The sequence below is a fragment of the Onychostoma macrolepis genome, chromosome 20 (genome assembly GCF_012432095.1).
Source record: "Onychostoma macrolepis isolate SWU-2019 chromosome 20, ASM1243209v1, whole genome shotgun sequence".
NCBI lineage: Eukaryota > Metazoa > Chordata > Actinopteri > Cypriniformes > Cyprinidae > Onychostoma > Onychostoma macrolepis.
In genome coordinates this window covers 6757916-6902094 of record NC_081174.1, presented here as the reverse complement: position 1 = coordinate 6902094, position 144179 = coordinate 6757916, and the positions used below count along the sequence as shown (strand labels likewise).

General features: G+C 35.5%; 5 protein-coding genes across 7 annotated transcripts; 3 read left to right on the top strand and 2 right to left on the bottom strand.

The window, feature by feature from the left end:
• Positions 1-16227: 16227 nt before the first annotated feature.
• Positions 16228-38036, top strand: tagapb (T cell activation RhoGTPase activating protein b). Its single transcript, XM_058756931.1, has 14 exons — positions 16228-16290; positions 20375-20460; positions 20794-20964; positions 26170-26334; positions 32207-32248; positions 32508-32592; positions 32799-32849; positions 33073-33142; positions 33436-33584; positions 34174-34335; positions 34464-34573; positions 34894-35074; positions 35425-35533; positions 36282-38036. The coding sequence occupies exons 1-14, from the start codon at positions 16243-16245 to the stop codon at positions 37469-37471; spliced, it is 2619 nt and encodes an 872-aa protein (XP_058612914.1). The 5' UTR covers positions 16228-16242; the 3' UTR covers positions 37472-38036.
• Positions 38037-44165: 6129 nt separating this feature from the next.
• Positions 44166-50124, top strand: rsph3 (radial spoke head 3). The gene is made up of 9 exons (XM_058756472.1): positions 44166-44703; positions 45230-45317; positions 45502-45643; positions 46567-46712; positions 47709-47912; positions 48990-49152; positions 49275-49361; positions 49490-49572; positions 49737-50124. The coding sequence occupies exons 1-8, from the start codon at positions 44591-44593 to the stop codon at positions 49543-49545; spliced, it is 999 nt and encodes a 332-aa protein (XP_058612455.1). The 5' UTR covers positions 44166-44590; the 3' UTR covers positions 49546-49572; positions 49737-50124.
• A 305-nt stretch (positions 50125-50429) lies between these two features.
• On the top strand, positions 50430-79047 carry ezrb (ezrin b). Of its 2 annotated transcripts, XM_058756033.1 has the most exons (16): positions 50430-50536; positions 50715-50805; positions 51843-52086; positions 53725-53798; positions 58752-58835; positions 61658-61753; positions 63626-63900; positions 64059-64142; positions 65175-65321; positions 67965-68061; positions 69398-69561; positions 70973-71103; positions 73256-73416; positions 73505-73597; positions 73786-74025; positions 76902-79047. In XM_058756033.1, the coding sequence occupies exons 4-16, from the start codon at positions 53787-53789 to the stop codon at positions 77064-77066; spliced, it is 1749 nt and encodes a 582-aa protein (XP_058612016.1). In that variant the 5' UTR covers positions 50430-50536; positions 50715-50805; positions 51843-52086; positions 53725-53786; the 3' UTR covers positions 77067-79047. The 2 variants fall into 2 exon arrangements, with proteins under 2 accessions (XP_058612016.1, XP_058612017.1); XM_058756034.1 differs by lacking the exons at positions 50430-50536; positions 50715-50805; positions 51843-52086; ... (1 more) ...; positions 61658-61753; positions 63626-63900 and having other exon boundaries at positions 58777-58835.
• A 60-nt stretch (positions 79048-79107) lies between these two features.
• sytl3 (synaptotagmin-like 3) lies at positions 79108-89395 on the bottom strand. Of its 2 annotated transcripts, none has more exons than XM_058756031.1 (16): positions 89300-89395; positions 86842-87026; positions 86512-86727; positions 86324-86391; positions 85673-85727; positions 85470-85551; positions 85307-85379; positions 85069-85187; positions 83391-83522; positions 82978-83144; positions 82744-82843; positions 81476-81646; positions 81205-81289; positions 80925-81015; positions 79664-79860; positions 79108-79412 (listed from the first exon to the last, which is right to left on the bottom strand). In XM_058756031.1, the coding sequence occupies exons 2-16, from the start codon at positions 86976-86978 to the stop codon at positions 79318-79320; spliced, it is 1788 nt and encodes a 595-aa protein (XP_058612014.1). In that variant the 5' UTR covers positions 86979-87026; positions 89300-89395; the 3' UTR covers positions 79108-79317. The 2 variants fall into 2 exon arrangements, with proteins under 2 accessions (XP_058612014.1, XP_058612015.1); XM_058756032.1 differs by having other exon boundaries at positions 79109-79412; positions 81205-81286.
• A 2064-nt stretch (positions 89396-91459) lies between these two features.
• Positions 91460-143310, bottom strand: enpp1 (ectonucleotide pyrophosphatase/phosphodiesterase 1). The gene is made up of 24 exons (XM_058755829.1): positions 143010-143310; positions 139653-139725; positions 139299-139427; positions 134963-135088; positions 126601-126661; positions 124913-125010; positions 122453-122532; positions 121971-122090; positions 118566-118675; positions 118244-118309; positions 117936-118008; positions 117597-117705; positions 115220-115351; positions 114797-114828; positions 114565-114692; positions 112986-113055; positions 111499-111586; positions 106523-106707; positions 103312-103351; positions 103054-103208; positions 98946-99072; positions 97239-97313; positions 93589-94116; positions 91460-92470 (listed from the first exon to the last, which is right to left on the bottom strand). Exons 1-23 carry the CDS (start codon positions 143136-143138, stop codon positions 93980-93982), a joined length of 2343 nt encoding a protein of 780 aa, XP_058611812.1. The 5' UTR covers positions 143139-143310; the 3' UTR covers positions 91460-92470; positions 93589-93979.
• Positions 143311-144179: the final 869 nt, after the last annotated feature.

Here is a 144179-nt window from a genome sequence, read left to right as displayed (position 1 = left end):
CAGTTGGTATGGCAAGGTGAGTTTTAATATTTTGTTTTTTGTTTGGTTGCAGGAATTTTTGTTTGTTTTAATATGTGTGTTCTCACAATATTAGTGATAAGAAGAGCCAATCATTTTATTGACTCCTCTCGTCCCATTCATCAAAATAAACTAATGTAGTTTTTTTGTTGTTGTTGTTGTTTTGTTTTGTTTTTTTTCCCAAAAGTGGCTTCATTTGAGTAGTATTAAGTGATATTTTTTTAATAGCCAAATTCCACAAACGCGTCCACCTATGTAATCCTGTTAATATTCTGAACCTAGAAGTCTTTATAATGCAGCTAAAAATGACTTGAGAAATGTTAATTACTTGGCCTCCCAAGTCTCTTGTTTGTTTGTCATCATTGCTCCGTATTCAGCTCCATGGCTTAACATGGCTCTTTACATTACTACAAGATCATTTCAGATTAAGAAACCCCTAGTATCACACCTCACTCCAGGAGTAAAGTAATGAGCTTATAACTTTTTTTTTCCATTAAATTTGAGTTAATATTCACATTGTCTATCTACGGACAATCCACTGAATGGCCACAGTAACTTGGTTGGTGCATCCATTTCTGTCCCCCTGCAAAACGCCTAGAGCCAGGATGCTGAGTCTGCTTCTGCTAACGTCAACTTGAGCCAGGATGCTGAGTCTGCTAACGTCACCTTGAGTCAGGATGCTGAGTCTGCTTCTGCTAACATCACCTTGAGTCAGGATGCTGAGTATGCTTCTGCTAACGTCACCTTGAGTCAGGATGCTGAGTCTGCTTCTGCTAACGTCACCTTGAGCCAAGATGCCGAGTCTACTTCTGCTAACGTCACCTTGAGCCAGGATGCCGAGTCTGCTTCTGCTAACGTCACCTTGAGCCAGGATGCTGAGTCTGCTTGTGCTAACGTCACCTTGAGCCAGGATGCTGAGTCTGCTAACGTCAGCTTGAGCCAGAATGCTGAGTCTGCTTCTGCTAACGTCACCTTGAGCCAGGATGCCGAGTCTGCTCGTGCTAACGTCACCTTGAGCCAGGATGCGGAGTCTGCTAACATCACCTTGAGCCAGTATGCTGAGTCTGCTAACGTCACCTTGAGCCAGGATGCTGAGTCTGCTTGTGCTAACGTCACCTTGAGCCAGGATGCTGAGTCTGCTAACGTCAGCTTGAGCCAGGATGCTGAGTCTGCTTCTGCTAACGTCACCTTGAGCCAGGATGCCGAGTCTGCTTGTGCTAACGTCACCTTGAGCCAGGATGCTGAGTCTGCTAACGTCACCTTGAGTCAGGATGCTGAGTCTGCTAACGTCACCTTGAGCCAGGATGCTGAGTCTGCTAACGTCACCTTGAGTCAGGATGCTGAGTCTGCTAACGTCACCTTGAGTCAGGATGCTGAGTCTGCTTCTGCTAACGTCACCTTGAGTCAGGATGCTGAGTCTGCTTCTGCTAACGTCACCTTGAGTCAGGATGCTGAGTCTGCTAACGTCACCTTTAGCCAGGATGCGGAGTCTGCTTCTGCTAACGTCACCTTGAGCCAGGATGCAGAGTCTGCAAACGTCACCTTGAGTCCTTCTGATGAATATGTTTCAGCCGCTATCTATTTACATGTTCTCAAACGTGTTCTTGTGTAAACAAATAAAAAATCTGTTTTTTAATGGTTTCTTGTGTTCACTGTGTTGTACTTTTTTCCAGAGTTTGAGTACTAAGTTTTGTAGAACTGCTTTAATGCTTTCTCTTAATGTTTTATTTTTCTCTTTGGAAGAGCAGCTCTGTTTCTCTGGAGGTGTAGTTATTAGCTTTTTACTTGTTTTTTTTTTGTTTTGTTTTTATGACTTCTGGTATGTTGCGGTTAGTAATTCTGCCTAAATGTAATTGTAGAAACCTACTTGCAACACTTTCTTTAAGTGATTTAATGCTAGTTCTTGCAGTCACTAATGTATGAATCCAAAAAGTGGTAACATTTGTTTCTTTGAGAAATGCAGATTTAGATACCCACTGCTAGACTGCAACAACGATCCATTCTGACATGTCAAGCTTGTGGGAGATATGTGCATTCTGGATGGTGTTGTAACAATTTTTCAATTTAGTTAAAGTAGCTCTAGAAGACAACCCTGCAAACATGCACCTGCGGGGCCCATGCTGGCTTTTTGCAGGCACAGTGGACTAGGGCCAGCCCACACCAAGCCTAAACAGGCCCAGTGCCTCTCATGAGTCATATTTGAGGTGCAACAGACATGAGCCTGTTAATAATAATTTTGTAGGCAGTTTTCTTCCTTACCACTAGGAGTGCTGGGGTGTTTTGGGTTTCCTTAAGTGGGTAGAGGGAGTAGCAATAACAACAAGCAGCAGTAGCCAGTATAGCTCACCTGCTGAGCACATTGTGCTGTGTCCTGATTGGGATATGTGTAATTTCAAGCCAAGTCAAAAGTAAGGAGTTGATGTTTTTTGCAGAGATGTTACATGTGTGTATGGCCTATGTTTGGATTGATGCTAAGAGTTTAAGACAGTGTATTTGTATGCATTTTAGAAGGACTCTTTATTGGTGAGGTCACCACATCATGGTCCAGTTTGAATATGGATTTAAAGTTCTTTTCGACGTGGGACCATAGTCTGGACTATTTTTGACTGTTCCTGGTTAGGAAGGGTCTGGTGTTTGAGAGCTGTGGCGTGTTTTCATTACAAAAGGCTGGATTATTTATTTGCTATCAGTAACTTCAGCTACGGACAGTGTTTGGACATTTATACACTACAGATAAGGATTTCGCACACATCAACTTTCACATGACGAAATCCTACATTGCTTTGTTTGCTTTCTTTTGTTTTTTTGTTCTTTTGTGTATTTACATTTTTGGCTATATGTAGTTGTATTAATCTGAATAGAATGTTTTCTATTTTGTATTTAATAAATTGATCTGAAATCCCTTTTGATTACTGTACATTTTTGACAATACAGACATTAGTTATGTGGTGACTGCATCCATTTCAGATGTATAATAACTGGTTTTCCCAAAGACTTAAGTTATAGTAGCTGGAAATTATTGATAGTGAAACAGATGTATTGTTGTTGATTAATAGTGCGGGCACTGTGTGGGCCTAGTGAGGGTTTCCTGGGGGCTAAGTGAGGGCTGACCGTGCAGGGCCAGCACTAAGGGGCCAACGTTTTGCCAATGAGCAAATTCTCAGGGGCCCTGCGCTGGCAGCCTGCTGGGGGCCCTTAGGCTAGCCCTGAGTGGGCCTGTAAAGGCTTGTTTTCAGGGAATAGTAAACAATCATTATTCAGTTGTAACCAGTTCATTGTTGATCCAGTGTCCATCAGTTATGGAATGAGTTTAATTAAAGCAGCTCTTGAGAAAACAGTGTCATTAGCTCAGTTCAGTTCTGTTAAATTCTGATAAATACAGCGGTTTAATAACCTAGAACACTTGATGGCTGCTCTCAATTCTTCGTCATCAGTTAGGAACCTAGGTGTGCTATTTGATAGCAATCTTTCCTTTGAAAGCCACATTTGTAAAACTGCATTTTTCCATCTCAAAAATATATCTAAATTACGACCTATGCACTCAATGTCAAATGCAGAAACGTTAATTCATGCGTTCATGACCGCAAGCTTAGATTACTGTAATGCTTTATTGGGTGGTTCTTCTGCACTCTTAATAAACAAACTCCAGCTTGTCTAAAATGCAGCAGCTAGAGCCAGGAAGTATGACCATATTAATCCAGTTCTGTCAACATGGCACTGGCTCCCTATTAAACATTGTATACATTTTAAAATCTTGCTAATTACCTATAAAGCCCTCAAGAACCTAAGTATTTGAGCGAGCTCTTATCGCCTTATAGCCTTTCACATCCGTTATGATCTCAAAACTCTGGCCATTTGATAATACCTAGAATATCAAAATCAACTGCGGACAGCAGATCCTTTTCCTGTTTAGTGCTCAAACTCTGGAACAATCTGTCTAACATTGTTCGGGAGGCAGACACACTCTGTCAGTTTAAATCTTGATTAAAAACCAATCTCTTTAACCTGGTTTACACATAACACACAAACTAATTTCTATAAAGAAAGAATTGTAAAGAATTGCTAGGCTGCATTTTTTTTGTCCAAAACGTCCTCTATTGTGTGGTGTCATTACGATTATTTAACTGCTCCCGATCGAGACGGAGTGTCCCCGAACTCAAATAATAAATATCAAACATGTTTGATGTATACGACTCCTGATCCAGCTGCCTCTGACGTGATACCCGTGATAGCCAATGACAGCAAACAAGCATCACTTACCGGATGTTGTATGCTTCTACAGTTGAAACTTGGCAGCCACAAACATACCACGAAAGCAGAATACATCACCCATATCCTTTTTATACTTTGTTTTTCCCTGTGAAACAAAACAGGAGAGCCAGCTGACGACATTGATTGTCTGTTTCTTCTCTAATCACGTTTGATCTTGTGAGTCTCTGTGAGAACTCGTGTCACTGTGAAATCATCCCTACAATCTACAAGTGTGTGGTATCATGGTCTGGTTGATTATAGGATTATAAGGCTAAAAATCGGTTGAAACTGTCTTCATGTCTGTTGTCTCCCATGGTTTTAAAATTGGTTAACATTTAAAAATCGTCTAGTGGAGACTTGACTGATTGTACAGACACTATTGGAAGAGAGCTGAACTGGATGATGACATCACTGAACTTACCATCAATGAACTTACTTTAACTGGAAAAATGACTGTGTTATCATCCTCTTGCATTATTGACACATTGTTTTCCTGTTTGACATTGTGAAGCTGGTGTGACACAATCTGTATTGTATAAAGCACTATATAAGTAACGGTGACTTGACTCATCCAATGTGACCATGCAGTCAAGTCAATAATATTGCCAACTAAGCAAGCCAGGTGGTGACAGTGGCAAGGAACACAAACTCCATTGGTGACAGAAATGGAGAAAAGAAACAAAAAGGGTGAAACCAGACTCATACTGCGTCCTATTGTGCCTACTTATACTACGTCCTTAAAGTATGTACTCCTTCGGTAAAGAAAAAAAAACGCACTTTAGAGTGTATAGTAGCAGAGTAGGCACGCTTTGGGACATACTATCACACCATATACTGTAATTGACCATTTGCAAAGAGCTTGATTGACAGGCGATTTGACCAATTATAACGCCGAATCCGCCATCTTGCCCAACAAACAAATCAGACAGGAGAGTAGATTAACATCAGTGGACTTAAACTTGAAAAATTGTGTGTATTGACATCTTTCTGCAGTTGAAATAAAATACGCTCTGATCTTCCGTCATGTTTATTTCATGTTTTAATGTGAAAAGACGATCTGGGGCCCATTTCAATAAGGAGGTTCAACCAACTCTGAGTTGAAACTTGAACTCTAATGGCAAGCTCACACTACATCATTGAAAGACTAGCCGAATCACTGTGTTGCTCATACTACACAACAAGATTTCTTCTCATCTGTCGTCGTCTTGTCATAGCTGCGCACATACTACACAACACAACGCTGACGAGGTGCACACACTACAAAACATTCAGTGAAGAGGCGTTCCCAACCATCAGCGAAAATACAATTTCTCACATAAATTCTCACAAGAAATTACAGCGATTATAGGCCATTTCTTCAAGTATGGACGATCAACTGGCCCTTCTGTGAAGTTATTTTATCCGAAAGAAAGAAGAAACCACGACAAAAGAGAACATGGCAGAAACAATGGCTTGAAAGACATGGACAACAAGGACTGTCAGTACTGCAGAAACAGTTGGAGGTAATTAAACAGTACAATGAAACATGGTATTATATACACAATCTATGGATTTGTTCATTTTATTTCTAGTTAGTTGATTTGATTAATTTGTGGCTTTTCGTTTCTGTTCATAAAGATGCATGATAAGACTAATTTTACCATCTGCACTGTGATTGGCTGGATTAGTTCCACCTTGCCATTGTGTCGCTCACATTACGAGATCATGTGGCGATAATATTAAACAGTGATAGCTCGAGACAGGTTCGGATCACGTTGTTTACCTGCTCATATTTAATATCCAGTGCAGAGTTAATGTTATACGGCTTGTTCAGTGAATCGCCGGCCAACTCAGTGATCAGCCGTGAAACAGTGGTTCTGTTCAAATTCCCTATTAAATCATGAATGATTCCCTTTGAGCTAAATTGACCTGTTTCCCTTACATATATTGGTGGAGAACGCGGGGCAGTTTAATCTAAATTGTGAGCATAAACCAAGTTATTTCATCTTTTCTTTTGTTGGATGAAATATGAGAAGCTTCTGAGCCGAGACTGTGTGTGTGACATGACGTAAGCAGCACGCGCCCACTTGAATAAATGAATGCAGAGAGGGAGGAGGTCCAAGATGGCGCTCTGATCGGTCACGTTCTGTTGAGCTCCGCGAACTCAGTGGTTTATTTTATCAGAGAATGTAGTTTTGGAAGTTTGACTTCATAATTTATACCAGTCGCTTTGACTGCCAGAATGGGAAAATCTGAAAAAAGGAAGAATCGGAATGGACCTAAAACAGCTAATGAATCGGCTAGTCAAGTCTACCAAGATCCCTTGGCTGAAAATATGCACGATTACTTGAGCCAAGACACTAAATCCGTTGAATTCAAGAAAACCCCTGTCTCCTTCCTTCTCTTCCAGAAACCCCTTGTAAATCTCCTGCCGCTAAACAACGCAAAACAGAGGGGGTGACACATCTGCTATCCTTTCGCAACTCGGGGGGCTTTCGAGGCTTATTAATAACCGCTCCGATGCTTTAGAGAAGATGGTAGGAGAAAATTCACGTGGAATCGCAAGTATGAAAGAATCGATCAATGAAAACACCAAGCAAATCTCTGGGATAAAAGATGTTATTGATTTTATGAGTGCCGAGGCTAAAGATCTAAAAGTTAAACTCGGTGTGACTGAGTCATTAGCCAAAAGAGCTAAACTCAATTTGCATCAACCGGAGGAGCGACTTCTTCACCTCGAGGCTTACTCCCGTCGATGGAATCTAAGAGTTCACGGGGTTCCTGTAAATGAAAGAGAGGACGTCCAAGGAAAGATCGTCGATGTATGCCAGCAGCTTCTGCCAGATGCCAAGGATAAACTCCCACATGCCATGGACACTGTTCATCGGCTGGGTCGCAAGCGGCTGAACGACAACAAACCCAGAGGTATCATCGTCCAGTTTACCTCCCGTTTTCAACGCGACACAGTCTGGCGTGCTGCCAAGGACTCTGTCTTTTTGAGAAAAAAAAATCTGAAAATTTCTGAGGATCTGTTGCCTGCAGACATGGAGTGAAGAAACAAGCTCTTCATCAAAAGCACTGGATAACTCTTGCCTATATATAAAAATGTTCATGCAAAGATTCTCTTTAATAGATAGTTGGAGGGAGTCGCATCCTTTTGAAAAGAAGTTCACATAGTGCAACAACTCTTTCTCTTCTCAGTCTCGAATTGATTTTTGGCTGATTTCTAAGGAATTATGCAACACATCTACCAATATTTTGCCATCACCATTATCTGACCACAAGAGTATTTTTATTCGCACTCACTTTCTAGCTTCCCATAATATGAGTGGGTTTTCATCTTACTGTAAAGTTAACAATTCAGTTTTCCTTTATGATGAGGTGAAAGACAACATTATTAAAATAATTAAAAATAATTGAAATAAAGCGAGAGAGGAGAATAGATACAGTAGCTATTGGGAATTTACTAAGTACGAAATTGGTAAATATATTCGAAAATTTTGTAGTGATTTGGCAAAAAAGAAAAAAATAGATGAAACTATTGTTATATGTAGAATCACAAATCTATTATCTAAAAATGTAGATAGTTTACTTGAGTGTGAAAAAGCAGAATTGGCAGATTTACAACACAAATTGGATAACTTATATAAATATAAAGCTGAAGGGGCATTTATTAGATCGCGTAGGAAATGGATTGAGGAGGGTAAACAAAATTCTGCGTATTTTTTCAGACTGGAAAGAGAACAAGCTAAAAATAACTAAATTAAAACACTTATGGTTGATGTCAATATTACTGATGATCCAAGAAATATTGCAAAGTTCTGTGGCAAATTTTACAGCGATTTATATACTTCAAAATTATCCCCAAAACATATGAATGATTTTTTTCAGACATTAGCTAACATAAAACAATTGAGTATTTCAGATCAGCATTTTTGTGATGCATCTATCACACTAAAAGAGACTGAGGAAGCTATTAACTCTTTAAAAGCCATCAAATCTCCCGGAACAGATGGACTTAGTTTTTATTAAAAGTTTATGAAGTAAGTATAGAGAAGACAGTACTTCCAGCAACATTATGCCAAGGCCTAATTACTCTTATTCCAAAATCGAAAAAAGATCCCCTCTTCATAGATAATTGGCGTCCAATCACACTGCTGAACAATGATTATAAAATATTAGCTTTAGTTTTGGCAAAAAGATTAAAACAAGTTTTAAATTCTGTCATTGATGAAAATGCAGAAAAGACATATTTCATGCAGAAAAGACATATTTCTAATAACATACGGCTAGTATTAGATATGATGGATTACTCAGATTATATTAATAGTGATGGTTTTATTCTCTTTTTAGATTATTACAAAGCTTTTGATACATTGGAAAACGCATTTTCATTTCAGGCTCTTGAAAAAATTGGCTTTGGCGACTCGTTGTGTAGAATGATTAAAATGTTATACATAAACAGAAACAGCTCAATTAAACTGAGTAATGGTACGTCACCAAGATTTTCTTTAAATCGAGGAGTCAGACAAGGATGTCTGGTTTCCCCATATTTATTTTTAATTGCAACACAGTTCCTTAGCATGCATATTAATAGTAGCCATTTAAAGGGTATCACAATTGGAAACAATAAAATTATAATAAACCAATTAGCAGATGACACGGCTTTATATTTATATGATTCTTCACAAATCCCTATAGCATTGAGTATTCTCCGACCTCTTTCTGAGGCGTCAGGATTACATTTAAATATTAATAAATGTGAACTGCTGTCAATTAAAAATTGCTCTGTTGCCTCAATTGAGGGTATTGGTGTCAAAAATAGTTTAACATACCTTGGAATACAAATAACTAAAGATGAGCATAGGTGCTCAGCCGATTTTAAACCTATTATCACAAAAACACAAAGAAGATGCAATTGCTGGTTACAAAGAGATTTGTCTTTAAAAGGCAGAACACTGCTTACCAAGGCAGAAGGTCTGTCTCGTTTGGTGTACGCAGCTCAATCTCTCTTTGTGGATAAGCCCACATGTAAAATAATTAATGTCTTAATAAAATTTTTATGGAAAAAAAAAAACTCATTATATAAGAAACCAGTCATATTAAACTCCTATAATAATGGTGGTTTGAATTTCAGTGATTTCGATTCCCTTAGCAATACATTTCAAATGAATTGGCTGAAGCAATACCTATCTAAGCCAACTTCTATTTGGAATGCTTTTCCTCAACTTATTTTTTAACAGTTTGGCGGTCTTCCTTTTCTTTTAATGTGTAATTATGATATATCGAATCTCCCAATCAAGCTTTCCAACTTTCATCGACAGGTTCTTCTAGCATGGGTTTTAATTTATAAACATAATTTTTCGCCTCAGAGGTGTTTTATTTGGAACAATAAGAACATTTCATTTAAGAACAACTAATGGTTTGGTTTTGGTGCAGCAGTTGTTTAACAATCAAGGTCTTTTGCTCAGGTATTCAGAATTTCTTTCGAAATACCAAATACCTGTAACTCCAAAAGAATTCGCTGTAGTTATGGGAGCTATTCCTTCTGGTTTGTGTATGCTTCTTAAAAAGTGTAGGTACTCTTCAACAGTTACTGCATCTTTTCTTAATCCATGTGACACTCCTGTTGGTCAAATTTGCTTTTCTGCATCAAGAAACAAGAACTATAAAATAAGATCATTATTTCTTGAGAACTTAATTTCTGCTCCACGTGTAACTTTTTTTTTGGAATAATTTATTTGATAATCTCAATTGGAAAAAAGTATGGTCACTACAGCAAAAATTCTTTCTCACAAATAAGGTGAAAGAAGTGTATTTTAAACTGATCCACAGGTTTTATCCTGTCAAGAAATTTATACAAATGTTTAGAGCTGATGTAGAGCTATCATGCTCTTTTTGTTTGAATGCTGATGAAACAGTGGAACACTTATTTTGGTCATGTCAATACACTCAGGAGTTTTGGTATGATATTGGTGCTTTTGGTTAAGTTGAAGCTTTGCCAGAATTTTCTATGTAAATGAGAAATATTATATTTGGGTATTTTGACTCAGACCCCACAAAATAAAATATTTGTTTTATTATAAATGTAATTCTTTTCTTAAGCAAATTATTCATGAATGCAAATTCTCAAATTGTAAACCTGTCTTTGTGGTCTTTTTAAGAGACATGGAGAATTATATTAATTTGATTTCAGTATCTAATAATAATCAGAATTTGCTCTACACATGTTTTCGTGTAGGGAATCTTATGTCAAACAAAGGCCCTTCATTGCATTTGTTATTATTATCATTACTTTATTATTATTATTATTATTATTTTTCCTTTCATTGTTTATTTATTATTTTAGTGTATTTTTTTACCATTTTATTTTGTTGTTGCCTGTTCAAGTGTTAGGTGGATTTTCTTTTTTGTATTTTGTACTGTTTTGTATGTTCTTGATTTCAGCAATAAAAAAAAATAAAAAAAACGCAGCGAGTCCACCTCTCCATTGTTAAACTCTACCTGGTCTCATGGCATTTACGTACCTAGGTTTAGCATGACATGAAATACGTACCAATAAGTACATATCACTGCAGTTTCCAAAATAAATGAACACTTTTACACAAATTTACAGAGTTGCAATTAAATTCACTTAGTGAACAGTGTACACAAACAGGCAAGCATTATTCTCTAATGTTTAACTCAGGGAGTCAAAGACTATTCTTTATCCACCGATTTATTTCCCTTTTCAATCACTGCAGTTTAGCTCCATTCGGCTAACGGTGACTGATACGCTCGCAGGGAGTATAGCTATTGAATGACACTGGAACATGCAAATGACATCAATTCAGCTATAAACAAGGCATTAGAGAAAAGAGGAACACGCTTAATTTCGACCTTATTGTATGATCTCAGATAACTTTAAGTACATTAACTGCAGTTTAACCAACCTGGTCTCATAAAAATTCGTACCTCTGTGCACTTTTTGTGCGACACCGTTTTACATACCTTGCTGCACGTTTCGCCGCAGTTTCAAATAGAAATGTCCACTGAGTGACGCTAAAACACAGGTTCAATATGTGAACCCTGGCACGTTTTTATTACGTAGATATTGGTACGTATTGCTGTTTTTTTATTACGTTGCTTCAGATACCTATTGCGGCGGTTCAGAATTCAAATATCCGGGGACTGTCGCTAAAGGTTAACGCTCTGTCGTGCTGGAAATATGCCCTACACCAAATCCAGCCCTAAACCTACCCAATACCCTACCCAAACCTACCCTAACAAATGCAAAACTGATATAAAAACGTATAAGCTGATACAACTGAGCTATTTGAACTTCCTTTTATGCAGATTTTAACTGCTTTGTCAAACCGTAGTTACACGGGATTCGAACCGGTGCTTCTCGCCTCCTAAGTCCGTCTCCGTACTCCGTGAGTCATATTTATGGGTTTTCATACATGACAAGTTTGTTCGGTAGCTCACGGAGGTGTTTCTTAACAGAAAATTGAGTGTTAATCTTATCATTATACATTACTGACACTCTATCCTCCAATTCGATACTGTTAAGTGCTTTGACACAATCTGTTTTGTTAAAAGCGCTATATAAATAAAGGTGACTTGACTTGACTTGACTAGAGATGTGAAGACTTCGTCACTCTAATGAGTTTAAATAAATTAGAGAGACAAATCTCTTTCACCCAAAATTTATTTTTGTTTGATCAGTTGTGCAGCAACTAAAAACAACGCTGTACTCGTAGTTGGGCATAACAGCTTGCTAGTGGACCCGATCCACTCAGTTTACTGTCTCCTTCCCTTCTCTCCTGTTCTCTGTGCCATGGCTTTCTTTCCTCTTCACTTTTCTCATTTGTAGGGACCTGTAAGAACCATCAATCGATTCTAAGTGAACAAAATACACAATCTTGTCAAAGAAGACAAATCATCCTTATGAATTTGATTGTAACTCCCTCCTCCGTTCTTTCTAACCTCCCTACATTTAAAATGCAATCCAAATTTTAGCATCTCATTCAACGCTGAGATCAATTTAATAGAGATTAGTTTTGAACAACTATCGACTTCGCAACCTCCCTGGTGAGTGGACCAACTGTAAATTGTACGGTGTCCTGTCAGACGAAGAAAAGAGTAGCAGCATTATTATTATATTAGTTTGTCTAAAACAGAGATTTAATAATATTGGTTTCCTCCTCGATAACAACATTTAATTGAAAAAAGAGAGAATTGTTTATTTTAATTGAATTTGTTTTTCACCTTTTTCTCTCTTTTCCCTGTTCCTCATTAGAGTGACAAAATCTTCACATCTCTAGTCAAGTCAAGTCACCTTTATTTATATAGCGCTTTTAACAATACAGATTGTGTCAAAGCGCTTAACAGTATCAAATTGGAGGATAGAGTGTCAGTAATGTATAATGATAAGATTAAACACTCAATTTTCTGTTAAGAAACACCTATTTTGGTGTGGCATGTGCACTTCTCAGTAGTCTAACCCTGCATCCCAATGTGCATACTATCCACCCTATCTGCCCTAAATAGTATTGAAATTTAGGATGGATAGTATGCACATTGGGACTCGGCTAACTGACACTTCCTTATTAAAAAGAAAACAGGTGAATCCTATACAGAACTCACATTTGTTGAATCACCTGGCATTCATGGCACAATTTTAAACAATCGTGCATCTACTTTATTATTTCTATATGTTTTATAGGCTTGTTTTTGTGTTTGATTTGTATTGTTAATGACTTTAATTAGGTACATTAATTAAAAAAAAAAGTTATTAAAAAGCGCAACTTTTTTTCCCTGTGACACAATGCATGATTTTCATCGGTGTTAGACGAAAGATTGCCATCGTGAAACAATCGTGGCAATTTCTAGTACATTTTGTGTCAATTTCTAAAAATGTTTTATTCTTCGATAGTAACTTGTGCCGTAGCCTACGAGTCAGGTGTCATCATCGTACAGTCTGCATACATGTCATACCCAAGTTTATTAAATCCATGATACACAGTGTGATTTGTAATGATCTTATAAGATTGCTGAAATTGCAAAGTCTGTAGAAGGCATTAGACATTATGGTGACTATAAGTAAAGTGCACTGACATGTCAACTCTCATGACTGTTAGTAGACTGTCTGCTTAATATCTGCTCACACTTAATTGTGCAAGCATTCTACTGACTAGGTGCAATGTGAAAATGTCTAAAGGGGACCATCAAAATAAAGTCTAACCCTAATATTTATTAGGAATTTACTGATTAAAGTTCCAACAACATTTCTTGAAGTGCAAGTGACATGAACATGAGCACGAATGCCATTTTATACATAGCTCATGTCTTACAGAGTACCTAGAATGCTCAGCTGCTAGAAATGTGTCTTTTTTTATTTTAAAAGGTTTTCTCCAATCTTTGAAATGGTCAGGAATTTGTTGATGTTCCATTGAAGTGTAGTTGAAATATTACTGTTGTTTCAACATTAGCTTGGTTAGCATCAGATGTCAACATTATTTTATGTTGATATTTCAGTAGTATTTTCAGGGTTTCAACAAGAATCAACATCACATTGTAATATTGATCCAACAATATTACCAATGTATTTTTTTTTAAGTTTTTTGTTTTGTTTTGTTTTGCTTTGCTTTGAAAATTCAACATAATTTCAATATTGATTCAGCAACAGTAATGTGGAATCATCATCATAGTTGATCTGTGTACATTTGTGTCCATTCATTTTTCGTTTTTTAACCCAGAAATGAAATACAGAAAATGCAGTTTCTTCTTTAATGGTTCAAACACTGATGAATAGAATAAGCAGACACAAACAAATTTTTATTATTCAAAATTTGTATTTCATTAATAACTGTAAAAAAAAAAAATAAATAAATATATATATATATATATATATATATATATATATATATATATATTTTTTTTTTTTTTTTTTTTTTTTTAATATAGAAATGCTAAATTTAATTTCTGGCTTTTTAGCGTCTCTATACAGACACTAAGTGCCCTCTCCTGCTATGATGTGGCTACCATAGTAACCTACTGTTTTATGAAAACCTTTGGGTTCGATATTTTTATGATCTTAATCATTTTTCATGCCTAAAAACATGTATGAAATACTCATTAGATATTTTTTTGCAATTAACTGTATCCAGGACAGGCTTTACGGGAGTGCTGAAATGATACGAAAGCAAGAGAATGTCAGTTGAAGCTGTAGAAGTAGGATACTGGCGAAACATATTTTCCAAATGTTCCAGTGTGTATTTGTGTCTGAACTCTGGAGGTTTCTATTTTTAATGTGTTTTTGATCAACACTGATCAATAGCCAATCACCAACATTTTCTGCTGCAGTGGCCAAGCATTTAAGTTAGAGTCAACTCCACAGTTTTGTTCAGTGCTGCACGATCAACAGTCTCTCATTAAAAAAGTGTAACGATTTAAATAAGAGATTCATTGTGCAGAGCTTTATTGATTATAACTGAACTTTGTGAGATCACCATACACTGAAATGAATGACAGCTTTTTAATTATTATAAAGGGAGCGCTCTTTGCATGCTTTCTTGGCTAATCCATTCCCTGTCCATTGATAGATGTTCCAAAGATGGTTCTAGTTCCCAATTGTCCAATGTCCACTTAATTGTTACTTTGTAATGAATATTTTTTGTATTGGTGTACCTTGTAAAGTGTCCTTGAGCCTGGGAAAGGTGCTATATAAATGAAACACTATTATTATTATTATTATTATTATTTGGCCAAAGAAAACTTGTTAAAAGCAACATTTTTCTATAATAATTTGTGCATTTTTCAAATGTTTATTAAAAGTGCAAAAATTCATAAACAAAAATCTGAAAAGAAGTCAATATTTTACTTTTTCAGGCAGCATTTTGTGTGTACGGTTCTAATTTCAATTTTGGTTTTCAGCATAGCATTTAAAAATACAACAATAATTCTTAAAAAAAAAGAAAAAAAATCGTCATGAAATGAATGGACACAAAAGTGCACGGACCACAGTTTAACTTTTCTTTTTTTTTTAAATTCAATATTGTTTTAACATTAACTGAGGGTCAATAAGCGCAACATCATCACTTTGCAATGTTTAAATGTCATTACTATTGGTTTTTTTTTTTTTTTTTTTTTTTTGTTGAAGTATCCCCATTGTTCAGTGTGGTTAGAGTTGACGCATCAACATTGACTTAACTTTGTTTCAGTGGTTGCTTGCTGACGGGATCACATTTATCCAGTTTTGTCCTCTATCACATCATTTCACCCTCTCGGGCAATTTTGTGTCAACATTTGCAGGTTATAAAAGAGTCAGTCATCTCAGCTTTAATTATTACATAGATAGAATTAGGTTGGCTACAGAGGGTAAACGGTACTTTTAAATAATTCAAAAGCCACTATAACTTGAAATTTCAATGTCTCAACAAACAATTTGGTACACATCCTTTAAAGTGTTTAATTTATGTGCTACCTTTTTAGCGTCACCAAACAGAATTGAAAAAATAATGATTGTTTTGCATATGCACACTCTATCTCTCGGGCTATACCCTGTCAATTCAGGTGGGGTTTCCTTTTTGGGTGGATTTAGGTCACTCTTATTCTCTTGTTGTGATTTTAAACCACAAGTGTTGTTCTTGTGAGAGTTGATCATCATTAGCTTGTAAACAGAGAAGCAGCAGCTTCAATTGTGTCAGAACAAACATGGCTGAAAAAGCCCAAAGAATAAGTGGCTGCCACAGCGGGCAGGTTTGGCCCAGGTCAAGCGGAACCGTTCTCTCCTCCCATTTGTCCTCCCTGGTCCTCCATTGTTCTCAGGCTCATTAGTTCCTGCTGAAGATGCCAGTCAAGAGAACCCAGTGTTCATTTTAAACTGGATCGCAAGCAGGGTGCTGAAACCCCTCTCAAAGGGTCCTCTCAAACCCCTCTCTTTGGGAACAGGACCTTCGGGATAAGTGCGAGACTCTGGACGCGGGCTGCGCTGTTGAAAGAGTGCTCAGAATGAGGAGGAGAGGAAGTTATGATGGCACCACTGCCCCCATACAGCCAGTGAGTAGCTCTGAGGGTGGGGATACCAAATTCTTGCATTGCTTTTAAAGTTACAAATAAAAATTTGTATGATTTCTAATGTTGTAATATGGATGTATAAGCACGCTTATTCAGAGACTAGCTTCTAATTCTCAAACTTCACATTTACAATAATATGGAATATTATAATGTTTATAAATAATACTAAATATTTTGGTGTCAATAATATTAACTTTCAAATAAAATAATACAGTATTAGCAGATAGTTGTGCCATGTTTGTAAATAATGTGGACTCACGTTGGATTGAGTGGCTTATTTAAATATATGGCCAGTGTTTGAAATAACTATGACAAATATGCACTTATTGGCATGCCAATATTTTTATTATTTATTTATTAATTTATTTTACTTGTTTTTTGTTTTTGTTTTTGTTTTGTTTTTTACATTTACCTTCACTACAGTATGACTATATCAGAAAGACACTATTCAAAGACTACAGCTTCTCTGTCTCAAGTTTCACATTCAGAATTATATGAATAGAATATTACACAAAAATACAAATTACAGAATTTTTGGTAACACTTTATTTTAAGTTGTCCTTGTTACATGCTACATGTACTTACTATTATAATAACAATAAATTATGCATTATTACATGCAAGTAACCCTAAGCCAAACCCTAACCTTATAGTAAGTACATGTAGTTAATTAATATTACTCAGTACTTAAATGTACACTGTAACAAGGACACGTTAAAATAAAGTGTAACCATTTTTTTTCTGTTAGTTATATTAACTTTAATATAAACTATTATAGCATAATTAGATGTTTGTGCCACGTTTTATACATGAAGTTTATGCAAGTTGTAGACAACTTTAGAGGCAATATTTTATTTTATAAATAAATAAATAAAAAGGTGACTTCTCTGTTACCTACAGTAATAAGCACTGGTTAAAGTGGGATATTGTGAGTGGAGTCTGGCTTGCCATCACTTCAATGTTATACACTGAAGAATTTCATACAGAAGAATACAATTTCTAATAGAGAAATCTGATGGCACAGAATTGACTTTGCAATGAATAAAGTGCCTATTTCTCCCTTTTGCAGCCAGAGTTCATTGCCAATCTCAGACAGACTGATAAATTGGCTCCATGCTATACAAATGACACAGTCTTGTTTTTCACTGGCTGCGTGAACAAGTGATCATTGTTTGGGGCCCCATAATTGCCCCAGAATGCAATAGTGCGGAAAAAGGTTCCAGGAAGGCTCTGTAATTATGCCATGTTGCATTAATATATACTAAATAACTGATGCATGCTGTGCTTGAATAGTTTTTGCCTCTATAGTTGGACTCATGTCGAGTTTCTAAAACCCTGATGATATGTGAATATTAAACTCATAGTAAAGGGAATGCTTAATTGTTCACATATATGAAAGCATAATTAATTATGTATGCATAATGACAGTCTGCACAATCACTTTAGAAATGCATCTTCATTATCCAACATGCCTGCTTTAGAAACCTCTTGACAGTGCTCTTTGTATTTTGTAATGAATCGAATAGGAAAATTGTCAAACAAATTCGTTGGCTTCACAAGTAAGTAAGTAAATAAATAAATAAATATTTTATAAAAGTCAAACGTTAAAGTAGCTTATCCACTGTAATACAGGGGCCCCAAAAGTGGCCCCTTTATGTCAAAATAAGTGGCATGTATTTTTAAGAAATATAGCGCATTTGAAGCAAATATTTACCAAAAAATATGTCATATCAAAAGTATTTGGACATTTTTGGTTGTCAAACATTAGTATAATATGTGGTAAACACCTATAGTTATTCTGCTTTTACACAAGTTACTTTGCTTGAGACTAGTTTATTAAAAAGTACAACACTGACGCACTCAAAAGTGAAATTTACTAGCAATTTCTGTGTGAAAATTTTTCTACACCATTTTTTTTTTTTCTGTGTGCAAAATGGCTCCAAAACAACGTTCTAAGAACACCTCCAGACTCATTTGTTTGCATTTGTTTGATATTTTGCATCTCGTCCAATGCCATTCAGGCATTTTTAAATGTGACCTAAGGGACCAAATGCTTTTCGGGGTCATTGTGTGATAGAATTTAGCCTGACTGTCACTGAAGAAGCCAAATCGGTGAAGATCAGTGACGAGTTTTGTGATGAAAAAGAAAAGAAGGTGAAAGAGGAGGTTTAATTTTGCATAAAGTGTAAATGACCCTTGCTCAGATTAATGAACTTTTACAAACAAAGAGTGTAAAACCGTGTTCAATCTGAGCCAAGGCCAGTCCTAATAAGGGAACAGAATGTTCTGTCTCATTTTAGATGTTCAGTGGTTTACAAAAACTGATTTATTTGAAAAGAAAATGAGACCCACACTTGAAAGATCAGAGTTTAGGCCTGCTTTCTACACTAGAGATCATTCTTTCCTTAACCAACAGGAGGTGCACAAACAAAGCATTTGTGTAAAGACTGAAAAAATGATTGCAGAATCATCAGTAACTGTTAAAGTAAAACAGTTTTTTAGCCCTAAACTTTCTTATGCTCTGAATCCTTTCTGCGTTAAAGACACTAAGCCACAGAAGTGCTGAATTGTCCTTGTATTACTGCTGTGCAGTATTCAAATTCAAACTCTATCTTTTATATTCTGCTCTGATGCAGTAGTCTGCCTTTAAAGAAATTAACCTGCACGTCTCTTAAAGGTCAGTATGTTTACCTTCTCTACTGGCCTTAGTTACTATGGAAATGGGAACTCAGCTGGCCATTTCCTGTCTTAAGTTACCTAATCTTGCTCGAATGAGTTGTCATAGAAAAACTGACAGGATTCTGGCAGCTTTGACAGGTCATAATCTTATTTACGTATTCATGCTTTACAGAAGCCGTAGAATTTTAGTGAATACAATCTGATGTCGTATAGCATATTTTAGTTTGTGAAAATTCTAAGTACCTCATTATTTTGTTTTCCTGTACCACCATGGGCATTGTTTGTCATTAAAATTTCTTCATAATACTATACTGCATATATACTTTATGCTATATTGAGCCAGTGATCAAAACACTGCACAACGTGCCTTAAGCAGTCATCCAAAAAATGGCAAATAGGAAATATAACATTCAAATTATGTACAGTCACATGATATTAGGAGTTAATGACTTAAGGCTTAAAACTTAATGTTGAGACCAAATAGCCAGCTGTGTCATGCAACTGACCAAGTTATTACTACTACCCAAAACGACATGTTAAAAGATTTAATATGCTTTATATAGAGCCAGTTGATACTAGCACCACACAAAGCATTAAAAAAAAAAAATGCATAAAAGCATAAATAAAAAATAAAAAAAGGGCCTTAAAAACGTGTAAATAGTGAAATAAAATGACAAAAATCTGCTTTTTTTCAGTAAAGCTGTTGTTTTATCTTCATTTGGAGTTTGTTCTCTTCTTTCATCCTTATAGTAGGACTTTTTTTTGCCATTTTGCCAAAGCATAAACATAAAATGTCCAAACAAGCAGTGGCAGCTGTACTGCTGAAATAAACCACAGTGACACACAGCTCCCATGGCACAAATCAGGGATGAATGCCAGGACATCAAGCGCAGAGCGTAAAAACACAATGGCCACATCATGAACTGTTTCCACCAAAACACAGCCATGGCAGAGAGAGAAAGAAAAGCCTAGACAATAAAAAAATTAACAAAACAAACAGCCGTACATGGCAGCAGTTAATAAACCAACTTCATTCTTTACACCAGAAGGTTTCAGTGTAAAATTCAGTACCACTAGGAAGAAGATTCAGGGAAACGAAAAGCTTGTGTTAATGAGTAAAATGTTGCCAAACAACAACAACAATTATTTATTTGTTTATTTATTTTTCAGATATTCACTAAGAAAGATTATTTCATTATTTAACATACAGTTGTGATGACATAACTTTAAATATGCAGTATTTGACTGCTTAAAGTACACTTGGAAGCTGAAGATGTGACTCTTTTATCTGCTCGATACAAATGATTTTTATTGTTCAATAATATTTATTTAACAAAATTAAGTGAAATGAAAGAACATTGATTAAAACATTGACTGCTCTATACAGCACCTGCGGGGTCTGGCTCAGAGGAGACGTTCTGCACCAAACCTGGTGCTGGGCAAAGCTTTAGGAATGACTTGGAGTCCAATAAGGTATGTTTTATAAAAAATAAAAAATAAAAATAAAAATCTAGTGTTTTTCTTTAGTGAAATCTAATGATCTTTCAGTACAGATAGACCATGGAATGAACTCAGAAACTTAGGAACTTTTAACTCAGGAAATTGTGTGATACATGCAAACAATAATTCATGCTTCTCTTTCAGATATTCCGAGTGCTATTGCTCATTGATATTTTACAAAGCACGTTTAACCTAAAGCAACCATGCATTACTGGATTTTCCCAGTTGTACTCTTTTGCATTCATCTGTGGTCATACTGTAGTTGTTGGGTTGGTGTTTTATAGTGAGAACTTTTCTCGTCTTCAGGGAAGAAGCTCAGTGTCTGGTGGCGGTGGATCAGTGTCCCTTCGTGCTTGGATTGACCAGTGAGAACTCAGAGCTGATTCTGGATGAATGTGCTCAGCTGACCGAAGGACTGAAGATCAGAGATAGACACCTCTTCCTCCTCAGTGACGCCCTAGTCATCGCCAAGCTCAAGTAAAAATCGTGAATTCTGCTGATATGCATGCATAAACATACTTTTACAAACTAAAAGTGTCCATAAACCATTCTGCTATATTTAGAGCTGCTTTCGTTTTTTGATATGATATGGGAATCACCTAGCAAACACAGATTTGTGATGGGATTCCCCCTGTCTAGTTGAGGCTAAATTTATTATTTTGGTCTCACTATATATTACATGTCTTTGAATGCTATATTCAAGACTTAAATTAATCATTTAATGCAATGCAAACAAAACAACATTTGCAAATCATGTATCTTCTATTATAATTTTTTTTTTTTTTTAAATAGGCTGAAAGCGTATCTTTATTCCAAGGCTTTACGTCTCATTGTTTTTATTATTTCATATTTATTTCATCTTTATGCTATTGGATTTGAGTTTTCTCTGGTTAGCACTTTGGTCAGCTTTGCTGTGTTTAAATGTGCTATATGAATAAAATGTCTTTCTTACTTACTTAATATTAATTTCTGTAATTATTTACAGATAATTACCCCTAACCCACCCTTAAACGTAACCATACCAGGCAAGTTCTTATTATACAGTATGACTAATTTAATGAACAAATAAATCTGGATTCTTTATTGTTATATTATTATCTTTACCACACCTTTAATACCGCATCAAATTTGACCTGCATTTATTCACATTAATAAAAAGTCTATAAATTTATACATTCATGACTGTATACTATTTAGTACAGGTCTTAAAAAAATAAATACACCAAATAAATAAATAAATAAATAAGGTATAAGGACTTAATATGTGAAATAATATGTGACCCTGGACCACAAAACCAGTCATAAGTAGCACAGGTATATTTGTAGCAATAGCCAATAATACATTGTATGGGTCAAATTTATCGATTTTTCTTTTATGCCAAAAATCATTAGGATATTAAGTAAAGATCATGTTCCATGAAGATATTTTGTAAATTTCCTACCATAAAAATATCAAAACTTGATATTTTCTCAATATTTAGACTTTTTGCACCCTCAGATTTCAGATTTTCAAATAGTTGTATCTAAGCCAATTATTGTCCTATCCTAACAAACCATACATCAGTGGAAAGCTTATTTATTCATTTTTTTTTTTTTTTTATTATTATTCATGTATAAATCTTAATTTCCAAAATTGACCCTCATGACTGGTTTTGTGGTCCAGGGTCATATATGTTTTTATTCTAGTTTTAGAGAAGAATATGTTTAAGGGATAATATCTTAAATACTGCATATTTTGGGTCAAATTTGATTCCTACATTTTATTTTTTTAAAAAGGAACAGAAAGCTGCAATGTGAAAAATCTCAGGCACTGGCACGCTCTTGTTTCATTGTCATATGTAAACACAGTGACCTTTATCTGTGATTTATTCCTACACAGCAGGTATGATTATATCTGTCATGCACACATAGTTCTTCTGCTGCAACAGAATGTTAATTTTTAAGTGAACTATCCCTGTAAAAATATATTTCTATATCAAGACTATTTTCATTTGGTAAATAAATTTACCACGTCACCAGGGGCCCAAGTATATAGGGTAAAAGGCAAAAGTGTTGGATAAAAGTGTAGGGTTAAGACATTTAAAGATAATTATCTTCTTTATTGACTGTTTCCTTCCATATTGACTAGCTGTTTGACCTTAATGTGATAACGAACAGATGGATGGTTCGGCCAGTCAGTCACCACCTGTGTAAACTCTCATTTAGAATCTGAGAAAGGCAATAATCTCAGTTGCAGTTAGTTACGAGACAATTCAAATACTTCAGGGAGTTTTAATGGTCAAAACAAGTGACCCGAGGTTTAATGTTAAAATACTAGAAGGTCCTTTAATCTGCAAAGAACTGTTGCTATTACATAACGCAGGAACCATGGTGAGGCTTATGCAATACATGTTGCTTAACAATCTACCAGAGGTGCTGAAGGCACAAAAACAACAAATAAAAAGTCTTAAATCATAACACAAAGAATGCACAAATGGCTGAGCAGCTTTGGTTTCTTGTGAATTTGTGTGATAATATTAATTTAGTTTTAGTTTTCAGTTTTTGGAACAATGTCTCTTTGCCAAACTAATGAAATGTGTCACTGAAATAGGGAAATTAAGCTACTTCCTTCTTTTTCTAAATGTGGCATCTAAAGTAAATGCTGGTATTGCATTAATTTCATTCACTATTCACTTTAAAGCAGCTGTTATATATGAATACATTGAAATAAGTATAAAACAAGTACTGTATGTAGTTTGATACCATCAAAGTCTAATCTTATGGGAATGGTGATGATGTTGTTGATGATGATGATGATGTTTAAGGTACATCAGGGCTAAAGGTCGCCAATGGGGTTAAAGGCCATTTTGATTGCAGCTTCTCCCATAACAGTAAATAAATAACAACAAAAAAACAACTACATAACTCTACTTGGACTTTGCACTTGCAATGGCAGAGTTTACACATTTGTGAGTTGATATTCTGATTTAATCATTTGTAAAATGATGCCAAGCACACTTTTTTTCATCTCTTTCTCAAAACATGCGATGGTTTCAAAGGTTTCAGTTTTGTTTTGAATGTGATTAAATCAGCAGTTCTTTAGGTTACTACGTTGTTTGGGTCAAGGTCAAAAAGGCAAATTTCAAATTTTTAGAGAGTAGATTTGTTTTGAGATGTGCAAAGTACTGACTGATTCAATTTAAAATTTGTTCAACCAAAGCTCAAACAAGCTTGCTTGATACACGAGAACCAATGAGGTTTGTTCTCGCACCATAAGCAAGTACAGTTGATTCTCCCTTTCCCATATTTGATTGATAAATATTTATATTTGAAATAAGCCTAAATTAAATCTTTAAACTATAGTGATTGTGCCTCTTCAGAATACTTGGAATAAATTGGTCAATTCATATGGATGTATTTTACAACGTCTTTATGATGTCTTTGACAAAAGCATCAAAATACATTTTTTTTTTTTTTTTTTGTCATTTGTGTTCTAAAGATGAATGAAAGGGGTTTGGAACAAAATGAGGGTGAATAACTGATGACAGAATGTTCATTTTTAAGTGAACTATCCCTGTAAAAATATATTTCTATATCAAGAGTGTTTTCATTTGGTAAATAAATTTACCACATCACGAGGGGCCCAAGTATATAGGGTAAAAGGCAAACATGTTAGATAAAAGTGTAGGGTTAAGACATTTAAAAATGATCATATTTTGCAACAATGAAACAAATATCACTTTTGTGTTTTTTTTGTTGTTGTTGTTGTTGTTTTTGTGAGATTTTAGTCCTATTGTACCCATTATTTCATTATTATAATTAGGGTTAGTTTTTATATAAATGATATATTATAGCATAATATGCAATGGGTTTCTGTTTTAAAATAGTAATATAATTACCATGCAATTCCATCATACATGTATTTGTTATTATGTACAGTACAGGTGCTGGTCGTATAATTAGAATATCATCAAAAAATTGATTTATTTCACTAATTCCATTCAAAAAGTGAAACTTGTATATTATATTCATTCATTACACACAGACTGATATATTTCAAATGTTTATTTATTTTAATTTTGATGATTAGAGCTTACAGCTCATGAAAGTCAAAAATCAGTATCTCAAAATATTAGAATATTTACATTTGAGTTTGAATAAATGACCATCCCTACAGTATACATTCTGGGTATCTCTTGTTCTTTGAAACCACAATAATGGAGAAGACTGCTGACTTAGCAATGATCCAGAAGACGAACATTGACACCCTCCACAAAGAGAGTAAGTCACAGAAGGTCATTACTGAAAGGTGTGGCTGTTTACAGAGTGCTGTATCAAAGCATATTAAATGCAAAGTTGACTGGAAGGAAGAATTTGGGTAGGAAAAGGTGCACAAGCAACAGGGATGACCGCAAGCTTGAGAATACAGTCAAGCAAAGCCGATTCAAACACTTGGGAGAGCTTCACAAGGAGAGAACTGAAGCTGGAGTCAGTGCATCAAGAGTCACCACGCTCAGACGTCTTCAGGAAAAGTGCTACCAAGCCACTTCTGAAACAGAAACAACGTCAGAAGCATCTTAACTGGGCTGTGGAGAAAAAGAACTGGACTGTTGCTCAGTGGTCCAACGTCCTCTTTTCAGATGAAAGTAAATTTTACATTTCATTTGGAAATCAAGGTCCTAGAGTCTGAAGGAAGAGTGGAGAGGCACAGAATCCATGTTGCTTGAAGTCCAGTGTGAAGTTTCCACAGCCAGTGATGATTTGGGCTGCCATGTCATCTGCTGGTGTTGGTCCATTGTGTTTTCTGATGTCCACAGTCAACACAGCCATCTACCAGGAGATTTTAGAGCACTTCATGCTTCCTGCTGCTGACCAACTTTATGGAGATGCTGATTTCATTTTCCAGCAGGACTTGGCACCTGCCCACACTGCCAAAGGTACCAAAAGCTGGTTCAATGACCATAGTGTTACTGTGCTTGACTGGCCAGCAAACTCGCCTGACCTGAACCCCATAGAGAATCTATGGGGTATTGTCAAGAGGAAGATGAGAGACACCAGACCCAACAATGCAGATGAGCTGAAGGCCACTATCAGAGCAACCTGGGCTCTCATAACACCTGAGCAGTGCCACAGACTGATCGACTCCATGCCACGCAGCATTGCTGCAGTAATTCAGGCAAAAGGAGCCCCAACTAAGTATTGAGTGCTGTACATGCTCATACTTTTCATTTTCATACTTTTCAGTTGGCCAAGATTTCTAAAAATCCTTTCTTTGTATTGGTCTTAAGTAATATTCTAATATTTTGAGATACTGATTTTTGACTTTCATGAGCTGTAAGCTCTAAGCATCAAAATTAAAAGAAATAAACATTTGAAATATATCAGTCTGTGTGTAATGAATGAATATAATATACAAGTTTCACTTTTTGAATGGAATTAGTGAAATAAATCAACTTTTTGATGATATTCTGATTATATGACCAGCACCTGTATATTCACAGTAAACCGCATGGGAAGCTGTCAGAGTTTATTTTGTAATGCATTGACTGTCCATTATGCTTTACATAATCCCTCACTGATTAAGAATACTAAAAGATTGCTTACAATAGTGTATGTCTGTCCACATTTAATATGCATGTGCCTGGAGATCATCACCATATTGCAAAACATAAGACAATAAAACCGAGATTTCTGTGCTTACAGGTCAAATGCAAGTTACAGACTGAAACACAGGATTGATCTGAAGGACCTGTGGGTGTGCAGCTTTGAAAATGATGACGACGAGGCAGAGGACGAAGTTACAGATGTTGATCTAAGAACATCTATCGTATTGGCTTGGTCTGTTTCTCTTTGCTTGGCCTCTTTCTGGTGAGGTTTAATTTTTTTTACTTTAATTTTTATGAAGAAATAGTGCAGGTTTGGAACTAAGCTTTGCAAGTCAGTAGATCTCCAGGAGTGTGACTGAACACTCAAGAGAGCATGTTCACACGACCATGTAACAAACAGCAGAGCATGTGGGTAGTCTGTGGGCATGTTGAAACTAGAAACTAGGTTGTGTACCAAAGACATACGTAGCCAGGATGCTACTGATAGCATATGATGGCAAAGCACAGGGCAATTAGAGCAGGAGTATAAGGTCTTTGTGTAGTCATTGCGAGATAGTGAGTAGGTGTTTTTTTGAAAGTGGTGTATGTAGGTGTTCTCACAGGTGTTGGTAGGTGGTTGCAACATTGAAGAGCAAGTTGTAACACAAAGTTTGGCTGACTTGAACAAGTAGAACCCATTAATGTAATAAAATATGAAACCAGAAATAGCAGATCATTCACACTGGTTTGCACAACATGAATTTGTGGTTTTAGGCAGAAGCCATTAAAGGGAAGTCAGTGATGATCTTCCTTCAACATTAAATGGCAGATAGTATAACAGGAATAGTGAAGTTAAGCTGTGGATTCAGTCACATGATTTAAAAGCTAACATAGGCTTTCCAATAATGCCACAATACTTAATCAGAATCAAGGCAATGAGAGAGAAGAGAAAGAATAACTTTTACATTTATTTAAAGGTGCTGGGTACTAAATATATTGAATGCACACTTGTAGTGTACTTCATATGTGTCACAGTTCAGTTCTGTTTTAGTTTTGTTTTTATCTTGTGACCTAGTTCTCGAGTTCCTGTCTTTAATTAGTTAATTTGCATACCTGTTTTGACTTTTAGTTGATTCCCCTTTGTATATAACCCTCTGTTTTCCTCATCCTTGGTTCAGTCTCATCGCCACTTTGGTGTTTGTGTACAGTAATTCATTCTCGTGGTTATTAGTATTTGAATTCTTTTTCTTCGTGTCGTCTGTGTGGCTACACTTCACCACGTGACAGAAGACCGAACCATACCTAATATGAAAAATAGACGCTCCATCGCTGCCATCAACGCTCCACCACCCAGTTTGGGACCTCAGGGAGATGCAGCGGTGGTGTTCATTTTTCAGAACGGCTGATGTTTGGAGGACTACATTGAGGAGTTTCTGGACACCTGCCACCTTGCCCACTGTAATGAGGTCTGTTTGATGGAGGGATTTTGTTAGAGGCTGGGCGAAGACATTTGCTTCAGGAGATCCGTGCTCGCTCTCCATTCATGGTCGACGAAGCAGATGTTGAGGATTTCATCAGCATCCAGCCTCACCACGCAGACTTCTCACAGCGTGGCCCACAGCCCAGCGAGCCATCATCCCCGTGCAACACAGATCGGAAGCCTGAGCCCACCGCAGACACAAAGCCAGAGCTGGTCGTGTTTAAAGAGCCAGATAAGGAGACTGCGCTACACAACACCATAGAGCCCGAGCCCAACGTGAGGTCTGACCAGGAACCTGTTCCATAAAACAAGTTTACCAAATAAGCCAGGCTTATTTCAGTTAGTCTGACTTATTTTGAATCAAATCAACTAACAATAAGACAGACTAACTGAAATAAACCTGGCTTATTTGGTAAACTTGTTTTATGAAACATGCCCCAGGTGTGCGAGCCTGCTACATCAATTGTGCCTGTGGGAATATTAGTGGAGTATGAGGGCATGGAGGAAAGCCCCATCCACATTCCTACCACTGAGGGAGAGCTGTCACTGGCCTCTGGAGATCTGATGGAACGGTTAAATCCTCTCTTCCTTCTAGTTCTGTCTGTCCATCTTCGCCTGTTCCATCCAGCCCTTGTCTTCAGTCTTCGTTTTTTTTTCTTCTCTCTTCCAACCTCAAATCTCCTGTCTCCCTGCTGGTTCCGTCCAGCCCCAAATCTTCTGTGTCTCCGCTGGTTCCATATGGCTTTAAATCTTCTGTTTTCTATGTGTCCCTCAAGCCCTGACCCTCCTCTATCCCTCAAACTCCCACCCATCCTCCCTATCCCACCTCCGCTGTCTAGTCCTTCTGGTCTAGGACTTCTATTGCCTGTCACTTCCCCTGCTCACTCTCTGCCAGCTGCAGCTGATGCTGCTCCTCATCAGCCTCAAGTCCCAACATCTCCACCATGGCCTGTTATCCTACCTGCTCTTCCTCGTCCCTTGGGCACCACTTTGGGCAAGCATCCATCTACCTCCACCTTCCATACCAGCCAAGCACTCAGTCCTGTCTCCGCTGCCACTTGTCATCCCCTCAGCTCACCCTCAGCCTGCCATCACCTATGTGGGTTTGCATCGGGTCTTTCAGTCACCAGCTCCGCGAAGGCATGAGGACCCCTGTCTCTTCCTCCAGCCAATGGATCCCTGACTCCACCTCATCGGCTATGCCTTGGCTCCTAGCTCCCTGGTCTCTACCATGGCCTGTCATCCCTCCAGCTCCACCTTGGTCAATTGTCGACCATCCACCACCTTAGGATTCCACTCCTCTGGCTTTATCTCATCTCTCCATCTCTCTGGCTCTGTCAGGCTCCTCCTTTCCGTCTGGCTCCACCTTCGTCCTCAGTCGCTCTGTCTCCACCGAATCTCGTCTTCTCCTTTGTCACCAGAGCCTGCTGCTCCGCCTTGGCCCTTCAAATCCTCTGCATCGACCCAGGTCGACTCTGTGTCTGCTCTGCTTCGTCTGGGTCTTCATGGTCGCCGTCATTGCTGGAGCTAGAATTTTAGTTGATTACCCTGTGTACATATAGCCCTCTGTTTTCCTCATGCTTGTTTTGGTCTCGTCGCTACTTTGGTGTTTGTGTACAGTAATTCATTCTTGTGGTTCTTAAAATATTTGAATTCTTCTTCTTCTTTGTGTCATCTGTGTGGCTACACTTACCACGTGACAATATCTTAAAAGTGTATTTTAAAAATATATAAATTATACTTGCAGATAAAATAATCTTAATGAAATAAAAGACTCACTTACTTAAGTGTACTAAAATGGTGTACATTTTCATGACTATTTCTTAACACATTGCACTTTTTTAAGGTGAAATTAAGTTTTACTATAAAGTACATTTTAAATCATTATGTTTTAATAAACATTTGTTGTGATTTTAAGAAGTACCCTTAATATGATGTGTTCATGATCATAATTTGAACTATTATTACATTTAGATTTAATATATTTCAAATGTAGTAAATTGTAACTTCTTCATTACAAATGTGTAATTACAAATATATTTAAATTGCATGATTCAAATAATAATAGAAATTATATTAAAATATATTTTAGTTTTCCATAAATGCTTGTCAGTACATTCAGCAGCACACTTTAACCATATTTCATAGACAGTAGAAGTAATTATGAAATTACCTATAAAGATATTATTGAGTCCAACTTAAGTAGGTCAAGAAAGCAAAAAGGTAAAGTTCAGCTAATTGCATTTAATGTACTATAATAAATTTAGATTTAACTACAATTAAATGTCCAAAAACATTACGTTCAGTTTGCACACCTGTCAGATATCACTAAAATAGTTGTTCTGGTGTCTAACGAAACTGCTAGGCTGTGTAACATTAATAAACTAACTACCTAAATAAATGAATAAACAGAGGTGGGTAGAGTACCCAAAAACTGTACTCAAGTAAAAGTAAAAGTACTTGAAGAAATATTTACTCAAGTAAAAGTAAAAGTAATAGTCTGAATAGTTACTTGAGTAAGAGTAAAAAAGTACCGGATAAAAAAACTACTCAAGTAGTTAGTTACTAGTTACTTTGGATCATATACTGCATATAGTATACTTTTATTTAGATATATAGATATTTAGATAAAATGTTATATACATACATGCATACATACATATACACACACATATACATATATATATATATATATATATATATATATATATATATACAGTATATATATACACACACACACACACTGCCGTTCAAAATACTTTTAATGTTTTTTTTTTATGTAATTTATTTCAGTGATGCAAATCAGAATATTTATCGGCCTGATTTATTATCAATGCTGTTCTTTTTTAGCTTTCTATTCATAAAAGAACCCTGAACAAAATGTCACAGGTTCCAAAAATATTAAGCAGCAAAACTGTTCCCTGTTGAAAAAACCAGCATATGCTGGTTAGGTATGTTTTGAAGCATGGGATGCTGGTTTGAACTGGTTTAAGCTGGTCATGTGCTGGTCCTAAGATGGTCCGACCAGCTCAAGACCAGCACATGATCAGCATAAACCAGCATCCCAGCTTCAAAACATACCTAACCAGCATATGCTGTTTTTTTTTTTTTCAACAACACTGGTAATAAATCAATATATTTGAATGATTTCTGAAGGATCATATGACTCTGAAAACTGGAGTAACAGCTGATAAAAATTCAGATTTGCATCACTGAATTAAATTAAATTATTTTAAAGTATATTAATTATGTATAATAAATGTATATATGTATATAACCTCTGACACGGAGAAGAGTGAAAACTCCTCACATGACTGCTACAGAACATCTGAACATAACGAAACAAATGCACATTGACGGATCTTCTTCCGTCTGTTCTGCAAAATGTAAACAAATGTAGCCTTTATTTCTGAAAGCGTAAATATTGTGAAAATATCAATATTAATTGTCTTCAGGCAAGGCATTCCTCCTGGAACTAACGCGGGTTATCAGGTGTTTATTTCATACTCTGTGACAGCTTATTTAATGAATAAATTATACATTGTATTTAATGTGTAAGGTACATGTACAACAAACTGGCAATGTCATAGTGGTATCGTGTACTGTAATCTAATCTATACCTGTGGAACCGACAGCACACACGGTGTTCATCTAATAAAGGTCTTCATAGCAAACCATAGCCTTTGCTTTCAACTGACTGTTGATCCAAAGCCACGTCTTCAACGCTCTTCTACAACTCTGAGTGAGAAGAACCGCTTCAGACAACTCAGCGCGTGCGGCAGGGAACTGAACGAATCATTCAAACTGATTCGCGAACCGATTCACTGGTCTGCCAACTGGTTTGATCAAGCCTTCGAACAGGATTGACTCAAAAGAATGAATCATTCGCGAACGGGAATCGCTCATTGCCCAGAAAAAAAAGTAGACGGCGCGCTTGGAATAAATTGAAGGATTTTTAACTTGTACTGCATTAAGATAAAGTAACGAGAGGAGCGTTGCCCACAGTAACGAAGTAAAAGTACCGTTTTTTCACTAAAAATGTACTTGAGTAAGAGTAAAAGTACCCATTTTTAAATATACTCTAAAAGTATTAGTTACCCAAAAAATTTACTCAAGTAAATGTAACGAAGTAAATGTAACTCGTTACTACCCACCTCTGTGAATAAATGACAGATTGATAAATGATAGATTAATATTTGATATTTCACAACCCAAATATTCAGTGGATAACTCATATAGATTACTCATTTGTGTATTTCACATTTATACACCTAACCTCACACCTAAAGTGTGAAACAAGATGTGAGAAAGGCAGAACTTTAAAAAAAAATTCTGCAGAAATGATCCATGTTTCATACTCATCCAAAAATATAAATGTTTACACACATTTCACAGTCACCCATCCTACGTGTCTTATTAGGCCTAACCTACCTTGCATCTATGAACTGCAAGTCGCACAGATAAACTTTCCGCTTGTCGCCAAGCCACTCTGAAATGAGGAAGTGGTAGCTGTAGCTGTGATGCTGCTTCCTGCCCTCATGACTCACCGAGACTTTCCTGCCCTTTTTGTTGTAAAGAGGTCGAGAGTGTGGCCTCTTCATATGCACAACATATTCATGCGCACTGCACTGTCTGTGGATTACTAACTCACACCATGCTGTTCTCTCACTTGCAGTTTGCCTGAGCTAAAGGACCACTGGCTAGACACTCTACACAGGTGAGGTGTCATTTAGTACCTGTCATACATGCATAAGTGGAGCATAATAAATAAGAATTTCTGAAATTCGCATTCAACTTAAATCAATATGCTAAAAATACAACTATTACAATTGGACTTCTGAACCCAACTGAAAATGCAAATCTCTTGAGTTAATGACGTATGTTTACCAGCTCTGTATACAAAAGAGTTTTTGTGAACTGTTCACTATATGTGTGGCGCATAACAGAAAATGTTGCAATTTCAAATATCATGATAGGAAAACTGCAGAGGCAAGATCGAGAGCAGGCAGCACTTCTCCACCGCCCAGCGTCCTCATGAAGGTGCTGAGTGGCAATACCACGGTACGCGATTCTGATTCGTTAACTTTAGTGATCAGCTTTCCAAAGGTCAGAACGCATAAATGCTTGGAATGGGATATTTTTCTTCTGTGGCTTATATCTCAGATGACGTAAGTCCTTGGCCCTGGTCTGTGTATGGAAATATCTTTTAGGTCTTACAGTACAGATACTGAACTGACATTATTTTTCTGTCTTTCTCTGTCTTGCAGAATAAAACTCTAAGTGGAGTTGGGATGGACTCTGCAGAGTTGCCTTTTGATGTGAGCACTCAATATTTCTCATTTTCATCAATTCATATTAGATTTACACTCTTGACAAACACAAAATTACTTCCAATGACACTTGAAAATGACTGCAGCAACAAAACTAAGGATGCTTAAATGAATGAAAAAGTCTACCATAGTTTTGACAGTTGCATGTGTGTAATTTGAAGTCACACCCTACTACTTCATGTCCTCATGACAAACATGTGCCTGTTCCCAGGGCAACGGCAAAATCTCCACCCTCTCGAAGCAGTTTCATAACCAAGAGGCACATGCACAGCATTCTATTGGTGAGTTTAAACTTGTCAAAATGGCTGTTTGAAACCACATGTTGGGTTGCGTGCCCGCCCGAAGAAAAAAAACAAAACAAAAAACAGTGAAACTGAGTGGGAGTGAAAAAAAAATATAGTGCAAAATAAGAAAACAGAGGTGTGAAAAACTAATGTCTGAAGACTAAGTTGACCATCACTGCTTTATGCTAGTAATAAATCTTTTAAATAAATTGCAAATCATTTTTATTGGTCAATTCAACAAAATTAAAATCATTTGAAGAATTACTAATAATGTACTTTTTTGGCCTCAGGAGAGAATGGAGGCAAAAGGAACTTTTTCTTCAAACTGAAGAGAAGCTCCACCAACCCAAGTGTACCTGCTCATCCTGAGTCCAATGCAAAGAACTTGCTGTTTGGACGACATCTCCAAGATGACACCACACTTCCAAAACCAATTAGTGTATGTCAGTGTACTGATGTATTATTGTTTACTTCACGATTTGATGAAGACGATACACATGATTTTTTATTTTATTTTTTTGTCAAAGAACAACTAATCTGTCTACAAAAACATCTGCCCTCACAGATGCAATCAGTACAGTAGCACATGTAATGTTTCTATTTATAGGCGTCATGCAGTTTCTTGCTAACCTTATCCAGACCTCAATCAGAAGTATTCAAGATAGTTTTGATTAAAGACAAAAATATGGCCAAAGCTACAGCAGGTTTAGTAGTTTTTGTAGAATCACTCAAAATCCTTGCCAAACAGGCCTTGGAAACTGATGGCATGCAAAAAAAAGTGAAGCTGCCTTGATGTCATTTGAAAGGAAAAATTGTTTCAGACATGTAGTGAGTCATTTTGATGAAAGATTATGAAGACATACATTTGACTTTTTCTTTGGAATAATATGCAATGACGAATCATGCGCAGGACCAGAAATGTATATTTAAGAAAGTAAACAGGGTGCTTTTTGGATTCTAACTTCCATTTTTTAGTCGGTTGAAGATTTCTATTCCTCAAACTTCTCATGTTTTTGGTCCTCCAACAGGAAATACTCCTGTTGTTGTTCAGGAAGGGTCCATTTACTGAGGGTGTCTTCAGAGTCTCATGTAACAGCAAAAATCTGAATGCTCTCAAAGATCAGCTGAACTCTGGAGCCCAGGTGGACATGGAAGCCCTGCCTGTGACGCTCCTGGTTGGAGTGTTGAAGGTGAATGATACTCCATCTTTACAGTAGGCTCAGCCTTTGCCTGTGTATGTCTTTTGTCAATGCCTTTTGTCCCATTCTGACGTGTCTGTGAAAGAATGAATCATTTCTTTATTTTTATGCACTGACAGATTTTCCTGAAGGAACTCCCTGGAGGCCTGCTGATATTTGAGTACTTTGAAAGCTGGATCAGTGCTCTGGAGAAAGAGAGGACAGAGGATGCTCAGAGGGAGCTGAGAAGGTAAGTAGTACTATCTCGTGACCTAGCAATAAACTCAATGTAGTGTCAGGGTGAATGGTAGAGAGAAACTGGCAGCAGATGTGGGGGCTGTTAAAAAAAAAAGTCCCTGGCACAGGCAGGGTGATAGAAACGGGGCTTTTCTGTGGACTTTCTATGTACTCTTCAGAGATTTGAAAATAGGGAAATTAGAAGCTGAAGTCTGATCACAAAATGTCAGAAGGACAGTTCTGTTTTTGTTCTTCCTCCCTCATCAAAAAAATGGAAGGAGCGGTTATTAGAAAAAGGACCTAACTGTTTTTTCTTTTTTTCTCCACTCTCAGAATGGCCGAGAAGTTGCCCAAAGCAAACAGTCTCCTCCTGCAGCACCTGCTGTGCCTGTTTCACCACATCAGTCAGCATTCAGAAACCAACAAAATGGATGCCAAGAACCTGGCAGTGTGTATTGCTCCAACCTTGCTGCATCGTGACAGCCAGCCCCTAGACAGGGACGATGTAGCAAAGGTCAGAAACTTCTAAATAATAATCTGTTATGTCATGAAATTATTTATTTGAAGTCTACCTTGGTTCTGGCAACATGAGCTTATAGCACTAAACTTAGTCTGGATCAGTGTGTGAGCAAGAATGTATGTCAGAAGTCTCAGTAATGTGTTTTTTTTTTTTTTTTTTTGATACACCTCTGCAGTCTCGCTTTGACTAATGTGTCGAAGACACACTGTCATATGCATGATGTGGTTTTAAATGCATAGAAGCCACAACATCAAAAGCACCGTGACACTGGGTCGCATACAAAACTCAATACATTACAGAATGTGAAATAGACATTAATATATTTCTTTTGTGTTTTTATTAAGGCCACAAATCTTATCCAGTTCCTAATTGAAAATTGCTGTGAGGTATTTGGAAATGCTATCCTGAAGCTTTTTGGGGATTTAGAGGATCAGGAGTCCATTGACAAATCAGGTAAATAAAACTTAACTATTTAAAAAAAGAACCAAAATATCATTCTTAAATTTACATTAACATCTATGCACCATTTATGAGCCCTTTCTGAGGCCATTTTACTTCCTAATATCTTAACTTAACATCTTCCCAATCAAGAGCTCCATTTATGATTTTGAGGTTCACCGCAACCTCAAGTCTTAACAGGACGCTCACTAAACTATTATTGTAAAGATCATGTCTGACGATAATACTTTTGCATTTTCAAAAATGGCCTTAAAGCAGATATTTCTGCACCCCTAGTGTGGCCACATCGAATTGCATTACATCAATCCCTGTTAGAAAATCCAGTTTAGGCTGTTAGCTGTGTTTTGGAACATGACAGTTGGTCTAAGTGCTCTGGCCATTAGCTATTGCAAGTTTAGCAGAAGCTAGTTTATCAGCTACTTTGTTCCAAAAATCAGCTTGACCACCTAGAGCTTGTATGACAAACTATTAGCTGGTTTGTTGCTGGTTCATGAAGTTTACCAATTTGAACAAGCTAATGATCAGCTTGGACCAGCTAAAGGCCATTTAATTAACATGTTAGACCATCTACCGGGTTTTGAAACACAGGGCAAAGTCTCAAATTTACCAATAGCAACACCAATAGTCTAGCACCAACTTCATGCCAATGGTTGAGCAAATGTTGCTGTTTTGGGCTGGCCGGGATGCTCCAATGAACAGAACACAGCCACCTAGACCTTTAACTTTGATTTATTTTCTACAGATTCAGCCTCCCTGATGTCCCCTGATATCTCTTTTGATGTCCACCAGCATGACTCAGCATACGACAGCACAGATCCTGATGTCGATTGTGATTGTGTGGAAGCTGAGAGCCGGTCTCAGGATGACAACATAATGCCACATGGGAGCCCAGGTCTATGCAAACTAGAACGCTCTGACATTCATTCATGTTCCTCTGAAGCTATATTTGATACTTTCACAAATCCCTTCAATCGGCGGTGCTCTGAGCCCTCCATTTTTCCTTCTGCCCCCATGACGGGTTTAAGAGAGCTTGCCCGCAGCCATGACAACTTTTCGACAGAGAAGGAAGACTTTGACGACCAACCACTCAAGAAGCAGAACTCAGATGACTCTTTCTTGCATCCCCACCGCTGTGAGAACAGAAGATCCCAGATGGCCAAGTCTTTGGACTTGCCAATTAGTGTGTCTTCTCCAACATCTAAGGCTGGTTCCTGCCCATCATTCTGTTCCTCAGATAGCACCTCCTCAAATCTCTCAGAGCAATCAATAACCACATCACCCTTGCCATCCCCTGCAAGCCCCCGCAAGTCTACTAGGCATTCATCCTTCATGAGTAAACCTAGACAAAGCAATGCACAAGGAGATCTGGAGGTGACCCGACGATCCCTCTCAATGAGGGCCAAAAGCCTTGGAAGCTTTACGTTTAACAGAGGCAGTCTGAAGAAAGGAGAGTCCCAGAAGGAAGTGGTCTTCCCATGTGAAACTCTCCAAGAGGACTCACAAAACGAGACGGAGAACATTGATGAGCTTGTTCGGCGTCGACGGCCTCTCTCAGCCATCGAGGTCTTCCAACATGTGGATAGTCGTATGCCATGCAGCCCCCCATCCTATGAGCAGGCGCTGCAGACTGGAGCACAACCAGCCCCTCCGCAGTATAGGGCCATGACGGTCCAACTCGCCAGAGAGCTTGGCAGGAAATCTCGCCCCATATCCATGAACGACTACCTGCTGGACAATTACAAAGTTAACGAACCCACAGAATACACAGAAACATTCACAGAAAGCGTTCAATTAGAAGAACCACAGCCGGTGTCATTCCGGCAGAGGGCCATGTCTGAGTCAGTGTCCCAGTCAAGGCATGAACGAGTGTCCCACAGGTGTAGTCAGCCTGTGTTTGAGGAGTTTTCCTATGCAAAGGAATCTTATGTGTGAGTGCTTCTTTCTCAATTGCAATACTGAACTCTTGCTAAGATATAAAGATGAAGTGTGTAATTTGTTTGTGATTAGCATCACCAAGTGGAATTGCAAAAACAATGATTGATTTCAAACAGGTTTCCTAAACACTTTGTTGGGCTGGACAGGATGATTAACCAAGCAGAGTAATGTTTTGATAGTGCCATAATGTTTACACTTTTCAGATAATCAACCCATAAAATGGCTTGCTTATAGTTACATTAAGCAATGATAGGAGAATGCATTTTAACATTGCACACTTCAGCTTTAAAATAACCTGCAACTATTAAGCTGTTTAAATTAGTGACACATCGAATTCAATGTGTTACAGCAATTTCATATGCTAATATTGAATCCTCTTTAAACTCTTGCCAGTATGAAGCTATGTAAATAGACAGTTAAAATAATTAAATTGTATAATATAGTAAACTAGTTAGTGGTAACTGAAGAATTTTGACGTAGTAAGAATGTACAGCTGTAAATTACATGATTTCTGTATTATTTCTACTCTTTATTTCACTACAATAAAAAATCTTAGAGATCACATTGTTTGAACTCATCTCTGACAGTCTCAAAAAGTTGTTAAGTCTTATGAAGTTTATTTCACTATATGAACACTGGGATATTTGGTAACATTGTTTTATTTGATTACCCTCATGTTGTTCCAAGTGAATAATGTACTGGTTGCTCTTTTCCTCACAATCATAATGAATGGTAACTATATTTCAATCTTTAAAAAGTGGTATAAATATAATATCATCAAAAAAGTAGTCCATATGACCTTTGCATAATATATTCAAGTCTTCTTTGTGTGATGAACAGACTGATATTTTCATGAAATTGGAATATAGATTAAACTTATGATACTGCTTGTTACTTTTTGTGATCTTTCATTTATCTGTCATCTAAAAAATTTTTTTACAAATAAATAATAAGTGGCCTGAATAAAATTGCACTCTTTGTGGTTAGAAGGACATGAGATTGAGTTAAAAGATGACAGAATTGACTTTTTTATTTGAAATATTCCTTGTTCCTTTGGGATACCAATGGAAAATAGTTAAAAGAGGTTATGAGGAACCTACAGAAACCTGTACTTTCATACATGTGGCATTTTGAACAGTACTGTTCCCCATGCCTGGCAAGGGGTTGCATAACATGCAGAACAAAATGTCATTGAGAACAGCATGTTCTGCGTTAGAGAGGAAGTCAGCGATCATGTGGACTGATTTGGTTTTTCGCTGAATTTGGTCTGTCGTCTCACTTGTCTATAGATGTGCCCTATTTCCTCCTCTTTCAGCCTTACTAAGAAACAGACTGCAGTGTGTCAAATGTCAGTTAGCATGGTTTCTATAGTGCAGTGCACACACTAACATTAGTCTGTAAATGGGTAATGTGGGTAAATTTTCTAAAGATCCTTATCAAGGCATCGAACATACTAATGCTCTGATCAGCCACTTAGATGTCTGAAACACATACATATGCACATATACACATATGCAGCCATTAAAGGAGAACTTCACCTTAAAATAAAACTTTATTTACTCACCCTCATGCAAGAATCAGAATCAGCAAGTGAAGTAAAATTCAGAATCAGCAAGTGAAGCAAACATTTTGTGACATTTCTAAAAGTGAAAATGCCAAGCAGGTTAAGGACTTCTCCAACATTGACCATAAACATGGCAATGCAAGCCAGTAAACATTAATTAACAGAGACAAAGCAATGGATAAATGTTACATAATGAAACTGTGAATGCTAGCATGTGTTCATGGACAGAGTCTCTTAGTTACATAACACAGTGGTTCTCCCTCTGTTGCCATTGCTGTGTCCATTATACAGTGATTAATGGACACTTTATGTAATGCATGTTTTAACGCTTATAGTTAAATTAACAACCAATTAGTGACTATTCAGCGACACAAATATTGGATTACCAACAAATCTAAATAGGGAACAATGATATTGAATTTCTCAAACAAAGCACACAAAACCAATGACATAGTCTGAACAGGCAAACATTAAAAGTAATTACAATTACTGAAAAAGGATGCTTTAAAAATAAAATGATAGACAGAGTTGCACATAAGTTCAAACACAACAGATCGCATATTATACAAGGAATTATGTAATGGGATAAAACAGAACAAGTATGCATAATCAATATTAAATAGGAAATGTATGTAATAGAGGGAGGACCAGTCATGGTTATGAGAGTGACAGCAAAAATATAGAAATATATGTAATAATATTTTAGCGTGCTACCAACAGGTACCCCAATACTGTGAGATCTGCTGATGTAATCAAGTTGAGGTTACCCATGATGCCTCAGTTCCTCTAAATATATCAAAGAGAGTTCCTTAAAGAAATAGTTCACTAAACAATGACAATTTTATTAACAATGACCATTCTATAATTAATCATTTGGCACACTATGAACTCATTTAATAAATTGTTGTGCTTCACGGAAACATTCTGGATGAACAAATCATGCAGATGACAGAAAATAGCAATGACAGAAAATATGTAAAAGCAAATAGCTAATATAATGTTATTGACATATATTATTTTACAAGACACAAAATATATTACACAGTGTATAATAGGTATAAGTGTTTTTCAATCTCTGATAGTAGGCTGCTATTTCTGACTATCTGTAAGTTCACGTATTGATTGGAAATCGGAAAGGTATTTCCTTTTCGATCCCCGTTTTCTCGGATCCACGAAAATTAAAAAATTTAAAAAAATAAAAAAATAAAAAAATAAAATGCTGTATTATGCATGCTAGGCCAGTAGATGGCGATGTCACATTGTAAAGAAACACTACGTGTCTGCACACATGTATGATGTCACTGTTTTCATAAATTTGCGGGGCTGTTTTATATTTTACACAGAGATGAAACCCATTTTCAGGTCTCTCAGGGCTGTTGTCGTGTAAATGAATGGGCACAATGCATAAAAAGTTTTCCATTTTAATTTGAAAATGGTGTCGTGTAAATGTAGAAAAAATTTTCTATTGAGTTGTTCCAAATCTCTGGGCATCTGCTGTAAGCCTTGGTTCCCCCAAAGTATCTTATGCTAGCTTAAATATAATTTGATAATGTTAAAAGTGCTAGAAAATAACACATTTGTTAAAGTGAACAGAACATTTGAATGCTAACACAAAAGCACACCACACCACAGCTTGTTTAGCAAAATTCACACGTATAAAAAAAGCACTGCATGGCAATCAGACCTTCTTCTTTTAATCAAAATTATTAAATGATATATCTATTGAAAATTCATGTTTCAGCATAATGCTTGAGACAGTAAATGTGCACTGCAATGCCTGTTCAGTGACATATGTTTGGCATGTTTAACCATGACTGCAGTCTTGTTTATAATAAGAGCTAACCACTGGCATACATTTGTGGTGACTAAATGATTTCTGTTAGCATCGGTCTCTTGTTTTTTTTTTTTTTCTTTCAGACTGAGAACCCAAAACCACTTCCTTGTGTCAAAAATTTAAACTTCTTAATTCAAAAACAAACTTTCTTATTTGATTTAGGGAGTGTAAGAAAAATGCTATACCATGTGAGTTAAAATACCCAGGACAATATATTTTAAGATTTTAAAAGATGATTAAAATAAATGCTCTGAATGTATTATAGATGCCCAAGGTACAGAAGTGAAAGTGCCCCAGAAATCACAGAGCAAACTCTTTATCTAAACATAGCAGATGGAACAAACTGAAAGTTATAGAGGCCTTTGAGCCCAACAATTATTTGTTACAACATCAAAGACAATAGTTTTTGTCAACATTTAGTACACATTTTCTAAATAGTGCATTAGTAGGCTACATTTCTGATCATGTTTGCTATATTACAAAAACTGTAAATGAAACTTTGTCATTTTCATGTCAGCTTGTGTGCAGGCAGCTCCTCCGTCTGTTTAGTTTTGTTCACAACAGGCAGAAACATGTATCAGTTTACCTGGCTCCCCCTACAGGTTGTTAAGATTTATTACACTAATAAGTTATTTGTTTTTTATTTAAACACATATTTATGTGGCAGCAGAGATTACTATTCTTAAAGAATTACGTTTTTTTTACTGAACACACACATTTCCATGTTTTATTGGAACATTCCATAGATTTGATTTTTATACTGAACTGTATTTTCTATCCCCCTTACTCCAACCCTTAAGTCATCACAAGGTAAAAATGTACTATCTTGAGGGGACAATGGATAATGTAGGGAATACCAGGTACACACACACACACACACACACATTCTCTCTCTCTCTCAACAATGGCACACAACTTGCACAACTCCTTCATGATTCTTCACTGAGGAGTTTAATACAAGACTCAGTTTTGGTGTGATTTATTTCATCATATTAAAGTGAATCAAGACAAAAACACAAAGATACAGTTTCAGTTCTGAGTTTATTATTTAATTGAATATTAATGTGCCTTGCAATAGTTTATTTTTTTATTTTTTTAATGTTATGACAAAATTAATTTTAGTTCTTTATGCTATAAGGTTGATAGCAGGTGCAAACAGTGGGTGAATTCAAAACAGCTTTTTTGCATACGCTGCTCAGTGCATTTTTGGCTGCATACAAGTTTTTTATTTTTATTTTAATAATTTAAAATAACTTCCTTGTTCAAAACTGCACTTTAGTATTTTTCAATTTAAAAGTCTCTACTGCTGACTTGTAAAAATAGCTCTTGTTGGCATCTAAAGGTGGAACAGTTGTAAAATCACCATCACGAACACACACCCACACACTGTTTCCTAATACTAAATACTACTATTTATATTGAATATTATTTATTGAATAATAATATTTTATAAACAACAACAGCCATCATAAAAGTTGCTAGGCAATTCAGTCAAAAATACAAAGGCAGCGCTCTATTTATACAGCATTGAAGTTACATAAACATGATAAGGTTTTGCCAAAACTATTTGCTCTGGAACGAATAATAGATTAATGAGACCAAAGACTGCCCGTTAGATTTACCCAAAACGAAATATATCTCATGTTTAACCACTATAGAGACATCAGAGTTAGCGGTAAATTCCAGAAGATCTGGCCGAGGTGAGGCGCTCTTTGCGAGTTTGTGAGCGCTGAACAGCCGCTGATGTCCTGGAGCTCACATCTGGCACACATCTTTAAAAACTTTGAAGCAAATTTTCAAATAGATGTTATCTTTATTAACAGACCACATATTTGAACTCCAAACAAGTACATTCTTGCCTAAAAAGCTGTTAAAACTACATTCCGTGACACAGTATTTTCTGATTGGTTTTCTGACTGTTGTAAATTACTCTACAAACATACAGTAGCCTACACCTGCGCCAGTGTGTATGTTGCTGCGTCTGTGTGTTGCTCCGCAACCACTTTGTTGCAACCACAGCTGTTTCTGAGGAACTACATTGTTTGGCAGAAGAATAATGATTTCATTAATATCATTAGCCTACATTTTATTTGCTTTATGTATATTAACGTGTCCCAAACAAAGCGTCCCATTTTTTTTTTTTTTCAGGAAATTCTGACAATAAATACCGTTTTGATGCTCTTTGATACTAACGCCTCAGTGCTAATGGCTATGGCAAGCCGTTTTGACTTTTATTCCTTCTCAGGATATGACTTCTTGATATCAACAATTCAGTTTTTACTAGTTAAAATGCTAATTCTTGATATCAGGAATTAGATTTGTACTAGTAACAATGGCTATTTTTGATATCAGCAATTGCATTTCCACTAGTAAAAATGTTAATTTTTGATATCATCAATTCAATTTTCACTAGTTAAAATGCTAATTCTTGATATCAAGTATTAAATTGTTGATATCTGTAATTGTATTTTCACTAGTTAAATGTCACCATAGGCTGCCATTCAAAATCAATTGATGATATCAAGAATTAATTTCTTACAAGTTGAAATTCCAATTTCACATGTCAGAAATACAGTTCTTACTAGTAAAAATGTCTATTCTTGATATCAACAATTTTATTGTTGATATCAGCAATTGAATTATTGATATCAACAATTTAATTCTTGATATCAAGAATTAGCATTTTAACTAGTAAAAACTGAATTGTTGATATCAAGAATTCATATCTTGAGAATGAATAAAAGTCAAAACGGCTTGCCATAAATGGCAGCATGGAGTGCCAGTGCGCGCGATCATCACTTCCTCTTTATTACTAGTTTTAACGCGAAGTAAACAATTAGTGTTTCAACCGCGGAAAGACATCTTAAAACAGCTTGTAAACAAAATGTCATGTAGCATTTCATTTACCTCAGGCAAGTCATCAGTGTCTACAGCTCGTTAGACAAATGAGTCTAAAGAAGAGCATTTTGCGAAATATTAGACTATACTTCGTTATATTTACTTCACCTGTTAGTGATGCCATAATTATTTAATGTAGGCTACGTTTAAATAAATATTTTATGAAACAAGTTATGACTCTGTACTATATATTTCAACAACAAATAGAAAATGTATAATTTAAAAGTTCATTTAAAAACAATTTACATGTTTGCATACACGTTTTTAATTTGAGTGTTGATTATTATAGTTAAAATAAATAGCCTAATTTAATTTAAGTTTGGGCTCTGTTGTTATTGTAACCTTATAGTAATGTAAAAGGGCTCCCTATAGAGCAGAGCTGAGGTAGATTTTTATCCCTAAGAAAGTTTTAATTATAATTGAATTTATTTAAAGAAAGAGCCATTTGTTCAGTAAATCATTGTTAAATTTGATTAGATCGCTTATAATTACACAGGCCTAATAGGGACACTTTAAAATAGAGTGTAACCAAAATGTTGTATTACAATTGAAGACATGACCAATTTTAACGTGTATGATGGGTACAGTACCCATCATACCCAGGGTATTGGTTTGAATACACACACAGAAGACCTAAAAAAATTGCCTAACCAAACCGGAAGTAAACAAAGCGGACCACAGTTGTTGGATACAGTCGCCACGGTAACAGTAACAACAACTGTAACAGTTACAGATGGGGAAACGAGTCCAGCTCTCAACAGCCAAAAGTTAATGATTCCAGCCTTCAGTAACGCTTTTGATATCACAGTTAAAAGGAAAAATGGCATCTAGTTTACAGACGCAACATGAGACGCAAAGCGGAGTTTATACGTTCTCCAGTCGTCCGCGTGCGGTTCCCAACCGCCCCAAATACAGACAAGCCGCTCCGCTGCTGTGAGTCACACACCACATCTCACTTCAGCTGATAATTTTGCCAATTTGACAGTATAAACACGTTAAATATCATTGATAGGCTGATATATTTGAGATTTACCTAGATTTTTATCGTTATAACGTCCTTAGAAAAATCCATGTATTTTATCCATTATAGAGGTCCTGTAAACATCAGGTAAACATAAGGGTTCTGGTTTATTTTTTATTTGTTTATTTTCTCACAGTTCGTTTTTTGACAGCTCTCTTTTTACATAGGCTACAAAGTTATCTGAAACCAAGTTACTGCTGTTTTACAATCATTGTAATAATTACTAGAAAACTTAAGGTTATAGGTCTTTTTTTGTCTTGGGCTTATAATGCGATACCAAATTGATCAGGGTTGGGGACTTAATGTTAATATTATTAAAGTACATGATTTATTTACATATGATAAATTAAAAAGATAATTTTTTTTAATGGATAAAAATATGCAACACGCTGATTATTTTAATCCATTTATTGCACAATTTTTCTTCACTGTATGCAGAAATGAAGAACAGAGCAGTTATGGAAACATCATGTATGACCGACGTGTTGTCAGAGGAAATACATACGCTCAACATATCCTACCCATTGTGAGTATCAGTACAGATAGGTTAGATAACTCTCTTATAAACAGATGGAGTTGTGTGTATTTGTTTAGTCTGAAAAGCTCATTAATATTACAAACCATAACACAGTGTTTGCTCATGTGGTACTGTGATGAGAGCGCAGTTGATGCATGAATAGAATATAAATGAATATAAATATGTTTAATAGACATCTGAGCCAGATCCAATTGAGTTCCTGAGACAGCAGGAGGCCAGAAAAAGAGCTTTGTCCAGAAAACGACTGAAGGAGCAGTTTGGCCCAAAAACACCAGAACCACTAGAGGGCAGAATGAACATAGATGTGCAGACAGGTATAATGATTTTGGCAATAAAGTAGAGTGCTGCAAAGATGACATATTTTTGTTGGCCAAATTAGTTATTATTTTAGCACTTACATTTCCATAGTCCTGCAAGTCAATGGATTTTTGAATGAATTTTGGTTAAATGCCTTAAATACAAGATCAAGATATTGTAATGTTTTATTTAACGACATAAACTGTATCAGTTATACCCCCTTGTGATTTTTTTTTAAAAAGCTTTTGTCTTGAAAAGGTCGTTGCTGTCAAGTGGCTAAATGAGGTTTTCTGGGACATTAAACATCATCACACCAAACAGGAAATCCATCCACTCAATAGTCTGCTTTTACAGCTTAGTCGTGTTTATAATCATACTCTCGCAAACTATTCTAACTCAGACTTTCAGGGACATTTTTATTTTTATGTTGGAAGCTTTATAGTGGCAATGTTGAAGTCATGTGATCCTCATGTAGTTTGTTTATAGCTAGCATTCGAATTCTGGAAATTGTATATAGGCTTTAAAATTCTGAAGAATATGATGAACAATCATGTAAGCATCATATAATTTTGTTCGTCACAGAGCTTACTTTCTTCAAGAATACAAAAGCCAACAGAAAAGATCCTATTGGGTTTTTGTTAAAGGAACCAGGGTGATACTAACTTCCAGGTTGGCCTACAAAAATAAGTCATCACTACAGCACATATCAGAGCCAAATGTGTGTGTCAATAAAATGTGGCAAAAAGCTCCCCAAAAGAACCTTGGCCTACTTTCATTGTGTAACATTTTTTATAAGCGACCTTGTATAACAACTCAACCTAACCAACCTTTCCATGCGCATAAGTGTAAATCTCAGAATGGACTTGCATCTTTCCATCTGATAATACTGTGATAAATTCAGAAATCAAGTGCTGAAATCTCTCACTGATGTGTATGTTAGAGATGTATCTGGAAGAGCTGAGCGATCACATAGAGGATGTCAGCGTGGAATGCCAAACAGACATGTTCCTGGACAAACCAGCCACTCCCCTCTTCATCCCAGCCAAAAGTGGACGAGATGCAGCCACACAGATAGAAGAGGGAGAGGTGCAGTATGGATGCTCTCGATTGGCTGTTTTTACATGCATATTTTTCCTTCTATTATCTGTCTGTTCTCACACCCATATCTCTGCTTATCACACCTGTAGTCCTGTTGCATTTAGTAAAGTGAATCAATGCATTATACTGTATAATCAAATTAATCAAATCTGTAAATGAATCATGCAGATGACTAATTCTAAAAAATAAAAAAGGAGAGAAAAAAATGTTGCGTTTAAAGGGATAGTTCACCCAAAAATGTAAATTCTGTCATCATTTACTCACCCTCAAGTAGTTCCAAACCTGAATGAATTTCTTTGTTCTGCCGAACATAAATGAAGGTATTTTGAAGAAAGTTTGTAACCAGGCTGTTTTGGGGCACCATTATGGAAGCCCGTTTCCGCCACTGAATAAAAAAATTAAAAAAGGTTATTGCGACTTTTTATCTCACAATTCTGACTTTTTTCTCAGAATTACGTGATATAAACTCACAATTGCGAGTTATAAACTCGCAATTCTGACATTTTTTTCTCGCAATTCTGCCTTTTTTTCTCTGAATTGTGAGATATAAATTCAGAAAAAAAGGCAGAATTGCGAGATATAAGTTTTTCTCAGAATTGCAAGTTTATATCTCACAATTATGACTTTTTAACTCGCAGTTGCGAGTTTATATCACGTCAGAATTGTGAGATAAAAAGTCGCAATTAACTTTTTAATTTTTTATTCAGTGGCGGAAACGGGCCTCCATTTACTATTGACTTCCATAGTAGGAAAAAAAAAATATTATGGAAGTCAATGGTGCCCCAGAACTGCTCTGTTCCCCACGTTCTTCAGAATATCTTCTTTTGTGTTCAGCAGAACAAAGACATTCATACGGGTTTGGAACTACTTGAGGGTGAGTAAATGATGACAGAATTTTCATTTTTGGGTGAACTATCCCTTTAACATTTCTAAATCTGCCGATCGTTTCCCAGTGGTAAGACTTGCATGTGTCTTGTCCTGCAGCTGTTTGATTTTGACATGGAGGTCCAGCCCGTGCTGCAGGTGTTGGTGGGAAAGACAATTGAGCAGGCATTGCTGGAAGTGCTGGAGGAGGAGGAGCTGGCCAACCTGAGGGCCCAGCAGCAGGTGTTCAAGGAGATCCGTGATGCTGAGCTGGTGGAGGTGCAGAGGCTGGAGGAGAGGGAACGGCGCCTCCGTGTGGAGAAGGTGAGAATGACTAGAAACAATATCATGACACGGTGCTCAGCAAAATAAAAAACAGCAAGATTTTCAGGTGATGCTGCGGCTTTATTTAAGTCAAAGGTAAATACTATGGCAACAGGCCACAAAACCATTTTTTTTTTCTTCTGAAAATAAAAGCACAATTTAGTGGCCGGAGGTCAAACTGGTAAAAAGTTTATAGATATGTGTGTTGTAGTCTGAAATAGATTTAGTTTTTTAGGGTTTTAAGTTTACACTGGTGTTATACAATTAAGTAACTTGTAACTGTGTATCTGTATAACTGATTAGGACTTGTCATATAATGGTCATATATTAATCTAAAACTACCAAAATGTGTTTATTTACATATTTATCTTATAATTATTTACCATATTACCATAATATGTACTGATAACCACCATGACAATATAAACAGTAAATCAAAAAGCACAGTTCACAGGGTCAAAACACCATCAGAGTGACACAATCAAAATGATGAAATAAACATTAATATTACACAACACACCCTAATGTTACCAATAACAACAGTAAGAAGAAACAAAAACATTTATTTAAAATATAATTATATTTGATGTGTATGCAAAGACTTCTGGGAATGTCTTTTTTATGTAAATTATATGGTTTTATTTTTTAATATTTTCTGTAAACTCATAAACACTCATTTGAAATCTTCACCATTTTAATTACCTTTTTAACTTTTTTTTTTTAGTTCACTTAACTGGTCCTTTGGTGAGACAAATATATTTTCAAAAGTAAAAACATTCCATTGTCTCAATTTATATTCATAATTTAAAAGTTGACAAGCCATATTTGAGGTCGATGACTGATAGCGGAACACTTGGATTTTCTGCCCAAAATACTGTAATTACCTCTTTTTGTTGATTTATATTCAGAATCTGAAAAATCATTTGAAAGACTAAATTCCACTGAAAAATCCATTTTATTCAAATGCATTTCTTGATCTTATGTTTGAGCAGAGATCTAAGAGGTTTAAAGTATATTTTCAGAGTTTTAATGTTTCTTGTGTTTCAGTATAATTTTAATATTGTTTCCTTAATGCAGGAGAACCGGATAAAGCAGCAGAAGGCAGCGCTGGAAAAAGAGAAGGAGACAGCAGATAAAATTGCTGCGAGAGCATTTTCTCAGCAGTATTTGTCTGACTTGTTGCCCTCAGTCTATTCCAATCTAAATGATTGTGGCTACTTCTATGACCCTGTGCAGAGAGGCAAGTGTCCCAGCATGTCAATTAATCTCTGTATTAATTTGTTTTAAAAGGTCTTTAATGAATGAACACATGAATTATCAGTCTACTGTCTAGTGAATGAACGATCATTATCTCTGCTCCAGATATAGAGACCGAATTCCTCCCTTGGCTGATGGAAGAAGTCACCAGTACTTTAGAACGAGGATATGTAGCAAGAACAGTGCTTGACAGTGAGTTAACAATTTTCAGGGAATCATTCCAATTGTTTTCTCAGATAAAAACAAAAATTTATTTTAAAATATTTTCTGCTGTCTAATACATAACATGGGATTAATCTATCAAGTCTGTTGTTGTCTAGTGCTCATTCAAGACGTCACTAACCAAAGGCGTGAGGCCTTTCAGATGAAAGAATAAACTCCTTCATGCAATTTCCCATTAGAGGTAAACAGGATCAAACATTTAACACTTTCATTTGTAAAATAAAATACAATACAACACATTATCAGTATTGAATGATTTCCATTTAAATGTCAGAAAATCAATATAAGTTGTGCTGTTCAATTTGTTTAATTAATAGGTGAAGAGTTTACCTGTTTTCATTTCAGGTCATACCAGGAAACAAGTCAAATCTGAAGGAGTTCATGCATTCTTCATAAACATCTGAATAAATTTCTTCTTATTATAAATGTATTTTTCATATATTATTTGAATAAAATTTCGAAAAATATGCCCATTGTGTTTTTAACTGCACTTCCAGAAAAACACTGTAGTTGGCGCTGCGGAGTCTGAAAATACTGACCTTCACTCAAACTCTATTTCTAACCTGTAATGCAGCTGTACTGTATGGAAAACTTGTGACCGACTCTCGTTAATATTTAGAGTCTATTTAAAATTTGTAGAAGTGGCATTGTAGAATTATAGGAGTATTATGAATATATTAATTCTGATTACATGTCCTCATATGCTGTAGCACAGAGGAGCTGTCGTCCAAACTTTGGCCGTGATGCTGTAACGTTACTGTTTAACTATAAAGATATGCTGTTAATTTTTTACGACTGATTAACTTTCTAAACACCATTTTCAGTGGAATGACTGTTTCATTTTCCCGCCTATCTGTGTCGCCTGGTTCTTCGACTAAACACCGTGGCTTGAACTGTTTCACGACTCCGCTTCAGCTTTCATTCACCTCGCCTTTATACGGCTCTATTTTAGTCCCGCTTCTGGATTGGTCAACTCCCACATTTGACCACGCCCACTAGGTGCATCGGAGTTTCACTTCCGTCGGTGCAGCTCTGGCAACACAAACAGAAACAGGCGTGTTGATGTAAATACATCGTTAAGGAAAGACCTCTGAGTCACATCACATCACATCACAGTGTACTTACTTATTCAGACCTCGACCGACGTAAGTGTTTGAATGACCTAATTACTATTGGAGATCGTTCAAACATAAGAGGTTTCAGTACAAAATAAACACGACATAAAAGATGGATGTACTCAGAGACCTTGTATGGGCAAAAACTCCATCTCCATCTGACTGAACAATATAATATTCAGTAGAACTCTCTCTCTCTCTCTCTTAGGTGAAGTGATAACCTTTAATAATTCAACAGTTTGCAATAGTCATCTGAATGAAAGTGCTGACAGAGGTTTCTCTCATGTTAGCGAGCACAGGTAAGTTACTGACTGTGAAAGAATGCCCCATCCGTTTCATATTGAGATGTTTCTGTAGTCTGTAGTTATGACTAATGGGTCTCTTTAGTGAATCACTGATCAAATTACCTGTTTATCATTCTTGAGGTTGAAGCACACACACAAACGTTTATTTAAGTGAAGATATACGTTTTGAATGGCTGTAAAAGAATGCCTCATCATGCATATACACACACACACACACACAGTTTTTATTTTTATTTTTTTTGTGAGTTAGAAATAGAGCAGAATAGTCTTATTTAATGTAATAACATAGCCTATTATTATTTATTTTTCTCAAATTCCTAAAACGTTTATGTTTAGATTTTCAAATTCAAATTTTTGAACTTGCTCTCAGACAGCATTAGCCTATAACAAAGTTCCTAGCAGAAGTGAATATATATATATATATATATATATATATATATATGCTGTGTGATGTGTTGGTTCACTGGTCAAATGGATTAATGCCAAATGTGTTTTAAATCAGGAGTTTATTTAAACCATAGGCATATCAATATGTTAACTCAATGCTTTGTTATTAAACTTGTGATATCTTCACAATATATTTCATTTCCTGAAAAATAACTATTTTAGAGGAGGTGATGTCAATAATATCTCCAAATGTATTGCTCAGTTCCTCTGTCAGACTTTCACTTTACTAACAGATAAATCAATTTATTTATTTGATTATTTTTAGGCCTATTTATTTTGAATTACTATTTAATTTTTTAACAGAGTTGGAATTAAAGTTTGCATGGAAATAACTGCCTTCGATGCAGTGAAGAAAATATTACAACCAATCAAAAGTGACGCAAAAGAGTAGGCTATGCAGGGAAATCATATTTATTGACAGTTTGACACAAATGTGAGACCTATAACCAACTACTAGCACACCATCGTACTTGAACACTGCCAAACTGTTTTATTAAACACTTTATAATATTTCTGAATTTTGAAAACCGGCACCTATTTTACTTAAATGCTGTACAATTTTCTGTCTTTGCATTCGTTTCAAGTAAACTTTTCAAGTCAGTCAGCCTGCATGATGTGAAAGGCTTGAAGCCGCTTGAGCAGGGCGCGTTATTGTGGGCGTCGCGCCGCAGCGTGTCTGGAACAGGAACTGGAGCCGCTGTCATTCAGCTGAGCGCACAAAGGTGAGCGCACCGTCAGCCATATTCCCACCGCCGGACTCTGTGCTCATTTCCTCGGAGGGAGGGGAATTTTCGGCCGAAGCTGGACTGAATTGACTCACCGGCTCTGGTAAGATTTGCTCCGATCGATTATCGCCTGGGTCAAAGACCACAACACAGTTATTGCGTCTATCGTTCGTGCGTTTCTCTTTGTACTGACGCCGCCCAGTTCAAAGAGAAATCTCTACCAACAGGTGTTGCTCTGATTATCGCGGTGGGATAGCCTGTATCTTACTATACAGATGGGGCTTTTTACAAACATGAAAAGGAAAAAAAATGACAAGCTTCCCATTTTTATAGGTATGACTAACGTTACCAGGTGGACAAAAAAGCTCTATGCAAATTTATGTTTAGATAGTGACTAACTACGCATGGGAACTGAGAACGGTTTTCAGTTCCATTTAATACAAATATCTAAATCTGATCATTTAGCTAACGTTCCGTTCGGTTCCGTTCATGCTTGTCAGACGTGAATGAATCAACCTAAATACTCAGTCACAACGTGAATCTTCAGCGAAACGCGGCATTGTAGTTCGAATCCCGAACGAGTGACTCTTATGAGCCAGTTTAGTGAATCCAGAACACACCTACAGCCTGACAAAATGAAGCCTAAACCATCTTCCAAATGAGTGCTTCATATGAGCCGGTTCTTTTTTAAAGAATCAAATTTTTTTAAAAAGCGAATCCATAAATACAGCGCGAGCCGTGAAATGATTCCCGAATAATTGACTCTCATGAACCGGATCTTTTTAGTGCATCAAAACACGAATACTAATGTAATCTGACTCGCTTAATAAACTCTTTGCTATTAATTTTGTCATGTCCGACTCAAATACACCAGAGCTGTTAGTGTTATATTGTAGAATAGAGGCTCATACGATTGTTATAATTTGGCCCTATACTGTACATGTTCTTATAATAACGTGAAGATAACGTAGGCTATTACATGGTTAAATGAAATATCCTAAATAGCCTATTTTACCGCATTTATCAGGAGGCCTATTTGTATAATTAAAAGTCATTGTGTAAGCATAGCTACAATTTAAAATGTAATGCATTTATTTATTTTTTATTTGTCTGGTCTATTTAATGTAAAATGTAAATAAAACATCATTATAGATAAACAGCTGAGGGCAGCAAATGCGACAATTTTTACTTTCTTTCTTAATTGTTAGTGGGGGTGTTAAAGTTGTCCCCCACCTAAAGATGACCTAACTTAGTCTGACACATTTTCTCTCATAAACTGTAATGCAAACATATTTAAACTACCATAAATGTCCAAAACTGTGTTCTTCGGCATTGTCTCATATATATATATATATATATATATATATAGGCTAGGCTACACACCCACAGTGAGTTTTATTAGCTAGTTTTATATTTTATGGGAATATCTTGCATATCTCGCATGATTCAGTTACCGCTATATTTAATAATCGAATATTTGACTTCATTCCCTATCAAGGGTTGGTCTTTGGGAAACAGAGACTGGAGCAAATATTTGTAGAATGGGGTGGGGACTTTAAATTGAAAAGCGGTGTTACCTCTTTGGGGTGAGGCTGTCACAATCCTAAATTCCAGTTTTTAATCGTGATTCACATGGAGTGCGTCAGATTTTATTCTCAGCGATCTTTAAATGACAGGCAGACTGTTCTTGAGTCATTCTCACTAGCGCTGCTCAAACGCGTTTCTCCTCTTTCTGCTTCAGAGGGAGGCTCCGTGGAAATACTCAACATTCATTGACAGAAGAGATCTACAACAGGATTCAAAATGCCTAAACCTGTGAGTATTTACCGAGTCTTATTTTATTATTGTTAAAGTGTTTACCAAGCTCAGTATGAGAGTGTTTAGCATGTTTTCAACTTCTGTTCAGTGTTTTGAATTATTATGGAGGATTTCTGGTCTGATAAAACATTTTTGTATCGTGACTTTATATTTTATTTTGACATAGAATTAAAGTCTGATTCTTGTTTGCTCTATCTTCAAACAGTGGTTTGTAAATGTTGAAAATTACGTTTTGTTTTGCGAAATTCTGTCAGTTTTCATTAAGTTACTTCTTAGAGGCAAGTATGTTTGTTTTAAGGCAGAGTTTATTAGGTTTGGGTCTTGTTTACATCTGCTTTTGGCTTGTTTACCCACAACAAAATTGTAGTAGCCTATGTGTGGCTTATGTAGTTAAAATGTATTTGTTTTAAACAGACAGAGTATTGAATGTTATCTGTGTTTGCTTATAAACACTCTTAAAACAGCAAGTGCAGCATGTTGTCAGTTTGTTTAAGATGGTAACAGTGTTGTCAGGAAGAGTACAGAGGAAATGACATCATGATGCTTTCCACAGAGCTTCTCATTCATCCTTGGCCCTCAGCACTGCCTGCTGAAATGCTGAATACAGAGGCTTGTTCTTGCTTCCATGGTCGGTTTGGATGGAAGTGGTGGATTTGAGTTCAAAAGAGTCATTTTTTTCAAGATTTTTCAGTCATTTAGATGATTTTAAATCAAGCAGTAAAGTAAAAATGATCAGATTAAATGATATCATTTTGTAAATTATTATTATTATTTTTCTCTCAGTTTCTACATTGAACTCCCCTATGAAGATATTTTAAGAGTTTCTGTTTTCTGTCTTAATATGTCCCCTCCTGTTTCATAGCATGTTTCAGGTGTGTCTATAATCAGCACTTTCAGCAGCTGAGGGTGTTTCCTCTCAAATCTTTGTTATCGTTTGTTCTGCTGAATAATTGATAACTAGACAATGCCTGTTACGCCCTTTGGTGATGTAGCACAAAAGCTCATTGTGCTGTAATCAATCCTCATGTGCTCTCGGGCTTTAGCTCAAACCAGCTCAATGAAAGACTAACAGTACCATCCAAATAGGAACTTTAGGCAAAAGGCAGATCTGAGCAAAGAGAAGTTCATGTAACTCAAGACATGCAACAGAAGTGTCATTAAGTTTTTGCCACTACTTTTATCATAGTACCATTTCAACATGGGCTCCTTGTGCCTCTGCCTACTGTACGTGTTTTGCAAAAATCCCAAAAAATGCATAGAATTTGCATACAACTCACTGCAGTTGTCAGCTGAAATGAACACTAGTGGCATAAAACACCAACACCTTTTAATCCTTTTCACACAAATTATGATTACCAGGGGTAGATTATTGATTAATAAAAACAAATTTTCTCAAAGTTCCTTGTCTTTGTAAACTAAAACATTTTGGGATTTGCACCATACAACCAGCTCCATATGTATGGCTATATGTAGTAAACTTGCTTGTTACCTCACCCGGTACAGCATTGCACTTGCAGTGTGCTCGGGTGTGAGTCCTGATTTAAAAAAAGCTCAACGACTTGTAAAAGCAAGAAAAAGTGACATGGTTGCTTAGCAAATGCATTTTTCTGTCACATTTCCTTTTGTTACCGCTTTCCTTAGGTTTTGCGTTTTAGGTTTCAGCATAAGTCATTCATTATTCGCGCAATAGGGCATTAACTGTTTAGCGCCACTCACTAGACATTTAATTTCCAAACTGCTGCGATACACAACCAAACATTGCCAGATTCACTTTTCAGTAAGACACTGAAGACACCATATTGCCACTCGCTGGACATTTCACTTGGAAAGTGTTGTGAAATGTGCAAGAAGCAGCAAAATATAATTTTACAGAAATAACGAGGCGTGTTTGGTTTTTTTCCAATTTGCTGGGGTTGCAACATTTGCAGATGATAAATATAGGTTTTGAATAATTAGAATAATGGTTTCTTGGCTGTTGTTTTGGCCCAGCTACTATATAATTCAGGAGACATTTAAAATAAAGGAATGGTTAGTAGATTTAGCAAATAATCTTCCTTTAAAGAGCTGTAAAAATCTCCAATTTAGATTTGGTCAGTAGCTGACTGGGTATGTTGTCTGTAGATCAACAGTAAATGCATGTGATGTTATATTTTTATATAACCAAACAGTTTTTAGTAGTCAGTCAGAATTTTAACCGCCTTGTAATGTAGATTATTTGGTTTGGTGACGTCTCTTGCCCTATGATGCTAATCGGAACCTGAGCTTGGTGACTGTGCTCGATTTCACCATGCAGTGTATTGCAGCCGAAAAAGTTTGTCAGTCAGCTAAAACCTTTTGGAGAGCAATGCAGAGAAATGGTGAGACTCTATTAAAATGCAGCCTGATGCAGTAGGTGGACCACTGAGAGGATGTTTCTGAAAGAGACCCTTTGTTTTGCTGGGTAAATGGATACCCCTCCGTCTCCCCCTCTTTTGGCGAGTTGGATGCCAGTCTTTAAGCTGAACTCTTCACCACTAGATTTCAGATGTACACAGCAGGCCTATGATTCTTTTTTTATTGTCAGTGGAGGGTCTATATCAAGTTATTTATCAGTGTTGATTATTTGTAATTGTATAATTGCGTATTTATGAATTTCTGTGTGATTGTGAGTTTGCTATCACAGTGCTGTTTTCAGAAAAGGTCCCAGCAGTCCTCTTTAAGCCTGGTACAGGAAGTTCTTTCCATATAACAATGATTGTGGTGTTGATTGATTATTCACTGACTGCTCATAGTCATTCTTTATAAAGTTTTAAGTTGAGTAGGGCTATATATATATATATATATATATATATATATATATATATATATATATATATATATCGATTTCATTTAGCACATGCGCTAATCTAAAGCAAGAAAATGATAACAAAAAAAGCAATGAATCAAAGTTAGAACAGAAGTAATGCTTCCATAGCATATGTCCAGAAGTACCAGAGCAGTGGATTTTTCCTTGCTGTTCTGGTGACGGTTGGGAGTTTGTTTTTCCACTGAGGAGTATTGAGTGTCTGTGGAAGTTTTGGGAAAGTGAAAACACTGTGATGGCATTGTCAGGGATGTGATATTATCATCTCAGTATTTGTGTACAGCATTTGCTCTGAAGTGGCTTAAGATGTTTGTTTGTTTTTTCTTTTACACACGGAATCAGTCGTTCCAACCAAACCGTTATTGTTATATAATATCATATAATAACAAGAAGGAGTTATATGTTAGTATCATTGATGATTTATATATATTTTATGTTCATTTTAATTTTGGTTAAAGCTTTAGTAAATATTGTGTTTTCACCATTTTTATTGTTTATTTATATATTTATTTATTAGTTGTTGTTTTTCTATTTAGTTTTAATTTTGTAGAACTTTTTAAAGAAGAAACATTATTAATAAAAGTACCAGCCTCACATTTCAAATTTCATGTACAAAGGCAACTAACTGAAGTGAAATAATTTTACCCTTTTAAATTATTTTTCTATATTATGTACATTATTATAACAGCAATTACTGTATTTTGAATTGCGTTTTAATTTTTTTTCTTAATGGAAAAATGTATGTATTTTATTATTAAAATATTAATAAGCAAAGTTCACCGTATGACACTTTTCTCCTTTCATATTCCACAGAAGAAAGTAAATACTGGTGTTTTTCAATGGACTTTTTATTCAATGTGGACTGGTGCTTAGAAGCTTAAAAAATGACACAATCACCACTGAATTATCATAAAAGCAGTCTGTATGACTTTTATATTATATATTGGAAAACATGACAAGTAGCCTACATTCTGTAAAATTCCCCTTTTTGTGTTCCATGGAAATCAGAAAGTCATACAGCGTGAAACAAAGTGAGTGCGAGCAAATGATGACGTATTTGTCGTTTTGATATGAACTATTCCTTTATGTTTGTATTGCTGAAAAGGGTTATTTTTGTATTGCTTTGGTCTGAACACTTGTGTGAGTTTCTGTTTACATGGTTATGAAATTTCATAGTGGAGCAATTGTTTTAAAGCAGTTACATAATTAGAAATGGTTATTCTTTCTTACCAGACAACACACTCATTGCTCACACCCAGTATGGCGTGTCTGTGAAGTCTCTTCACTTATTTTTGTTCAGCCATCATCATTGCTAACAGTTCACATGGTAGTCACATGAATATGGATCATTGAATCAGATGTTCGTTTTATGATTGTACTTTACGATCTCAACAATGGTAATTCTTGTCCATTGGAAACTCCTCTTAGACTGCTGTCTTCTTTTCCTGGATGAGAACTAAAATTAATACTTTCATCTCGAAAAGTTTCATCTTTTTTTTTTTTTAAGTTGGCTCTCACAAATGATTCCTTGTTCCTTGGTTCTGTGGGTTTGTTGTCTGTGCATTGTGAGGAAACGCCTCTGTTTCGTATGTCTTGGGAAAGTGCTCTAAAATGACTCTTTGTTGTCCCATAAAATGGTACAAATTTGATTGTAGAGCTGTTTCAGCCTTTTTCTTGTTGACTTAGTCCTGTCAAACATTAACAGTAGAATAGATTGGCATTTCCCCTTTACAAATAGTGGCTGAGGCACATTGTTCTGTGAAGCCACTCCTGCTGTTTTCCCAGTTTCTTTCAAGCCACGTCTGCCTCAAGAACGATAGTCTGGGTCATCAGCTTGCTACACAATCAGACTAAAGTTATCAACATAGATTGTTACTGTCTTCAGTGTGGTGTTTTTTTTTTGCTAGGATGCTTTGTGATGTCTCATCATTGCAGATTTTTTTTTTATTACCTTTTGCCTCTGAAATTGCTTCTATAAAATGAAAACTGTAAAATCTGAAGTTGTAACCATCTTTTAATAGATGACCATTTTCTTCTCAACTGTTTTTGTATTTGACAACACAAATATAAACATTGGTTGCTAATGTAATTTTTCTCTCTCTTTTTAGGTAAATGTTCGCGTCACTACGGTGGATGCGGAGCTGGAGTTTGCCGTTCAGCCCAGCACAACTGGCAAGCAGCTATTTGACCAGGTCTGCAACTAAACATCTAGACAAAAAATAGATTAATTAACAAGCATTGGTTAGGATCATGTGCATGAATACTGGAACCTGCTTTCCAAACAGTCTTAGTTTAAACTCTGCTGTTTTCTGCCATTTCCCTTAAATTGTATTTATTATTGCATGCAAAAAAGACAAAACTAACTTAAAATATGAACATAAACCTTAACTTAAAGAGATTCAATAACAGGATCTTTTTTTTTTTTTTTTCAAAAGAGCACAGTTGATGCACCCCCATTCTGATGTGCAATGAGATGCATGCACAAAAATTCTATTCACATTTACTATTCACTTTACGTAAATAGGTTCCAGGGAATGGGTTCCATGAAAAAGAGACAACTGATTTGACTCATTTCTTAGCAGTTGTGGTTGTGTAACAGATGGTGTATACCTGACATCTGCAATCAATTATTTTAATCCCTCAATGACAGCTTCTCATTCTCTTCCGACAATTCCTTGATCTTAAATAAATCCATGTCCCTCAGCTGAAGCAGAGAGGACAAAGATTGTAAACAGTTATTCAGAGAAATGTTAAAAGGTAAATCAAGAAATTTACATTTGTTTTCTTAGTCAAATACTTGTTGCAAAAGCAGGAGTTCAAAGCGTATGTTTAGCACAAAAAAAAAAAGAGCAGGAGGACAAAATGTTTAAACCTAAATTTATATTGGATTATTTGAATATAAAATGTATCAAAAAAATTTAATAATTGTTAGTTTTTTAAATAAAAGTTGTATTTTAAATGATAATTTTATATATATATATATATATATATATATATATATATATATATATATATATATATATATATATGTATATAAATAATATTTATTTTAAATAATGGTAACAGTGAAGGATGTCACAGAACAAACTCAGACTTCACTGGTCATCCGTCAGTAGCTTATGACCTAATTTAATTACCGGCTTGGTAACATGGGATAATCCCCTGCAAATAGAAGGCCCAGAACACCACACAAACCTCACAGGAAGGGTTTTTCTTCTTTAAAAGAGCATATCCCTTGACGTATGACTCGCTGACCATTTCACTGATGTGCTCATTGACTGCCACGACTGTGGAAACTGTGAATAAGTGCCATCCCTCTATGATCCATGAACTCTAGTTTTCCCATTCATAACAGAACCAACAGCTGAAGCAGTCTCCACTTCAGAGTAAGTGCTATGAGCCAGTCATGAACTGTGGATGGCACACAGCATAGATAGTTCTTAGCAGGGTGTTTAATTTAAATAAAGCTTATGTTACCTAACTTCAGTCTTGGAAATTGGTGCTGTGACCCGGGTCTGGTTGACTCTTGTATTTCTTCTCTTTGGGTTGAAGCACACCTATTTATAAAGCCGGTTATTACTGTTTTTTGTTTACATTTGCATTTACATTTAAACTTTACATTTAAAGTTTAAATGAATTCTAAGTATTACTCTACTTAGGTTAAATCCACTTTTTCGAATGGCTTTGTCAGTAAGCTTAGAGATGCTTAGAACCTGTTGAGCTGGTTTACAGCATTTGTTACATCCTTTTTTTTTTGTTGTTTGTTTGTTTTTTTTCCTGGGATGTGGTATGATTGTAAATGGTTATAAAAGGCAGTCGAAGTTCAATAGAAGATCTGATTGGTTGAAGAAAAATGTTGATCTGTAAAACATTTGTCATGAGATAGTTTCTGTTTAGATTTTCTACCATAATTTTCCCTCTAACTGAAGTTTTCTTCAATACTGTTGTCAGTCCTGTTTGGAGTACTAAATACATTTTGGTTGGTTACTAGTGTGACAAGCTCATTTTATAACTGACAGGACTCCCGTAAATTTTCAGGACAACTAGGCCTATAATTTAAAAGCAAGTTTGTTTGTGTGCTTTATGAACGGAATCACGCTTTGAAACTAATTGTCTGTCATGTCATTGACACACATGCGTGCACATTCTTTGGGGTAATTCTTTGCTGCCAATGACAATCAAATTCCGGAAAACTGTATTTGCGTTGGTGGAAGAAATAAAAAAAAAAAAAAACCCAGGACATCTGAGAAAATGAAACCTATTAGTAAATTTGCACTTAACATTTCCTGCAGTGCAGTTTTTGTGTTTCGGAATGTTACAGGTGACACATGTCCTGTGTATTTATTTTATTTAGGTGGTTATGCATATTGAATATGTGACACTTACTAGGTCAGTACATGTTTTATTTTATACATTTTACATAGTATCACATAAAGAGGACAGGACCACCATAGCTCAGTATGTTAGCTAACTGTTAGCTTTACAAAAAATAAAAATTACTGACCCAAAACATTTGAACAGTGGTGCAAATGTTGAAAATTCAATAATTTTGCATTCTCTGGGGGTGTTGATCTAAAAGGTAACAGCCACTGCATGAGAGCTGCAACATTTACCAAAACAGTAATAAATACCATCTTGCACAAAGCATCTGGGAAATTGTGTACGTGCATGTATACCCATTGAAATCTAAAGTTTTCCCTTCAGGGCACCTGGTGCTCATCACTCTCCACTCCTGCGAAAACTAATGCGTGTGAATGAGCTAATGACTTGCAGTACTTTGTAATTGGAAGAAGGCCAATCAGAGTGTGTATATATATATATATATATATATATATATCAGTATATTCTTTAAATATGGCCTTTATTCTGTTTTCATGGAAATGTAACCCTGTGCTCTGTGGGATTTCAAAGCACTAAGTATACAACAGTTGCAAAGCAGTCAGCAACAGCTTAATAATTCTTAATAATAATCTGTTTATTGTGTGCTAAAAGGTGTCATTTTTTTTGCTGACAGGTGGTGAAGACCATCGGGTTACGTGAAATATGGTACTTCGGACTGCAGTATATGGACAGCAAAGGCTACTTTACATGGCTGAAACTTGATAAAAAGGTAATTGTTTATTTAGCACAACAATGATATTCAGATTTTCTCTGCAGAATGTGTTTTAATAGATTTTAGTCAGGGTTTTCGCTTTCTATCCTGACTGGTCAACTACTTTGAGTAAGTATTTGACATATTTGACATTTTTGATGACATTTAGATTCTCAAGCATACATGCTTTTTCACCCGTTGGACTGTGACACAATCAGTAGGTTGAACATTTCAATTATGTGTTTCCTCATTGTTGTCTTTGTACAGCTGATACAATATACTTCAGAGGAAAACGGATTTCCTCATACATGGAAATGAATTACTTTTTGTGAAATTGAATTACATTTTTTCCCCAATTGTGTCTGATTTTTGTAGTTTAGTTGTTTTATTAATTATTATCAGTGCATGCAGTGAGAAATCTTAGATCGGTACTACAAACATTTATGAATATAGAACTTGAATTGTACGTAATAAATTGATATGTGATTTAAGTTGCATTTAATGTGACTATGATTTTTACTGGCTAGCTATGGCCAGAACTAAATTGTATGTGTCGTAGAGGGACTGTTATTTTAAAAAGGTGTGAAATATTTAATGCAACTCATAACTGATATTTTTACCCACCATAAATCAGGAGCAGTCAAAGAAAAAAAAGGAGATTTTCAGGAAAAGAAACTTGTTTGGTTTCATTCCACTTGTAAACACTTCACAGATCAGAGCTTGAAATGAAGAGACTTGTTTAACCCTGAAACTCCCATATTTGACAAAACTGATTGGTTTGGTGTTTATGGCTGAATGCACAGTTAAACTTAAAAAAGTTTAACACTTAAAAAAACAAAAACAACTCTGCTCCAGCTCCACTCCATTCAGGCTGCACGATTAATCGAAATCATTTGGAATTGCAATATGGCTTAGTGTAAATAACAAATCGCAAAAACTGTTATGTAATTAAATTAATTTATGTGCTGCATGTTTCAGAGAGAAGCGCAGCACTGTGTTTGTTTACACGTGAGCAGATCTGATGTTTTCAGTGTCTCAGAAAGGTTCAGCTGGGAGAACGCAACATGCGCCAACCGTCTTCCCAAAATTGGAATAAGAAGCTCTTATGAACCAGACGTTGTCAACTATAGAGAAGCAGCGTGTCTATACTAGACACGACAATAGTTGCTGCGCCGCAACAGCTAAAGTGCGTCTACACTGGACACAACAAAGTCACTATTGAAAATCATTTGAACTTTGAGTCAGCATGTCTTAAATAGAACGCAGCAGCAGTTTACTATCGGGGATTTGTCGCACCGCACCGCATCCAGTGTAGACGGCGTCACTGATTATAATGGGTTCTATTGTATTTTGTCGCGCCACGCCGCTCGCGTCCGGTGTAGACGCAGAGAAAGGACTCTCTGTGGTTTTGCCCCAGAGTAAAAGTTGGCTGGTTTTAATGTTTGAAAAGAAATGAAGTCATAAATATTTGTATTTTAATTCCAGAGTTTTATTTTAATAAAGAAATTGTTTGTATTATTTTAAAGTGAATTATTGCAAAGTTGAATATCCGTTACCATTGGAGTTCAATGAAACTTGCGACCATTGTTAAATAACGATGGTTTTGGGAAATGCACCCCAGATTATTAGAAGACAAAAACTGACTGGTGAATAAATAAAAACATTTATTTATATAATGGTATATTCATTTGATAATGTTTTATATATATATATATATATATATATATATATATATATATATATGTATATGTATATATATGTCTCCTTCAAATATATCCTTGGCTGTGGCCTAAATGTGCTGAAACATATTCATGAATAGTCGGCAAAAGCTCCAAATGAAATCTTCACACACTTTTTTTTCTTTCTCTTTCTTTTTTTTTTTTTTTGCAGGTCTCCTCTCAAGATGTGAAGAAGGAGAACCCTCTCCAGTTTAAATTCCGTGCCAAGTTCTTCCCAGAAGATGTGGCGGATGAGTTGATCCAGGATATCACTCAGAAACTGTTCTTCATGCAAGTGAAAGACTCCATTCTGAGTGATGATATCTACTGTCCTCCAGAGACTGCGGTGCTTCTGGCCTCCTATTCAGTGCAGGCCAAATTTGGCGATTTCAGCAAGGAAGTGCACAGGCCTGGATACCTGACCTCCGATCGCCTCCTGCCCCAACGGTGAGTCACATGGGACTGGCTTAACTGGGCCATGTGCTCCTGGAAGTATAGGATTTGAATTCTGCCATCATTGCTCATCGGAATTTGGTTTTGAATAACAGTTAAAGGTTTAGAAACTTTGGAAATGAATCTTTGTCCCTCCTGTTGTTTGACTGCAGGGTTCTAGACCAGCACAAGTTGTCACGGGACCAGTGGGAGGAGAGGATTCAGGTGTGGCATGAGGAGCATCGTGGAATGCTCAAGTAGGTTGACGTTCTCTCAAAACTTGTTGTTGTTGTAGTATCTTTATAGTTATTGTTCTTGGTGTGAATGGGCCTCAATGCTAAATGTAGAATTGCTAAATGTTAAAATGTCAGTTGATTGTAGAAATAAGAAACTAACACTTGTCAGTTGGTCAGTCAAGCACATTTATTGATTGATGCCTAATAATTGACTTGCTTGATATATCAGTCTATAATAGGCCCTGGTGGTTTGACACATACAGTATACCATGCAATTATAAATGTCACTTGGCAAGTCCAATGTAAACTGTAGGTTGTTTATGGTTGCTAAAGTCTCAACTTTCCATATTAACATAGAATTAAACTGAAGTGCAGTCACAGGTGTGCCTATATCAGCTGTTTAATGTCTAATTTTATCTTTTGATTTCTATTCAAATTTCATATAAAAAGGAAATAATCATTTTGGGGTTATTTTAGTATGATTTATATACTTTTTCAGCATTCGTTAATATTTTGAAAGTGTATTTTTTTTTTTTTTTCAGTTTTCATTTTAGTTTAAGTTGTATTTATTATTGATTCATTTAATTATTTATTCATTTGTGTATGTATTTATTTAACTTTTATTATACTTTTAGTAATTTAAGTGCTTCAACTAAAATTTATTTCAATTAGTTTTACAACTAATTTATTTTGGACAACAGTTTTTATTAAGTTAAATCTAATATTTATATTTTATTTCATTTTTATTTAAATTTTCTAAAAAAAAATAAAAATAAATAATGTTAGTGTACACTAAATTATGTGAAATTAAGTGCCTTTAGTATTTAATTTACTGGATTGTCATTCTAATCTATACCATATGATTATGTTTATATGTATATATGTATGTATATATGTATATATATATGTGTAAAACCCTAGTTATGACTACATTGTGATATACTATTATTACCATAAAATAACATGTATACTATGCTAAAAGATTTTGGTCACATCATCCACCAGCCTATTAGAAACTGAAAGTGATCATTCTGTTTTATTCCCTGTTCTTAGAGAGGACGCAATGCTTGAGTACCTGAAGATCGCTCAGGATCTGGAAATGTATGGGGTGAACTATTTTGACATCAAGAACAAGAAGGGAACCGAGCTGAGGCTGGGTGTGGATGCCCTGGGCCTAAATATCTATGAGAAAGACGACAAGTGAGTTCAGCCTTTCCCTACATTCATTTGACATTATTCACATCTCAAGTGCTATTTTAACTCCAACATGTTTTTCTCTTCTTTTAAATACAATTTAAATTCTCTCCCTTTGCATTGTGCCAGTACTATGGCAAAATAATGGCATAAGATATGTACTGTATGATTGTGGTAATACTACTAATATGTACTGTATGATTACCATAATACCATGGTAATTTTGTGGTATGCCAAGCTAATTGGTAATACCTTTGGCCTGCCATCCATCATCCTCTCTTAATTTACTTTCTTAATTTTTGAAATTCAAGATATGTATTATTTTTATTTTTTCCAAATGACATGTTGTGATTTAGTTTGTGTTGAGCACATTGTTCATAGAACGGTGCTCGTCTTTCCACAAACAGAGATCTCTGTGTGTGTGTGTGTGTGTGTGTGTGTGTGTGTGTGTGTGTGTGTAAGTGCAGTGGCGACTAATGGCTTTTTCCCCACAATGCCCTCTATTTTAACCATAGCAACAAAGACTGGTTTTTCAAGCTATGCAGTCCTTGAAAACGTTGGGCAAGGATTGTGTATGTGACTGAGAGAAGGCTTCGCAAGTACACACATGTAAAGATAAGAAAACCATGTTGCACAACAACCCATGAAATAGTTCACATTCGTTGGATCTTTGTTTGTGGTGTTGCGTTAGCTGTGCTCTTTCAGCTTCACGGTATCTGCTGAGTGGCCCATATCCTTCACATTTGTTTCGGATGAACCGTCTTAACTGACAACATGCCAGTCTCCAAAAGCATGTAGTCATAGTTTAACCCTAACACTACGAGAAGTGATGGAAAATGTAATGTAGTCAATGCTAAAATTTCTTTTTCCATTATCCCCATCAAACCAGTGTTAGAACAGTAAATACTTGGAGGAACAAACAAGCTTCTATTAGAATTCCAATCTTTAGAATAAACATTACATTATTATTATTATTAGATAATTGGGTAACACTTTATTTTGCAGTGTCCTTGTTACACATTTTACATGTACTTTCTATAATAATAACAGTAAATTATGCATAATTACAAGCAACTAACTGCAAACCAGTCCTAATCCTATAGTAAGTACATGTTGTTAATTACTATTACTCAGTACTTATTTGTGTAATTGCAGTATAACAAGGACACCTTAAAATAAACCTATAATTGAACCTATAATTGTTTAATAATAGAAAATGTATTTTTATTTTAATACAATTTAGCTTTTTCCTTTAATCTATTAAAAATATTGTATGCCTTCTGTTCATGAGGAAAAACTAAGCAAGGACGTTTTAGCAGCTCTATTCCACCTAGACCAAGTCACACAACAATCTTTCTGGAGCTCTATTCCCATCAGAGCCAATCAAAGCCTAGCAAGAGACGTTTTATAGACCAAACGTACAATCATAGCACTATGAGGACAAAAACTATGGCCTAGGTAGGATAGGAAAAATGAAACCGTGAAGAGTTGTGTTGTATTCTATACAATGCAATACAATACATCTTTATTATCAACCATGATTGTCTTTGACCACACCAGCGATACCAAACACAGATGAAAACCATCATGCTAAATCACATAGCCTTTTGATTAATAAATCTTCTTTTGCTATACTGCCATACCCTGTAAATGTACCATAAATCCACCGAAAGGCCATGGTTGCAAATATAAAACATTAAAACGTGGACTCTCAATGGAAAAGGATTTTCTATTACTATTATTAATAGTAGTAGTGGACGTACATTAAACTACAATATTTGCTTCAATTGTTTAAATGGTATAACTTTACAAGAAGATCACATTAGTTAAACTAACAATGAAAAATACTTCTAAAGCATTTATTAATCTTATTTAATGTCAGTTTCAACATTTACTAATACATTAGTCAAATCAAAAGTATCTGTATCTGTGGACATTATTTAATGGAAATTAATGAATGAATGTTAACAAAGATTTTAACAAAGAAGCTAATTGTTAATGCAATAACTAATGTTATCTAATGTGACCTTATTGTAAAGTGTTACTGTTAAAATATGGTTACCATTATGAATGTTTTTGTTTTTTAAGATTATGTAATAAAAATAAAAAAGAACAATTGAATGAGTTACAAGTGCAGGATGTTACATACCATTTTTATTACCATCATTCATTATTTTAACCATTTATGTCATTGGTTTAGGGAACGTTTGCGGTGTGTCATGCGAGGTGGGCCGCGGTAGCTTTGTGTTCTCGTAGCTACGTATAGAGACGGTGTGACATGCACGCTAGAAGGTGTAGTTGTAACGCCACTCCCATGAGCTCCACAAAGAGATTACACGGCACACTCCTCACTGCGCTGATGTCACCCGCTCACGTTAATCACGGGCCCGTCCTTGTCTTCACATTCCTCGAGTGTCTCAGCGTTGCACCGTCATGCCTGTGCTGCAACATTCTCACTGCATTACAAACTTATCTCAGTGCTAATATTTAGATTTTTGCTCGATCAGCAATCAGAGGTCTGATTGTTGTCATCCGTGTTTTTAAAATAGGGATTTCATGTTTCATCCACCCTACAGTGTTTGTTTTGTATGACTGTATGTTTGGAATGAATATAGAACACCTCTCATGATTGCATCATTGTCTTTACAGACTTACTCCGAAAATTGGATTCCCCTGGAGCGAAATAAGAAACATTTCCTTCAACGATAAGAAGTTTGCCATCAAGCCTATAGATAAAAAAGCTCCAGTAAGTGAAACTATGATTGCAACACGAGCCGCCTTCATACCTCGCAGTCCCACCTGAAACTGAAAAACTGCCTCGACAAGAATAAAACTTGTTTTATTCCACTCTAATATGCACTCATTTAATGTCACACTAATGTTAGAACATCTAGGAATATATTTTGGACACAACATCTAGTTTAAACAGAGTTTTAGGATTAAACGTGTTATGGTGAAAAATGAGTAAGAAACATTTAATTTCATTTGTAAGTAAATTTTGGACACTGTGCAAACTTTTTACAAAAGGTTGTTGAAGCACAAGATGCTTTTTAAAAATGTAAGAAATGATGCTGGGTAACATAAATATCAGGTTTTACACAAAAGGGGCTCATACCAAGTATTTATTTATTCAACTCTAAAAAGGTTATTTTATGGTGATAATTTATAATAAATAAATAAATGAAAATTCTAAACAGCTTCTTAAACTGTTGGTCTCACACTTTTGGACCACACTGTTAATGTGCCAGTGTTGTTATTGGTAATTAAAACTAAAGTGAAAACTAAATTGTTAATTGAAGTAAACATAAAATAAAAAAGAGCTTTAACGAACATTAAAACTAAGAAAATATATAAATAAAAGCTGATTTGAAAATATTAACCCTCATGTTGTTTCCAGTCAAAAATGTCCGGCCTACAAAACAATTGCTTGTAAATTTCTTACTATGCAATATTATTACCAAATATTGGATTTAGTCTCTTTTTATTAACTTTTCTTTCAATTAGATTGTTTTGTATTTCTTTTTGGAACTGATGACAAAATATGTGCTAACTGAAAGAAAACAAATTGATGTTGAATCCAAGATTTGGTGATCATTTTTTAAAAGGCTGGCCAGGGAACCACAAATTAGATTAAGGATTTTCAGCATGATACTATTTTAAATATTTGAGTGTATAGTCTATTAGAGTGTATAAATAATACTGGAACAACACTGCAAGGTGACACTCAAAAAGACTCGGTGAGATGCTTTCTAGGGATGCTTCAGCTTTGTTTTGACACACAAAACACTAAATCACTGTAACGTCTGCTGTTTCACAATTAAGAGTCATTAGTTTTAGCAGGGCTGTTTTGGCTGATAAACACCAGCAGTCAGTCTCCTCTGACAGGCTGGCCTTCATAGAGCGTTATCTCTGAGCGTCAGAGCCAGCTGCTCAGAACAACAGCTTTCTGTAGGGTTTACGTTTACGTTATCATAGGATTTTATTAAATAAATTCACAGTTAGTAATCTGATCAAAGATCCATAAATTGACTGATTTATAACCCCTGCATTTACATCTTGTCTCTTCCTTCTTAACCCTGCAGGATTTTGTGTTCTATGCCCCACGGTTGCGCATTAATAAACGTATCCTACAGCTGTGCATGGGGAACCATGAGCTTTACATGCGCCGCAGGAAGCCGGACACCATCGAGGTGCAGCAGATGAAAGCACAGGCTCGAGAGGAGAAACAACACAAACAGATGGAGAGGTGAGGATGAATCTCCATGGTGATGTGAGGAGTGATGCTGTCTAATCAGCAGATGTTGCAGTATATAAAAGAGACCATATTCTGCTTTTGTGTTGCATCTTATTTCATAACTAGAAACTTTGGCTTGGCAAAGCCTGGTATAAATTTGTAAATTTGTTTTGTTTTGTTTTTTGTTGTGTTCTGTTTTGTTTGTTTGACCATATTCTACACTTAGCATCTTATTTCATAAAAAAATTAATTCATACCAGGCTTTGCCAAGCCAAAGTTTCTATGAAATAAGATGCTAAGTGTAGAATATGGTGTAGAATATGGTCAAACAAACAAAATAAAAAACAAAAAAATAAAATAAATTTAATTCATACCAGGCTTTGCCAAGCCAAAGTTATTTTATTTTTGTTTTTTTGTTTTGTTTTGTTTTTAGTGTTTTGTTTGTTTGTTTTTCACATATTCTACACTTATTTTGTTTTGTTTTGTTTTGTTTTGTTTTGTTGTTCTGTTTTGTTTGACCATATTTTACACTTGGCATCTTAAATCACAGAAACTTTGGCTTGGCAAAGCCTGGGGCCTGTTTCATAAAACAAGTTTACCAAATTAGCCAGGCTTATTTCAGTTTGTCTGACTGACTTTGATCCAAATAAACTGACAAAAAGTCAGACTAACTGAAATAAGCCTGACTTATTTGGTAAACTTGTTTTATGAAACAGGCCCCTGGTAAATAATCTTTGGCTTGGCAAAGCCTGGTATGAATTGAATTTATTTTATGTTATTTCTAATATTTATTTTATTTCATTTTATTTTGATCTTTTTATTTTTTGTTCATTTGTTTTGACTATATTTTACACTTTTTTTTATTGTATTTTATCTGTCTTTCTTTTCATTTATTTTTTTCTTTTAATTAAAATTTTTTTGTTCCGTTCTGTTTTGTTTGTTTGACCGTATTTTACACCATATTCTACACTTAGCATCTTATTTCACAGAAGCTTTAGCTTGGCAAATCCTTGTATACATTTATTTTAGTTTAGTCCATTTTTGTAACACTTTTTTTTTTTTTTTTTTTGCCTTTAGTCAACTCCATTTGCTTTGTTGCTGCAAATTACTTTCCAAATGTATATAAATGATCTCTGTTGCGATTGGCTGATCAAAGTTCATGTTGCTGCCAATCAAGGTGGGCCAAGATGCTGAATACCGTATAGACGTTGATATGTAAACGAGTGGTCGTATGTCAATCTACTCATGGTTGTAACATCATGAAACCATAAAGCTTTCTGAACAAGCTGTTTTTGCAGCTGGTCAATGAACTATGACCACCTTAGGAAAGACAGTATGAGAGATGAGTTTTGTGTGTGTGGGTATAGAGCGGCGTCCTGAGTACACGTCACTATACTTCTCTTTGGTTGTGTCTTATCTGCAGAGCTCAGCTGGAGAGTGAGAAGAAGAGACGAGAGGCTATAGAGAGAGAGAAAGAGCAGATGGAGAGGGAGAAACAGGAGCTGATGATGCGACTCTACCAGTTTGAGGAGAAGACCAAAAAAGCGGAAAAAGGTAAGACACCAGGATCCAGCGTGATCCATATCTTAAGATAATTTTATTTTTATTATTATTATTTAAAATATTTTCATGTCTAATGCAAGATGATTGTATTTATTGACTGCATTCACATAAGCAAATAAAACGATCAACATTTGATTTGTTTTGACTGAGGAAAATGTAAAGCTTTATCTGATTTTATTTCAGAAAAGACATGTAATTTTAACGGTCAGTATTTAGTTTTATTAAACAACACAATATGGATTATAGTTTTTAAAATCTAACAATCATTGTGACTGTTGTTTTGCTTGTTGTTGTGCTGTGAGTCCGTATGGAAAATTAGCTCATAATTAGAGACGTCAAGCCAAATACAGTCACTTTGGTCTTTTGAGTTTATGTAACCTTTTAGCTTGTTATTCTATAAAGCGGAGACATTATACTTTGATCATGACTGTGCTCCAGCTGACAATACCATTGACTGACAATACAAACACAAGATGGTGTCATACTGCACCTGTTACTCTGTTTCTGCTGTTTGCATGTCATATATTTCTTTTGTGTTTGCCACAAAGCTTGCCTTTCTGATATTCAGTATAAGACTACATTATTAGACAAGGAATTTTTCATTCAGAAATTAGTAATATGTAAAAACAGTAATCTGTGTTGTTATTCTGGATTAAATAATTTCACTGAATTTTGTGACCATGCATGCTAAAACCATCAGCCATCTCTGACTATACACAGTCCAACAAAGCTTTCTGAATGTTCGTTTATGAGCTCTGTCACATTATGACATTACTTCTGCCTTTTTCATCAGCTTCATCAATCATTGTGTGCTCATTCATATGTCTTTTGGCACGTATATGACTTTCTTTCACGGAATTATATGTAGCAGCAAGTCCAAGCTTCTCTTTTTACATAAAATGAAAGTGAATGGTGTCTACCGCTGTCAAACAAGAGTTCAGTGAATATCAACTGTTCTACACCGAAAGCTATTGTACAGCCTCACATATTTTGGAATATAGTGCATGAATCATAAGTACTTTTAATCATGCTTCAGTGGGTCTTTCTGGAGATTGACGGCCCTTGGTTCCCATCCACTTTCATTGTATGGGGGGGGGACACCATGAACATTTACTAAAATTTTCCCTTGGTGTTCCATGGAATAAGTCATACAGTGTTTGGAATAACGTGAGTAAATGCTGACAGATTTTACATTTTTGGGTTAACTATCCCTTCAAAGTAGAATAATTAGCCTACAGGGACTAAAACATCTTTGCTAAAGCATAACTTGGTCGCAACTGTCTTTGATTTAAAGGGGTCATGAACTGCATTTTTAATTATTTTGTACTGTTTTCTGAGGTCCCCTTGTAATGTTATCAAGATTTTTACACCAAAAAAACAAACAAAATTTAGAAGTAATAGGCTATTTTCTGTCCTGTTTTTAACCAGTTTTATATGTTTGACATGCTTCACAGATAGACGCTGCTGAGATTTAGGTCAAAAACGCATAAATAACTCAGTACATATCAAATGATATGTAATAATAGACAAAGCAATAGTGATCACGTAATAAAAACAGTTACTCACTTGTGTGGTGCGACATTGCTGTCAGATCCAATCTATTTGGCACAGCATCGTCTTTTAATTTCAATCTTTCTGAAAATCCCCTGTCAAATTGTGCCTTCAGAGCCATCTTTATCGTTTGGTTTCTGCGTAGACCTGCATTCAACTCTCTCGTTATTTACACTACATGCGGGAATCAGTGGGCGGGGCTAAACAGGCAGCGATGTAGAAGCAGGTGTTGATCTTCTGCGGAGGCGGAGTTAAGCCACACTATTACATCATATAATGGCACATTCCACAACCTGTTATTTTGGCAGACTGCCTTCAATATAAGCTGTTTTTAAACTAAAAAGTTTCTGTACTGTATGTTTCAGAACTCAAATCTTTCTTGTTATAGTAAAATGACCTCTTATATGTCAAAAGATCAAGGGAATTTTGGTTTCTTAGTTCATGACCTTTTAACATCCCAGATCTGTAACTGTTAGAGCATCACCATCCACAGTGAGGCCCAGACCCATACTTAAGTTAATTTAAAGTAAACCATCATTACATCTTAAATTTACTTTTTTACTTTAAATTAAATCTGGATGCGTGTTTTCAGACCTGCAGGAGCAAATGCAGAGGGCCATGCAGCTGGAGAGTGAACGGAGGCTGGCAGAAGAGGAGGCAGCCAGATTGGAGGCAGAGAGGCAGGCAGCACTGCTCGCAAAGGAGGAACTGGCCCGTCAAGCCCAGAGTCAGCTGAAGAGTCAAGAACAGCTGGTGAGAACCCAACACTCTTTCTATGAAAAATTACTTTGCCTTTATCATTTTTACCCCATTAACAATCATCCCCATTCATCTCTTTCAGGCTGCTGAGCTGGCAGAACATACTGCTCGTATAGCACTCCTGGAGGAAGCCAAAAAACGCAAGGAGGATGAAGCCATGACATGGCAGCACAGAGTAAGACTGTTAAGACATAGACCCTGTCACCTCAAGATCTTTGTCACCTTTTTCACCCCTGATGAGTTTGCATTCTTGCAAATTTGTCCAAAAGCTGGCTGTATATCCATAGCCGTAGTGCACTCTTAAATTCTTCAAGAACTGGATCGGTAGTCTGATATTTGTGATGTTGGATTGTGTTCTTCCAGGCACAAGAGGCCCAAGATGACCTGGTGAAGACCCGCGAGGAGCTTCACATGGTGATGACGGCGCCGCCTCTCCCTCCACCACCACCTGCATATGAACCTGATGAGAATGAGTATGAAGATGGGGAGAGCAACAGTAGCTACAGTGCAGACCTGCAGACAGGCGGTATCAATGACCACCGCTACGAAGAACAGCGAATCACTGAGGCCGAGAAGAATGAACGAGTTCAGAAACAGCTGTTGGTAAGTATAACATTGCAGGAGCAATTGGATGAACTTTTCTAGGCTCCAGGATTAGCCTAAAGCCCGAAACACACTGCACAATTTTAACAATCCTGTAAGATCTATGTGTGTAGACTACAATGATGACACCTATTGACTCGTACGCTACGACGCACATTCCTAAAGAAGAATAAAACATCATCAGCATGCGCTAGTGGTAAACAAAAAGAGCATGATAAATTACATTTTAGTAGTTGTGTATATATATTTTTTTGTGTTTGTGCTGAAAAAAAAGTGTAAGCAGCGAAAGAGGAAGGGATAAGTGCTTGAAGTAAGCAGTTTTATGTTTTAGCATGATGTTGCATTTTTATTGGCTGGTCAGTAAATGTGGATCGTAGCAGCAAACACACTGTGCGATGATCTTTCTGTATTGTAGGCTATATATCTTTGGTCGCAAGAGGCTATATATCTTTAAACCTTTCTCACTGTACTACACCAGACCACCGATTAGGAGCCACGATCACAGAAATCGGCACGACTGATTCACGATGCCAATCTTTTATCTGGGACAGCTGAAAATCGTGCAGTGTGTTTAGGGCTTTAGGCAGTGGTAGCCAACCCTGCTTCTGGAAAGCTACCTTTAGCTCCAACACACCTGCCTGTTATTTTCAAGTAATCCTGAACACTTTGATTGGCCAGTCCAGGTGTGTTTGATTAAGAGTTAGAGCTGAACTGTGTTGGATGGTAGCCCTCTGAGGGCAGGGCTGGATTTCATACTTCCATAAGTCTTAAGTTAAAATCTGACTCCAGCGTGTTCCTAACTGAAATCACCATGGCTATTGAACAAAAAAGATGGTATTCTAGAGAGTAAGGGTGTTTCTGTAATATAGCCCCTGTAAAGTTTGGTTCTTTTAGTGCACAATGCATGGGTCAAAATCCACTCCTAAAGGTCCAGTGTTCTGCAGAGTGTAGCTCCAACCAGATTCAAAATACTTGCCTGGAAGTTTCTAACAATCCTGAAGACCTTGATCAGCTGATTGGGTGTTTAATTGGGGTTGGAGCTAAACTCAGTGAGTTTGGCATCCCTGTTCTATAGTGCCTTAATGCACTGTAGTCCAACACCAGTGATCCAACTAATCAAGGTCTTTACCAGGTTTGTTTGCTTCAGAACTAAACTGTTCCTGCGCTCCTTACTGTAATGTCCTATAAGACCTTATTGGTCCTGGATCAGGGGTATTCAACTGGATCCAAATAATCTTGAACACCTTGGTTAGATTGTTCAGGTGTGTTTGATTAGGGTTCGACCTGAATTCAGAGGGACAGCGTGTCTCAAGGAGCAGGGTTGAATAACCCTGTCCTATACAACATTCCTATAACCTGTCATTGCTTTCTGAGTTTAGGTTTAGGATCTAGAACAGGGTTACTCATTCTGACTTATGGAGATCCACTTTCCCGTAGAATTTTGTTCTAACTGTACTCCCTGAACCAACTTGTCAAGATCTTTGGTTTTACTTAAAAATTAAATCTAGATGCATCGAAGCAGGTTTGGAACTAAACTAGGAATAGCCCCTCTCCCACTGAAGGAACTAATCAGGAAATACTTGCACATAAGTTGTCAGTTGGTAGTTGATTTGTCTCATTGCCTTTCCAACTCCCATGTAAATAACATAAAACCAACAAAAGTATCTAAAGTTATAAAAGTGCACCTCTGATCCTGCCATCCTTTATCATAGATGGGTTCCTACTGTAGGTGCAAATGCAAGAGAACAAAGTCTCTTCGTGTCCACTTCAGGGCTCTAGGCTTTCTCGGGGAGTACTGGAGCTACTGTGTGTCAGAAAGTGGCTAATATAGCTCTCTGTGAGTAGGAATGATTAACCCCTGCCCGAAAAAACAACAACAAAAAAAACATCTACTAGCAATTTGCCTTTCTTTTTAGGAGAACGTTGGGGTTAGGTTTAGGGTTGGTTAGACATAGAGCTAGTCTTGGTCGATAGGAATAGTCAAGTGTCTAGCACCAGGGATGCCAATAAACATGAAACATGTCCTACTTTGGTTCATCAGGTTGTCTCATGTGATTACTGTGGTACCGCTAACAGATCTTTGTTGGTCCTGGGCAACACTCTTATCAACCAAACAGATTTTGGAAATAGGATTAGGCTCTTAGGATTTAGGCTTGGGCTGGAGCTTGATTTACAAGCCCATAATTTCCCTCCGCTTGCAGGGTTAGTTAGCAGTTAAGGTTAGGAATGGTTAACGTGATTTTGCCAAGTAGGTCATGTTCCTGAAATAACATACTGTACTTTATCTGTCCTAAAACAACATTACTATCAAACAGTCCAAACACTATAATCCCAAAACAGTTCTAAAACTATCCCTCCCCCAAAACCCAACCGTAACACATCCCTAACCTAAATCGGAGGGAACTATAGATTAATAAGAATGTTATCAACTAGATATCCAGTAGTTCTGAAAGGGCTTACATTTGGTTAGGCCTGAACAACAATGTTGTTCTAGGTTGTTAATCCCAGCCCCGATCTCACAGCAATTCGTACATATTTTACGAGGTGGCTAATTCATACGAATTTGTATGACCTCATTCATACGATTTTTGCTAAATCGTACGTATTTTACGAGTTGCCAATTCGTATGAATTTGTACGAATGACCTACACCTAAATCTACCCGTCATTGGGGTTTAGACAAATCTTACAAAATCGTACGAATTGGTCGTGAGATAGCGTTGTTAATCCACATTTATCCTACATGAGGATGTAGGGTTAGGACTTTATTTGATTTAAGTCGTTTTCTGCAAAATCACATGGATTTAGCTCTTATTGCTCTCTTCAGTCATGGATCAAAGAAGCATCACTAAATCGCTGACATTATCTTCTTTACAGGCTCTGACCTCAGAGTTGTCCCAGGCTCGTGACGACACCAAGAAGACTCAGAACGACCTGTTGCACACAGAGAACGTGCGCGCCGGCCGAGACAAATACAAAACTCTCCGGCAGATCCGCCAGGGCAACACTAAACAGAGGATTGATGAGTTTGAGGCCTTATAAAATATCTGGACCAGGAAACTTTGGGAGGGAGGGAGGAAAGGAGTCTCAAAGCCCTTGTCCATTTTCTTTCTGTCCCTATGTCTGAGTGGTCAATGCAAGAGGCACATCCTGCGTACAAAAGCACATATGTGCGCACACGTACATGCACACAGTAATGCAACCGATTTGATTTGTTTGATATGAACACTGGTTCAACATGCACTAAACTAAATTATTAAAAAAATGCACACTTTGACACAATGTTTATCCCTTAGTGGTGTACATTGAATTTCAGGGTAATACTTTACAGTAAGAATCTGTACTGTAGCATTATTTAATATGCTTAATTATCATCATCATCAACAAACAATGAACGATTTCATTTACAATTTCAATGATCAACATCATTTATTAATGTTTGGTAATTTGTTCATTCTTTGTTTGCTGTGCTAATTAGTGATAACTTTTAATGTTTATTTATGCAGTATATGTAGCCATAAACATTAACAAAGATTAACAAATTGCTCAGTTAATTGTGTTAACTAATGTTAACATACACAGCCTTATTGTAAAACGTTACCAATTTCACAAACGCACACCAATTTCATAGAATGTACTGAAATAAATCTGCTTTTGCCATAAAAATATGAAGCTAAATGCTATTTAAACACACGTGCCAACAATGCATCCTCCTTTTGTTAAATATATGTTAGTAATTCAATAATCTGGCCAAAATATAATTTTAAATAGTTTTGGGTTGTAATAAGTGGTACTTTTTCTCCCCCTTTTTCTTATTAATGATCCACTCAGCACAGGGCTTGGCAGTATGATTAATTTGATGTATTGTCTGATATTAAAACGCTTTAATTCATGTTGAATATGGCTTTTGCCAGAATATTTGTTATAGTGTTTATTTATTCAGTCTTTTGGGTTATTTAAGGTTTATGGGTAAGATGTACTTTTCTTCCTTACTAATGACAGTACAGATTCATTTGTTTGTTTGAATTCTGTACTGACCCATCATGATTCCTTTTTGAAGATATTCATATGTAAGTTATACTTTTTTATATATATATATATATATATTGGATTATGTTCAAGTGCATGTTAAATCCTTAGATTGCCTACATTAGATACAAACTGATTTTTTTTATGACTTTGAACTAGTTACTGAATGTTTATTGCCATGACCGTGGGATGAAGGAAGATTTGTTTAATAGACTTTTGTAATCTCAGTAGGTATCTAAATGGATTTTGATATATGCTGTGTTGGTGGATCTGTGAGCAGAGTTTCTCACGGACTTGCTAGCAGCTCTTCATATTTGAATTAATACTATTAAAAATAGCACAAATCAGGTAGTGTTAAGACACCTTTACTCTGCTGGTGGGACCAAATGTAAAATTTATCCAACAGATGAATGGAGTTTTATGAGTAACATACAAATGGGCGAATATGACAATTTAGTAAATTGTTTCTGTGATGCCTGTAACCATGCGGTGCCACTTTCATAAAAAATAGAATAGTATTTTTGTTGCATTTTTTTTTTGGTTTTTGTACATAGGCTGAAGGTCTTAAATGTATTTGTTTTCTCCAATTGATCCTGACTGTTAATTCATTCTTGATTTTCCACCATCAAAATCAGCTGTTTTAATCACTCGCAGCACTTTGAGCGCTTGTGTTTAAAATATTACTTGATATCATCCATACACAGATAAGCTTTTCACACTACGCACTACCAACCAAAGGCAGATGAGGACTGTTTTTACAGGGCTTAACATTGTTTTGGTTTTTTTAACCCTGGGTTATGAAGCTAGTAACTAACCCAGGTTAAGAACTAGTTGACCCTGGGTTAACATTTTAAAGTGTGACTTATGTGTATAATAGAAATGAGTTGTTATCAGTAGTAATATAAACTCAATTATCAAGCTTCACAATTGGATTTATTTATTTTCCCCTAAAAGGTGTTTATTATAGTAGAAATAAAGATTTATGATGAACAGATTTGGGTGTTTATTTAAGAACAGAATACTGCACTGCATGCCATCTTTGTAGAAATATTTAGTTTATTAAATAAGTTATGAAATGATGAATATAAAATTAAATATACTGTATATAAAACAACAACAACACAGAAAACAGTTCATGTCTGAAGAAATGGGAATGAGGCACTTTGAAGACAATCTGGGCATTGGTTTGTCAGGATTGCGCTTGTAAGCACAACTGTCACTTGCCAGGATGTGTGGGTTGATGGAAAGGAGCCACGTTCTTCAGTTATGACTTCATGCTTGTGCTGACATTTGCATGAAATGGAAGAACGAAGTCATGCCACTCTCCTGGCATCTGCTGCAGACGTTGCCATGACGATTCTGCCAAAATAAGCAGACAGGATGACATACAAGCCCATATTTTTAATGTGTTTTTGAGTGTTCAGACAGTATTTTTAGAGAAGTCTGCTGATGCTCATTTATAGATGTAAAAAAAACAACTACTGACGTCAATAATTTATGAGTCTTGATCTCATGTGAGTGTACATCACTTTAAATCCATCACACGTGTTAAACTTTCAGTGGAAAATACCTAGGCCACCTTTAATGTCTGTTTTGTGTGTGGAGCTCACCTCCGGCCAGCCGTGCTGATCTCAGTAAACGGTCAGCGAGGCTGAAGGTGTTTTTCTCCCACAGGTTGAGCTGCAGCGTGGCCAGCTGGAGCTCCTGACGTGTCAGTCTGCTAAAGTTCATTTGGACAGAACCAGCAGTCTTCTTCAGCGCTGGACTTCTCTGCACCAGCTCTCGATCTCCAGGGAGGCAAAGGATTCTGGGAAGACATTAATACCCAATTAATGCACATAAAATCAAGTCATGTGCCATATATGCCTTCAGATTTTGGCACAACATTTAAATTTTTGTGGATAGTCTTTTTTAATTATTCAGTACTGTTCAAAAATCTGGGGTCAGTATATATATATGTGTGTGTGTGTGTATATATATATATATATATATATATATATATATATATATGTGTGTGTGTGTATATATATATATATATATATATATATATATATATATGTGTGTGTGTGTGTGTGTGTATATATATATATATATATGTGTGTGTGTGTGTGTGTGTATATATATATATATATATATATATATATGTGTGTGTGTGTGTGTGTATATATATATATATATATATATATGTATATGTGTGTGTGTGTGTGTGTGTGTATATATATATATATATATATATATGTGTGTGTGTGTGTATATATATATATATATATATATATATATGTGTGTGTGTGTGTGTGTGTGTGTGTGTGTGTGTATCTATTTATGTGTGTATATATATATATATATATATATATATATATATATATATATATATATGAATACTGTTATCCTGCAAGGATTCATTACGTTGATCAAAAGTGAGAGTAAAGAAATGTGTAATATTACAACATTTCGAATTTAAATAAATCCTGTTCAATAAAATGTTATTTTCATCAAAGAAACCTGAAAAAAAATGTATTATGGCTTTAACCATATGAAATGTTATCAAATCAGCATATTAGAATGATTTCAGAAGGCTACTCTTTTTAAAATGATAATATTTCACTATATTAGTACTGTAGTGTGCATATAAGAGAGTATATATATATATATATATATATATAATGTTACATAATTATAATTGCATTACAATGTTAAAATGTTAAAATTAAATTACAGCTTAGCAGAAAATTATGCATTAAAACGCCTTTATAATTTGTAGTCAAATCTAATATTGCATGCCTAGTTTTGCAACCATAGCATTGCTCTTTATATAAGTGTATTGGAACTACTTCAGACATAGGCTTCATACACACAGTTAATGTCACTCACCCTTCAATGTAAGCTGTTTTTGACAGAAAGTGCAGCTTCGATACATCAGTGATGATGACTTTGAGCTGTCCTGCTGCTCCAATCAAAAGGTCTGTATAGATAGAGTAATTACACTCAATATGTTTTTATTCTGAAATAGGCCTAATTTATGTTTCAATACATTTGAATTTGCATTTATAACGAGCTCATAAAGAATGGAACAAAGCCCAGAAAAGACAGTCTTTGACTCATTCACACACAGTCATTCATAGTCTTGTGTAATGGAATGCAAGTCCCATACCAGTTGTGTGTAGGTAAGTCTGTGGCAGGAACTGGAATTGAGCTTTAAGCAGCAGCTCGACATCGCCGCCTAGTGGATGACCCTGCTATGAAAGAACAAGCTTCAGTGTTCAGATCAGCAGATATACAGTATCTCAGAACATGAGCAAATGTGGGCAATTTTAGAAAATTTCTTATACAGCTTGCCCAGTAGAAATCACTTGAAGACTTAATTTAAGAGCAGACAATTTCATAAAGTTCTAATGAAGTCAGTCCAGTTTGACTGTTTTTACCTTTGGACCGAGTGCGTAGCAGACAGAGCGCTGAGTGTCTGTGCTCTCCAGACACAAGTCAGCCAGACGGATGAGCGTCTCGCCCAGAAAGAGCCTCCGCTTGAGTCCCCTGCAGTGCCACACTGACACCTGAACTGCACTGCTGCCCAGCTGCTCAGCAGCAACCACACACTGCAAACACACACCAAACAGTTCAGCACACAAAAACCTCAAAATACAGTCATACTTTCAATTTCTATCTGTGCAGATTTAAAAAAAAAAAAAAAAAAAATGTGTAAATAAATAAATAGTACTTTTAAATAAATACAGCTGAATTCAATTTAAAATGTCTTAATACACACTAAAAAAATTGTCACAATTAAAAAATAAATAATAATAATAAAGCTACTGCTTTTTCTTTAAAAAGTCAGCTGGGTTATAATGCCACAAAAAGACCATTTAGCAAAGGGACACTTAAAGCAAAACAAAACAAAATAAAAATAATAATAAAATAACATTAAATCAAATTAAATCAAATTAAATTTAATTAAATGGGATTAAATTAAAATCCCAGAAACTACAGTATTCTGGTGATTATTAAAAGTTAAACTGTTTTTTACACTTTGCTGTAAAGTCTGGTTTTGTTTCCAGTGTCTGGTTGTAAACATTCATTGTGTTATTGTGGAATTTCAAACAATTTTTATAGGTTGTGAGAGCAAAACAAATAATATTTTGCTCACTCAGTTTCTGTTTGTAAATTTGCTTTTCTTATTACAAAATTTACTAACTTTGCTAATTTATTCACTCTCACTAATAATGTTTGCTTATCTCACCACTTTAATGTACACTTTCATTGCAGGGTTATTATAGATAACTAAAACTACAACAAAAAAAATTAATAAATAATAATAATAATAATAATAATAATAAAAAAAATGAAATAACATAAAAACCTTAAACTTACTGCCAAAGTAACATGTCTTATTTTCATTTAGTTTAACTTGACTAAAACTAAAACCTGAAATAAATAATAAAAACTATATTGGCATTTTAATAAAAATAATGAAAATGACAAAACAATACACAACAAAATGGTTGACACTAACTAAAATTAAATTGGAAAAAAATTAAATAAAATAAGTCAAAACAATAACAACAATTATAATAGTAGGCCTAGTACCTCAGTGATACTAAAATAACAATTTATTTTTTATTTTTTATTAAACATTTAAACAAAAAAATAAATTTGTAAACAGTGTTTACCAGTAAATTCTGTTGTAAATACTCACAGTAAAGGCTTCATTGTAAACCGGGTTATTTCCCCTCTTGACTGCTGTCTTCATCTTATAATCGTGGTATTTCTTTGGAAGCAAACAGACCTTCACATACCTGTTTGTTCAGAAAGAAACAATTTCTTATTAGGCAAACTGTATATGAGCCAAATATGTTACAGCAACAATGTTCTGCTAACATTGTTCAATCTGTAATACACAGCAAGCATGCACTCCATCAAAACAACTTACGGATGACATTTCTTCTTCATATCTCCAAACATCAGATTTTTGCAGGCTTTGATAGTTATCTGCAAACAGGACGTCCTGTTGTTGTAACCGAAGGCAACCTCTACTTCTCCAGTCACACTAGTGTTTTCAAACATCCCACAATCCATTCCTGTGCTACTGTTGCTGTCCTGTACAAAACATGTTTTTGAATGAATTCATATTTATTAACATTACACTTTTTTATGTTGATGTTTAAAGTCGTGAGAGAGAATTAATACACAATACATCACTCATCCCCATGAGCCTGTAAGCGTTTTCTAATAAACAATTTTGCAGAAAGTTATCTTGCAGAATTTTGCAGACCTTAGGCAGTTTGCTTCCTGCACTCATCAGTTATCTGATCAAACAGAATTAAATATTGTGTGAATCCATACCCTCTGCTCATCGCTGTATGCAGATGTATATGAAGCGTCGTCATCTGTCAGGTAAAGTGTACTTGTTGAAGGGTACTGCTCTGTGCCTCTGCTGTTCTGGGATAGATTGGGAAGGCTTGGTGCTTTACACAGCTGTGGGGAGACCAAATCAATCAGGATGTCACACTAATGTCAAATGTTTAGTCAATCTCATTCTTCACCTTCACACTTACACAGTAAAACAGTGATTCTCACAAAGGTTCGATTATTAGGGGGTCACAACAAACTCCCAAAGGGTCTCAAGATGACTTGAAATGATTGAAATTAAAATAAATAAATAATAATACATTTTTGAAGAACCAGGATTTTCACAGTCTTTGAAAGTGTGATTTCTATACATGGAAAAGTCATGTAAAAACTTACAATTTAATGGGCATTTTTATATTAAATATACTTTTATTTTTTTCTACTTTTGAAATATTGGTAACACTTTACAGTAAGGTTTCATTTATTGACAATAGTTCAAATGAAATAACAAGCATGTATTAATCTTAGTTAATGTTTATTTAGAATTGTATTACTAGGTGTATCTATTAATGTTATTTAATGAACCTGAGCATGAACTAACAGTGTGTTAATTAACTAAGATTAATAAAGAAGAGTGCTGTCAAATGATTAATCACGATTAATCGCATCCAAAATAAAAGTTTTTGTTTGCATAACATATGTGTGTGCGCTTTGTATATTTATTATGTATATATAAAGGCACACACAAACAGCATATATTTTGAAAATATTTACATGTATTTTATATATTTACACATATGCGTATATAAATATATTTAATATATAAACGTAACATATTTTTCTTAAATATACATGCATGTGTGTGTATTTATATATACATAATAAATATATACAGCACACATACATTACGTAAACAAAAACTTTTATTTTGGATGCGATTAATCGTTTGACAGCACTAATAAAGAATAATATGGTAATAAATGTACTGATAATTTTTGGTTAATGTGAGCTAATGCATTATCTAATGTTAAAAAAATGTAAAATGTTAACTAAAAAAACTACATTAAAAAAAAAAGTATTTTACTGGTTACAAATTGTGAATAAATAAATAAAAAAACGTGTCTAGAATTGCTTTAAAAAATCAGAACCACTGGAGAGCTCAAACACATCTAAAGCATTAATTATTCTTAGTTAATATTCATTTCAAAATGTACATTATTAAAATCAACTGTTAATATCAACTGACCTGAGATAACATGAACTAACAAATGTTACTAACATTAACTACTAACATTAACAAAGATTAATGAATAATGTAACTATCAATGTGCAGCACATTTCTTAACGTTAGCTAAAACATACTTTTACAAAAAAAAAAAAAAAAATGTTGAGAACGACTGGAGATTTCAAACACAGCAGGCAATGGTTATTAATTGTCATCTGCCCATTTTTCAAGTGAAACCTGGTTGGCTGGAAAACCAAAGTGGATTTATCAAAAACAGTTTTGACAGATGAATCGCCCAGTCTCACATTTAGATCGCTCATTCATCAACAGCAATGAAGGACGACACCCTTTCTTCTTCATTTGAAGTGAATTGGTCACGTCCCTCATGGCATTGAATGGGAATTACAGGAAATGAACTGCAATACAAATGCTACCGCATAGACCTACATTGGTTTTGTTGATGGCACTCTCTGATCGGCTCTTGTGTCTTGAGTTCTGCAGCAGTCCGTGATCCACAGTCAGCTGACCCGCTTCCACACTCAGATCATTCTGAGATTTAGAGAACTCTAGCATCAGGACAAGACAAAACATCCCAGATCAGGCTGTTGTAGAGACTCTTGTGGCTATATGAGTTATTACAATGTTATTACAATCAACACAGAGTAGGCTCGTTTTGTTTTCTTACTTTTTATGTGAGCACTGACAGACATCATCAGGTTCTCCACGGATTTAGTAAATGGCTTTGATTTTTTGAGGTCCTAGTTTAATACAAAGACACACAAACACATTATTAGGTAATGAAGAAATGCAAAGAAAAAAGAAAAAGAAAAACACATTACTCTTCTCACCTGTTCTGTTAAATGAATCAATCTGTTATATGATGGGGCTTCATAAACAGGAGGAGGAGTTGGAGGCACGACTGCAATAAAGCTACAACACAAAATAATAACAATAAAAACACTTTGAAATCATTGATTAAAAGGAGTTTGAACCGTCAAAGTAAATGTGATTATTATATTGATTATTGTAACTATATTTGAGGGTTTCCAACCTGAGCCGATGATAAGATTGTAATAGTTTGTCTCCGATGGTTTCATGACTGTTTTCTAAAAGCAATACAGAAAGACAACATTCATAATTAATTCCAAGCTAAGATTAACACACAAACCATCAATTGTGTGTGTGTGTGTGTGTGTGTGTGTGTTATATGTATTATAAACTTTTTTTTTGAAAATACCTATAGAAAAAGTTTATATACTTCTATAATGACTGGTTTTAGGATGGATTTTCATATACATAAAATATATATATATATGTCCAAAATGTGTTAATTACACAGACATAAATATATAAATTTGTTTTGGCTAGGTATAGATGTTAATATATGAAACTGTTTTTATTTCTAATAGGATTCATATATGATTTTACTTTATATGACAATATATTTAATATATGAAATTTTGATATACGTATGTACATATATTACATATCAGTGGATAATAGACAGTGTAGACAATGGTCAATTATACAATTAACCATAATTATTGAAACATTTTGGCTGAGGAATGCAGTGATTGACCAATCAAACTCCAGTATTCCAGTGAGCCGTGTAATAATATTTAAAGTGGAAACTGAGTAAATTCAAAACAACGGTTGTGCACAGAAATGGTTCCTAACAATTAGCTAATGCAAACAGACAAACCTCTGACATTCGGAAATTTCTTTGCTTGCTGTTCCAGAAACCATTCACCAGATTTGATCTTAAATTCCCTGCAGAGAAGTTGTGAAAATGTATCTAATTTATGTCATTCATTCAAAGCTTTAAAGACTGTTAAATGATGTATTTCTCACAGATTTGAATGTTATAAATCCACGGGGTTTTGTCTTTACCTGTATGCATGACACATTGTGCACTTCCACTCCTGTGCAGACTGGACGACCCGACAGTGCTTACAGATGCGATGGCTGCACCCGCAGCACACCGATCCACAGTCCCAGAACTTTCCCAGAAGCCGCTGACAGCGTGCACATGATCTTTGACCATAGGGACACGTGATGGTCTTGGCACCCTGTCGACAGATACCCTGAAGTTCTACCTTTAGCCTCCTAAAACAAATTAGTTTGAAATGTTATTTTAGATTTCATAGTACAACGCAGTTGTATTTTTTCTGCACACTGACAAAATAAGGACACATATGCTCTAAAGGTATGTTTTCATACCTGATTCTGTCTGTTTCGATGGTTCGAAGTGCTTTGTCTCTCTGAAGAACCTCCAGGACTCTTTCTCTCTCCAAAGCCTGGAATAACCCGAGGTCCATAGGGCAGACGTGATCCCAGTTTTCCTGTTCGAGTTTCATTTCCTCCACAGCTCAGTTCAGGTCTAAAGATGCCACTTTGCTCAGATTCTGAAAAAATTGTTCCATGGTAAAGATGTAATGATGTTCTTATTAGGCTTTTCATCAAATAAAGTGTTCAATAAATATTAAATAATAGGTCAAATTCATTTTATATAAAACAAATGCTGATATGGCATGTTTTTGTCAGTTCGCAGTCAGCACTGCCCCAGCTGCTACCAAGCAAGCACCATTTTGTGACATTGGCAGGGTCATTTTGAAACATTATAATAGGCTGTAGATTAAATATAACATGCTGTAGGTCAAGGGGTGTCCAGTCCTGCTGCTGGAGAGCCGCTAATTAAGGTCTTAGCCATAGCCTACAATAGAAACTTCCAGACTGTGTGTTGAGGGAAGTTGGAGTTAAACTCTGCAGGACAGTGGCCCTCCAGGACCGAGTTTGGACGCCCTTGATTGTAGGTTATAATCTAAATCTAGAGATCAGGGAGCGGAATCAAGTATGGAGTGAATGGTTTAAACTCAACACTCAACTTTCACGGTAATGCTTCAGATGTAGTGTTGTGATACCATGTAAAAATAACCGAAAGTAATACTTTTCATCATTCTGAATGCATAGTTATTATATTGTTCACATTAAATTTCTTTTGTTTTGTTTAGACTACTTTCATATTATGTTTGCGACTTGAATGTGTGACTCGAATCTGAGGTAAGAGTTTCTCAGCAGCTTTACTTTCATACAAGGTTTTTTTTTTGTTTTTTTTTTATGCCAGTGTTGCCTTCACCTCTTCTAATAACTGAGAACATCTGACCACATGACCCACCAAACCACATCATGAGCAAGCAGTAGGCTACAGAGTAATGTCATAAATAGCTAGACAGAGTGAAACCGTATACGCATGACATCTTTTTTTAACAGTGAAGGTGTTTAATTTGTCACACGATTGAAAAATATTTGCACACACAATCCAACAATTCAAGAATAGCGCAGGTGGAACTCAAGAACGCATTCTGTGAGAAGGTTTACCTCGGGTGGATAAACTGAAACTCGACTCGACTATTCCGTTTCAAAAAACAAAAGGGTTATACTGAGTTCTGAAGCCACTTTTTGTAACATTATTCAATAATGTTACAATAACATTTTGTTAGGCTACTCAATGTTTTGTAGCACTATTCAATAATCTGCAACAATATGTCTTGGGGTTTTCTCATCAAACACTGATTGAGATATTAATCATTGTATGTGCTGTCGATAATGTTTGCATCCCTAGTTAAAATGCATCAGAAAATATTACCATGCATAGTGCAGTTAACAAAAGGAGGGGACCTATAGCCACGGCAAAGCTGAGTCAACAGATGGAATTCAGCGGAGTGTGAGAAATGTTTTCTGTCATTTCCCACGTTCTTCATGAGCTCATTTACGTGAAGTGTCTCGGTGGACTCATATCTGGTGAACTGCGCTTGTCATGCAATGATTGGGTTATGTGGGAGCCCACAACGTCTGGCCCTGACAGCTCTCTGCGAGGGGCTTTTGCTGCAAGAGCCACTTCCAGGAAAGGGTTATCTAAGAAATGGCCAGACGTATCTATTATACACTTAGCTGTGAGATGAAAATCAGCTTCCCATAGATCAGATGTTTTCAGTCAGATGGCCTGCTTGACATTCAGTTTTTTTTTTGTTTGTTTTTTTTTTTCTCATTAAGACATGTATATGTTTGAATTGCCAAGCACTAGACACTAAACTAAACTGATCTGCAGTGACTGCTTCAATTCTTTCAGCTGAGCTACATGCATCATGCACTTAAAACCTTTCTCTAGCAGGGATGTCACAACAATGTGTGATTCTATACCCTATAGAGGGATTTTTTGTAAATATGCTAAAAAAAAAAACTAAATCGGTTATGCTGAAGAAAAAAGAATACACCTTTTTGTACTGCAATATTAGAATCAACTGAATAATCTTTTGAAATAAGAATGACACTTTGGTCAAATTTTGGTTTTGAAGATATTTCATATTTCACAACTGTCTTTGCACACATTGACAGCCCTAAAAACATTTTAAGTCAGTGTTGGTTAACAGCATTGACAATGTTTCTGTTAATATGACTTTTAAATGTTAAGTAACACAATAACTAAAACAGCAACATTATGTACAACAGGTCTTGCAAATATAAAAGTTTACTGACACTGATGTTCTTCACTAAAACATGTTACACTTTGCTGTTAATAAACTTCACCTCATTTAAATTTGGCAGCTTTGATGATTGTATATTATAATAATCGCCACACTGATGTGTCGTCGAGATCAAATATTGCTTGCAGACTTACCTTCCAGCCTGTTCGATGTGATGATGTGAATTGACAGCTCAGAGATCTGCAATCTCAACTCTATATAAAGAGACAGAGTTGTTCGTCATTTTCCACATCCTTCCTGTTCACATGATGATGACACAGGGCTGTGAAACTGAAATAAACCAGAGCAACAGTATATTCAGTTGAAGAGTGCTATGTAAGGCCGCAGAAGCAGATTGATTCTCAAGCATCTTTAAACAGAAATTTTTCACAGTTATTTCATTTAGATTTTCTAACATGCTTTTTTTCTTTAGCTTATAATTAATGTAATGTGTGTATACATGTTAATCAGTATTTTACAAAAGGTTTTTAAACATATTTTACAATGCAAAAAGTTTTTTGTTTGATTTGTTTTTAAATCATGAACGTAAATGTAACAACCTGAACTAAACTTGTAATATTATAAGGAGGTAAAATGATCATATTTTGATCATATCTGCAGGGGTCCTGATTTTATTTATTTTTTTATTTTTTTTATTAAAGGTTCTTGTCATGTGACAGCAAAATTGTTTCCTGCTACTACCACAAATAGTTTTTAAATATTAATATTTTAAAACAAAACCGCTTCACTGCTCACCTTGCTTAAAACACAGTATACAAAACATACTTTCAAAAATACTTTCAGCCTTTTATAGATTTTCTTCATCATGATTTCAAAATATATGCATATTTATATTTTATTATTATAAATATTAATAAAATATACACTACTGTTTAAATTTTGGACTGTTTAAAGTCTCCTGTGCTCACCAAGGCTGCATTTTTCACAGACAGAGAGACAGATGAATGAATGAATTAATTAATTAATGAATTTAATAAAGTAATATTGCAAAATATATGGTCCTTCAGAAAGCAAAGCTGACTTGGTGAGTAGTTATATCCAATACTATGTGTCAGTTTGATGATTTATGTCCTGATTTATGCCCTGTCAGCGTTGACTGACAGGTTGTCATATTTTCAAAATGAAAGAGATATAAAATATAAGGATGTTTCAACTATTATCATCATTTCCTTTTGACCCTAATAAACTGGTAATGAATTTACTATGACAAGTGATACAATGTAGGCTACAGTTCTCAAGGTTGTTCAAGGTTGTTTTGATCCTACAGAGGTGTTAGCATACACACATTGAGATGATAAAGAAAAACATGCACCTTTTTCAGACACATATAGAAATATGGTGTTGGTGAATTCTTTAATTCTATGTTTCAGTACTCATACAATCAAAACAGTGATGTCTAAGCTATCAACATTTAGCCTATAGATCAAGCAGAACTAAACCGTTTAGGGGTTTGACAAAAACAAAGAACAACCCTCAGACACGACACCTTTCTTTTATCCCCAACCTGGAAAGGTAGACGTCCTGACAACCTTCCTTATTCAGAGGCGGATGTAGACGGGCCGGTAGGAACAAATTGGTGACTAGGCAATAACATATACCATACAGATCACACAAACATTGATCCTGTTAAGGTGTCACTCACTACATCACCCTTTGCTAAGCCATTTTTCCACAATCAGGAAGAACCCCTGTCTACACTGTAAAAAGTGATAAGTTGACTTAACTTAAAAAAATTGAGGAAACCCGTTTCACTTAACTTTTTATTATTATTATTATTATTATTATTATGTACTTAATAATTTAATAGCCATAAATCAGGTCATAAATCTGACCATGTACACATTTGACATATGACAACCTGTCAATCAACGCTGACAGGGGTCATAAATAATCAAACTGACACATAGCATTGGATATAACTACTTTGGTGCTCAAACTTTATTATTATTATTATCATTTATTAAAGTTGAAAACAGTTGTGTTGCTTTTTGTTTTTCTTCAGGATTCTTTAATTAATAGAAAATTCAAATGAACAGCATTTATTTGTCACTTTTGACTATTTCAAAAAAAAAAAAAAACTTACTGACTTCCTATTTTTGAATGGTAGTGTATTTTTTTTTTTTACATTTTTTGATAAATATATAGGTCCAGACCTATATATACAAAAAAAAAAAAAAAAAAAGAAAATCACATTATTGATCTAAACTAAAAATATAGTAACTTATTGAAGAGGATAATTTTGACAGTGATGCTTAATTGTATTGAACCACAACAAATTGCACAAACAAAATACATATAACACAAATATTAAATATTTAATCAATATTCAACAAATGAGACAATCTACAGTACAATCTCATCTCTGCTTACACGTTATGAACTTTGAATAACAAAAGTAACACAAATGTAATAAAGAATGTTGATGCAAATTCATTGGTATCAAAACTGACCTGAGAGAGTGAATCCATTTAATCTCCAGAAAAAGATGCACAGTGACATAAATTTTGCTTTTGTTGTCTGATGTAATTCTGCATTCTCGCCTGAAGGGGCAGTACAAACCCCTATTATACATGAGTAAATAAATTATGAATTGGCTGTATATGCTACAGACTGCTGGAAACAGCGTTTGTTTCATTTGTTGTAATAAAATATAACAAAACAATGTATAGCAAGTGACACTTTGAAAATGATTCCTGTGGAAAATGCAGCTTTCCTGTTGTTTGCACAAAAGCTCATGATACGGTTTCATTTGAGAATCCTCTTTCTTTTTGGAACGGGCTGAATGCAGGACCCACAGTCCAACCACAGTTAAATCACTAACATGTGTGCTGCAAAACAGCTTTTATTTATTTATTTTTTTGGAAAAGCAGAATTTTAGTTTCTCTAGGATTGCTGGACCAGTTTCTGGTACACTCGGTACTTCCCCAGATATAAATAGATTGCCTCTGAGAATAAAGATTTCATTAAAGCAATAAAACGTTTTATTTTCCCATTTTTGCAGTTCAAAGACTCTCATGATGATCTTGTGTCTTTGTTTCAGAGTCTGGTAAAGCTCAGCTGCGTTTCAATGATGAAAAGATCCATTCCATTCCAAAAATGTGCCGTTTGTGGCCTGCAGACGCAGTGAAACGAGGTCTAAGTTCAGAAAGTTTCTAGTAAGTTTTGAGTGTGGTTTTGAGTTGTAATGTTTCAGCAACAGATATCCGGTCATGGTAAAAACTCAAGCCTGTCAGAAGCTCAACGTCTCTGATTCGCGCCATGTGAAACTGAACCCAATCCTGGAGCCATGAGTAGTCTGAGCCATTCTGGAGAAATAAATGATAAAACAAAACAGGGTGTGTAAAAATAAACGCATAATCAGATATGAGAGAGAAACACAACAATTCCTTTGTTCAATAACTTATTCCATATTATGCTTGCCCTTGTGAAAAAGCAGCACACTTTAGCATACTTTTAAGAGTACTTAAGGAAATAATATAATTTAAGTGTGAACTGAATGTAATGTTTTCAGCAACTTTAAATCTACATTAAATTCAATTAGTTGAAATTTTTGACCCATTCAGATAGGACTTAAAGGGATAGTTCACCCAAAAATGAAAATTCTGCCATTAATTACCCTCATGTTGGTCCAAACCTGTAAGTCCTTCGTTCATCTTCGGAACACAAAATAAGATATTTTTGATGCATTCCGAGAGCTTTCTGACCCTCCCATAGACAGCAAGGATCCTTACACGATCAAGACGTAGCAAGGAGATCGTTAAAATAGTCCATGTGACATCAGTCATACGAAGCTATGAGAATACTTTTTGAGCGCAAAGAATCACATACGTAAACAACGTATGCAATGTATGTAGGCGGATACATTGTTTAGGTTGCGTACGTTTTGATCTGAACATAAACAATGTATCCACGTACATACGTTGTTTACGTATGTGATACTCTCCAAAATGGTGCTATAGGGTGACACAGAGGAGACAAATTGTTGAATAAAGTCGTTATTTTTGTTTTCTTTGTGCACAAAAAGTATTCTTGTAACTTCGTTAGGATCCTTGCTGTCTATTGGAGGGTCAGAGAGCTCTCGGAATTCATCAAAAATCTCTTAATTTGTGTTCCGAAGATGAACGAAGGTCTTATGGGTTTGGAAAGACATGAGGGTGAGTAATTAATGACAGAATTTTCATTTTTGGGTGAACTATCCCTTTAAGTACATCTTTATATGTAATTTCATATTTAGCTCTATCATCTTTGAAATATGGTTGAAGTGTACTGCAAAATGTTTGTTGTTTAACTAGTTTCATTTTGTTTTGTTTTTATTAACTTAAGTGGTTAACAAGTTACCTAACAAGCAAGTTACTCAGCTACTTCCTTAGTACAATCTTATGGTCACTGTGGTTTAGATCATGAATGGCTGATTATTACATACATGACATGTTTCCAGATGATCAGCTCGATGAGGCAGAACGAAAGACACAGCATCTAGAGGACCGTCACACTGTCGGATGGGAAGGGACGAGTTCTTACAACTTGTAAGAATCACAAAGAAATGTGTCGGGATGGGAGCCCTTTCCTGAAAGCAGAAGAGAATCATCTATATGAGGGAAGAATTCAGTCTAATGCATTGTTAAATACATTTTTGGCATTATTTGGCCACTAGTGGGCAGTATGTGAACTACCAATAGGTCTGGTCGTAAATGGGGCATTTGGCCTAATAAAATATTTTTATCATATGATGTTAGACTTGAGCATAAAGTCTGGTGCACTTTGTATCTTGTTCTTGTCATCTTAGACAGGAAAACACCATCTGACCAAACAACTTACGGGGTTCCCTTGTTCATAAAGTCATAGTTCCCATCAAAGTCATTGTCAAATATTGGTCCGCTCACAACATTGACTCCATTCAGCTTTTGTGAATACTTCACCAGCAGAACATCGTGAAAGCGATTCCAGATATCTGTCACAAAGACATTAAACATGAACAACAGTGACACTATGAACAAACATGAAAGACCTGAGAGCCACAGAACAGACACAGCAGTGTTATTATCAATATATTACTGATATAAACATTTACTAAAATAAAACAAAGTTTTATGTTAGCATTTTATGTGCGAAGACAGCACCTCATGTTTGTTTAGTTTAAGTTAACATTAAAATAACTAAAACTAAATAAACTAAATCTTAATTCAAACTATTTAGACATTTAAAAAAAAAGAGCATTAAAAATGCCAATAATTACTAACCAAAATTAAAATGAAAACAGATACTGGTACTAAAATAACACTGAGACACACAGTCCAGGAGAGGTTTATGTAACATGATAACACCAAATGATATGTAAAACAGTGATAACAATGTTCAAGACATAATCACAATGTTAGTGCAGAGTGCTGTCCATAATTCTGTTTATGCATAATTACTGTACTTAAAATGCTTAATTTGCACCTTGCTGTTTATTAAGTGTCTGAAACCAAACAAGTTGTTGCAAAGAACCACAAATTAAGGATCCTAATGAGCGATGCCGTCTTGGACAGGCCTATGATAAATGTATAAACAATATACTTGTGTAATCAGCCGATAACAGATACAAGTGTTATGAAATGCTGGTGCACCCAAAGTACAAACCACAAATTTTCATGTTATCACTGTGTAGACGCACTAAAACGCAAATGAATGATTTCTAATGGAATGCAGATACATAATGTTCTACATGCACGTCATGTTGGTGGAGTTAGTTTGAGAAATGAAATGAGTAATTTTCACTTTGATCTAAATACTTGCACAATACAGAGTGAAGAAAGGGTTTACCATACACAGGTGCTGCAATTAACACTGATGAGGCTCTGAGGTTAAAGCAAAACATCAGTTAATTTGGTTCACAGGCATAAATGACTTAATACTGCTTATTAATTCAGCAGGTCTGCCTTCATCATGATTTGTGAGGATCACCTGGTGTCAAGCTTTTTAATTGATTTCTGGAATTGTTGAGATGGATTTTCAGAGTATAACAATTTAACAGGAACATTTCCAAGGTGGGTCTGTGATAATGCCATAATGTGCATCCAAAATGATTAAAAATACAACGCTGCTCTATAATGCCATTAATATCTTTGTATTTGGGGGTGAAATAAAATATAAGAAACCTAATAAACATAAAAACTCATAAGAAACTTAAACTTACTTTTATTTCAGCTAGTTAAAAAACTACATAGACTTATTATACAAACACAGAAATAAATTACTAAAACTTCAATCAATATTTAAATGAAAACTGAAAATCTAAAAAATAAAATATAATTCAAAATATTAACAAAAACTATAATAGTATGTTAATGACACTAAAATAACACTGACCTAAAATAGCCTTAAAAAAAAAAAATGCACTCAAAAATAAAAATTCTGTCATCGTTTACTCACCCTCTCAGTTGTTCCAAACCTGTATGAGTTTCTTTCTTTCGTCAAACAAAACGTGGAATATTTAGAGGAACCAAACAGCTGTTGGTCAATGGCTACCACAAACTGTTTGGTTACCAGCATTATTCAAAATATATTTTGTCTTTAATAGAGGAAATAAACTCATACAAGTTTGGAACAGTAACTGATGACAATTAAAATTGTTGGGTGAATTAACCCTTTAAAGACACACATACAATATAAGATCCTATATGAAATATCACTGAGATGCCAATTTTATGTTTGTCAACAGGCTCGTATAAACACAAAACAGCATCTCTGTCTCTCTCATCAAGCCCATTTTTGTCTCACTCGGATAACAGAGCCATGAAATTACGCTGAGAAACCTGTAGTTCTTTGGGTGATCTGTTGAGCATTCGTAGGTGTTTTTTGGCAGGTCAAGCCTTCCTGCAGGACTCTTTCTTTGATTTTGGTATAAATGCTTGCTGGCCTCAATTCAGCTGTGATCAACTGATTCTAATTATAGGGCAGCTTTAACTGGAGAACATTTACCTTTTCAGGGAGTGTTGCACGTCTTTATTAAATTAGAGCACAGCTTTCTCATATATAGTCTCATTTATTTTGAATGTGGTTTAGTAGTTTAGTAGGACAACGCTCACTCTGTAGATCTGTAGAGTGACACAGCACTGTAGATCAAGGTTCACACCCATGTCTATGCAAATACTTGCAAAACAGTTTTAATTCTAATGCAATGTAGGAACTTTAACATTCTACTTGCTTAAAATCAGGCATGTCCAAACTTGGTCCTGGAGGGCCTCAGCACACCTGCCTGGAAGTTTCTATGTCTAGTAAGACCTTGATTAGCTGGTTCAGGTGTGTTTGATTAGGATTGGAGCTGAACTTTGCTGGACAGTGGCCCTCCACAGGTTTGGACACCCCTTTAAAGTGAATGTTTATCATCAGTATACATATTCATGGATGCCATTATGTTGGGCAAAGTCTTTTGTTATGTTAAGGATTTCTGCATTACTTTTTTTCTGACTTCTAGTGTCAGCATATTACACTTTTCCAAACAGAAAGTTGTAAATTCTGACTTCATGAGCTGGAATGCAGAATTACAGCCTTTAAATAAAAACAGGCAACATGTTTACTGGCATGTGGAACCCATTCTGAATACAAAGTTCAGTATTTCATGTTGATGATTACTGACAATGGCACTCCAGACCCATGTATGTTTTTTTGTTTTGCTATTGTTGACTTCAAAGGTTGGGCGTGTAAACAGTTTTTTGCACAAATATAACAAATAATTCATAATGACCATAATGTTTCCTAGCACTTCATTCTTGAATCCCTAATAAAATCTACATTTTAACTAACCTCAGAGCTAATTAAGCGTAGAATCTGGATTTAGTGATTCATTCCAGCATGCCATTAACTTTCCAAGTATACAAGTAAACAGCAAATCTTTTGAAAATATTCAAATTGGCAGTCAGAAGAAAGACATCATGCAGTTCTTGCCAGAACAAACATGCAAATTGCAAGCGTACATGACATAACACAATAAATCACAAAAAGTGCAAATAAGAAAGAGATCCCAGTTGTCAGGTTTTGTCTCCCTGCAGTCTGTGTAATGTTATAAGCTGAATGTAAAATACGGCTTACCTTTGAAAGCAGGAAACATGGGCACCATGTTGCTTGTAATTAAGGAGTCTGGCTCAGTTCCTGTAGGACTGAAGTCTGAGGGAGAAAGAAAGCATTTAGAGTCCTGTCATACAAAACACAACAGATATAGCAGAGTAAACACAACTCTTTTATTAGACAGATCTCTGGATGCACTGATTGGCCAAATTGCAGAATTGAGTGTTTAAACATTTTGAGCACTTAACTGTACGATCATGTTAAAAAATTTGGGGCCAGTAGGATTTTTGTTTTGAAATAAATTATTATTTTATTCAGCAAGGATGCATTAAACTGATCAAAAAAGACAGTAAAGTATGGAAGCCCGTTTCCGCCACTGAATAAAAAAAATAAAAAGGTTATTGCGAGATACTCGCAATTCTGACTTTTTTTCTCGCAATTGCGAGTTTATATCTCAGAATTATGAATTTTTAATTCGCAATTGCAGTTTTGAGGGGGAAAAAAGACTGATATGTTCTCAGAATTGCGAGATATAAACTCGTAATTCTGAGAAAAAAATCAGAATTTATGTCTTTATGTCTCGCAATTGCGAGTTTATATCACGCAATTCTGACTTTATTTCTCAGAATTGCGAGTTTATATCTCAGAATTATGAATTTTTATTCGCAATAACCTTTTTTATTTTTTATTCAGTGGCAGAAACGGGCTTCCATAGTAAAGACTTTTATATTGTTACAAAATATTTATATACAAATAGTGTTGTTCAGTTGAAAAAAAACGTTCAACATTTTTCAAGAGTCTTGAAAAAAAAACGTATTACAATTTCCACAAAAATATGAAGCAGCAGCACAACTGTTTTCAACATAGATAATAAGAAATTTTTAAAAATATATTAAGATATAAAGTAGTTATTTCAAATTGTAATAACATTTCACAATATTTCAGTACTGCGTTTTCGATCAAATAATTGCAGCCTCGGTGAACATAAGAGACTTGTTTCAAAAACATGAAAAAATTTGACCAACCTCAAACTTGTATATCTCCCAGTTGTTAATGGCAACATACCATATTTGCTTACTATATAACAAACAACTGTGGGCTTGTTTTTCAATTAAATAGGGTATATGTCGAACGTCACCTGACCAAACCCGGAAACAGGTCTCATCGCTTCCGCTTGTCGGAGAACGTATTAATAGCAGTATTAAATAATGGCAATATCAATGGACTTTTAAGGTAATCAGTTAAATTAACTAGATGTTTTTATTGTTGACGTTTTATTCGACTTTTATATATAAATATTACTGAAAATAATAAGAAAATAAAAAACTTTTATATATCAATCCACATATGTGATGGACATTGGTAATGATTATCTTTAGTGTCTACTTTGAAGGCATCTCGAGTAAAACAGCTTCATATTTAACGGGGCATTTGCAAAACGCGTGAACCGGAAGCAAGGAGACCTGGTTAGCAGAATACGGAAGTGTGTTGCGCATAACCCCTATCGCTTATAAATATTTGTATTTATGGGTTTATTTCCAGAATGTATCATATCATGTACTTCATTCAAACTAAATAGAAAAAAAAATTATAATTATTAGCTAATATCACTCATAGCTCTAATCGAACTCTATGACCTTTTCCCATAAGTGAAAGAGGTCAGAAAGTGAAATGAATAGTGAGTTTTGTGTAAAGGTCTTAAAGTAAATACAGATATCCCGTTGCACTCACTGGGCGGATGCAGGAGGCCAAAGGTCAGAGTGGAATTGTTCTTATAGAATGAGCAGGACTGTCTCGCACTGGCCTGCACACGCACATCTGCACGCACACATGTGTCTGCCGAGGGCTGGACGCTCACCTTTGTTTGACAAAGAGAAGAAAGAAAATCAAAGATCAGAGGAAACAGTGCTTAGTGTTTAAAACACTCATTAAGTGCATGATAGAATTCCTGTTAGACACATCGCAAGCAAAATATCCTCAGTGTTTGCCACTTAACAGAGATTTCCTACAGTAAATTTACGTCTTTCAAGCTTTGCTTAAGAAACACTCTCTCTAATCTTGACTTAATAGTACTTAAAATACATGTTTCACAATCTGAGTTTTAAACACTCTGTATGGGATGGTGAAGTCATGATGTTAAGTTCTTGAAGTTACTTCCATGCAAAACAAAAAACAAGATCAGGCCTGAAGCCTGAAAAACTCCAGCTGTGGTCACATTCGTCATTTCACAGCCTCAGGTTGTGGCTTGTAGTTGTTTTATGTATAAAGAAAATTAGAGAATACAGATGATTTCATTTACTTCACATAAAAAAAAAGATTCTGTCATCATCTACTGACCCTGACAACATGTTTTTCCAAAAAAATACTACATATGTGCTGACACCATTAAGTTGAAAAAAAAAATGTAATGAAAAAAATCTAAATGGCCATAAAAATCTATTAAAACCAATTAATGGATTTGTTTAAGAAATAGGCTAAAATTGTAACCATTTTTCACTGATAGTAGGCTATTCATTAAACAAATTCAAGTTCAGGTTGTTCCCCACAAAAGGGCGTCAGAAAACTGTAGTGCACAACTTTAATGCTGCTTAAAGCCCAGAGTATGCTTCTGTTTTTATGTATTTACATTCACAAAGAAACTGATAAGACTAAGGATGAAAGCGCTTATGTGTGAACCAACAGTGTTCACACAAGCTATCAAACGGGGAAATACTTTAAACGGCTAAAGAGACGGTCGTATTTCCTTTTCGTTCCAATGACATAAGCATTCTGAACGCAGGAAACAGAAAACTCAAGTTGATGAGAATTTCACTGCATTCCAGAGTTCAAGTTTGGTGAACTCTGCCCTGCGAATTTATCACGTGAAAACATGTGACCAATAGAAGATTGACATGACCTCTTAGCTGAATTAAAAGTATACCAACTTTGAACCTGCAGGATTGCAGCGTTGCAGGAAAGTCAAGTACAGTACTAGTTCTAGTGCAAATGTGTTGACTAGCTATGTTTGCAAACAATATCAAATGAAGTATACAAAGATTGTGTATTTGATTGTGGGGAAAAAAAAAAAAAAAACATACAGTATACTTTGGGATTAAGAGTTTGGGACAAAACTGAAGTATGCTTTCACGTCCATCATATGGAAAGAGTGACTAGTATATACTTCAAAAACTCATTTTTTGTATTGCATGGGAGGAAGCGAGAAGATTTGTATACATATGGCAGAGTAAATAATCAGAACTATCTCTTTAAGCTAACTGACAAAAAATGACAGTAACAACAGTAACACACACTGCATGAAGCCAAGAAAACACTTGATGAGTGATTGCAGTTTGTCACTGTCGAGTGTTAGCGAGTGTGAAGACCGTGATTTACTCTGCGGTCGGCCCACAAAATGAGCAGCACATGCTGAAGGATGGAGAGTGAGGCCGTCTGTCATATTTCCTGACCTCACTGAGCATCGCCATTAAACCCTCTGGCACATGTACACCTTCCTGTTTGAACGGTCATTACAAATTTAGTTTGTGAAAAAGAAGTGCATTTAATTGCACTTAATCTCATCTCATTTCACCAGCGGTTACTCACCCTTGTGAAAAAGAAGTGCACTTTGATTATGCACTTGTAGTGTATGTCAAAGTGTATTTTTTTAAACTGTACTTTTAAAACTGTAAAGGCCACTTAAGTATACTTACTGTGTAGAGAGAACACTTTTATGACTATGTTTCTTAACACACTTTTAAAAAGTTAAATGTTTTACTTTAAAGGTGCACTAAGCGATTTTTGAAAAATGCTTTAGACCGCATTGTAGCCAATCAGCAGTAAGGGGGCGTGTCTTGTACTGATAGAGAGAAGAGAGCGCTCAATTTGAGTGCACAGGACGGCTATTAGCAGATCGACTATAGGTAGAGAGAGATGGCAGATAAAAAAAAGAGGAAAATATCAGAGAAACAAAACATTAAAAAGAAGAGTTACGATCAGGCAAGAGGTAGGACCCGTGTAAATATCGGAGCAGCTTTCCAGCGGTGGAGAGAAGGGCTCGAATCGTACGCCGAGGTTGCATTGTTTCTTCTTGAAAGGCGAGTAACGTTGATTTTGCTTCGTTTCACACAATTTATCCATGTTGGCTTTTGTTTGAATATGCTTGTGTGTCATCTTCACTTGTTTCCGCGAACTTCGTTGCCATGGTTGTGTGCGCACATGTGGGCCAGAGATTTCAAAATAGTGGCGAGGTCCTGTTGGGGTATGGGCGTGTTTGTTTTGGTGCTTTCAAATATCAACAACATTTGGCAAAAACCGCTTAGTGCACCTTTAAAGTACATTTTAAATCATTATGTTTTAATAATCGTACTCACTAAAATACTAAAGTACATGTAAGGTACTTGATTAAAATTTAAACTGTAGTGTGTTATTCAATCAGAGTTAATATATTTGAAATGTACTAAACTGCAAATTCATCATTACAGACGTATACAAAAGTATTTAAATGTATTGCATACAAATTTCAACAGAAATTACATTCAAGCATATTTTAGTTTACCATAAATGCTTGTCAGTACATTTGGCAACATGTTAACTATGAAACAGTATTCAAATTATGAAAAAAAGATGAAGGCTACTCAAAAATTTGTTCTAAACTTCAGTTAATTGATTTGATATAAATTTAAACTATATTACATTTTCAGGTACCAGTTAAAAGCAATTAAGTACGTGAAAACATTACATTCATTTGCACTTAAGCATATTATTTATATAATATACAGTAGCATTACTTTTTAGAAGTATGCTGAAGTGTACATCTTTTTCACAAGTGATTTTTAAAGTTCCAGTCCTGTAATAATTAAAAAGGGGTGTAGCTCATTTAAACCCCACAGGACATCTTCAGAAAATAATCACAGGAAAATATAAAATGAAAACCCCTGCAGTGCAACATTGTAACAGCTTAAAATGAGCTATTGTTTTAGAGGTCTCGTCTACAATAAACTCCACTTTAAAGACCCCATGATATCACAGTGAGTCATAACTGTTAGTATTTTGATCATAATTATGTTAGTGTACTTCTAATAAAAATAATGATAAAATAAAATTTTAGCAGATGTATCTGTTTGGGGGATGCTCTACATGACTCCCCTCGTCCGACTCGTCTACGTGACTCATCTTGACTCGAATTAAAAAAATGCTATCTAGAAAAAGAATGTTACTCCCTAATTATACATTCGACTTTTAACTAGCAATACGAGTAGAAATATGCCCACAAAGAAAAAATAGAGGTCCTTATCAAGTAATTTCATGGGGTTTTAAAGGGATACTCCACACCAAAATGAAAATTTTGTCATTAATCACTTACCCCCATGTCGTTCCAAACCCGCAAAAGCTTCATTCGTCTTCGGAACACAATTTAAAATATTTTGGATAAAAACTGGGAGGTTTGTGGCTGTCCCATTGACTGCCAAGTAAATTACACTGTCAAGGCACAGAAAAGTAAAAAAAAACCATCACCAAAATAGTCCATCTGCCATCAGTGGTTCAATCTGAATTTTATGAAGCGACGAGAATACTTTTTGTATGCAAAGAAAATAAAAATAACGACATTTATTTCAGATTGAACCACTGATGGCAGATGGACTATTTTGGCAATGTTTTTAATACTTTTCTGTGCCTTGACAGTGTAATTTACTTGGCAGTCAATGGGACAGCCACAAACCTCCCGGTTTTCATCCAAAATATCTTAAATTGTGTTCCGAAGACGAATGAAGCTTTTACGGGTTTGGAACGACATGGGGGTAAGTGATTAATGACAAAATTTTCATTTTGGGGTGGAGTATCCCTTTAAGATTAGTCTTACCGTTGCATTCAAAGAGTATGAGACCCAAAGGGGCATCAGGATGTTTCTGCTGTATCCGCTGACGTACGCACTGTGGTGAAGTATACAGTAATCTGACTGCTCCTGAAGAACACGCGGGATTCCATAAGGCAGATGAACATGCTTCATGTTAGAGTCTAGAAAAAGATTAATAAAGAAAGATCGACCTGAAATGTTTCAAACACAGTGTTTTCTAACACAATGTCAAAGTGAACTATTCCTGACAAACAGTTTACTCACTTGAGTTTGAGTCGATGAGATGCTGGTTCAGACGGTTCACCTGAAAAAGTTTGGGAAATTTATTTATTATATTTATATTAAAATTAGCAACACAACATTAAATAAGAATTGCATCAAAAATGTTACAATTTTTAATACATTTAAAATATATATATATAATTGTAATATATAAAAAATAAGTTTGGGGTCTGTAAGATTCTTTAATGTTTTTGAAAAATGTATCTTATGTATTTGTCTCATGTATTATGCATTTATTTGAACAAAAATACTGTAAAAATAGTACTATTCTGAAATACTATTATAATTTTTGTATTTATTTTAATATATTTAAAATTGTAATTTATTCCTGTGATGCAAAGCTGAATTTTCAGCAGTCATTACTCCAGTAAAATAGTTTTTTCAGGATTCTTTGATGAATCTAAAGTTCAAAAGAAAAGGAAAGCAAATGCAAAAGTTTTTATATATATAAAAAAAGTGTAATATATATATATATATATATATATATATATATATTACACTTTCATGTTTGATCAATTACAATTTAATGCATCCTTGCAGAATAAAAATACTGCTTTCTTAAAAACAATTCACTGATTTAGAGTATGTACAGTGTGTTTATATTTATACTAGAGACACTAAATCATTTGTAACTGTTAAATACAAGTGGCTTGACTCACTACTCTTTCAAAAACTAAAAAATTATGTGATTGTAACAAACCACAGGAAAAAATAAAGAAATCCAGACACCACCACAAAGCCAAAAATGAATATGTGATGTGGATCATCATAGAGACACACAAACAACAAACATAACTCAAAGAAATTCCTTGGAGCTACAGACTGTAATCCATTCTGCAACATTAACTGCATGATCAATGCTAAAGGGCAAAAAAATAAAATAAATGAATCATGTTTGAATGACATTCTGAAACTCTATCAACTTATTTTTCAGAATTGTAATATGGTAAGAGTAATATAATTGGCTTTCCAAGCCTTTCAAACATGCAGTTCTGGTTGCACTGTAACTGAATATCATTTGTATAGTGACAGGCTTCACCACATTTTAGGTTTAAATCCCCTGTTACAAACACAAAGCAACAATAGCAAGGAAAAACTCCTCAAGAGTAAGGAGGAAACCTTGGGTGGAACCACGAGGAAATTCATCCTGTTCTCAAGAGTGATTCATCTAATAGCCAGTTCAAAAACACGCAGGATTACACCATAAAACACAGCAGACATCTGATTTAAAACTTTAGCTTGGCCTTTGAAGGGAACTAGTCTTGGCTCATAACAAGTCAAATAAAGCATGCTCAAAAATGTTCTTAAAATCGGGCAGAGCAATCTATTTGTAATATCATGACCTGCATTAATCCATCAACATGCAAAATTATATACATAACATACACCCTCATAAGAAAAGGTACAAAACTGTGACTGGGGCAGTACCTTACTGTACATTTGTACCTTATTTACCCTTGAATATTAGTATGTTAAATGTACATTTAGTACTTTAGAAGTACATATTAGAACCTTTCGAAACTATAGGTGAAAGGGGAAAATAAAATTGCATAAACAATAGAATTTTGTTGGTTTCGTGATCTCATGCTGTTCAGTGTAGTATGGATTTCTATTTTCTTCTACCTCGTGTAGTATTGTTCATGGTTTTTGAGAACAAGGGCATGTGATGTAATCTGTCCCTGTTGGCATCTGTGCTAATTTGACTCAATCTTAAGCGACAGATAGATTTGTATCAAACTACAATTCATTGGTCACTTTTTAAAGCACCGAGTACCACTTTAACCTTTTTCATTTTCAATTAATAATACTGTCATGATGACATATGTTGGGGTATGGTTTTCAATTTAAACAGCACCAATAATTTTATTTACTATTTAGACATTTATAAGTACCTAACCTGACCCCTACCCTAAACCTAAGCGTTTCTCAATATAAAACAAAGCCAACTAGTCACAATTCTCAATATAAAACAAAACCAACTAATCACAATTGGTTAAAAAATACAAATATCCAAGTTTTCTAGGCCAAACAATTGATTTTTTGGTTTATAAGAAACACACCCAAAAACAATCACGTCTTCATCCAACATAACCCTCAAATCACATCAGCCTTGATTGTGAAATCTGATTGGCTCTTGTGTGTCTCATGACCAATTACATCATGATAAAGTTTGGATTTATCTTTTGAGTCAGATGTGACTGTGTTAAGTTTCACTCTGTTCTCCTCACTTCATAAAAGATGTTACATGGCTTCAGAAGACTTGGAAAACAACAATACTTGTAATACTTTTATACTGTTTTATGGCCATTTTTTGCTATAAACGCCTGTGATTGCACATTTATCTGCCTGTTACATGTTTTATATTTTTGAGAAGTGGTTAGGATTAGGGGTTAGGTGCTCAAAAATATGGTCACATTTTATTTTAAGATCCAGTGCTCGCTATTAACAAACCATTAACTACCACTTTTGCCTCAATAAACTCCTAATTTGCTGCTTATTAATAGTTAGTAAGTTGTTAAGCTTAGGTGTTGGGTAGGATTAGGAACGTAGAATATGGTCATGCAGAACATGTGCTTTATAAGTACTAATAAACAGCCAATATGTTAATAACAGGCACACTAATAAGCAACTAGAGAATTGTGAAAATTCTTCACTAAACTAAAGTGCAACATAGGCTCATTGGAAATACGTGCCTCTACCTACATTTCTGCGAAACTCAAAAAAATTGACCTATACACACGAATCGCTGCAGTTTCCAGTTGAAATGAACACTAGAGGCAGTAAAACTCCGATAACTTTTATTCCTTTTCACACAAAATATGATTTGCAGGTCCACAGTTTCGATTAATAAAACCTAATTTTAGTATATAGGGAATATTTTCAACAAGATAGAGCATTAACTTTTAGCGACACCCCCCGAATATTTGAATTATGAACCACCGCAATACATACCTGAAGCAACCTAATACAAGCACTATATCAACGTAAAAAAAACGTGCCAGGGTCACGCATTGAACCTGCATTTTAGCGCCACTCACTGGATGTTTCACTTTGAAACTGCCGCAAAACGTGCAGTAAGGTACGTTATAACAGTGTTGCAGAAATGTATTTAGAGGCACGTATTTCGAATGAGCCTGGGTTGCAAAAGTGTTACCAAAGTCATTTCTACTTTTACTCTTTTTAAAGTGCTGACCTCAGCCTCAGTGAGGGAGTCACAGGTGCAGCCGCCAGGGTCCCGTAAGGAGCCGCTAACAGGGGTGCATGTCGATGGTGCCGAGCGCTCTGCGGGGTACACCGGCTGGTGGTGTGGGTTCTTCAGCAGATGGTTTAAACTGCCATGGGTGCCGTTATTGGGGGCAGGAGGAACACCCAGCAAATCTAAAGAGTTATACACAGAAGAATACACTGTTCTTAGAAGATGCTTTTCACCAAAACTTACTTACAATACAATGCAAAAATCATGCTATTGTCAAATACTGGTAAGAACAGTCTTTATGTTAAAGGGATAGTTCACCCAAAAATTTAAATTTGATGTTTATCTGCTTAACCCAAGGGCATCCAAGATGTAGGTGACTTTGTTTCTTCGGTATAACACAAAGATTGTTAACTCAAACCGTTGCGGTCACAACAGTCGACGTGTGACGCGTCTTCTTCTTCTTCTTGCTTTACGGCGGATCGCAGACTTATAAGTGCATTACCGCCACCTATCTCTCAAATGGACCATTGACGCTCCTAATTGAGATTGTAGATGTCTGTGTATGTTTTTTTTTTTTTTTATCAAAGCCGTGAGTCCCATTGACTGTCATTATATGACTGACAGACTGCAACGGTTTGAGTTAAAAATCTCCGTTTGTGTTCCACTGAAGAAACAAAGTCACCTACATTTTGGATGCCCTGGGGGTAAGCAAATAAAAATCTAACTTTCATTTTTGGGTGAACTATCCCTTTTAGATAGGCTTTAAAGGGATAGTCCACCCAAAAATGACAACTCTGTAAGCATATACTAATCAAACAGTTACAGATTCCATTGATTTTCATTGTATGGACAAAAATTATACAAATGAAGTCAATGGGCACCAAAACTGTTTGGTTATCAACATTCTTCAATTTTTTTTTTTTTTTTTTGTGTGTGTCTGTTTAACAGAAAAAAGAAAGTCAGAAATAAATGGCATGAGGGTGAGAAAATGACAGACTTTTCATTTTTGGGTGGAGCATCACACTAACATCAGGGTTGCCTGGCTATAGTGAGATTTTGATGACATCGGCCTAAAAGAGTAGGAAATCCTGTTAAACATCCCGGTGACAGGTACTATTTGTAGTCTTAAATACCCAGTCGGGATACTTACATATAACTAGAGTGAAGAGAAAAGAAGAGTGGGTGAGAAAACCAGACATTATGTAACAATGTTGGGGAAGCTTTAAAACTGCAGCCTGTCAAGTTAATTTAAAGTTCATCAAGTTCATCTAGTCAATCTACACTTTAGAAATTAGTTAGCTACATTTTTTTTTTTTTACTTGACCTTGCCATTTTTAATCAGAATGTCATAACTCAACCATTTGAACTGTCCCCATCCTGAATTTTTTTCTTGTCACAATACAAAAGAAAAGATCTGTTGCTATTTCAGTTACATTAATAGCTTTTCAACAGATCAGTTTCCACTAAACACAACTGGAAAACAATATTTTAACCCAACATTTTAAACATGGTTCGATAGCAGCATTAATCACAGCATTCTATTAATTGTAAAGTTATTGAAATAAATATTAAATTATAAAACAGTTCCAGTTTCCTTTCAGCAAGTTATATTTTAATGCCAGTTGGTGACGAGTGAGTCACTGAATCGTTCACTTAACCAATTCATTCAAAATCAGTGATTCATTCAGCATTGAAAGATTAATACAGCATGTTACTTAGACAAAAGCAAGTTAATTATGCTTTGCCTTTGTTTATGAAATTATAGAGGTTTTAAAGATATACAGTGAGGAAAATAAGTATTTGAACACCCTGCTATTTTGCAAGTTCTCCCACTTAGAAATCATGGAGGGTCTGAAATTGTCATCGAGGTGCATGTCCACTGTGAGAGACATAATCTAAAAAAAATCCAGAAATCACAATGTATGATTTTTAACTATTTATTTGTATGATACAGCTGCAAATAAGTATTTGAACACCTGTCTATCAGCTAGAATTCTGACCCTCAAAGACCTGTTAGTCTGCCTTTAAAATGTCCACCTCCACTCCATTTATTATCCTAAATTAGATGCACCTGTTTGAGGTCGTTAGCTGCATAAAGACACCTGTCCACCCCATACAATCAGTAAGAATCCAACTACTAACATGGCCAAGACCAAAGAGCTGTCCAAAGACACTAGAGACAAAATTGAACACCTCCACAAGGCTGGAAAGGGCTACGGGAAATTGCCAAGCAGCTTGGTGAAAAAGGTCCACTGTTGGAGCAATCATTAGAAAATGGAAGAAGCTAAACATGACTGTCAATCTCCCTCGGACTGGGGCTCCATGCAAGATCTCACCTCGTGGGGTCTCAATGATCCTAAGAAAGGTGAGAAATCAGCCCAGAACTACACGGGAGGAGCTGGTCAATGACCTGAAAAGAGCTGGGACCACCGCTTCCAAGGTTACTGTTGGTAATACACTAAGACGTCATGGTTTGAAATCATGCATGGCACGGAAGGTTCCCCTGCTTAAACCAGCACATGTCCAGGCCGACTTAAGTTTGCCAATGACCATTTGGATGATCCAGAGGAGTCATGGGAGAAAGTCATGTGGTCAGATGAGACCAAAATAGAACTTTTGGTCATAATTCCACTAAACGTGTTTGGAGGAAGAAGAATGATGAGTACCATCCCAAGAACACCATCCCTACTGTGAAGCATGGGGTGGTAGCATCATGCTTTGGGGTGTTTTTCTGCACATGGGACAGGGCGACTGCACTGTATTAAGGAGAGGATGACCGGGGCCATGTATTGCGAGATTTTGGGGAACAACCTCCTTCCCTCAGTTAGAGCATTGAAGATGGGTCGAGGCTGGGTCTTCCAACATGACAATGACCAAGCACACAGCCAGGATAACCAAGGAGTGGCTCTGTAAGAAGCATATCAAGGTTCTGGCGTGGCCTAGCCAGTCTCCAGACCTAAACCCAATAGAGAATCTTTGAGGGAGCTCAAACTCCGTGTTTCTCAGCGACAGGCCAGAAACCTGACTGATCTAGAGAAGATCTGTGTGGAGGAGTGGGCCACAATCCCTCCTGCAGTGTGTGCAAACCTGGTGAAAAACTACAGGAAACGTTTGACCTCTGTAATTGCAAACAAAGGCTACTGTACCAAATATTAACATTGATTTTCTCAGGTGTTCAAATACTTATTTGCAGCTGTATCATACAAATAAATAGTTAAAAATCATACATTGTGATTTCTGGATTTTTTTTAGATTATGTCTCTCACAGTGGACATGCACCTACGGTGACAATTTCAGACCCCTCCATGATTTCTAAGTGGGAGAACTTGCAAAATAGCAGGGTGTTCAAATACTTATTTTCCTCACTGTATTTCCATCACCTTAGGGGCTCCACAGGAAACAGACAGTAAGTAAAGTAACTAAAATATCTTGTTTATTGAACTGTCATACAAAAGCAAGTTCACACTTGCAATCATGCTGCAGCTGGATTGCTACCAAAACAATGATGTAAAATCATTGAATGGGTTCATTTAACAAAGTGATTCACTGAAATGAAAATGACTTGCTTCTCTAACAAGAATGGATTATTATACAAAGGTGCTTGATTATGACCTCATTTTTTTGGCTGTAAAGCTAAGGATTTTTTTTAGATAAGTTAGTGGCGTCACTAACTGTAACTTCCCAACAGTGGTGTAAGACAATAAGCTGCCAATGATGGCCACTTTGTTTCGAAGTGGGTCATTAAGCCCTTGGCAGTGATTGTGAATGACGGAGATGGTGACGGGAAAAAAAAGACTCTCATAGTCCTGCACAATTTCCCACGAGACTCCTCTTGGATTTAAACCAATATGAGCTCAAGACCTCGCATTCCATTAGTATACTGTATGTTACTACACTGTAAAAAGTGAAAGTTGACTTAACTTAAAAAAATTCAGGAAACCCCTTTCCTTAAAATTATTAAGTACATAATAAAAAAAAAAAAAAGTTAAGTGAACTTAACAATTCAATTAACTTATTTTTTAATTATCGTTTACTTAAAAATTTTAAGGCAACAGGTTTCCTCAATTTTTTTAAGTTAAGTCAACTTATCACTTTTTACAGTGTAGATTTAGAAACTTTTTATGAGTGATAAAGAATGTGAGAACAAAATCATCATAATTTAAATAACACTTTATACACTTTGTCAAAGATGAAGATGAATCAGACACAGTACACAGACACAGTCAAAGATGAATCAGACACAGTACATGGCTGCAATCATCAGCACATTTTGGATGAATTTCCCATTTACCTCAACAGTAGTTACTCAACCTTATTAAAATAAATACGCTTTGTATTGAATGTGCACTTGTAGTGTACTTCAAATCTTAAAAGTACATTTTAAACAACTGTACTTGCACAAAATATAATATTAATAAAATATTATATTAAAGATTATATGGTAATTTTAATGGCAGTGTCTTATTTTATATTACATGTAAAGTTAATTGTTATAATATATTATTCAATTTTAAATTGAATAATATTTGCAACTTCATCTTTACATGTGTATAAAAGAGGTATTTTTTTTACATACGTATTCACATACATGATATACACGTTGCAATAGAAGTTACATTATATTTTAGTTTACTATAAATACTTGTCAGTACATTCAGCTATACACTTTAACAAAAGATAATAAAAGCAAATATGAATTTATATGTAAAGATTACTTAAGATCTACTTAAGTGGTTTAAAAAATCAGCTAATTGCATTTAATATAAATTTAAACTCTATTATATTTTTATTTGCAATTAACATGTAATTAATATCGCTTAAGTATGCTTAAGTGTTATTTTTCACAAGGGCATTTAGCACACAAGAATATGCACAGTACCAAAAATGTCAATAGCGGAGAAGGGGTGTCAATGAAATATGATTAAAGGAACTCTTTCAAACTTTCATGATACTTCACAGAAAAATAAACTTACCACATAGGAGGTTGTAGACTTCAATGTTCTCGAAAGGAAGCACATTTGCCTTAGAATGGATACCTGGTCCATATCCAATAAAAATGGCCTGCAAACAGTTACATTTCATTCATTAAATTCAATTGTTTCACTTTTTTCAATTGTTGAAATCTGTGTTTGTCGAATATTTTGCCTAATATTTAATTAAAAAAAGAGAAGATGGTTCTGAGAAAAGGTTATTTGTTTGCAGATGCCACTTAACATTTTGTCATCTAATGTGATGAAAATTAGATATCTTTAAGTGCGGTTTTAGTGTCCAAGTACTATTTGGGGCCCCTGGATATGACAACAAAACACCCACGACAGCTCCAAAAACAGACAACCGTTAAAAATAACTAAAAGCACTTATTTTGATTTGCAGTCACAGAGAGACACACATTCCACTCGCCTCTGGCTGAAACATTTGAGTACTAGAAACTAGACTGATCTCATTTCCTTGGCACAGAGTCACAAAGATGAAATGATCTTAATTCCTCCTAACAAGAGATTTCACTTTATTAAGATGGCCTAAAGTAAAGCTCTTGCCATAATAACCATCCCTGTGGTTGTGACTAGCTTGTGCAATTTACCTCTACCAGTTAGACCGTTGCCTCATAAGGGTTCCTGTAAGAGGTTTTTGTAAAGCCTACCAGATGCATTAGACATTCTTAGACAACCACACAGACCAGGGGGCGCAGATGGCTGGAAACTCACACGTCACAGACATAAACAAGACTCTGTCAAAGGTCCAACGTGTGGGTTCAGCGTGTGTTTAAAACTGCAATCTGAACACCTTCCAGTTTGAAGGAACTACTAAGTGTGAATCTGGCACAGAGAAGCTACATTCAATAGCCGAGAGTTCATTTAAAGGGTATGTCTGGGTTTTTCTCAGTTTTTGTAGAAAGACCCTAGGGATCATAATCCCCTTCATGGGAATTTACTCAGATCCTTTAATAAGAATTTAGTATAATCCACATCAAAATGCTTGGTCTACTAAACATCATTACACTGCAGCACAGAAGCCTTTGAACAGAGCCTCAAGCAGAAACTGAAGATAAAAATGTTTACTGGTGTCTATGACAGATTTAAGAAATATTTTCTCTGGATTTAAGGGATAATGCTTAATTTTGTGGTTGAGGGTTATGTTGATGGTGTGGAAGCGAAGCTGAAAGAGAACAAAACGCTATGAGAAGTACAAGTATAAGACCAAACAAGTATAATTTGAGCACACTGTCATGAGTATGTTTCTTAAAAATGCACTTTGTAATAATATCAAATCAAAAGTCTTACTTGAAAATGTATTTTAAATCATTGATTTAGTAAGGTATTTGAACTGCACATTTTGACACAATGATAAGAAAACTTGTGCTACAGCATCACTGTCAAGATGAGTGTGCAATTTGTTTTATTTCTTTACTTTTATTACGCAAGACATGTGCCTTGAATATGAAACTGTTTTAAATACCAACCTGCATGTTCTTGAAGACATTATCTGAACCATGGAAGCCACCCCTGCAGTATTTAATTTCATTTGGTTTGCTGTAGATAAAGTTGGGAGACAAATAGTGTGAAAATGCCAGTTTGAGTGCTGATTAAAAAAATATTCAAATGCCTTCAATCAAATTCTTACCAGTTACCATTTAAGAAAACAAAAGTTTGCAGAATGATCAACAACTACTAGAGGTTAAACTCATCTGGATTTATAAACGCATTAACACTCTTTTTAGGGCTATTACATCCTTTCATTACACTCAAAAATATTTTAAGATTATTTATTAGATTTACAATTTATGCATTTGAATTGCAAATCAAATATTTGGATTACACAGTTTTAGCATAAACTAAATTTAATGTGATGCATTTCTTATTTTTTTTAATTCTAATATATTATCATCTATTAGCATCAATGTGATTATATATATATACTGTATATATGTGTGTGTGTGTGTGTGTGTGTGCATTTGTTTTTCTCAAATTGCATTTATTCTAATTAGAATCAGCATACATCTAAATTATTTTTTCAGTAAAAATTAAAAACATGGTTAAAATATGGCTAGCAATAAAACAAGAAATATTCAGTTAGTTAAAATGTATGAGATTGAAAGAAATTGATGATAAATATATAAACTTGGTTATTGTGTATTTAAAACACATTTAGTTTTTTATGGCAGCGGCTATTTGCTCTGAGTGTAAATAGTGATCGATGCTATTTACACTAAATAGCACAAATAGCATATTTTCTTAGCGATGGATGCTATTTACACTAAGTGAAAATAGCAGTATTTTTTAACGATATGCTATTTACACTAATTGCAAATAGCTATAGATTCTATTTACACTATGTTAAAATAGCAAGATTATTCTGCTATTTATACTACTTATTGCAAATAGTGGCAATTATCTGCACCTCAGTATTGTAGTACATTATAAAACAGTACGCAATAATAATGTATTGAGTGTAAATTATAGTTTTAATTCAAATTATTAAATGGATGCCACCTTATTGGGACAATAAAGCCCTCCCTACACCTACCGTAACCCTACCCGATACTGTATTTTCAACTTTTTGATTATTTCCTTCATTTTTATTGAAAATAAATGCCTCTTTCTGAGATTTGAAAAGGGAGAAAAAAAGTTTGGCAAAAGGCGGGTTCGAACTCGGGTCGATCGCGTCAAAAAGCACTTTACCGTCACTTTCACTTTTACCGTCAACGCCACTGAAACTGATATTAAACAAGCATCTTTTTTCAGTGTTGACTATCACAATCACACGTTGATGGGCGGAGTTAGTGTAAATAGCCTCTGCCAACAAGGTTAGTGTAAATAGACACTCCATTTTTTTATTTATATGCATGACTGACAAATAAGAATTACATTAAGTTTATTATACATTGGAATTTTGCAGTTTCAACATAAAAAAAAACCCTGCATAATTTAAATGGATGGACATTTTATATGCAATTCAAATACGTGAATCTTAAATTTAGACCAATTTTATTTTTTGAGCACTCATTTTAACAGGACAAGCATCCCAAAGCTCAAACTCACAGTGCTGCTTGCCAGCCGGGTTGCATGTAGAGATGTGCTCTCTCTATACGGATGTTACTGGCAAAGTGAAGCCGTTTGGGCAGATGCTCCTTCAGATACGGCCTCATCGGCTGATCAGGTTCTCTGCACTTCAAACACAGAATGAAAAAAGGACAGAATAAAGATTTCAACATGATTAAGTGGAAGATATAGTCTGTAATTGAGGTGTGGGGATGTTGTGACAGGGTCGTACCGAAAGATTCTTCACCAGACCTTCATAATCAACTGCCAGATGAATGCAGGAAAAGAGAAGAGATGGATTGTTTGGCTTACATTTAATGGACAAAACACTTTTTATAAATGGGTGTTTCTTTAACTAATGTATATATATATATATATATATATATATATTTAATATGTATTTAAATGTAATTTAATTCCTGTGATGCAAAGCTGCATTTTCAGCTTCATTACTCCAGTCTTGTGTGTCACATGATCCTTCAGAAATCATTCTAATATGCTGATTTACTGCTCAAAAACATATTATTATTATTTTATCAATGCTGAAAACAATTCTGCAGCTTAAATAGAACAGCATTTGCAGCAGAATTATAGTCTATAGTTGAAGAAACCCTCAAACACAAAGGCATGTGGTGAGTCAAATCTGTTCGCTTACAGGAGAAGAATTTATCAGGCAAATGTTTGGGACGGACTCTCGCTGCAGGACCCTGGATGACAGTGATGTCATCGATGTTTTCCAGATAGTTGGAGACATACGCAGCTCTCTTGCATGACGCTTCTTCCATCCCTGCAAATCAAACATTCAAAATGAACTATATTTCACAGATTGCTCATTCAGCTTAAAGGAATAGTTCACCCAAACAATTCTATCATGATTTACTCACCCAAACCAGAATGAATTCTTTCTTTCTAAGTAAAATAAATTATTACATTTTTGGGTAAACTACTGAATTAAAAACATTAAGTCCAAGTCATGTTCTCACTGTAGTAATTCACAGCATATTGTAACATTCAACTTTTTTTCCTCTCACTGAAGAGCCAAAAAAGCATATAATTTACTGACAGTAAGGCTTATAGCCAAACCTCCACGTCTTTCATTATATTCTTAGGCGAGTACTAATTAAACATCAGTGATGCAACAGAAGTTCAGCACATAAAAAACATACAAGCTCAATATGTATTCACAATCACTCCAGCCACAAAGGCAGAGCGGCACAGACAATTAAAAACCCAAGAGTCAAAATTAGCATGCTAGCAGGCCTCATGGCGTACTCCAAGGTCAGGAGACACATGTGCAATCCCACACTCCTTTAATTTGCCCAAATCACAAATGAAGACACACGTCAAGCAGATGTCACTGCTGAATAACTTCTGTACCCACCCAGAAAGGTGGGAACCAGTGTTATTTTCGTATCATTGAGATACTATTATCGTTTTTAATTAGTTATTATTTTTATATTTTCTGTTTTTATTTTCATTTTTAAGTTTTAGTATTTTTGTTGTGTGTATGCCATTTTTATTAATATTTAAAATGTCTATTTTTTTTTTTATTTTTTTTTTCAGTTTGTTATTTTACTACAGCAAGTTAAACTAAATGAAATAAAATAAGGCAACTGGCTGCAATACAATTTGTTTTTTTGTTTTGGAACACTGTCTAATCCAAATTGTCCAACAAAAAATGTATCTTCTAATATTACAGTGGCATAAACATGGCCAGATTTAATACTTCTGTTATTGGACTGCAGACTGCAATTGTTTTCATAAAAACTGTAAAGTCCAATAAATATTTACTAATGCCTGACTGTCTAAAAGTTCATATCAGATTAAAAAAAATAAAAATACTTTTGTTATTTTATATTTTTAGATTCTATGTAAAGTTGAATATATATTATATCCAACTTTATCTGCATATACAGTACACTATCAGGTATGCAATCAGCAGCAATGCAATACATTTCATAAAGCAAATCTCAACTGCCTGATTTTATATTTTTACATAGGGAAATATGAACTATACAGCAAATCTCAACTTGTATCATTGCAAAATGTAAACTATGTTATATAAAGCATGAAGATATTGTCAACATCAACATTCATTACTTTTCTGTGGAGCTGCTTTACAAACAATGGGTCTCATTCACTAAGCATGCGTACGCGCAAATGTGTACGAACGTGTGTACGAATTTTAAGAGCGAATCACGATTCAACAAAAATTACATAATAAAATTTATTCTAAATTTACAGAAAAAATATAGGAACAACTGAAACCACATATTTGCAAAAACCACTTACTCTGTAAGCCTTAGAACAGTGTTAAGAAGTTATATTTCATCCTAACACGACAATTATACTGAAGTATTTTGCATTAATTGTATTATATAATCCATATATAAATTATATAATAAAATGATTAAAAAATACAATTTAATTTCATCTTAAATACTTTTTATCATATACAGTGAAAGAGTAAGAAAAGCTGCATTATAGCTTCAGCTGTGAGGTTTCTCTGAATAACGTAGATATACGCATATGGACAACTGGCTAATGAGAGGTCTGTAATCTGGGTCTGTATAAAAGGTGCATGTCTATTGTGAGAACTTGTGAGAATGACACACTTGACATTGCTCGAGGATTGGGCGAGTATGGAAGCTTGTTTCTGCCATTTTAAAAGATAATTGCGACTTTGTATGTCACAATTTCGAGTTTACATCTTACAAGTCAGAATTATTTTTTTCAAATGTTTTATTCTGTGTCAGAAACAAGCTTCTATATGCGGAAGCCCTTACATGGAGATGGTTTAGGCGTGTTTTATGCAAATGACTAACTTCGTGCATGCAACCACTCATTTAGAATATTCCAAATACAAACATATTAGTGAATGAGACCCACTGTGTATTGTGAAAAGTGCTATACAAATAAATTTGTCTTAATTTGAAATACAACTATACTGTAGCTGTTGCCAATACACGTTTAAACTCAGATTTGGTCTCATGTTCAAATTAAAGTGTATAGGGAAGACACACAGTACACACCGTGGTCAGAGAGCAGAACCAGGTTGACACATCTGTGCAACTGTCTTTCCTTGAGACCATCCATCAACATCCCTAGAAGCCTGTCGACATTCAGTAAAGCCTCAATTACCTGCAATGCAAAAATCCGACATGATTTGAAACGCAAACATTTCATCAGTAGAATCCAAAGCAGGGGAATTCATACTGATTATGAAAAAGAAAAAAAAAACCTCATCAACAAAAAATAACAATGCTTGTGTTCATTTAATGTGTCATATCCTAAATCAGATATTTGCCCCAAAACTAAACTGACATTGAAGTTTGTCAATTATTTCCACATGTGGTTTGTCTTCAGTTTACCTGGCTGCTCATTGGTCCATGTCGATGACCTGCAGAATCAGGCTCTTCGAAGTATAAGGTGTAAAAGTCTGGCCTAAATCAGAGTGAATATACTGTAAATTAAAAAATAACCTAAAAATAACATCTAAATCTAAGTCAAAAATATTATTTAACGTCAGTGAATCAACCTGAATACATTAATTTACACATTTTTATGAGCTAAATAAGGTAGAAATAGCTCTTTACAGTAACAATTGCACATTACTGTTTTAATCAAACCAAAACAGTAATTTAAAAATAAATATACATTAAAAAAAAAAAAGCATTACCTTTCTCCTTCAGGTAAATGCAACCATTCAAAGATTTTTGCCACTCTCTTTTCAAAGGGGATGTTCCTAAAAAAAGAAAACAATTTCTTGATGGCTGTTTCTAAAATCCCTAATGTCTTCTATTGAATTCAGCAGAAGCCCATATTCAGAGTCATTACCTATGTAACCTGCTTCAAACTTTGAGGCAAACTTTTGTATTTAGTGTAATATGTAGTTCACATCTAGTTTTAGATGTGAATTATAGTCAGTCCTCACAACCCTTAAATCAACCCTAAAATCCAGTTAATAACAGTTTAAAAAATCAGGTAATGTAAATATCCACCTGTCATACTTCACCCAGTAATCTGGGAAATGTCCATTGACTTTCACATCGGATCCAGGCCAGAAGAAAGTAGCCGTTTTTAGTTTGTTTTTCATGGCTGTGAGCCAAACCTAAAGACAATCACAGGAAGAACTGAATGAAAGTGCTGACAAAAGATGCATCGCACAAAAGATAAAACACCACTAACAATTACAAAAGCAAACAAACATCTGCAAAAAAAAAGCGAGATAAGAGAGAGAGCCTCAGTACAAAGACAGTGATATATATATTTTTTATTATTATGTATTTTATTTCAAGTAATGAAGATATTATGTTTTGAGTTTTTGTTAACTACCATCACCCTGGGTTGAGGAACTGGCAATCCTGTTTCATTCAATCACAGTTCATTTGTAAGGACAAAATTAGAAACTAAAATGGTCGCTACTATAGCAAAGTACATATGGTCATGAAGAAGCTCTAAAAAATCGAGTATGCACGCCTACAGTCAGAAACCACAAAGCCTGTCTCTGTAATTAGTGTAAAAGCCAATAGGATGGATACTAACCCAGTCTTCAATGTAACACAGGCTACCACTGAATGTGAATGCCTCACAGATTTAAATGACCATTAGTTTGAGTCTCAAATGCCAACAGCTGCCTCTTTTCAAAAGCAAATCCCAGTATCTCCTACTAGAAGGTTTTACGCTGCATCATTTCAGCACCATGGACGGGGCAAAGCAAAAGCGCATGGCTGAAAGTCGAGCATGGAAACAAACCAGAAGGAACTGTGTTCCCAGTGAGGAGTTTGAGGAACTTCAGAAAACCTGTCCATCACCAACTAGGATATAGGAAAGTTAATCAGGAAAACCAAAATTTTGCTATAGATCTCGGATTTTCACGATTTCAGCTGCCCACCACAGAAACACTTTGTGCGCTGGCATTTTTTGACCATTTGATGCCGAGAGGTTGCAGAGTGTTAAACATCTGTGCACCACACCCTGTTTCCCCCAAATGGGAAACTAAACTCTAAACTTGCTAAACTCTGAAGAGAATGACACGGGTGGTACCAGAAGTTCTTCTTGTGCCGTCCTGATACAGAAAAACATTTGGAAGAATTCCATTGCAAGAACTTGAAGAAAGTTCCACTCATAATGACAACAAAAGACCAAATGTAAGTCTATGCAATTCCATCAGGCTCCACGGGATTCCCTTGTCCAGAAGAGAGTGATCCAAAAGAACATCAGTCCTCTTCAAGCAGTGCTTTACTGAGGCTCAAGGATGGGTCATCAAACAGTTTGAAGGGATCAATTTGAAGGGATGTGTTATTAAAGAATTATGACAGTAACAATCTAAGCCCAACTGCATTGGCTTTCCATTGATTCCTGGAAGCATTCATGAATTCCCAGGTTGAACTAGGTTGGCTGGTCGGACTGCTAGAAATGATGGTCAATCAGCACGGTCTTTCTGATGAAGCTGGTTGATCAAGGAAACCTTGCTTGTTCAAGCTAGTTAATAAGCCTGCTGGAGAAACCAGCATCTAATATTGGGGTGGGGACAACAACATCTGTTTACATGCGCAGAAGTTTCCAAGTCTGAAATAGATGGTAAGGTCACCGACATATGTTGCGTTTTGCACAAGTCATTTGAAAGGTCCTTCTTAAATTAGGACTTGAAGTTCACACTAGGGGCTTAGTAATCACTTGTAAGTTTGAATCCACATATGCTCTTTAATTTGGTTGCACCATTTGAGTTAAACATCTGCATCAACCCCAAACAGATATCTTGGCAAACTGTAAAGAGAAAGATGATAAAGGTGCTGCCAGAAGATGGGTGTGACTTTCCTTTCATTCCACCCTGATACAGCAAGAAATCTGGAAGAATTTTACCACATGAACTTGAAGAACGTTCCACTCCATCACTCTTAATCTTAGCAGTTCAGATGAGTATATGAAGAAACATCAACAGCAGCAGGAGCTGCTCGATCAGGGACCAGATATTTCTGACCCTTGGCCAGAAGAGTGTGATCCAAAATAACATCAGGACTCAAACAGTGCCTATGTGAGTCTCATCAACTAGGAATCTTAAAGGGTGTGTTATTGAAGAACTATGATGGTCACAGTCCAAGTCCAACTGTGACGTTTCATGAATTTCCAAGTTGGTTTAGGTTGGCCAATGCTGGTCTGACTGCTAGAAATGATAGTCAACAAGCATGGTCTTTCTGATTGATCAAGGAAAACTTGCTAGTAAGTAAGAAGCCTTCTGAAAACACCAGCATGCCATGCTCTGGACCAATATCTGTTTGCATGAACATAATGAGCTGAATACTCCAAGTTTACGTTGGGTCAACAAACTCTTGAAATACATAAGGTCACCAGCATATGTGTTGTGGATGTTGGTGCCTATCAGTGACATTGATTAAATATGGTCTTTATAATAAATAAGCTTTGCATGAATGTTTTGTTTTTGGGAAAATAAATATTTTAGATTGATATTACAATACAACATTTAAGGTTTGAACCAAACCATAAATATAATTTAAAAAAACAAATAAACCTGACTATATCAAGTTTCTTTTTTTACTGTAATGTTCACACCAGGGTTCTGGGTAACTAGTTCATTTTTATCCAAGTCTGCTCTTAATTTGGCTGCACTATTTGCTCTTAAGAAAAAAAAAAAAACATGAGAAAGCAAAACAAACCAAAAGGACAGGACAGAATAGGACATGACCGCAAACACTGTGCCAGAAGAATCTGGTGGAAACAACCAGAAAACAGTGCTCACCTACAGATCCCATCCAAAACCAACAAGCACAGTACAGAGTACACATAGGAAATAAAATGGGAAGAAAATCACATCTGACAAGTGAGGCAAATGAACTAGTAACAGCAAATGAGAGAGCGGGGTGAGAGGAGCACATGGTGAACAGACACAAACTGAGGCCAAGTGGGTTTTGTTTCTGGAGTGTACAGTAGGTGCCAGGATCCCACACCAGGATTATAAACAGAAATTACACGCTCCTGACATTATACTCCAGAAATATAACCCACAAGAACCAAAAACAGGAAGAGTTACACTGGATCCCAACACTAACAGTAGAATAAAAAGAGTGTCGGGATCCTGTTTTTATCTTGTTGTGTCTTATTTTAATGTCATGTACAGTAGCTGTTAATGGTAATGACTACATTTCCATTAGAGTATGATAATTAAGCATAGTTAATTGTCTTAACATTTACCCTCTAAATACAGTTATCAGTTAAATTACTTATCCAGACCTTTCAAAATAAATAAATAAATACAAATTGAGGGGATGTAAATTGAGAAAATTCTCTAATCTTTATTGAACAGATCATCACAAATCTATATTATTGCAAATGAGTTAAATCTGTGCATATTGATTTTTAAGTTTCATGTGAGGGCTTATACTCACTGGTTCACCCTGGTACCATGCAGGGTTGAATTTCTCATCAACTTTCAAACTGAAAGAGGCATTGCGAGTGACATCATACATCTTATTGTCCACAATTCCATGTGATTCTGGATACAGACCCTGCAAACGAAAAACATTTTACAAAAGAATTATTTCACTCATTAGAAAACAGGAGCAAAGCAAACTAACTTGAATGGTCTGTAAAGCAATCATTGGATCTAACAGTAATTGATAATTTTTAATAGGAATTGTAAAAAAAGGGGTGGCAAGACTAACAACTACTGAGGTTCAAATAATAAACTGGAAGGTTAGTCCAAAATGAACACTTATCAAAACTGATGTAAACAGTAAGTGATTCAAATCAAGCACATAAAACTGTCAACTAAAGAAAGCAAAAATGATAACTGCCATTACATTTTGACATGTATACTGTATGTAGTTCTTCAAGAGCAATTGTGGCTTAATTTCTACCTGTCACTTACTGTCACTATGGTGTAATGATTTGGGAAGGTCTTGGTGGGATAAGCAGGTCGCATATATGGTGTGGAGGTCCCACATTTCCCTGAAGAAACAATGTTTTTTTTGTTTTTTTTTATAAGACAAAACAACCAAAAAACACAGTCTTGGAAAATCTGGATATATTAAGTAGCCTAATTATAAAAACATGACCTCTAGACCTGGAAAAAGTCATGCAAGTTTAAAAGTCATGCAAACCTTAAAATGCAGCAGATGTACCAGAAGAAAGCAATTAGTCTACATGGGGGGGGGGGATATTGGAATATGGTTGTGGACAATGGGGGGCCTTGAAATGAAAAAGAGTTGAGAGCCACTGGTTTAGACAAACTACAGTACAGAGCAGTGTTGGGTGTAATGCGTTAAGTAACGCGTTACTGTAATTAAATTACTTATCCACTGAAAAAGTAAAGTAAGGGATCACTGTTCATTTTTAGGTAATTTAATTACAGTTACTTATAAAGTACTTGCGTTACATACACTAAATAATTTCAACAGTTCTAAAATCAATATTGAATTTGAAATCTAAATTTACCATCTAAAGATAAAATTTAATGCAGCGGCATTAACCCTCCGCGCGCCGGTTCGTTCACTTTCAGATTTCCCTGATTCACAGAGAAACCTTAAATATTCAGATACATATAAGTAGGGTTGCCAACCGTCCCGTATTAGCCGAGACCGTGCTGCCGCGACTGAGAGCGGCTCGACGGTGCTTAGTGTCCCGCAGCAGCAGCGAGAGCAAGTGACTTCAGCGCAGCTGAAGAGTTCTGAGTTCAAATGCACGCAATGGGCTGAAGCTTGCCGCAAAGCCCCAGAAAACATGACCATGAATGTGTCCGCGGGAAATAGTAAGGACATATTTGAATGATTTAATAAACTATGTTTTCTGAGTCCGTGTCGCAAGGATGAAGTTGCTGATCCTGACTCATTAGACGCGCCTTTAGAGAGAAATGTATCTTTATTGATTATGATTAAGATTATAATAAAACTTTTTTTCGTTACGTGATAATTTAAAGCTTTCTATAGATATATTTATCATGTCTGTGAGGCATGTATTCGCTCAGCTTCGGTTCGTTTTTGTGAAGCGCTCCTGTTCAAGACGAGACGGCAGAAAGCGCATCATGTTTGTTTTCTTTGTTTAATAAAAGCACAACCTTTTGTTGATATTTTGAGTACACACAAATAAAAGTAGACCCTTTTATTTGTGATTTACAGTTCCGAATGATGTATTGCTCTTACCTTTATCAGAAAAAAAAAAAAAAAAAAGACGGCGTAGGCTATTTTAAGTTGTTTCCACTGAAAAAATGCAAGTGATTTCCCTGGTGCCTCCATGTCCTGCAGAGCGCGCTTTAGCTTCCACTCTCCGCACAAACTTGGATATAGGCTAGCACACATTTTTATTATAGTGCAGGTTTAACGTTTAAACGTTATTATATGCTTGAACTGTTTTGGTATATCTATAGATTTTATTTTTGGCAAGTCGAGATGATTTGAGAAGGCTAAATTGATCAAACATAGGCTATGATCAGCTCACTGTATGCTGCTGGCCGCTTGGTCGTTATACATTATATAAAACTTATATTTAACGAACAAAAATACTCCAAACGTTTTTCTAAATTAACTTAATGAAAAAAAAAAGAATATAATTTCTGTAATTTATTCTTACCTACATTAGTTAACGTGTTATTTTTACATAAACCTGTATGGATTTTACTAGTTGGGCTTTTCATGAACATCTTACCAAACTGAAATGTATTGTTTAACTTTTAAGCTTTTTTGTTATTCAGATATTTTGCAGAGTATTTATATTTGTTAACCAAAGAAGGTTAACATTTTTTATAAAAATGTTTAAGTATTAAAGTTCTGTTAAATCTAAAAGGCTAAACTATTCTATGTTTGACTCAAATTGAAAGAATAAACAGTTTAATTTCTATTAAGGTTTATAGGGATTTTAAGATGTAGCCTAATTAGCGATTTGAATAATTAAGTTACTTATTGAGTAACTAAGTAATCAGAGTAATCAGTAAAGTAATTTAAATACAATATTGATGATGTAATTAGTAACTGTAATTAATTACTTTTTGAAAGTAACTTACACAACACTGGTAAAGAGAGTATTATACTTCATCCCACTTCACTTTATGAAGAGATTCCAGTTGGTTTTAATTAGGGGTGTCAACGTTAACGCGTTAACGCATGCGATTAATCAAAAAAATGTAACGCGTTAATATTTTTTTAACGCAGATTAATCGTTTGATAAGGTTTGACCCCAACTTCCTCCCGTCATTTGACTCATTAATTTATCAGACTGACAAATGTTAAGACATTTTAAATAAAAGTCTATTAAAAAATGTTCATTAGATGCCCCTAACAGATATGACAGACATTATTCTACAGCCAGGGTCAGACTCTGAGTGAATGTGACATACTGAGTTTGTTGATGACAGGAAGCAGGCTGCTGTAGGCCTCCATGTATCCTGCCCTGAATCCATCCAGAGACACCAGAAGCAGCGGCGGTTTAGAGAATCTACAGAAAAAGACGACGTTTTTAGAAATGCTTGTCATGCCATGGAATAAAGTAGCTTCCTTTTTCAGTTGAAGTACCCATGGGTAAAAATAGCAATAGGAAACTAGAGCAGGGTTTCACCCAGAGAACAGCAGATGTTGATGTATGTCTACAGGCAAAGCCCAAAACAACCTGTCACACCCAAAACGCCAAATTCAACAACCAGAATAATAGGGAAGAACATGCTTTATTTCAGAGACTTGAATAACTGCAAAAACTTTTGATGTTCTAAAATATATTTGTATTTTGCATTTTGATCATATAGGTTTTAACTGGTTAGCAGACTTTAAGTGCCAAAATATTACAAAAGGTGCAATATCCCTAATATAATTTGTCTTAATGAAGATATCTGACTCTATAATGACAACACTGTGAAGTTATATTAGCATCTTCTAAAAGACCCACCAAACATCCTTAACCACTTCCTTCAAAACTGTCAGATATAGATATAAGAGTCATTATTAGGACATTACCTCACTGTAAGACAATTCAATTTCAAACTATAATAAAAAAAAGTTATAAAATAAAAATGTGTGTTGAATGTACAATTTTCCTGAATATTACTTTTATATTTTCCAAATTATTTTCAGTATAGGTGAATGGCTCCCCATAATGTTTTAGTTTTCTTTTCTTTTTTCTGATGAGATGCAATGGCAGCAAAAATGCTTTTAAAGTTAAAGCACATGGCCCATTAAGTTGTCTATTTGTGTTTACGTCAGTGACTACCATTATGGCCAAAGCTGAATGTACTTCAGAGTACGTTTATTATAGCTAATGGAAAAACAACACTGACCACAGTCCATTTACCCAGAGTCAGACATAAACACACACACGCCTAAACATCTCTCTGTGCATCTAAATAGATTCATTTTTATACAGTGACATTTAAAAGTCTAAGTCCACATGTGATTTCAAAGCTCTTTTAAACCCTGAAAGACACAGAACGTTTTAGGATGCTGACAATTTACAACAAAGAAATGTTATGATATGATATGAACACTATTTCTAGGCCACTATTAGTAAATTGGTAATACTGACCAGGGGTGTTGTGTTGTTTCCCACAAACAACTATGGTCGCAAGTTCCGTCGTTACCAATAGAGCTTTGGGAAACTCACGCCAGGTGAACTCCTTTGTGCAAAGAGTCTTTGTCAGAGCTCCTTCCAATGAACAACAAGATCCTCTTTGGATCATTCTCATATCATGCTGGATAACATGACCATTAGGTTTATGAATTTATTCAAGAGCATTAGACATAACAGAAGTCTGTCTGAAACCAGTTTCCCTCATACAAAATCACTGTGAAGTCTATGGCTAACTTTTGCACTATGGGACTTCGGGACGCAAACATTGGGATCGTTTTCAAAGGAAACAAATATAGTTTTATCCCAAAAGTTGGTAATATACTGTCAACACACACACACACACAATGTGCCTATAAAGCCTCATTAACTATAGATGGAGATGCTAATTTCTAAGCTTTGAGTTAATGATATTAACCTGATTGAGATCTTGATACAGAGCCATCTCATTTATAAACATAAGTCTGTTACCCAGCAGGACACTGAGGAGTCCTGATGTCCTCACAGTCCTCTTCCAGCCAAGGTTTTTCACCTGTGACGAAAAGACGGAAGAGAAAGTAAATATTAGTAGTAACCTGAAACTCTGGCCAGGTGTATTTGTTCTTTCAGTGTTCAGTTTTCTAAAGTTTCCATTGATTTCGCAGTGAGAAAGAGAAATGAAATGGTGATGAGGAACAGTTCAGTTTTCGAATGCAGGGGAGGGTGAAAATCTTAGCCTTGATAAGAAACCACACTTTCATTCAAACATAATCAATCTGGAATAAAGGCCAAGTACTGGAAAAATAAATAAAAATACTGGAACTACATCACAGTCTTCTAATGATACAAACAACTGACATAGTCCAGGCTGCTTTTTTTCAAGTGATAATAATTAGCTGTCAGCGGCTAATGCAACAGCAGGAACAAACATGGCTGTGATTGTGTACATAAGAGTTACTGAAGAGGAATTATGAGTTAACACAGCCAACATGTGGAATCTTAAATCCCTGTTGTGTTTAACTCACATCATATGTGAACAATTTGTGTTTTGCAGATGCAGTGCTTTCAACTACAGCCAAATTGTTTTTCTTTCTTTTTTTTTTCTTTTACTCTCACACAAATATCGTGCTTAGGAAAATGTGGAAATCAGAGCTAGTTGTCACACATAAAGCTGTCACAAGAACTGTATTTCATTAACCGAAGGTTTTAAGTCAAGAGTCAAATTTTACAAATGCTTATTTTCTATAGTAGCATTTTTAAGTTGGTTTATGTAATGTAATGTTATATAATTGGTTTAAGTACAACACTTAAATGCAAATTAAATGCAATTAATAGTGTTTGTTGTTATTTTTGACCCACTTGAATATGACTTAAAGGCATAGTTCACCCAAAAATGAAAATTCAGTCATCATTTACTCATCCTCAAGTTGTTCCAAACCTGTGTGATTTTTTTATTACTCTGATGAACACAAAAGAAGATGTTTTGAAGAATGCTGGTAACCAAACAGCTTTTGGTAGCCATTGACTTCTATAGATGACAGAATTTTCATTTTTGGGTGAACTATCCCTTTAAAGGGGTCATATGATGCGATTTCTTGTTTTCCTTTTCTTTAGTGTATTATGTAGCTGTTTGTGCATGTATAAGATCTGCAGAGTTACAAAGCTCAAAGACTCCCACAAAAGGATTTATTCTATCTAATCACAATGCACTGGGTCAGTTGGCCAATCAGAGCAGACTGTGCTTGTCAGAAGGAGGGGCTTTGTAAAAAATTACGCGTTTGAGAGAGGCGGGGCATAGAGGAACTACAATAATGTACAGTATTTGAAAAATAATGTGTTTTTTGAACATTAAAGTATGTCAACATATTCTGTTACACCAAATACACAAAATAATGATCTTTAAAATAGCATCATATGACCCCTTTAAGTACATCTTTATATGTAATTTCATAATGACTTTTATAGTATTTGAAATATGGTTATTTAATGGCAGGTTCCCAATTTGACAACTTACTATATATATTGTATATTGTGACAATATAAATGCATTACATAAACTGTATCTTTTTTACAGCACAATAAAACTGAAAATCGCAATGCTTATAGTGCAAGACTTTAAAATCCAATACAGAAACATATTTATTGGAATAAACATGTGATGACTAGTATAACACAATAGTGATACTATACTATTTGGACTAGGGGTGTGCAGCGGAGCCATTATTGTATCTGTATCTGTATCTGTGACCATCTCAAAATGATTTGTATCTATATCTGTATTCGGATAGATCCGGAAATGGGCATGGCTTAAACCGGAAGTTCGCCAAATTACATGAAAATACCATTTTAAATGCAAATTTGTTCGATTCGCAGTTTTCATTTAACAAATATGCCTTGTATAACTAAAGAATGTATTCTTTTTTATTAAAATTATAACTTTGTAAATATCTTCTATTTAAAACTTTATCAAAAAAGTAAAATAACTTTATTCTTATTATTTTCCAGTGAAACTTTGTGTACAAATTTGACAAGAGACAAGCATCCACAATCTTAAATAAGAGCACTAGTAGAAAAAAAGAAGCTGAAAAAAATAGAAATGGAAAGAAAGTGTTCAGTAGCTTTCTCATAGCAGAATGACAATAAAGCTCGATTGAACTTTAAGTAACTTAGATCATGTGTTGCGGGAGTCTGTGATCCTTTACCAGTTTTTTATTTTAAGAGCGCAACAAATCATTTGGATCCTCCAAAAGCCTTGATCAAACATGCTTTTCTTCGTCTTGTATAATTAAATGTAATGCCATTCTCGAAAAGTGCTAATGTAATGCATTTTTTACAGTTGGATTTCGAAAAGGTTTGAAGTTAGGACCGTTTTTAGGATATTTTTGTCGAGTTAGTTGACATAACTCCAGACAAAGCTCTGCTTTCTGAAAGACGCGCATAGACCCTATTGATTTGCGCTCATTTCATTCATATAGGCTAGTTTACACTCATTCACTTTACACATCCAGGCCCATAGCAGCTATGAGGTCCAGACCTCCGTAAATGTTTCATGTTCAAAAATAAAATTTGAAAACATATGAAAAATTATTTCAAATCATGTCGCTGAATAAATTCATGTGGCACTTGCAGCAGCTGCGAAACACAGGAGTGAAGTGGCTTGGCGCAAGTGCAGCCTCCACTCCGCTCCGCCATGTTGCCAGATCTAGTTAGCGTTGCTGGACTTGTTTTAATACTTAAGTAATGGCTTCTTCTCCTGCTATTGTTGTTTGCACTGTTTGCCACATGTATAGTTTATCTGTCTCTGTCAGCAGCAAGGGATTCACATGTGATAAATGCAGGGAAATAGTTAGGCTGACAGAGAAGGTTTTGGAACTAGAGACACGCATCCAAACTTTAGTTGAGGATAGTAAGAATGTGAGGGCTGTAGATACTGCTTTGGATGCGACTAGCTCAGGGAGTCCTGTACATTGTTCGGTTTTGGTTGAGCCCCTGCAGCAGGGCAACTGGGTGACAGTGAGGCGGCCTAGTCGCGGATCAAAACACCACTCTTCCGTTCCGATCAAAACATCAAACAGGTTCTCCCCACTCAGTGACGCATCCACTGAGAAACCTGATGAAAGTTCTCTAGTTATTGGCGATTCTATTGTACAGAACGTGAAAATAGAGACACCAGCCACCATAGTCCATTGTTTACCAGGAGCCAGAACGCCTGACATCTTGGAAAATTTAAAAGTGCTGACTAAACATAAATTCAGTAAGATTGTTATCCACGTCGGCGCTAATGATGTTCGACTTCGCCAGTCAGAGATCACTAAAAATAATGTTAAAGAGGTGTGTGAACTTGCAAGTACGATGTCAGACACTGTAATATGCTCTGGTCCGCTCCCTGCTTACCGTGGTGATGAGATTCATAGCAGACTGTCGTCACTTAGTGGCTGGATGTCTAAGTGGTGCCCGCAAAATAACATAGGCTTTATAGACAATTGGAAGAATTTTTGGGGCAGACCTGACCTGTTGAAAAGAGATGGTGTTCATCCCTCCTGGGGTGGTGCCGCTCTTCTCTCTAGAAATATGGCACATAGTTTTAGAGTTCGTACTTGACTAACTGGAGCCCAGGTCAGGAAGCAGACAGACTGGCTTAACCGACCGTCTGCTAGCCGCCTCACGTCACAGAAGTCAGTTAACTCTCAGCACATAGAAACCTTTTCACCTAGATATCACTCTATAGAGACTGTGTCTGTTCCCCGAACTAGAAAATACAGAAAACATCCAAACCAAAGTAATAGTAACAATTTAATTGATGTTCAACAAATAAAAAACCAATATAATACAGATAAACACATGATAAAGCTTGGCTTACTGAATATTAGATCCCTTTCTTCAAAAGCACTTTTTGTAAATGATATGTTCACTGACCATAAACTAGATGTGCTTTGTCTGACAGAAACCTGGCTAAAACCAGATGATTACATTACTTTAAACGAGTCTACACCCCAAGATTACTGTTACAAACATGAACCGTGTCCAAAAGGTAAAGGGGGAGGTGTTGCTACAATTTATAGCAATATTTTCAGTATCTCTCAGAGGTCGGGTTTCAAGTATAATTCGTTCGAAGTAATGGTTCTTCATATAACTTTATCCAAAGAAACAAGTGTTAATGATAAATCCCCTGTGATGTTTGTACTGGCTACTGTATACAGGCCACCAGGGCACCATACAGACTTTATTAAAGAATTTTCTGATCTTCTATTGGAGTTAGTGCTGACTGCAGATAAAGTCCTAATCGTTGGTGATTTTAATATCCATGCTGATAATGAAAGAGATTCGTTGGGATCAGCATTTATAGACATTCTAAACTCTATTGGTGTTAAACAACACGTGTCAGGACCTACTCATTGTCGAAATCATATTCTAGATTTAATACTGTCACATGGAATTGATGTCAGTGGCATTGAAATTTGGCAGCAGAGTGATATCATCTCAGATCATTATCTAGTCTCCTGTATATTCCATATAGCTAAAGCTGTAAAGCCAACTCCTTGTTACAAATATGGTAGAACCATTACCTCTACCACAAAAGACTGCTTTATAAATAATCTTCCTGACTTATCTCAGTTCCTCAGCATATCCAATAGCTCAGAACAACTTGATGATGTAACTGAAACTATGGACTCTCTCTTTTCTAGCACTTTAGATGCGGTTGCTCCTTTACGCTTAAGGAAGATTAAGGATAAGAGTCCAACACAGTGGTATAATGAGCACACTCGCGGAAAATGCCCGGAAAATGGAGCGCAGCTGGAGGAAAACTAAACTAGAGGTATTTCGTATAGCTTGGCGGGAAAGTACCCTATCCTACAGAAAAGCATTAAAAACTGCTAGATCTGATTACTTTTCATCTCTTCTAGAAGAAAACAAACATAACCCTCGGTATTTATTCAATACAGTAACTAAATTAACGAAAAATCAAGCATCAACAGGTGTTGGCATTTCCCAAGAGCATAGCAGTAATGACTTTATGAACTACTTCACTTCCAAGATCGATACTATCAGAGATAAAATTGTATCCTTGCAGCCGTCAGCTACAGTATCGCATCAGATAGCACACTATAGATCCCCTGAGGAACAATTCCATTCATTCTCTACTGTGGGAGAGGAAGAATTGTATAAACTTGTTAAATCATCTAAACCAACAACATGTATGTTAGACCCGATTCCATCTAAACTACTAAAAGAGCTGCTTCCAAAAGTCATAGATCCTCTTTTGGCTATTATTAATTAATCATTGTCATTAGGATATGTACCCAAAACCTTCAAATTGGCTGTTATTAAGCCTCTCATTAAAAAAACACAACTTGACCCCAAAGATCTAGTTAATTACAGACCGATCTCAAATCTCCCTTTTCTGTATCCTCACAATTATATTCCTTCCTAGAGAAAAATGATATCTGTGAAAAATTCCAGTCAGGATTTAGATCGTATCATAGTACTGAGACTGCTCTCATTAGAGTTACAAATGACCTGCTTCTATCATCTGATCGTGGTTGTATCTCTTTATTAGTTCTACTGGATCTTAGCGCTGCGTTCGACACTATCGACCACAACATTCTTTTGAATAGACTAGAAAACTTTGTTGGCATTAGTGGAAGCGCCTTAGCATGGTTCAAATCGTACTTATCTGACCGCCATCAGTTCGTAGCAGTGAATGAAGAGGTATCATATCGATCACAAGTGCAGTATGGAGTACCTCAAGGCTCAGTACTAGGGCCGTTACTTTTCACGCTTTACATGTTACCCTTGGGAGATATTATCAGGCGACATGGTGTTAGCTTTCACTGTTATGCTGATGATACTCAGCTCTATATTTCTTCGCGGCCTGGAGAAACACACCAAATTGAGAAACTAACAGAACGCATAGTCGATATAAAAAACTGGATGGCGAGTAATTTTTTACTGCTAAATTCTGAAAAAATAGAGGTGTTAATTATCGGACCTAAAAACACCACATGTAATAACTTAGAACATTATCTAACACTTGACGGCTGCTCTGTCAATTCTTCTTCATCAGTCAGGAACCTAGGTGTGCTGTTTGATAGAAATCTTTCATTTGAAAGCCATGTTTCTAGCATCTGTAAAACTGATCATCATTTTCATATCAAAAGCATATCTAAATTGCGACCAATGCTCTCAACGTCAAATGCAGAAATGTTAATTCATGCGTTTATGACCTCAAGGTTAGACTATTGTAATGCTTTATTGGGTGGTTGTTCTGCACGCTTGATCAACAAACTACAGTTGGTCCAAAATGCAGCAGCTAGAGTCCTTACTAGAACCAGGAAATATGACCATATTAGCCCGGTTCTGTCAACACTGCACTGGCTCCCTATCAAACATCGGATAGATTTTAAAATCTTGTTAATTACTTATAAAGCCCTGAATGGTTTAGCTCCTCAGTACTTGAGCGAGCTCTTATCACATTATAGTCCTCCACGTCCAATGCATTCTCAAAACTCTGGCCGTTTGATAATACCTAGAATATCAAAATCGACTGCGGGCGGCAGATCCTATTCCTATTTAGCACCTAAACTCTGGAACAATCTACCTAACACTGTTCGGGAGGCAGACACACCCTGTCAGTTTAAATCTAGATTAAAGACCCATCTCTTTAGCCTGGCTTACACATAACACACTAATACGCTTCTATTATTCAAATCTGTTAAAGGATTGTTAGGCTGCATTAATTAGATCAACCGAACCGAACACTCCCCATAACACACGATGTACTCGTTACATCGTAAGTAGAATGGCATCTACGCTAATATTTGTCTGTTTCTTTCCTATTCTGTTTCTCAGTCTGTATCCGGTCAGATGGTGGATCAGCACCAAGAGATGATGTCTACAGCCCTGATCGTCAGCGGAGACCAGGACACCCAGATGACCCCCAGAGACATATCCCCAGTGAAAACCTCGATTGAATACAATAAAACTAAAAAAAATATAACAAAATAACTAAAATGTAATAAAATACCTGACTACATAATACTACTATTGTTAGAAATTGCAACAAAATTAAAAATGGAAATATAAATTTTGAACTGCGGGTTTCGTCTGGCCAGAGGAGAACTGGCCCCCCGACTGAGCCTGGTTTCTCCCAAGGTTTTTTTCTCCATTCTGTCACAGAGGGAGTTTTGGTTCCTTGCCGCTGTCGCCTCTGGCTTGCTCAGTTGGGGACACTTAATTTCCAGCGATTATCGCCGATTTGATTGCACAGATAATATTTAAACTAAACTGAGCTAGACAATGACATCTCTGAATTCAATAATGAAATGCCTTTAACTGAAAATTGAAAATTGAGTGTTTAATCTTATCATTATACATTACTGACACTCTATCCTCTAATTTGATACTGTTAAGTGCTTTGACACAATCTGTATTGTTAAAAGCGCTATATAAATAAAGGTGACTTGACTTGACAATGTAACAGCGTTAATAAAGTAATTAGGGCATTAATAAAGTGGGAAGATGAAGGTTTAAGTTAGAGATTCTGTATCCTATTTACAAAATACAAGATTTAAACTTATTTTGGTGTTTTCTTTTTGTGGCAATATCTGGCAACACTGCTTCGCCAGCACTGACAGGCAGCAATCAAAAAAGGAGCGCGTGGATAGTTTATTGCTGAGGAGACCACATTCATTAGACAAACGCTATGATCACCATGATATTATCTGTACGAAACTGTGTCAAGCGCTATCAAAGCAGTACTAGCCATTATTATTGCACAAATCTTATCAACCGCAGACCTCACTAATGCAGTGCTGTTCCAGCAAACATGTGATTGTGTGTGCCGAATATTTTTTCTGTTATTCGGATAAATCCGTTATTCGTTTTGAAGTCATTATCCGTGCCTTTCCGAATAAGGTATTCGGCTTCGGGCACATCCCTAATTTGGACATTATACTATCCAAACACACCCGAAAAGTGACCTAAAATAATCAGAAGAATATTTGTGAAAATAAAAAAAGGAAAACAACCAGCTATGAAAACACCATGTAGGGAAGCTTCACTGCTCTCTGTCCTGCTGAGGAGAGATGAAATCCAGGCCCAAATAACTTCAAAGACAAATCCTTCAGAACCATCACAACTTCACAGACGCTTAGGAGCCTTTCAGTGAAATAGATACACGTCTGTTCAAAGCTAAAACAAAAACCTAATCGGCTTGAGGATATTATACAACCCTAATGAGATGGTATCAACCCAAAATGTCTTTTGTATTTATATTTATACAACATAAATGACAACTAGCATGTTGTGTAGCTACTCGATGAGAATGGAATGCAGAGCAAAGCATGTCTTGTACCTTCACATATGCTCTTGTAGTTTGAGCAGCAGTCACCCACTTTCACACAGTCTTCAGAACAGGAGCAGAGGCTGTTCAGCAGACGCTCCTCTCTGCAGCGGAATTTAGAACACGTCCAGAACTGACCTGGAACACAGCGAGTGACGTGATAAACAGCAGGACAGAGATGATGAGGGAAAATTTGAGAGGATCGAGATTGTTGATATGAACCGCTGAAATTGTGTTATCATGAAAGCACTTCAGAGCTGTATAGAGGAGTGCTTACACATACAGTGTATTTTACATGCAGACCTTTGATTTAAAAGTACTTTTGTATTTACAACTGAAATTCAAATGAAAAAATAAAGTAAAATAATAAAATTACTTGAAGTCAATGCAAGGGAAAAACTGGTTTCTGATTCTAAAGGGACGGTTTATACCATTTACTCAGCCAGCGTTTTAATTCAACAAATCATTTTGGGCAGACACAGACAATTATTAATATTCAGGAGCTCGACAGATTGTCAGGCTTTAGTACCACCGATAAGCAGTGGACAGTATTAAATATAGTGGAAACAAAATGTGAGCAAACATTTAATTGTTGACTAGTTAAGGATGTTAAACCAATTGAAATATTTTACATTTTGGTAACATTTAGCAAGTGTTTTTTTTTTTTTTTTTTTTATCTCTCTTTATTGTCTTTTTCACAGAAACACTGAGTGACCTGTAATATCTCACACACAACCATTAAATTATATGATAATTCTTCAGTTTATTATGAAAATATTCATCCATTCATGGACCAGTGTCATTTTAGGATCATTGAGATACACTATTATAACTTTAAATTAGTTTTTATTTTGATATTTTCTTGATATTTTGATTTATTTTCTGTTTTAATTTCAGTTAAAGTTTTAGGAATTTTGTTGCTTTGTCATTTTTTATGTATCGTTTTTATTAATATTTATTTCAGTTTTAGTTTAGTTTAGAGCTTTGTTAATCCCCTTGGGGCAATTAATTCCGTATTGCTAATTTTCGTAGTGCTTCACATATACAACACTTAACACACAAATACACATACTCAAAATACACCGAGTACATAAAAACGGGGAAAGAAAGAAAAAAAACCTATTAAGTCAGAAATCAACTAAATTTATTACATAAACGTATTGCTTCAGGCGCAAATGTAAATTCGTACCGGTTTGTGGAACATCTAATTGATCTTAAACTTCTCCCAAGGGGCATCCACTTAAAATAATCATTCAAAGTGGATGCCCCTTGGGAGACATTTAAGGTCAATTAGATGTTCCACAAACCGATACAAACCGGTTTTAGTTATTTTAACAAAATAAGACTTGTTGTATTGGCCACAAGTTAAAATAAGTTTAAGTTTTATTTTTCTATTTTATTTTAGTTAAACTTTATTTTAAGTAACAGTTTTTAGTTTTTAGTTAACTATAATAACATTAGGGCTGCCACTAACGACTATTTTTATTTCAATTAATCTATCGACTAATTTATCGATTAATCGACTAATCTAAACGATTAATTTCCCACAAAAAATCTACAATTTTACTTAAGAATATTTCATTAAACCAAATTAAATCCAAATTTATAAATTTATAAAGTAAAGTGCAACAGAGTGCAAGAAGCAAGTGTCTATCTCAGTCCAAATCACTGAAATCAAAGTACAGTATTATAGTCTACTTATAATAAAATAAAAAAATAAAAAAAATAAAAAAACACCTTTTAAAGGAGTATTTACCAGAAATATTATTTACCAGAATTTATTTAGGTGAAACAAAGTAAATGTGCAGTATTTCTGAAAAATAAATAAATAAATAAATAATAATTGGACATGCTTTTGATTATTAAAAGAAAGAGTAGGCCTATAGAAAAATGAAAATGGAAAAAAAAAAAAACTTAATTTGGAAATAAAACGGATTTCATAGGGCCCTATAATTATATATATATATATATATATATATATATATATATATATATTATTATTATTATTATTATTTTGTGATAATAAAAATAGATTTAAGTGAACAATAACTTTTAAAATGACTTAAAATACATATATAATAGCAATGATGCAATAATAATTAGTTCTAATAAAGTATCAAAAGCAAGAAATCATATGGTTTTATTGAACAAAACTGTTAAAATACATAAAGTATTATAAACAATAGAGCTAATGTCCATTACGCATAACAACAAAGGCCTGCAGGGGGCGCCGACCGGCTGATGATTATTTTTACACATTATTGTGTTTAATATTGTTTAATATTGACCAAGAACCATGTAATTTAAATGTCCACTTAATCTTTAATATTTGGCCATTTCTTTAGGACAGAAATACAATAGCCACTGTAATTAAATGAATATGTGGACATCAAAGCCTGTAAACTCAGAGTGAGGGTTTGAGCTTTTATTTTGAAACCGCGATGTATTCTCCTGTGTTTGTGTGGATTTATAAATGATTTACCTTATAAATCTGATGAAATGGCATTCCCAGATGAACGTTATAATAAACCCAAACTCACAACAACATGCAGAGATGGAGTTTAAGACGCTACACACATGTAAATGATAACAGTTTCCGTGAAATGCGCCACTTCCGATATTTTGCAGTTTAGTCGATGCGAGCAAAATTAAGTCGATGATTTTTAAAAATCGACTAGTCGACTAAAATAGACAGCCCTAAATAACATTGATATAGATTATGCATTTTAGTTGTAATATTTTATATTACATTATAGTCAGTAGAAGGGCTCATCTTGACACATATCAACATTCTAGGACAAAAATGTTAGATAAAGCAACAAAACACATTCTGAATAGGTCTGTGGGTTTTGTGTGTATGATACAAACAGCTACAGCTGGTTTACCGGCAGTTAAGTTCTAAAGTATTATACATGTGAAAAAACGAGACAGGTGGAGAGGGTGAGACAGGAAAAGAGTCTGTCTCAGCAGACCCAAAGTCACTGATCCTTTACATGCAATTCACCAAAGCAATAACCACCCATCCCACACATGCAGCGCACAGGGCAGGCGCCACAGAGAGAAACATTCGGCTACTGTGTTGGAAAATGGAGCTGATTCAAAACATCAGGGAAAAAAACTACAGGGAGGGACTTTAAACCCAAACTCGGAGAAACCCACAGAGCTCTAACACTTCACTGAGGGGATTTCAACAGGTGGGTGTTGATGGTTTAAACAGACATTCCTGTTTCCAGTGTTTGCAGGCCTTTTTTGGACTGTTACACCCCTGAATAAATGGTCAGTGTCTGTTCACATACTATGAATATAACTTCATTTTCCTTTTCTGTTTCTATCTCAGACACATTCACAAACACAGCTGGTTTGCCAGGCTACCAAAACACAAAACAGCGTGACATTACCATGACCCAAAGGAGACTTCACACCTAGTATTAAAGGGATAGTTCACCCAAACATCAAAATTCTGTTATTAATTACCCTTGTGTCGTTACAAACCTGTAAAACCTTTGTTCATCTTTGGGGGAAAAAAAATTAAGTGATTTTTGATGATCTGAGAGCTTTCTGACCCTGCATGGACAACAATGCAACTGACACGTTCAAGGCCTAGAAAGTTAGTAAGGACATTATTAAAATAGTACCACACACATGAACGTGCGGTGAAGGCTGACACAGAAGAGAAGAAACTGTTAAATAAAGTTGTTGTTTTTGTTTTTTTGCGCACAAAAATTATTATCGTAGCTTCATAAAATTATGGATAAACCACTGATGTCACATGGACTATTTTAATGATGTCCTTACTAACTTTCTGGGCCTTGAGCGTGTCAGTTGCGTTGCTGTCTATGCAGGGTCAGAAAGCTCTCATTCAGATTTCATCAGAAATATCGTAATTTGTGTTCCAAAGATGAATGAAGGTCTCACAGGTTTGGAAAGACATGAGTTGTGAGTTTCATTCTTTTGTGGAACATAAAAAGGGGAAGTTTAGATGTGGGTTGCCAAGCTCCAAAAATGACAAACAAATAAATAAATAAATCACAAAAGTTATCCTTGTCACTTATTGACTATATTTAAAGTCTTCTGAAGCCAAGTGATAGTTGTGTATGAGGAATAGACTACAATTTCACATGGTCACTATTCACTTTCATATTATTGAAGCATCCAAGGAAGACAGAAAATCATGAGGATTTTGAAAGACATGAGCGTGAATACATGACTTTTTTTTTTTTTCTGCTTTATCAGCATTCAGTAACACATTGACGTCAAAAGTGATGCACTGTATGCAGTTATGAAACTAGAGACTTCACATTTAATCTGAACAGATATGGTCACACAGGATGCATGAAATGTAACTTACTTGGTTCCACACACACTTCCTTATAGTCCAGACAGCAGGTGCCTTCATTCACACACGCAGCGTCACAGTGGCACGCCACGTTAGAGTCACGACTTTTGGACAAGCAGCGGTTTCTACAGCTATTAGTAACTAGAAAACACAAAATAAAGAGCATGTAAACAGAATGATATGTGGATATAATGACACAGGGCTTAATTCCCATGCAAGCTCATGACACCAAAAATCATTGCACAGTGGATTAAAGGGTGATAATAGATACTGTATATGTAATATGTGCACCGTTATATGAGAAAGATTATATAACGTGAGCTTTAAAAACATGACCAGAAAAAAAAGAGTAGAAAACTGAGATACCTTTATCACTGCAATGGAGTTTGAGTATAAATATGACTGTGAGAATTAAAGCCAGCAAGCCAAGTAGAAGGATCTATAGAGAGAGAACAAGATTCAGTAAAGAATATATCATTTGCATTAATATAATTTACTTGAACTTTAGGAAATACTGTAATATTACATTACATAATTAGTTGACATAAATGTTGCTATATACATCTTGCTTAGAAGAATTCTAAGCAGAAAGTAGCCTCGTAGGTCTATACTGGCATTTCACTATTAACAGCAAGATCAAAACATATACTGTACACAAAAGTTTGAAATCTCTTATGCTCACCAATACACCAAGTGTTTATTTGACCAAAAATACAGTTAAAATTGTGAATTATTATTGCAATTTAAAACAACCTTTTTTTATTTGAATATATTTTAAAATGTAATTTATTCCTGTGATGGAAAAGCTGAGTTTTCAACATCATTACTCCAGTCTTCAGTGTCACACGATCCTTCAGAAATCATAAGCTGATTTGCTGCTCAAGAAATATTTCTTATTATTAATGTTGCAAACAGTTGTGCTGCTTAATATTTTTGTTGGAAACCATGAAATTGCTTATTTTCTATAGTAGCATTTTTAAGTTGGTTTATGTAATGTAATGTTATATAATTGGTTTAAATAAAACACTTTAATGCAAATTAAATGCAATTAATAGTGTTTGTTGTTGTTATTTTTGACCCACTTGAATATGACTTAAAGGCATAGTTCATAGTTTTATTACTCTAATGAACACAAAAGAAGATGTTTTGAAGAATGCTGGTAACCAAACAGCTTTTGGTAGCCATTGACTTCTATAGATGACAGAATTTTCATTTTTGGGTGAACTATCCCTTTAAAGGGGTCATATGATGCGATTTCTTGTTTTCCTTTTCTTTAGTGTGGTATGTAGCTGTTTGTGCATGTATAAGATCTGCAGAGTTACAAAGCTCAAAGACTCCCACAAAAGGATTTATTCTATCTAAAAGAGAAGGCTAAAACGCCTCATTAAAACATGCCCCCACATGTCTACGTCACGATGTGGAAATATTTGCGTAATGCCGCCCAAATGTTCACGCAAAGAAAGGTGGTGTGGTTTCAGCAACCGCAGTAGTGCTGATGCAGCCATGTCGGGGAGACACTGTGTGTTTCTGTGCGAAAGCCAAACCACTTCCGAAAGTAGATGCAATTAGAAATCATTGATTAAGATTCGTTTACAACAGAACAGCACAACCCAAATGTTCGAATTTGTGCAATGCATTTTATGGACGACAGTTTTGTGAACCTAGGAGAGTACAAGGCTGGCTGTGCACGAATTTAAAAAAAAAAGGGTCATTTGATGAATAGAAACTTCATCAAAACAGCAGCATTTATTTGAAATTGAAATCTTCTGTAACATTTTAAGTCTTTACTGTCACTTTTGGTCGATTTAATATGTCCTGGCTGAATAAAGGTTTTATTATTTAAATAAATAAATAAATGAATAAACTTTTGATTGTTGGTTTATTTTTTAAAAACACTGACTATTGAACCAGCGGGAATGGTACACACACTTTTAATCCCCTCTAAGCTTTAAAGTGAATTGTTCAGTTTAAAGAAAGGGTTGCTGTAATATGAGATCAGACGCTAGGGAAGACATTAGACAATATGCAGCTTTGTTGAATTTAACGGTGTTTTCTTTTCAGCATTTTGAAAACAGTTTTCCTCCAAGAATATTCTTCTAAATAATGATTAATACAGAAATGCAATAAGCCATCGGCCTGCTGCTGACTGCAGCTATTTGCTTAAAGTGATAGTTCACCCAAAAATAAAAGGTCTGTCATCAATTACTCACCTGCTGAACTGCTGATCACAATTGTAGGCCTAAATATTTTGAAGAATGTGGGTAACCAAACAGTTTCTGTTCCCTATTGACTTTTTTGTGTTCAGCAGAAGAAAGAAACTCACACAGGTTCACAAGAAGTAAATGATGGCAGAATTGTCATCGTTGGATGAACTATTCCTTTAAATGGGTGGAGCACTAACATTGTTTAGAAAAAATAAATAACCTAAAGGTATCAAGATTAAATATTACACACGCTAGCCACAAATTTGCATTTGTTTATGAAATATCAAAACAATGGATTAGTGTTCTCCACTAGCTCAATTTCAAAGAGACACTGTAATGCTACATTACACAATGAAATACTGTATGCTGGCTTCTGGAAGTATTGACCAGCATTTCCTCTGAAGCTCCAGTGCAGCCAGTTGCTACTTGTTTTCACAGCTTTTCTTTCTGGCATTCTCAGGCTTTACAAACAGTGCAGTAGTGTTTTATTTAAAAACACGGTTCCAACATTGTTTGATAAATTAATTTCCACGACTTTTCCAATTGTTCATAAGTAGCCTACAATGGAAACTGCCATGACCTTTAAAGATTCATTTCCATGATTTTTCCTGGCCTGCATATCACATTTGTTTCCAGGTTTTCATTGGTCGTGGGAATCCTGATGATTAATGATGCAAGTAGCTAAATCTCAGCTAAAACAGCCTACTTCTAACAGCAGAAATGCTCAAATAGAACTTGCAAAAACAAAGAACAAAGAAACAGGGAAAAAACAGACATAAAACTTTACATAATATGTAAACCTGGAACACAAAACCAGTCTTAAGTATCACAGGTATATTTGTAGCAATAGTCAACAATACATATTATGGGTCAAAATTATCGATTTTTCTTTTCTGCCAAAAACCATTAGGATATTAATGTTCCATAATATATCAAGTAAATATATCAAAACTTAATTGATTATTAATATGCATTGCTAAGGACTTGAACAACTTTAAATGCGATTTTCTCAATATTTAGATTTTTTTTTTTTTTTGCACCCTCAGATCCCAGATTTTCAAATAGTTGTATCTCGGTCAAATATTGTCCGAACCTAACAAACCATACATCAATGGAAAGCGTATTCAGATGATGTATAAATCTTTTTTTTTTTTTTTAATGAACCTAATGACTGGTTTTGTTGTCCAGGGTCACATATATAATTCTCCTTAAAGTATACACATACATTTTAGAAAACATGTCTTTTTTTCTTGTTTTGATGAAGTGTCACTTAAGCCTCAATATCTAACTTAATTATCCATGTGTACAGTATATGCAGGCTATACACTATACTATGCTGTATTATACACATGGTCTATATGGAAATATACTGTATGTCAACTTACTTATCAATTATTTATCCTTACACAAACAATTAAGATTAAAGGTTAAAATGAGTAACACTCATGGGTTGCTTGTTAACCTAGTTTCAGAAACCTGCTGTTATTTCCCCTGTAGTGTCCCACGAGTCTTCGCTTACCGCACAGAGGATTTTCAAGTATCTTGACTTTGTTTTGGTGGCGCTTTGTGTCCGGTTGGACTGCTGTCCTGTCCCCAGTAGGTTGGCGGCGTGCTCGCTCATGTGTTCATCCCGCTTGGCTGAATCCATTATTGATCGCTCGCTCAGTGTGCGTTGCACAGGTTTGTTTTGCAGGGACTCATTTCAAACTTTGTTCTCTAGTGACTTTGTAGCTCGTGCAGTAAAGGACCGCCCAGCTGCACACTACTAGTCAAGCAAAGGTAACATGAGCGCCAGCACATGCCCTGCTTCTGTGTAATTATATTTCAACCCGAAAAAGCCAGTCGACTGGGGTGAAGACTGGTTGCACTGTAATCACCTTTGCAATCTTGTCTATATATGTATGTCATACGTGTCCGTGTTTGGAATAACGTCGAGTCAAGTCACCTTTATTTATATAGCGCTTTTAACAATACAGATTCTGTCAAAGCAACTTTCCTGCTTCCCAAACGTCTTTGACTGATTTATTTACTCTTCTCTTATTTCACTAACGTTTGCGACATTGTGGGTACAGTGTCAGGAAAAAAAAAAAAGTGCAAAAATTGTACAACAGCTTGTCACTGGGGCAGTACCCTCAAAGAGACATCTTTGTGCCCTCTTTACCTCTAAAAGGCGCATATTAGTAACTTAGGGTGGTAACATGTACCCTTAAGGTAGCAATATATCTTATGGTACTATTGTGAACCCTTTAAGGGTTAAAAATGTTCAAAGGTGTCCCTTTGTGGGTACTGCCCTAGTGATAAGCTGTTGTGTCCCTGAAGGTAAAATGTTTCACTTTTTTTTCTTTACTGACAGTCTATGTAGAGGAGCGCATGTGGTAAATTAGGCCAACCGTATTTTGAACTGATTTGGGGAGGAAAACTTTGGTTTGGATATGTCAAATAGATATTGCAGTTAAAGTAGATTCACTCTAAGGTGAATGCTAATACTGGTTTGGAAATGTGTCGGCTGTAATTTGCATGGCAAAACAACTACAGAAATGTGCAGCCACTGTGTAACATGCAAAATATGCTGCAGCATCAAGGTTCAAGCCTTTATTTATTATTGAATGCATTCTGTCAGATTCCACATGAAATGGTGCATTACGTTATGATGGCCTCAATATGCATAAAAGAGGCTTTCATCTGCTAG

Bases quoted from the DNA above. Each gene is read 5' to 3' on its own strand.
- ezrb (XM_058756033.1), top strand. The intron at 71,104-73,255 runs GTAAGACACCAG...GCGTGTTTTCAG, and splicing joins GACCAAAAAAGCGGAAAAAG to ACCTGCAGGAGCAAATGCAG. The intron at 74,026-76,901 runs GTAAGTATAACA...TCTTCTTTACAG, and splicing joins GAGTTCAGAAACAGCTGTTG to GCTCTGACCTCAGAGTTGTC.
- tagapb (XM_058756931.1), top strand. From the start codon at position 16,243: ATGAGGAGGAGAGGAAGTTATGATGGCACCACTGCCCCCATACAGCCA. The intron at 16,291-20,374 runs GTGAGTAGCTCT...TGCTCTATACAG, and splicing joins CCACTGCCCCCATACAGCCA to CACCTGCGGGGTCTGGCTCA. The intron at 35,075-35,424 runs GTCAGAAACTTC...GTTTTTATTAAG, and splicing joins ACAGGGACGATGTAGCAAAG to GCCACAAATCTTATCCAGTT.
- rsph3 (XM_058756472.1), top strand. From the start codon at position 44,591: ATGGCATCTAGTTTACAGACGCAACATGAGACGCAAAGCGGAGTTTAT. The intron at 46,713-47,708 runs GTGCAGTATGGA...CTTGTCCTGCAG, and splicing joins CACAGATAGAAGAGGGAGAG to CTGTTTGATTTTGACATGGA. The intron at 47,913-48,989 runs GTGAGAATGACT...TCCTTAATGCAG, and splicing joins GGCGCCTCCGTGTGGAGAAG to GAGAACCGGATAAAGCAGCA.
- enpp1 (XM_058755829.1), bottom strand. From the start codon at position 143,138: ATGGATTCAGCCAAGCGGGATGAACACATGAGCGAGCACGCCGCCAAC. The intron at 139,428-139,652 runs GTATCTCAGTTT...TGTGTTTTCTAG, and splicing joins ACTCCATTGCAGTGATAAAG to TTACTAATAGCTGTAGAAAC. The intron at 122,091-122,452 runs GTAAGTGACAGG...TTTCGTTTGCAG, and splicing joins ATCATTACACCATAGTGACA to GGTCTGTATCCAGAATCACA.
- sytl3 (XM_058756031.1), bottom strand. From the start codon at position 86,978: ATGAAACTCGAACAGGAAAACTGGGATCACGTCTGCCCTATGGACCTC. The intron at 86,392-86,511 runs GTAAAGACAAAA...ACTTCTCTGCAG, and splicing joins ACAATGTGTCATGCATACAG to GGAATTTAAGATCAAATCTG. The intron at 85,380-85,469 runs GTGAGAAGAGTA...GTATTAAACTAG, and splicing joins TGATTCATTTAACAGAACAG to GACCTCAAAAAATCAAAGCC.